Source organism: Erythrolamprus reginae, chromosome 3 (genome assembly GCF_031021105.1).
Source record: "Erythrolamprus reginae isolate rEryReg1 chromosome 3, rEryReg1.hap1, whole genome shotgun sequence".
Lineage (NCBI taxonomy): Eukaryota > Metazoa > Chordata > Lepidosauria > Squamata > Dipsadidae > Erythrolamprus > Erythrolamprus reginae.
Window position 1 is genome coordinate 6,341,231 of NC_091952.1, and position 144,179 is coordinate 6,485,409.

A 144,179-nucleotide genomic window follows, 5' to 3' on the forward strand; every position below is an offset into this window, starting at 1 on the left:
TTGATGATCCAATCCTGAATGTGCCTGTGAGAAGGATTAGGGGGAGACAGGAACAGTTGCACAGACGGTGGAGGAGATCTTGATCACAGGGAAATCTGCAGCATGAATAAAAGGGGAGGTTTTGTGGGAGTGTTCTTTGCAGGAGTTATCGTTCGTGGTTTAACAGAGAAAGAGAAACAGATCCAGAGTGTCTCTAAACCAGCATCCCTGCTGCCTTGGAGAAACCCAGCCTTTGGACAATTGTGTTTTGAAAGACTGTAGCTATTGCAAAAAAAGAGTGAGTACCCTTGCTTTAGCTCAGTTCGGGGACATTATTTACAAAACCTTGGGGGGGGGGGGAGGGTTTGGACATTGTTATTGGCCTTGAAGATAACCCCAGACTCTTTGGCAGTAATCAGGCATTCTTTTGCCGTAATTGCAGCTCTCAGCCAACTTGTTAAGGAAATATATTTTGGTGTTTCTGAAACTCCAGTCGGTAAGTTTTACTTTGATCTTAATCACTGCTCAGCTGTGACACCAGGGAGAACAATTACTAGAGTTAGAAGGGACCTTGTAGATCATCTAGTCCACCCCCCTGCTCAAATAGGAGACCCTACATGATTTCAGGCAAATAGTAATTTCAATCTCCCTTTGAAAGTCGCAAAACCTTTTGCTTGGTCCACTTCGACAAACGTCATTTTCTTCACCATCTCTGATATGTATAAAGGAATCTACACTTCCCGCCATTGTGTGTGTTAGTTGATTGTGGTGTTGCAGTGGCTAGAATACAGCATTACAGGCGAGCTCTGCCCAGAACCAACAGTTCAATCCTGACTGTTTTAGGCTTGAATCATCCTTCCATCAGTCTGCATTGGTTGCCGATCAGTTTCTGGTCACAATTCAAAGTGTTGGTTATGACCTATAAAGTCCTTCATGGCATCGGACCAGAATATCTCCGTGACTGCCTTCTGCCGCACGAATCCCAGCGACTGATAAGGTCCTACAGAGTTGGCCTTCTCTGGATCCCGTCGACTAAACAATGTCATTTGGCGGGACCCAGGAGAATAGCCTTCTCTGTGGTGGCCCCGACCCTCTGGAACCAGCTCCCCTGGAGATTAGAACTGCCCCCACCCTCCTTGCCTTTCGTAAAGTTCTTAAGACCCATCTCTGCCATCAGGCATGGGCAAACTGAGACATCTCCCCCGGGCCCATACAGTTTATACATGGTATGTTTGTGTGTATGTTTACTTTTAATAATGGGTTTTTTAGTGTTTTTTAAATTATTAGATTTGTTCTTACATTGTCTTTGTTATTGTTGTGAGCCGCCCCGAGTCTACGGAGAGGTGCGGCATACAAATCTAATAAATAATAATAATAATAATAATCATTCTGTGGTGGGTAAAATGATGACCCAGATTATTGGGGACATATGATAACTGTAAACTGCTTAGAGAGGGCTGGAAAGCACTGTGAAATGGTATATGTCGAAGTGTTTTCGCTATTGCTGCCTGACTCTCTGTCTATCTATCATCTGTCTGTCTGTCCATCCATCCATCCATCTATCTCATCCATCCATCCATCCATCCATCCATCCATCCATCCATCTATTACAAAGCAAAATTGCAGGCTAATTCAGCTCATTGACAGCAGTTCGATCCTCATCATGGTTCCAGACTGACTCAGCCTTCCCTCCTTCCGAGATGGGTCAAATGAAGACCCAGATTGTTGGGGGCAAGACAGGGGCTGACCCTGTAAGCTGCTTAGAGAGGGCTGCAAAGCATTATTGAAGCGGTATATAAGCCTAGGTGCTATTGCTGTTTTTTTCAAATACATATTAAATTACAGACTGATGGAAAGTCCAGTGAGGGTTGGAGGTGGAAGGCACAGGGATGCAGCCGGTTGAAAAGTTGAACAACCATTTTGGGGATAAAAGGGGAAGAGGTTCAAATACCAGTAAATGAAACGTGGGTGCCAAATGACAGTTGCTGGAAAGTTTGCAGACGGAGATGCGATAACTTGCACAGCCTTTGAACTTCTGGGTGTCTTTTTGGAGATAATGGTAACTGCACAGTGTTGCTGGAAGCACATGTGCCCAAAATACTCTTATAGCTGTGCAGGTTATCGCATCTCCATCTGCAAACTACCATATTTTTCTTAGAGACGCACCTTAATTTTGGGGCAGGAAAATAGGGGAGAAAAATCTGCCTACCAAGCATTCAACTGGTTAGCATCCTTAGTCTGGCCAGTTTCAGCACATTATTTTATCTCCTGGTTAGGGCTGAAAAAACCTTATTTGGAGCAAGTAGCAATGCAAAAAGGCCTGCAAAGAATTAGGGCTGGAAAAAAAATCTTCTTTGGAGAGAGTAGCAATGAAAAAGCCTGCAAGCCGGGAAGATCGTTAGTGCCTCATTAGGGTTGGAAAAAAGTTTGGAAAAAGCCACATTCAGAGTATAAAACGCACCCAAATTTTCAGCCTCTTTTAGGGGCGAAAAGGATAGAAACGTAGAAGACTGACGGCAGAAAAAGACCTCATGATCCATCTAGTCTGCCCTTATACTATTTTCTGTATTTTATCTTAGGATGGATATATGTTTATCCCAAGCATGTTTAAATTCAGTGACTGTGGATTTACCAACCACATCTGCTGGAAGTTTGTTCCAAGGATCTACTACTCTTTCAGTAAAATAATATTTTCTCATGTTGCTTTTGATCTTTCCCCCAACTAACTTCAGATTGTGTTCCCTTGTTCTTGGGTTCACTTTCCTATTAAAAACACTTCCCTCCTGGACCTTATTTAACCCTTTAACATATTTCAATGTTTCGATCATGTCCCCCCTTTTTCTTCTGTCCTACAGACTGTACAGATTGAGTTCATTAAGTCTTTCCTGATACGTTTTATGCTTAAGACCTTCCACCATTCTTGTAGCCCGTCTTTGGACCCGTTCAATTTTGTCAATATCTTTTTGTAGGTGAGGTCTCCAGAACTGAACACAGTATTCCAAATGAGGTCTCACCAGCACTCTATATAGCGGGATCATAATCTCCCTCTTCCTGCTTGTTATACCTCTAGCTATGCAGCCAAGCATCCTACTTGCTTTTCCTACTGCCCGACCACACTGTTCACCCATTTTGAGACTGTCAGAAATCACTACCCCTAAATCCTTCTCCTCTGAAGTTTTTGCTAACACAGAACTGCCAATGCAATACTCAGATTGAGGATTCCTTTTCCCCAAGTGCATTATTTTACATTTGGAAACATTAAACTGCAGTTTCCATTGCTTTGACCATTAGATAATTCCCATCTCATTAATCAAAACATAGGCCAGCAATGGCGAACCTATGGCACGGGTGCCACACGTGGTACGCAAAACCATATCTGCTGGCACGCGAGCCATTGCCCCAGCTCAGCTCCAACGTGCCTGTGTGTGCCGGCCAGCTGATTTTTGGCTTGCACATAGGCTCTTTTTGTAGGTGAGGTCTCCAGAACTGAACACAGTATTCCAAGTGGGGTCTCACCAGCGCTCTATATAGTGGGATCACAATCTCCCTCTTCCTGCTTGTTATACCTCTAGTTATGCAGCCAAGCATCCTACTTGCTTTCCCTACCGCCTGACTGCATGGATGGGTCTGATGCTCTGAAAAATATGGTGCTTAAGGAGAGAAGGATTTCAAATCCTTCTCTCCTTAAGTATCTCCTCCTCCTGCTGCTGAGCATGATTGATGTGCTGGTCACAAGACAGGAAGAAGCTGCCCCACTGCAGAAGCAGGCGGGATTGAAGGGGGGACCTGCCTTGCCTTGCCTTCTTATTAAGTTGCGGAACCCTTGGCTGGCCCTTGCGGACTCCTGGTTGAAAAACACTGTTTTGCGGGTACTTTTTGACTCACAACAGTTCATTTACTGACAGTTCGAGGTTACAATGGCCCTGAAAAAAGTGACTTATGGCCATTATGACTCATGGGCACGTGATCAAAATTCAGATGCTTGGCAACTGACTCACATCTATGACGTGTCGCAAATATGCCAGGATCATGTGAACACACTTTGCAACCTTCTGACTCACAAAGTCAAAAGGGAAACCAGCTTCACTTATACATCTCCACCCCATGTCCAGTCAACGAAGCAGTGGTTGTGATGTGCCAGTGCCTGGAGGCTGTTGGGGTCTGGATGGGTGTCAACAGACTCAAACTCAACCCAGACAAGACGGAGTGGCTGTGGGTTTTGCCTCCCAAGGACAATTCCATCTGTCCGTCCATTACCCTGGGGGGAGAATCATTGATCCCCTCAGAGAGGGTCCGCAACTTGGGCGTCCTCCTCGATCCACAGCTCACATTAGAGAACCATCTTTCAGCTGTGGCAAGGGGGGCGTTTGCCCAGGTTCGCCTGATGCACCAGTTGCGGCCCTATTTGGACCGGGAGTCACTTCTCACAGTCACTCATGCCCTCATCACCTCAAGGCTCGACTACTGTAATGCTCTCTACGTGGGGCTACCTTTGAAAAGTGTTCAGAAACTTCAGATCGTGCAGAATGCAGCTGCGAGAGCAATCATGGGCTTTCCTAGGTATGCCCATGTCACACCAACACTCTGCAGTCTGCATTGGTTGCCGATCAATTTCCAGTCACAATTCAAAATGTTGGTTATGACCTATAAAGCCTTCATGGCATCGGACCAGAATATCTCCGGGACCGCCTTCTGCCTCACGAATCCAAGCGACCAGTTAGGTCCCACAGAGTTGGCCTTCTCCGGGTCCTGTCGACTAACCAATGTCATTTGGCGGGACCCAGGAGAAGAGCCTTCTCTGTGGCAGCCCCGACCCTCTGGAACCAGCTCCCCCCAGATATCAGAGTTGCCCCCACCCTCCTTGCCTTTCACAAGCTCCTTAAAACCCACCTCTGTCGTCAGGCATGGGGGAATTGAAATTTCCCTTCCCCCTAGGCTTATAGAATTTATACATGGTATGTTTGTATGTATGAGTGGTTTTTTAAATTGGGGTTTTTTAGATTGTTTTTAATGTTAGATTTGTTTACATTGTCCTTTTATATTGTTGTAAGTAAGTAAGTAAGTAAGTAAGTAAATAAACAAACAAACAAACAAACAAACCGTGTTACTAACAACTGCAGCGATTCACTTGAACAAGCTTAATTGAAAAAAGGCGCGAAATGGAGTCACAACTCACTTAAGAATCGTATTGCTTAGTGATTGACGTTTTGGGCTCAATCGCAGTCGTAAGTCAAGGACTATTGGACTTTCTCTAATTAACATAGCTGCACATCTCACAGTAAAATCAAAATAAAGGTAAAGGATAAAAATAAAACAGGGAATAAATACATGTAATCTTTGAGAACTGTGTGTATTGAATTAATGTATAAACCTAAAAATTAAGGAGAAAAAGGATGTATGTACTCCTTACTCAGAGCTAAATTGAGGGAGTCTAGTGCCCTCTAGTGGTAGTTACTCTGACATACCCCCAGAGATTTCTGGGACAGAATAGAATAGAATAGAATAAATAGAATAGAATAGAATACAGTGTTCCCTCAATTTTTGCAGGTCTGAACTTCGCGAATAGCCTATATCATGGTTTTTAAAAAATATTAATTTAAAAAATACTTCATGGGTTTTTTTTCTATACCACAATTTTTCCTGCCCGATGCCATCATACGTCATCATCAAACTATTTTTTTTTCAAATAAATAACAAAAAAAGTAATTATTGTTAATAAATAATTATGTTTATAAATATCAGGATCACTAAATGTCTTATTCAGTGGTGAGTACAAGTAATAATGATGAGTAAATGGTTGTTAAGAGAATGGGAAATGGTAATTTAGGGGCTTAAAGTGTCAAGGGATGGCTTGTGATACTGTCCATAGCCAAAAATGGTGTATATTATTTACTTCCACATCTCTATTTAGTGGAAATTTGACTTTCACGGGCTGTCTCGAAACGCATCCCCTGCATAATCGAGGGAACCCTATAGAATAGAAACGAACAGAAATATAGAAATAGAACAGAATAATAGAGTTGGAAGGGACTTTGGAGGTCTTCTAGTCCTACCCCCTGTTTGGGCAGGAACCCCTACAGACAAATGGTTATCCAACATCTTAAAATCTCTCAGTGTTGGAGTATTCACAAATTCTGGAGGCAACTTCTGTTACACTAGCTAATTGTTCTAACTGTCAGGAAATTTCTCCTTAGTTCTAAGTTACTTCTCTCCTTGTTTAGTTTCCACCCATTGCTTCTTGTCCTACCCTCAGGTGCTTTGGAGAATTTTCTATTTCTATTTCTATTAGATTTGTATGCCGCCCCTCTCTGAGGACTCGCAGCAGCCCACAACAACAATAGCCTGACTCCTTCTTTGTGGCAGCCCCTGAGATACTGGAACACTGCTATCATGTCTCCCCTGGTCCTTCTTTTCATTAAACTAGCCATGCCCAGTTCCTGCAACTGTTCTTCATATGTTTTAGCCTCCAGTCCCCTAATCCTTTTTGTTCCATGCAATATCTCAGCATTGGTGGCTAAGGTTTTTTTTTTTTTGGTGCAAAAGAACCCTGGTTACCGCGTTTAAAGGGTTTTATGCATCAAGATTTGTCTATTTACCAAATTCTATTTTCCATTTGGTGTCTAGCTGGGTAATTCTGAGAATTGAAGAGCACACTGTTAGATATAGAAACACAGAAACATAGAAACATAGAAGTCTGACAGCAGAAAAAGACCTCATGATCCATTTAGTCTGCCCTTATACTATTTTCTGTATTTTATCTTAGGATGGATATATGTTTATCCAAGGCATGTTTAAATTCAGTCACTGTGGATTTACCAACCACGTCTGCTGGAAGTTTGTTCCAAGCATCTACTACTCTTTCACTAAAATAATATTTTCTCATGTTGCTTTTGATCTTTCCCCCAACTAATTTCAGATTGTGTCCCCTTGTTCTTGTGTTCACTTTCCTATTAAAAACACTTCCCTCCTGAACCTTATTTAACCCTTGAACATATTTAAATGTTTCGATCATGTCCCCCCTTTCCCTTCTGTCCTCCAGACTATACAGATTGAGTTCATTAAGTCTTTCCTGCTACGTTTTATGCTTAAGACCTTCCACCATTTTTGTAGCCCGTCTTTGGACCCGTTCAATTTTGTCAATATCTTTTTGTAGGTGAGGTCTCCAGAACTGTACACAGTATTAATAAATATCTTAAGGATACAAGCAACATAGTTACAGTCATATAGTCATGAGTGGGAGGAAAATGCTGTGAAGAGCCCACTTCTTACTGCTGGGGAGGACGAAGGACACTAAATCAATTTTAGGGCTTCTAAGACAGGGTGGATTGCAAGGGGAAAGGAACAGTAACCTCACACTACTAACCAGAGCATACAAAACTTTCACCAGACCAGTCCTTGAATGCAGCTCATCTGTCTGGAACCCACACCTCCTTTCGGACAGAAAAACTCTAGAAAATGTCCAGAGATACTTTACTAGAAGAGCCCTCCACTCCTCCACTCGCAACAGAATATCCTACGCAACTAGACTTACAATCCTAGGTTTAGAAAGCTTAGAACTACGTTGCCTTCAACATGACCCAGGCATAGCCCATAAAATCATCTGCTACAAGGTCCTTCCTGTCAACAACTACTTCAGCTTTAACCACAACAACCCATGAGCACACAACAGATACAAGCTTAAAGTAAACCGCTCCAAACTTGACTGAAGGAAATATGACTTTAGTAACCGAGTAGTTGATGCATGGAACTCACTACCTGACTCTGTAGTATCATCATCTGACCCCCAAAACTTTAGCCTTAAGACTATCCACTATTGACTTCTCCTGATTCCTAAGAGGTCAGTAAGGGGTGTGCCTTCCGTCCCCTGTCCTCATGTTTCTCTCTCACTGGTATCATGTATATAAATATTCTTATATCTTTGTATACTACCAATGCGTACTTAAAATAAATAAATAGATAAATAGATAGATAGATAGATAGATAGATAGATAGATAGATAGATAGATAGATAGATAGATTAAAAAAAATAGTGACAATTATGCAAGCGCTTTTGGCTTACTCCCCACCAGAGGGCGCATGGAAGTCCCTTTCTCAACCTTAGCAATTTTAAAATTTATTTTTATTTTTATGTACAGTGGTACCTCTACTTAAGAACTTACGGTAATTTGTTCCGTGACCAGGTTCTTAAGTAGAAAAGTTTGTAAGTAGAAGCCATTTTTCCCACAGGAATCAATGTAAAAGCAAATAATGCGTGCAAACCCATTAGGGTGGAATTTGGGTGGGAGGAGAAGGAGAAGGAGGAGGAGGAGGAGGAGGAGAGTCGCTGCCGAAGGAAGAAGGCGAGGTGAAGGGAATCAAAAAAATCCAAAACTTTAAGGCTTAAAAAAAAAAGAGGGATTCTGAGGCGACAAGTAGGAGCACGCGTCTCCCATACACCCGGAGTGAGGCTGCCTCCCATACACTGTGCCAGAGAGAGAAACCCAGGCGGACGAGAGGGGGGAACCTCCCGCTCCTTTGACCGAAAGGCGGTGGCTGCTGCTACCTGCTTCCTCTTCCTTCCCATGCTGAAGGGCTGCCCTCTCCTCTCGCTCACTCGCTTTGTAGCCAGCACCTTTCCTTCACTGTGGTGACTCCTTGGTTTGGCTGAAACCAAATTGATTCCGCCGGGGCAAAGCACCCCCTTTTACCTTTCAGCGCCCAGATTTATTTATTTATTCATTTGTCCAATACACAAATACATAGGAAGAAAGATAGACATGTGATAATATAAAAGAGGGTGAAAGTGAACTTAGAGGAGAGGATATATGAAAGGAAGAGAATACTGTATATAGGATAGTTGAAGGAAAGGAAAGACAATTGGACAGGGGACAAAAGGCACACCAGTGCACTTATTTACGCCCCTTACTGGCCTCTTAGGAACCTGGAGAGGTCAATCGTAGAGGTCAATCATGGAGAGATGCTCCAGGAGGCAACCTCGCACTGGGTGTGTGGGGGGCAGCAAGAGGGAGTCACTACAACGAAATGGTCTATTCTCTCTCCAAGCGCCCAGAGAAAGGAAAATGCTTCGTTCGCTCTGGACTGCCAAAGCTTCCTTAAGCGCCACCAAAAGGCTCCTCTGGCAGCCCAGAAAAGCCCAAGATGGCCAGGATTGAAGGGGGAGTGGCAGGAAACTGGCCAGGCCTTTGTGCCATTCTCAAATTTCCTAGGAATTTTTTCCAGGCTCGGGTTCTTAAGTAGAAAATGGTTCTTGAGAAGAGGCAAAAAAATCTTGAACACCCAGTTCTTATCTAGAAATGTTCTTAAGTAGAAGCATTCTTAGGTAGCGGTAACACTGTACTGGACCTAATCCCTAAAAATGATAGAAAGCGCAGAATATAAGGGCAGGTGAATTTGAAACCGTGGACTCCCCCAAGGGAAGATGCACTAGAGATGCTCCTCGACTTACGACCAGAATTGAGCCCAGCACTTCTGTCGCTAAACGAGACAGTTTGACCACCTTCCTTGCCACAGTTATTCAACAAATCGCCGCCGTTTTGAAGTGAGGAACACGGTTGTTAAGTGAGACTGGCTTCCCCGTCCGAAGGTCGCAAAAGCAGGGAATCGCACAACGACCATCGTAAACTCGAGCCAGTTGGCACGCATCCGAATTCTCGTCCCTGTAACGGTCGTTAAGTGTGAAAAACAATTCTAACTCCCTTTTTTTTTAGCACCGTTGTAACTTTGGATGGTCATTAAACGAATAGTTTTAAATTGAGGATTGTAAGTCAACAGCCACCTATGAGAAAATACAGTAAAAGGTTGCAATTCTATATGTGCCGGTCTAATGCAAATATTATTCGAGTATGTACACTGCTCAAAAAAAATAAAGGGGATATTTAAACAACACAATGCAACTCCCAGTAAATCAAACTTCTGTGAAATCAAACTGTCCACTTAGGAAGCAACATTGTTTGACCATCAATTTCACATGCTGTTGTGCGCATTCAACTTCGTACAGAACAAAGTATTCAATGAGAATATTTCATTCATTCAGATCTAGGATGGGTTCTTTGAGGGTTCCCTTTATTTTTTTTGAGCAGTGTATTATTCAAGTATGTATTTCTAATACTGTACTTTATACAACTCTCTTTTTAAAAATCCGCTGTGCAACATATAAATGAGTCCCATAATTTTATTATATTTGTTTCCACAAAATCTACGTCTCTAGGCAATTCCCTCCTAGGTGACAATCAGATCTTCAAGCTGCTGAGTAAATGAAACCATATTCTTATCTTTTCAGCACTTGCCCATAGTAAACTATGGGTTTATTTAACAATCATTGTGGCCGCCACGATGCAAAAAGGATGTTGAGACTCTAGAAAGGGTGCAGAGAAGAGCAACAAAGATGATTAGGGGACTGGAGGCTAAAACATATGAAGAACAGTTACAGGAACTGGGCATGGCTAGTTTAATGAAAAGAAGGACCAGGGGAGACATGATAGCAGCCTTCCAATATCTCAGGGGTTGCCCCAAAGAAGAGGGAGTCAAGCTATACTCCAAAGCACCTGAGGGTAGAACAAGAAGCAATGGGTGGAAACTAAACAAGGAGAGAAGTAACTTAGAACTAAGGAGAAATTTCCTGACAGTCAGAACAATGAATCGGTGGAACAGCTTGCCTCTAGAAGTTGTGAATGCTCCAACACTGGAAATGTTTAAGAAGATGTTGGATAACCATCTGTCTGAAGTAGTGTAGGTTTCCTCCCTAAGCAAGGGGTTGGACTAGAAGACCTCCAAGGTCCCTTCTAGTTCGGTTATTCTGTTCTTCACAATTGCTGCAAAGCTCCGTTGTAAAATTTCAATAGCATCACGCCTTACAATTAACCAATCAATGTCATTTTTAGTTTGGGGTTGTCTTTTTTATTATGTTCTTTATCCCTTTTCCAAACTTCCAGTTTGCCCCTTGGGTGTTTTTTTGCACTCTGGGCCTTCAGGAAAGCTTCCCTGAAGCCTCCATAGGGCAAAAGGGCCTTTCCCAAGGCCGAAAATCCACTGGCTAGCGTGCGCATAATTGCTGGACCTGACCTAGGGCAACACCTCGCGTGCCCTCCTGTGGCGCACATGTCATAGATTTGCCATCATGGGCCTAGAAAATTTGTGTCGTGTCTGAAAGTCTTTCCGCTGCTTTGCATTTAGAGCAGGGGGCAGGCAAAGTTGGCTCTTCTCTGACGTGGACTTCAACTCCCAGAATTCCTGAGCTAGCACGGTTGGCTCAGGAATTCTGGGAGTTGAAGTCCACAAGTCAGAGAAGAGCCAACTTTGCCTGCCCCTGCATTAGAGGGTCTTGCGAAATCCTTGTGTTTGCTATTGTGTAATATTTAAATTAAAAGTGGGGGGGGGGAGGAAATAGCCAGATCAGCATTTTTATGTCAAAGATTAAACAAGAGCCGCAAGGAAGGAAAAGCGGGCAGGCGGACACAGAACTTAAAGGGGAAAGGAAGAACTGAGAGGAGGGAATAATCAAGGGAAACCCAAGGAAGGAGGGGGTGTTTTTCCGGTGGTGAAAATTAAAAAAAATCTGCCTTTTTCATTTTCTTGGCAAGAAATTCCTGGCTTGCTGTGTTGGTTCTCTCTTCTCTTTCCTTCCCTCCCTCCCTCACTGGGGACCAGCTTTTTCTCCTGATATTAAGTGCAGGGAAATGTTTGTACAACTTTCAAGGGCCAAAAATCAAACTCTTATGAAAACTCAGTGAAGGTTTAGGATGAAGGGAAGACCAGTGGGGCACAGAAATGCTAAGTCTCTCTCTCTCTCTGTCTCTCTCTCTCTCTGTCCCGGTCCCTCTATCTCTCTTCCCCCCCCCTCTGTCTGTCTGTGTTCCTCCTTCTGTCTCTATGTGTCCCTTCCTTTCTTTGTCTCTCTCTCCCTATTTCTCTCTCTCTCTGTGTGTGTGTGTGTGTGTGTCTCTCTCTCTCTGTGTCTTTTTCTTTCTCTCTCTCCTCCCTCCTTCCCTCCCTCCCACTCTCTCTCTCTGTTCCCCTCTCTCATCTCTATCTTTCTCTCTCTCCCTCTGCCTTTTTCTTTCTCTCTCTTTCTCTCTTTCTCATTTTCTTTTTTTCTTTCTTTCTTTCCCTGTTTTTTCCTCTCTCCTTCTGTCTCTTTCTCTTTATCTGTCTGTCTCTCTCTCTCTGTCTCTCCATTTCTGAATTTTTTTTCTCAACCTCTCCCTTCTTCCCTCTGTCTCTTTGTTTCTCCATCGGTTTCTCTATCTCTATCTCTCTATCGCCCTCTCTCTCTCTCTCTCACCCACTTTGATTTTTTCTCTTTCTCTCTCCTTCAGTCACTCTCTCTGTGTGTCCCCCTCTCTCTGTCCCCACTCTCCTTCTGCCTTTTTCTTTCTCTTTCTCTCTTTCTTTCTTTTACCCTCTCTCCTTCTGTCTCTCTCTTTGTCTGTCTCTTTCTCTCTCTCTATTTCTCCCTTTCTGTCTCTTTTTCTCAAGCTCTCTCCCTTCTTCCATCTGTCTTTCTTTCTCCGTCTCTCTCTCTTTCTATCTCTCTCTCTCTCTCTTTCTTTCTCTCTCCCTTTCTCTCTCTCACCCACTTTGTTTCTATTTCTTTCTCTCTCCCTCAATCCCCTTCTCTCTGTCCCTTTCTCTTTCCCTCTGTCTTTCTCTCTCACCACCTTTCTTCTGTCTTTCTTTCACTCTATCACACTGTCTCTCTCTCTCTGTGTCACTCTCTCTGTCTTTCTCTCTCTCCCTCTGCCTTTTTTCTTTCTCTCTTTCTCTCTCTCTCTTTCTCTCTTTCTCTCCCTTTTTCTCTCTCTCCTTCTGTCTCTTTCTCTTTGTCTCTCTCTCTCCCTCTCTCTGTGTGTGTCTCCTTTCTGTCTTTTTTCTCAACCTCTCTCCCTTCTTCCCTCTGTCTCTTTCTTTCTCCATCTCGCTTTCTCCCTTTCTATCTCTCCTGTCTCTCTCTCTCCATTTCTCTCTCTCTCTCACCCACTTTGTCTCTTTCCCTTTTTCTTTCTCTCAGTCCCCTTCTTTGTCCCTTTCTCTCCCCCTCTCCATTTATTTCTCTCTCCCTCTCTCTCCCCTGTCTTTATTTCACTCTGTCACTCTCTCTCTCTTCCTCCCTCCCTCTCTATTTGCATGGTGAAGTCATATACCAAAATGTCCTACCTGTTAATGACTACTTCACCTTCAACCGCAACAACACACAAGCATGAAATCAATTTAAACTAAATGTCAACCGCTCCAAGCTTGACTGCAAAAAATACGACTTCAGCAACAGAGTAATCAACTACCGGATTCTGTGGTTTCTACTCCTAACCCCAAAACTTTTAACCTTAGACTATCTACAATTGACCTCTCCCCCATTCCAAGAGGTCTGTAAGGGGCGTGCATAAGCGCACCACTGTACCTACCGTCCCTGTCCTATTGTCTTCTTTTGTTACTTTTTATCATTACTTATCTAATGTTTTATTTGTACAAATTATCACCCTATAATTGTTTAAAACATGTTAATTTTTACATGAAAGGACCGCCCTTTGCTTGCAGCGCCGCTGCGGCGTCCTTTTCCATAAAAATAACAATGTTTATTTTTACGTGAAGACCTCCCTTTGAAGGAGCTGGGGAATCCCTCCCACAAAGAGATTCTGGGGGCGGAGCCTTGACGTCACCGGCAGGTTGCTAAGGACGCCAATCCAGGAAGTGATCACCTTGGTGTCCTTAGCAACCTGCCGGTATACGTGACATCAAAGCTCCGCCCCCGGAATCTCTTGGTGGGATTCCCTGTTCGGGTTCGGGTTCAGTTCGGGTTCGGGTGAATTTCGCCCATCACTATTCTTATGTTCTTATGTTCTAAGATAAAAATTTATTTATTTATTTATTTACTTACTTACTTACTTACTTACTTATTTATTTATTTATTTATTTATTGGATTTGTATGCTACCCCTCTCCACAGACTCGGGGCGGCTAACAACAGCAATAAAACAGTATATAACAACAATAAATAATAATAACAACAATAATAATTCATTGGCATCCTTCAGTCTTGAAAGATCATGGTATCATGCTCTGGATTATTATTATTATTAATATCATCATCATCATCATCATTATACTCTGGCATAAGCCAGTGAAAGTGGTCCCAGTGGTACTTGCCACTCTGGGCGCAGTGCCAAAGGATCTCAGCGGACATTTGAAAACCATCGGAATTGACAAAATCTTCATCTGTCAATTGCAAAAGGCCGCTTTACTGGGATTGGCACACATAATTCGCCGCTACATCACTCAGTCCTATGTGCTTGGGAAGCGCCCGACTGGTGATGAAATACAAAATCCAACATAGTGATCTTGTTTGCTGTGTTGTACTGATAACAACAACAACAACAGTCTTCGTTGGGGCGGCATACAAATCTAATAAATAATAGTAAATAATAATAACAACAGAATTGGAAGGGACCTTGGAGGTCTTCTAGTCCAACCCTCTTCTTAGGCACTATTTAAACTTAAAAAGAAGCAAAAACTGAAAAAAGGCAAAAGTCCCAAAACGCTCCCTCTCCCAACATAACAAATCAATTTGTAAACCTGAGAAACAGGTAGAAAAATAAAATAATAAATCTACTTTATATATAAAGCTTATAATAGTAACCGGTTTATTAAATAAATGCCATGGTTGGCTCAGGAATTTGGGAGCTGAAGTCCAGAAAGTTGTGATAAAAGTCCTTTTCTGGCCTTTAGCCGGCAACCTTCCAGATGTTTATTGTACTACAACTCCCAGCATCCCTCACTAATGGCAAGGCCTGTTGGGATTTGCAGTTCCACCACAAGTGGAAAGCAAATTATTTCCGCAGCTGTCAAAAAGGCAGCCTTGGGCAATAATCTGGACTTCACGTCTCCATCATAAATCAAACTGGGAAGCTAATACGGCACAGCAAAAAGAACGAATAAAATGAAACGTGAGTGTAATTTTAACGATGAGGAAAAAAATAATTATAACTCGGCGCCTGGCTTTTTAAAGGAAGCTTTTTACAGACGGAAAGAGCAACACGTGGCAATGACATTTTAACAGGAAGTGTGGGTGGTTTTAAATTTAATAAATCTCTCTCTCTCTTTTTTTTTTTGGCTGGAATTTGTAAAGCACTGCCGGAAGTTAGTCAAAGCAAAAAAGAATCGAACTAGTTCCTAGAGGCCTTAAGTAACTTTGCAAATACAGTGATACCTTGTCTTACAAACTTAATTGGTTCCGGGATGAGGTTCATAAGGTGAAAAGTTTGTAAGACGAAACATTGTTTCCTATAGGAATCAATGGAAAAGCGATTAATGCGTGCAAGCCCAAAATTCACCCTTCTTGCCAGCCGAAGCTCCCGTTTTTGTGCTTCTGGGATTCCCCTGACGCTCCCCTCCCACCTCCGGACCTCTGTGTTTTTGCGATGCTGTGATTTCACTGAGGCTCCCCTCACTGGGAAACCCCACCTCCGGACTTCCATTGCCAGCGAAGCACCCATTTTCTGTGCTGCTGGGATTCCCCTGCAGCATCACAAAAACACGGAAGTCCAGAGGTGGGGTTTCCCAAGGAGGGGAGCCTCAGGGGAAACCTAGTAGCACAAAAACAGGTGCTTCGCTGGCAATGGAAGTCTGGAGGCGGGGCATCCCAGCGGCGGTGGTGGGTTTGTAAGGTGAAAATAGTTTGTAAGAAGAGGCAAAAAATCTTAAACCTCGGGTTTGTATCTCGAAAAGTTTGTATGGTGAGGGGTTTGTAAGATGAGGTATCACTGTATATCAGTTTGTCACCCCTTACTTGAGTAAAATATGCTAAAGGCAGGGATGGATTGCTGTTACCGCTACTACTGGTGCACTGCACGTACAACATCGGTTCTCTAGCACAGTGTTTCCCAACCTTGGCAAGTTGAAGATACCTGGACTTCAACTCCCAGAATTCCCGAGCCAGCATTCGCTGGCTGGGGAATTCTGGGAGTTGAAGTCCAAATATCTTCAAGTTGCCAAGGTTGGGAAACAGTGCTCTAGCATGTGCACGCCCCAGCGTGTTTTTGCTTCTGTGCATGCGCAGGCAGCAAAAAACATGCTGAAATCTCACGAGGAGATGCATGCGCAATATTTTGTCGATTTCTTTTGCTTCTGCGCATGCACACAAAAGCAAAAAACCACTGAAATCTCATGCAGATGCGCATCCAGGGATGGGCCGGACCCGGAACGGGGTGACATTCGAAGTTATAGCGGTGCTGTAAAAAATTGACTTACAACTGGTTGGTTATTTTTCATCGGCAAGGAGCTCATAGTTATGACAGCTGCAACGTCCGTCAATCGTGCAAATCTTCTTTTGCAACCTTCCCACCAGCCGTGATTTGCTTAACGATGGGTCGTAAAATGAGGCAGGATTCATTTCATACCCGCCTCGCTTAGCCACGGAAATGTTTGGGCTCCCTTGTGGTCAGTGATGGGGCAGAACCTGTAACGGTCGGAACCGCCATTCCGGCAGCGGAAACAGAGCGCATAGCCTCCCTCTGTTGCCGCCGGGTGTGCATGTGCCATGCATACTCCACCGGTGCGATTCTGGTAAAAAATTACCAGTTTTTTTGCTTCTGCGCTTGCAGAATCGGCAGCACGAATCCCAGCAGCCAATTAGGTCCCACAGAGTGGGCCTTCTCTGGGTCCCATTGACTAAGCAATGTTGTCCGGCGGGGCTCAGGGGAAGAGCCTTCTCTGTGGTGGCCCCAGCCCTCTGGAACCAACTCCCCCGAGATCAGAACTGCCCCCACCCGCCTTGCCTTTCGTAAGTTGTTGAAAACTCACCTTTGTTGTTGAAAACTCACATTTGCCACCAGGCATGGAGAAGACCAGGGAAGTCTTAATACCACTCTACTATGCCCTGGTCCGACCACACCTGGAGTACTGTATTCAGTTCTGGTCACCACACTTCAAAAGAGACATTGAAACTCTGGAGAAGGTACAAAAAAGAGCAACCAAGATGATTAAGGGTTTGAAAACCAAGACTTACGAAGAGAGACTGAGGGAACTGGGCATGGATAGCCTAGAGAAAAGGAGGGCCAGAGCGGACATGATAGCAGTCTACAGGTATACGAGGGGATGTCACAGAGAGGAGGGGATCACTTTATTCTCCAGGGCACCAGAGGGCCGGACGAGGAACAACGACTGGAAGCTGACCAAGGAGAGATTCAATATGGAGATAAGGAGGAACTTCCTGACAGTCAGAACGATCAACCAGCGGACGTTGTGAACTCCAACACTCTGGACACTTTAAAGAGAAGATTGAACTGCCACTTGACTGGTGTGCTATAGGGTTCCTGCTTGGACAGGGGGTTGAACTCGATGGCCTTCATGGTCCCTTTCAACTCTAACAATCAATAAATAAATAAATAAATTGACACCTCCCCTAACCACTTGATTTATGTATGGTTTGATTGGGTTGTGTGATTATTAATAAGGGTTTTTAAATTGTGTTTTAAAATATTGGATTTGTACATTGTTATTATTGCTGTGAGTTCTCGGAGAGGGGCGGCATACAAATCTAATAAATTATTATTTATTATTAATATTAATTTTGGCTCAAATCTCGCTGCCACGAAGCATGTCTGCGCAAGATTTCAGCTGCTGCACCTGTGCAACTGCACTGCCTAGAACGGCATCTGGGGCCAGCAAGCAACAGTGGCACGTTCGAGCTCCAGCCGGGTGGCCTGCTCTCTGATCTACCGCGCATCTCTCGGCGTGCGCAGGAGAGCAAAAAGCAGGTTGTGCGGCCTGAGCTTTGGGCCACCCTGCCTGCTCCCCACGCCATGGCCCATCGACCAGGAGATCGTGGAAGAGCAAGGTAAGTGAGCGGACTGAGCTGCTGCTCGCGGTATAGCGCCAGAGGGCGGTGGGGCGGGGGCTGGCAGCGTGGTGGATTAGTGTGGTGAGCCGACGGAGCTGGCAGCTCTTACCTTTATTTATTTTATTTATTAGATTTGTATGCCGCCCCTCTCCGCAGACTCGGGGTGGCTCACAGCAGTGATAAAACAGTATACAATGACAAATCTAATATTAAGTCTAAAATAACAATTTTACATTAAAAACCTAAAAAGCCCCTTATATAAAAACATACACACGAACATTCCATACATAAAACTACATAGGCAAGGTGAGATGTCTCAATTCCCCCATGCCTGACGGCAGAGGTGGGTTTTAAGAAGTTTATGAAAGGCAAGGAGGGTGGGGGCAGTCCTGACCTCTGGGGGGAACTGGTTCCAGAGGGTTGGGGCCGCCACAGAGAAGGCTCTTCCCCTGGGTCCCGCCAGCCGACATTGTTTAGTCGACGGGACCCGGAGAAGGCCAACTCTGTGGGACCTAACTGGCCGCTGTGGCAGAAGGCGGTCTCGCAGATATTGTGGTCCGGTGACATGAAGGGCATCAGAGCAACCGGCAGCTGTTCTGTACAGTTCCACATGTGCGGAAGCCAACCCCCTGGAAATCATGTGTGCGTGCATCTTCATGCGAGATTTGGCTTCTGGGCATGCACAGAAGTTGAATCACGCACTGGGCCCGGGCGCACGCTAGGCTCATGCGCAGGTGCATGCTCCCAGCACATTCCGGTAGGGCTGGGAATAGTAGGCCGCCCCTAATTGTGGTCGTACCTCGAGGACCGCAGTCGCAGGAAAGGAACAGTGTGGAGGAAGGAGAATGCGTTGTTTAAACAAGTGACCCCGGTCACAGCAAAGGGACGGGGCCGACCATACTTAGATAACGATTTTTAATTATTAATCCGATTTGCCGGGGGAGGTGCGGTGGCCTCTGGCTCTCACCGAGACAGTTTTGGCACGAGAAAAAAGAGAGGGTTAAGCAGCCTTTCTTTTTTTTCTGCCCGGACACTTTTGTGCCCCTGGTAAGCCTCCATATCCCTTTTTTAACATTTTTTTATTCAATTTTTGAAATATAAAGCATAAACAAACACATACAATACACCATACAAAGAGTTTACGGAAACTTGTACATTTTGAAATAAAGTTGTTTTTACATGGCCTTTTCTACATTGCCCTCTTTTATTTTGTCTGGTTATTTTATTTCCGTTTTTTCTCTCTATCCATTTGTATTATTTCCCCCATACGTTATAATATTCATTTCCCTGTTTATTCTGCAATTCCATTGTAATTTTATTCATTCTTGCACATTCTAGTATCTTATTTATTTTTTATTTATTTGTTTTGTCAAGAACATATCAGAGGTATGTAAAGATATAATAATATTCAACAAATGATCCCATTAAAAAATAAAGAAGAAACATTAGATATAATAATATGCATATACAGTGCGGGTGTGTGTGTGTGTGTGCAAGTTCTCCCACTTAAAAAGATGAGAGAGGCCTGTAATTGACATCATAGGTAGAAACATAGAAACATAGAAGACTGACGGCAGAAAAAGACCTCATGATCCATCTAGTCTGCCCTTATACTATTTCCTATATTTTTATCTTAGGATGGATCTATGTTTATCCCAGGCATGCTTAAATTCAGTGCCTGTGGATTTACCAACCACTTGGAAGTTTGTTCCAAGCATCTACTACTCTTTCAGTAAAATATTTTCTCATGTTGCTTTTGATCTTTCCCCCAACTAATTTCATATTGTGCCCCCTTGACTTCAGATTGTGTCCCCTTGTAGACCTCAACCATGAGAGACATGAGAAAACACATCCAGAAAATCACATTGTCTGATTTTTAATGAATTTATTTCCAAATTATGCTGTAAAATAAGTATTTGGTCACCTACAAACAAGCAAGATTTCTGGCTCTCACAGACCTGTAACTTCTTATTTAAGAGGCTCCTCTGTCCTCCACTCATTACCTGTAGTAATGGCACCTGTTTGAATTTGTTATCAGTATAAAAAACACCTGTCCAGAACCTCAAACCATCACACTCCAAACTCCACTATGGTGAAGACCAAAGAGCTGTGGAAGGACACCAGAAACAAAATTGTAGCCCTGCACCAGGCTGGGAAGACTGAATCTGCAATAGGCCAGCAGCTTGGTGTGAAGGAATCAACTCTGGGAGCAATAATTAGAAAATGGAAGACATACAAGACCACTGATAATCTCCCTTGGTTTTATTTATTTATTTATTTATTTTGTCCAATACACAATGAGAGTTTTAGTGGGTATGTGTATACACACACACACACACACACACACACACACACACACATATATATATATATATGTCACATGTTTAAGCTGAATTTGAAAATTAAGGGAGACTAGGATAGATCTATTTCGGCCTTATTTTGGCCTCATCAGCTAGCCATACCCACTGGGACTTGAACCTGCAACCTTTGCCTTGTAAGGCAGAGAATTATCCTCTAGGCTACAGTATCCAATCCCTTCAGCTCTGTACCAGGGAAGGGTTACATTTTGTGTCGAATATATATATATATATTCAGAACAATCTACATATACGTCGCATAGACATGCAAAATATTACATGGGGCAAAACCCGAACTCAGAACAATCTACACTATGGAGTCCGGTAATGAGTTCCACGCTTCGACAACTCGGTTACTGAAGTCATATTTTTTACACTCAAGTTTGGAGCGGTTAATATTAAATTTAAATCTGTTGTGTGCTCTTGTGTTGCTGTGGTTGAAGCTGAAGTAGTCGCCGACAAGCAGGACGTTGCAGCATATGATCTTGTGGGCAATACTTAGATCTTGTTTAAGGCGTCTTAGTTCTAGGCTTTCTAGGCCCAGATTTTAGGACAGGGATCGTACGGCACACTGGTGCACTTATGCACGCCCCTTACTGACCTCTTAGGAATCAGGAGAGGTTAACAGTGGAGAGTCTAAGGGTAAAGTTTGGGGGGTTGGCAGATGATACTACAGTCCGGTAGTGAGTTCCATGCAGTGAAGGGCTACCAAAAATTTTACTACCACACTGTGGGAATGGCTTATGCATTTTGTTTCAACACCTTTCAGTGTAAATTGGGTGCTCTGGGGTGGAGCTCCGTTTTCGCTACCCCACTGCGTTCCCCTCTCTCCCCCGTCCATATAGTAGCTCACCCGATTATCTATTTATTTTTATTTATTTTTATTTTGTCCAATACACAATGAGGGTTTTAGTGGGTATATATCTATATAAACATACATGATGAAGGTTATAGAGGAGATACTCATAGTAAAATATATCTAAGAAAGAATAGAAAAGAAGATATAGGAATAGAACATATCAATGAAAGAGTAGAAGAAGAGATATAGGAATAGAAGAAAGGTATAGGAGATATAGGAGAGCAATAGGACAGGGGACGGAAGGCACTCTAGTGCACTTGTACTCGCCCCTTACTGACCTCTTAGGAATCTGGATAGGTCAACCGTAGATAATCTAAGGGTAAAGTGTTGGGGGTTTGGGGATGACACTATGGAGTCCGGTAATGAGTTCCACGCTTCGACAACTCGGTTACTGAAGTCATATTTTTTACAGTCAAGTTTGGAGCGGTTAATATTAAGTTTGAATCTGTTGTGTGCTCTTGTGTTGTTGTGGTTGAAGCTGAAGTGCGCCGACAGGCAGGACGTTGCAGCATATGATCTTGTGGGCAATACTTAGATCTTGTTTAAGGTGTCTTAGTTCTAGGCTTTCTAAGCCCAGATTTTAGGACAGGAGTCGGAAGGCACCCTGGTGCACTTATGCACGCCCCTTACTAACCTCTTAGGAATCAGGAGAGGTCAACAGTGGAGAGTCTAAGGGTAAAGTTTGGGAGGTTAGCAGATGATACTACAGTCCGGTAGTGAGTTCCATGCAGTGAAGGGCTACCAAAATTTTTACTTCCACACTGTGGGAATAGAAACATAGAAACATAGAAGTCTGACGGCAGAAAAAGACCTCATGGTCCATCTAGTCTGCCCTTATACTAATTTCTGTATTTTATATTAGGATGGATATATGTTTATCCCAGGCATGTTTAAATTCAGTTATTGTGGATTTACCTACCACGTCTGCTGGAAGTTTGTTCCAAGGATAGAAACATAGAAGACTGACGGCAGAAAAAGACCTCATGGTCCATCTAGTCTGCCCTTATACTATTTTCTGTATTTTATCTTAGGATGGATATATGTTTATCCCAGGCATGTTTAAATTCAGTTACTGTGGATTTACCAACCACGTCTGCTGGAAGTTTGTTCCAAGGATCTACTACTCTTTCAGTGAAATAATATTTTCTTGGCATATGCATTTTGTTTCAACACCTTTCAGTGTAAATTGGGTGCTCTGTGGTGGACGTCCATTTTCGCTACCCCAATGTTCCCCTCTCCCTCCCGTCCATACAGTAGCTCACCCAATTATCTACAGTATCTACAGTCCATACAGTAGCTCACCCAATTATCTACTATATAATATACTATATTATCTACTATATAAACACGCACGGCTCTTCTAAAACTGTACACATCCAATCTCATCTACTGCGATAGGAAAAACATACCCAGAGCCCAGAAGGGGGGGGGAGGAAAGGGGGGGAATCAAAATGTTGCTACTGGTACTGCATACCTGACCTTACTCTTAGGAGCCCGTTCCATGCATCAACTACTCAGTTACTAAGTCTTTGGAGAGGGGCGGCTTACAAATCTAATAAATTATTATTATTATTATTATTATTATTATTAAAGTCGTATTTCCTGCAGTCGAGTTTGGAGCGGTTCACTTTGAGTTTCTATCTGTTGTGTGCTCGTGTGTTGTTGTGGTTGAAGCTGAAGTAGTCGACGACAGGAAGGACGTTGTAGCAGATGATTTTATGGGCTGTGCTCAGGTCGAGTTTAAGACCAGTGTTTCCCAACCTTGGCAACTTGAAGATATCTGGACTTCAACTCCCAGAATTCACCAGCCAGCATTTACTGGCTGGGGAATTTTGGGAGTTGAAGTCCACAAGTCTTCAAGTGGCCATGCTTGAGGATCTTTGCTTTGGGGGTTTCTTTCCAACCAGCAGCCGCGTCTTGAGGTCCCTTCGCCGCCTCCCCTCGGGGGTTTTGCAAGCCGCCGCCCCCTCCATGGCCGGGGGAAGTCAGAGGCGGACAGACCGGGCGAGGAAGTCCGAGGCCGCCCTTCCAACTCCGGGCTGAGCAAGCCGAGCTTAAGCCGGAGCCGGACGGCATGATCCACTTTAAGAAAAAAAAAAGGGGGGGGGGAGCCGCAAAAAGAAACGAATCGAGCCGCCCGGCAGCAAAAAAAAAAAAAAAGCGACTTGCAAAAGAGAACGCGGCGGCTGTCGCGACCACGCCTCCTTTCTCTTCCCCGCCACCCCCCTCTCGATTTCCAATTGGCCAACGTTCCTCTTTCCAACCAATGGGCGCGCGAGCCGGCTCCCGGGCGACGTTCCATTTTGGAATGTTGACACAGCGCGCCAGCCAATGGCGGGAGAGAGCAGACGATTTTCACTTTTTTTTTCTTTCTTTTTTCCCTTCTTCTTAAATGTAGCAACCCGACAGCTCCGAGGGGGCGGGACGGGCGAGGCGGGGAGGGGGCGTGGCCCGTCGGGGGAGCGCCCGCTGGCTGGAGGGAACCTCTACGGCGGCGGACGGGCGGGGGGCTCCGACCCTGCACCGATCTGCCCCTGCTGCGGGCCCTGTCGGGGGGCTCGTGGACCCCTCCCCACCCCGTCGGGCGGGCGAGCCATGGAAGCCAAGCCGCGGCTTTTCAAACGGGCCGCCGCTTCTTCCCCGGGCGGCCGGCTTTGCTCACCTCCGCCGCCGGGCTTGACGTCCGCGGGCCCCTGCTGGCCCGACAGCAGCCCCCCGACGGCCGCGCCCGCCTTGTGCCGTGGAGGGGAGGCCGCTTGCAAGCCCTGCGCCTCCGCCGCCTCTTCTTCCCCCGCCCCGACGACGGCGACGCCTGAGCCCGGCAACGCCGTGTACACGGTGCTGGTGGAAGATCCGACGGCGTCGCTGCGCAGGAGGAGAGCCCGGCGCAGGAGCTGCGAGGACGGAACCCGACGGAGCTCCACCGCCGCCGCCGCCCGACGAGGCGGTTGCTGCGCCCGAAGCAAAGTCCAGCTTTTGCAAAAGGTAGGCAGCGCTGCGGGCTCCCCTCCCGCCTCGTCCGGCCGGCCTTGGGCAGTCGGCGGGCCCGGGGGGTGGGTGTGTCCCCGGCCGGGCCTAAGGCGGCTTGCCACGGGGAGAAGCCCGCACACACCCCCTGCTCTTTTTCTCTTTTTTTGCTTTCTGTGTCCTCCCCCCACTTCGAAGGGACGGGCGGGTTAAAGTGGGGGGCACGTGGGAGGGGGCGGAGGAGGCATCGGGGTGAAGCGGGACGTGGGGGGGGGGTCCTCCTCCTCTTCCGATCCCGCTTTTGCAGGGCCGGGCGGGGAACTTTGCCCGGCCGTCGTTGGCTGTATTGCAAGAGGAAACGCGCACCCCCCCCCCCCTTTCCCCGTCTCTACTTCCAGCACCCTTGAGTAAAGCCGGAGGAGGAGGGGGCGCTTAGGGGAGGGCTGCACCCCGGCGCGTCTTTTTTTTTTGCAAGCGCCAAGCCGGCTTGGATACGGCGCACTGGGGAGAATGAAGGGGGGGCTTGGATGGCGTTGCGCGGCCCCGTCGGGCTCAAAGGTCCCGCAGCCGGAGCCAGAGAGAGAGGAAGCCCCCCCCAAATGGGGAGAGTCCCCTAATTGAGACGGCTGGGAATTCCTCCCCCCCCCCCCGACGTCTGGGCGGACGGGGCGGCCGCGGGTTCGCTCCCTTCCCGACCGGCTTTTGTGGGCGGGGGGCTTCGGGCGGACCGGCCTGGGCGAAAAGATGGCGCCCTCCCGGCTGCTGCGGCGGCGGCTTCGGCGGTGGCTGCTGCGCGGCGAGGAGGGAAAAAGTTTGATCGAAGGGAGGGGACTGGCGAAGGGGGCCGGGACTTGGCCGCCAGCCGCGGGGGGCCGCCTTCCCTCGCTCCGCCCGGGGCTTTTGGCGGCGCTCGCTCAGCTCGGAGCCTCGTCAATCGCTCGCCGCGGGCGCCCGGCCAGGCGGCGGGGTCAGCTGGGTGGTTAGCCGGCCGGCCCCGAAGGTTGCGTCCCCCCCCCCCCCGACACCGCCCCACCGCCCGGGTTGGAAGGCGCTGCCGCCCCCTCGCCGCTCGGCCGGGCCGCCTTCTCACGTGGGCCGGGCGGGGCGTCGGGGACGCGGGGCCCGCTCGCCTCCTGCCTCGCCCGGCCCCACTTCGCCCCGCAATGCCGGGGATCTAGTGACTCTCTTCCTCAGGCCACGGGGGTGGGGGTGCGGAATCCGCCGCCGGCCCCGCGTCCCCGACGCCCCGCCCGGCCCACGTGAGAAGGCGGCCCGGCCGAGCGGCAAGGCAGCGGCAGCGCCTTCCAACTCGGGCGGCGGGGCGGTGTCGGGGGGGGGGGGCGGACACGCAACCTTCGGGGCCAGCCGGCTAACCACCCAGCTGACCCCGCCGCCTGGCCGGGCGCCAGGGCGGTGGATCCCCCCCGTTGCTCGAGGAAGAGACCCACTGGATCCCGGCACACACGCAGGCGGGGCCGGCGGTGGGTTCCCCCGTTTCCCAAGGAAGAGATCCATTGGGTCCCAGTTATCCCCGCTTGGCGATCGGGAGGCTGGGCCCGACAAGGAAGGAGACGAACAGTGGATCTCCCTCCCCCGTTGCCCTACGGAGAGAGATCCACTGCGCGGCCTTGCGAGGCGATGGGGAGGCGGGGCCGGGCGAGGAAGGAGGCGGGCGGTAGCGGAGGGTGGATCCCGCCCCGTTGCCCGATGAAAAGATCCACTAGATCCCCGGCACCCCGCGGGGTAATCGGGATGCGGCGGCGGCCCCCGCCCTCCGTCGCCTGGTGAAGAGATCCACTGGATCCCCCGTTACAAGCTTGGCGATCGGGAGGCGGGGCCGGGCGAGGAAGGGGGCGAACAGTGGATTCCCCCGTTTCCTTGCGGAGAGATCCACTGCGGGGCGATCGGGAGGCGGGGCCGGGCGAGGAAGGAGGTGAGCGGGCGGTTGCGAAGGGTGGATCCCGCCCCCGTTGCCTGTTGAAGAAATCCACTGGGTCCCCGTCACCTGCGGGGCGATCGAGAGGCGGGGCCGGGCGATGAAGGAGGCGAGCCAATCGGGATCCACTGGATCCCCAGCGTTGCCGGGAGATCGGGGCGGGGCGTCGGGGACGCGGAGCCGGTCGAGGAAAGGGAAGCGAGCGGGGGACGGCGGTGGCTCTCGCCTTGTTGCTCGGGGAAGAGAGAGCCACTGGATCTCCGGCAACGCAGGGCGATCGCGAGACCCCGGTCGGCTCCGTTCTCCCGATCGGAAGGGGTTTGCCCCACCTGGCTGGGGAGGGAGGAAGTTGATCTCCCCCAGCAACGAGGAGGGCGGCGATCACTTCTCCTGTCCCAGCCGGTGGGAGGAAATCCTGATGTTCGGTGTGGACTAGCGCCAGAGTCAGAAGTTTGATTGTTGAATTTACTTAGTTTGATGGTTCAATGAAGGATATTGATGTTTTTTTCTTTTTTTTAAATTAGAATTTTAAAAATTGTTTTTTAATGTATTTATTGAATTACTATTATTGTTTCTTGTTTTCTATACATGCTGCGAGCCGCCCGAGGAGAGGGGCAGCATACAAATCCAATTAAAATATAAAATATATATAAAATATATAAATGAGGACTAGAAACTTGCTTCCGTGACCAGTGTTTGTGGCGCGGCCCAGTGCAGCTGCGGGGCAGAGGTCAGGGTGCGCCTCTCGCTTCTCGGCGGCCTATAAACGCAATAAAATCAATAAATTTGGGGCTTTTTTAGAGGCAAATGGGAGAAAGTCCCTTTTAGAGTTAAGTCCTTCTGAATTGGGGGGGGGGGAATCCAGGTAGAACCAAAGAAGGCTGAAACAAATGGGGGTTGGACTAGATGACCCACAAGGTCCCTTCCGACTCTGTTAACCTGTAAAGTTTTTAAAATAATCGAACAATTCAGATTTGATGGACAATTTTTGATCATCTGTCCCAGAAGGGACCACAAGCCAGGATGGACAGGAATTGAAAAGAGGATGGTGGAGAAACCTACCCGGTTCTGTTACCCCAAAGGGTTCAGGATGATGGGTCTGCAAGGTGCAGGGAGGGGGGCAGTCGTGACCCTGGCTACAGGTAGCTGCAAAAGAGGAAGCTATACCGGTGGGATTTCTGCTGCCCAAAAATGGGGATTGTTTTAAAAGCAGATGACAGGAAAGCATGTCGTGACTTGAATCCAAGACAGACGGATTTGTTTGGGTGGAGAGCAGGTGTGCTGTACGTCTGTCAGGTGACCCTAGACCAGTGTTTCCCAACCTTGGCAACTTGGCCATATTTGGACTTCAACTCCCAGAATCCCACAGCCTGCGAATGCTGGCTGGGGGATTCTGGGAGTTGAAGTCCAAATATGGCCAAGTTGCCAAGGTTGGGAAATACTGCAGGTGTTTTCTTCCCTCTTTCTATATTTTGGGGTAAAGGATCAACTCCTTTGCAGGACAAGCTTAACTTTTATATTTTTTTACTAATAAAGCAGCGGGCGTATCCAACTCACACCTTCCCTTTCCTGTTATCCCCACAACAATCCTGCGAGGTAGGTTGGGCTGAGAGAGATGAGTGGCCCAAAGTCACTCAGACACCTTTCACGCCTAAGGCGGGACTAGAACTCACCGTCTCCTGGTGATTGGCCCAAAGTTTCCCAGCTGGCTTTCATGCCTAAGGCGGGACTAGAACTCACCACCTCCTGGTGATTGGCCCAAAGTTTCCCAGCTGGCTTTCATGCCTAAGGCGGGACTAGAACTCACCACCTCCTGGTGATTGGCTCAGTTGTGCAGCCCACTTTCATGCCTAAGGCGAGACTAGAACTCACAGTCTCCTGGTGATTGGCCTAAAGTGACCCAGCTGGCTTTCATGCCTAAGGAGAAGGGCAGCATAAAAATCAAATAAATAAATAAATAAATAAGGCGGGGCTAGAACTCACCACCTCCTGGTGATTGGCTCAGTCATGCAGCCCACTTTCATGCTAAGGCGGGACTAGAACTCACAGTCACCTGGTGATTGGCCTAAAATGACCCAGATGGCTTTCAGGCCTAGTGCGGGATTAAAACTCACCGTCTCTTGATGATTGGCTAAAGTCACCCAATTGGCTTTTTTCTCTTTTTCTTTTTTTAATGCATATAACGCATATATTAACTTCAGCAAGGTTGGTGTTTGCACAAACCTGGAAAAAGGAAAATATACTAAATGAAGAAATGGTGATTAGGAAAATGCTAGATTGTACCAAATTAAGCAAATTGACACATGAATTACGGAATAAACAAAATAAAGACTATTATACAGTTTGGGAGAAACTATATAGTTGGATAGAAAAGAAAAAAAAGAATCGAATTAACATTTAAGAAAAAGAAAGAGTCGTTGAAAACAGAATTGTAACATATTAAGTTGATTGGCCTTGTGCTTGTTTTATGTCTGTAAGTATGTTTGTATGTTTATTTCTGTTTTGTTTCGGTTTTCATTATTAAAATAATTTTTTTAAAAATTTAAAAAATAAAGTCACCCAATTGGCTTTCATGCCTAAGGCAGCACTAGAACTTCCTGGTGATTGGCTCAGTCAATCCGCCCCGAGTCTTCGGAGAGGGACGGCATACAAATCTAATAAATTATTATTATTATTATTATTATTATTATTATTATTATTATTCAGTCATGCAAACCACTTTCAAGCCTAAGGCGGGGCTAGAACTCACAGTCACCTGGTGATTGGCCCAAAGTCACCCGGCCCACTTTCAGGCCTAAGGCAGGACTAGAACTCACAGTCATCTGGTGATTGGCCCAAAGTCACCCGGCCCACTTTCAGGCCTAAGGCGGGACTAGAACTCACAGTCATCTGGTGATTGGCCAAAAGTCACCCAGCCCACTTTCAGGCCTAAGGCAGGACTAGAACTCACAGTCATCTGGTGATTGGCCCAAAGTCACCCGGCCCACTTTCAGGCCTAAGGCAGGACTAGAACTCACAGTCACCTGGTGATTGGCCAAAAGTCACCCAGCCCACTTTCAGGCCTAAGGCGGGACTAGAACTCACAATCGCCTAGTCAATGGCCAAATGTCACCCAGACAGCTTTCATGCCTAAATCGGGACTAGAACTCACTGTCGCCTATTGATTAATCCAAAATCCTCCAGCCCACATTCATATCTAAATCGGGACTAGAACTCCCAGTCTCCTGTTGATTGGTCCAAAGTCACCCAGCCAGATTTCGAGCCTAGGGCTGGACTTGAACTTATTTTTCCCCCCAGTTTTGAATTTGGTGCTTTAACCACTAGGCCAAACTGGCTCAACATGAAAGGAATTGGATTAAAAAGAAAGGCCTTTTACCCTGGATTACACCCACCACAAATGCGGATTATGCATTTTGTGTAAATACAGTGTCCCCCCAAAAATGTATCTACATTTTAAATAATTATAAACTGGGTATTTATTATAATTTTATTTTTTCAAAAATGTAAAAATATTTAGAAGTACTGTATCATTTTAATGATTTATATTGTTTTTATTGTTTTTATTTGTTTTTGGGTTACTCTGGCTGTTATTATTGTGTTCAGGGGTTGAATCTGCAAAATAAACACAAACAGTTTAATTGGCTATTTACAATTATTTAAAATTAGTTAAAATGCAGTGAAAAAAACAATAAAATGATACTTGTAAATATTTTTACATTTTTGAAATAATAAAATTATAATAAATACCAAGTTTACAATTATTTAGAATGTGTATGTATACATTTTTTGGGGACACCGTCTATATACAGCAAATACATCCATTATTTGCCTCCTGTATGCAAAGATAAACTTGATTGCTTCCCTTGTTTTTTTAACAGCATTCAGAACCCAGAATTAAAATAGACATGAAATGATACCCAAACATTGTGCTTGTCTCTCCCCGCCCCCCGCCCCCCCCCTGTTTCTCCATTTTCTCCTCCTTTCTCCAACTTGGCATGAGTTCATTCACTTGTAATTATGTATTAAATTTATATATTTGTATCTATATTAGCTGTGAAAGGCTGAATGACAAAATCTATCCCTGGGTTGCAAGACCCCTCCTTGTCTGTCCCCTGGTATCCTTCAGAATCGACCCCTAAAATTGACAGTTGAAAGATAATAAAACATTTATGTTTATGTTCAGTTGGACTGAGTGTGCATGATCGTGTAGCAGATACGTTTTTTTATAACAATGTATTTTAAATTAGTTTTTTAAATTTTTAAATATTAGATTTGTATTTATATTGTATTGCTGTTATGTTGTGAGCCGCCCCGAGTCTTCGGAGAAGGGCGGCATACAAATCTAATAAATAATAATAATAATAATAATAATTATTATTATTATTATTATTATTATTATTTTAATTGGGTGCTAGTTGCATTAGATCTGCTAGGTGGCAGCACATGGTCAAGCTCAGGAAGCTAAGCAGGGCCACCCCTGGTTAGTAATTGGAGCAGAGATCTGGAAGAGGGAATCGCAGAGGTACGGAATCTTTGAGAAGTCAAAATAAAACAATATTGGAAAAAGAATACGGTAATTCCATATTATGGCCAAAGCAACTCTGTGGATATATAGATTTTATTTATTCTATTATTTTTATTTGTTAAATTTTTAATCTCATGTTTATTACTTTATAAATAACTCACGGTGGCCAAGAATGTGCTCTAACATCTCCTCCTCTTCCCTCCCCCCAACAACAGTCCTGTGAGGTGGGCTTGGCTGAGAGAGAGTGATTGGCCCAAAGTCGCCCAATTGGCTTTCACGCCTGAGGTGGGACTAGAACTCACCGTCTCCTGGTGATTGGACCAGTCACCCAGCCATCTTTCATATTTAAGGCGGGACTAGAACTCACGATCTCTTGGTGATTGGCTCAAAGTCACCCAACTGGCTTTCAGGTCTGAGGCAGGAGTAGAACACACCATCAACTACTGATTGGCCCAAAGTCACCCAGCCAGCTTTCATGCTCAAGGCGGGACTAGAACTCACAGCCACCTGGTGATTGGCCCAATGTCAACCAGCCATCTTTCATGTTTAAGGCGGTACTAGAACGCACTCTTTCCTGGTGATTGGCCCAAAGTCACCCAGCCAACTTTCATGCCTGAGGCGGGACTAGAACTCACAGCCACCTGGTGATTGGCCCAATGTCAACCAGCCATCTTTCATGTTTAAGGCGGTACTAGAACGCACTCTTTCCTGGTGATTGGCCCAAAGTCACCCAGCCAACTTTCATGCCTGAGGCGGGACTAGAACTCACAGCCACCTGGTGATTGGCCCAATGTCAACCAGCCATCTTTCATGTTTAAGGCGGTACTAGAACGCACTCTTTCCTGGTGATTGGCCCAAAGTCACCCAGTTGGCTGTCAAAAAAGAAAACTAACCAGGTTTATACTTAGTCCTTGATGAAGAGTCCACTAGGAAATTTCAAAGTGAGAAGGCAACACATAATCCCATAAGAGAGTGATGTCAAACCCCTTTTGTACAGTAAGCTTCCTTGAAGCCTCCACAGGATGAAATGGCCTTCCCGAAGGCCGAAAATCAGCTAGCTAGTGTGCTCATGTGCATTGGAAGTGACATAGTGTAATGTCTCATGTGCCCTTGATGTGGCCCGCATGCCAACCTGTGGCATGCAATGCCATAGGTTTGCTATCATGGGTTTAGAGCAGGGGGCTTCGAACTTGATAACTTTAAGAGTTGTGGACTTCAACTCCCAGAATTCTGGGATTTGAAGTCCACAAGTCTTAAAGTTGCCAAGTTTGAAGCCCCCTGCTCTAGAGAAAGCTTTAATATTTGTAAATTATATCAGTGTTCATTGATGCATCCTAATTTTAATAATAGAATAGAATAGGAATAGAATAGGAATAGAATAGAATTCTTTATTGGCAAAGAGTGGTTGAACACACAAGGAATCCCATAAAAGGAAATATACATTTGTCAAAAATCATGAGGTAAAAAACACTTAACATAAGAAATCCCATAAAAGAAAATATACATTTGTCAAAAATCATGAGGTAAAAAACACTTAACATAAGAAATCCCATAAAAGAAAATATACATTTATCAAAAATCATGAGGTAAAAAACACTTAATGATTGTCATAGGGGCTAAGTAAGCAATGAAGAAACAGTCAATATTAATAAAAATCTTAGGAACAATTTACATTCATACAGTCATAAGTGGGAGGAGATGGGTGAGAGGAACAATGAGAGAAAATTAGTAGTAATAGTAGTGCAGACTTAGTAAATGGTTGGACAGTGCTGAGGGAAATTGTTTGTTTAGCAGAGTGATGGCATTCAAGGTGTTTAGTTGTCTTTGGTGTGCAGTGCTCTGTAGCGACGTTTTGAGGGGAGGAGTTGAAACAGTTTATGTCCAGGATGCGAGGGTCAGTCGATATTTTCCCAGCTCCCTTTTTGATTCGTGCGGTATCACATCTTCTATGGAAGCTTGGGTGTCAACAGGATTTAATATTTTGTCCCGGCCTAGACATCCTCTGTGTTAAAGTTCAGTACTTGCAAGCTACTTCTGCTGATCCCCGGCTGCCAGCAGTTTGGCAGATCGATTCTCGGCAGGTTCAAAGTTGACTCAGCCTTCCATCCTTCCAAGGTGGATAAAATGAAGACCCAGATTGTTGGGGGGCAATAGGCTTACTCTCCGTAAATCGCTTAGAGAGGGCTGTAAAGCACAGCGAAGCAGCATATAAGTCTAAATACTAATGCTATTGCTTATTCGGGTGCGTGCAGAAATCCCTGGCAATTTTTTCTGTCGGGTTGTAAGGGACACCAAAAAAAAAAGAGAGGCAACCCACCCTGGCTCCACAGCTCTTTTGATAGTAATGGTAATAAATATTATGAAATAGTTGTTAAGGATACATGGAGAAGATTGAAGCACTACAGCCTAAATCAGTGTTTCCCAACCTTGGCAACTTGAAGATATCTGGACTCCAACTCCCAGAATTCCCCAGCCAGCATTTGCTGGCTGCGGAATTCTGGGAGTTGAAGTCCAAATATCTTCAAGTTGCCAAGGTTGGAAAACACTGGCCTAAATGATTAAATTTGACTATATTTTTTAAAAAAAAATTAAATAAAATATTTTTATTGATTTTTTACAATATAAGACTCACACAACAGTCTTATGTTGTTTTGTGAATTATTTATTTATTTATTATTTAATTATTTATTTATTGGATTTGTATGCCGCCCCTCTCCGGAGACTCGGGGCGGCTAACAGCAATAATAAAACAGTGTACAATAATAATCCAATAAATACTAAATACATTAATAGAAAAAACCAAATATACATACAGACATACCATACATGAAATTGTAAAGGCCCAGGGGGAAAGAGCATCTCAATTCCCCCATGCCTGGCGGCAGAGGTGGGTTTTAAGTAGCTTACGAAAGGCAAGGAGGGTGGGGGCAATTCTAATCTCTGGGGGGAGTTGGTTCCAGAGGGCCGGGGCCACCACAGAGAAGGCTCTTCCCCTGGGTCCCGCCAAGCGGCATTGTTTAGTTGACGGGACCCGGAGAAGACCCACTCTGTGGGACCTAACCGGTCGCTGGGATTCGTGCAGCAGAAGGCGGTCCCTGAGGTATGCCCACCACCAGACAAACATTCATACCCCACCACCAAATCGGGGTGTTTCTTGTATAAACCATTTTAACCCAAGAGCAAAGTACCTATTTACATATTATAAAGTGATTCCAATTTGTTTCTTGTAGCTTGGTCTTGGATTCTACTCGCCGTAGATTTGAGTAGAAAAGAAGCAATTTAAAAATTGTATTAGTTAACAGCATTTAAAAATACACATAAGAAATTTGAGTCATTATTCTTGCCCAGATGTCAATTGTATCGGAGGCAGCATTGGATGGATCATGAATACCAAAGTTAAAAGAAATAAGTATGGTAATGCTTTTCAAGATTGATGGTATGTTAATTTGCAAATGTGATTGGAGTGAAAAATTAAAAAAGGTCTTGTCTGAAAAAAGTAAAAAAAAATTCTTGTCTGATAGTTGCATGCCCAGGCAAGTTGTGTGAAACACAATTCCTTCTTTTTCAGCCATCTTTAGTGGGAGTTTGTCCAGGCCTAGTTGTTGAAGGCTGCTGTGTTGTTTCGCAGCCTGACGGGGTGGCAAGATTCCCTCGGTGGAGCTGAGGAATTAACGCTCCGTGTTCCAACATGCTTATCGCTTAGCCTTCCCGGAGTCTGAATTTCAGTTGGCGTAGGGGTGGGGGAGAGGGTGCGCACTACTCCTGGGTCTACACCTGCTGTGTTTACCTAAGATAAAGGCAAAAGAGACTCTGCAAACTTGGGAAAAGGTTCAGAGGTTGGCTGGAGTGGCGGGACTACAAGGCCCATCAGTCCTCCCGGGTGGGTGAGCGGAAATAAGGAAGCTTTTAGGAGAAAAACCAAGGATTCCGTTGGATCAAGAGCAAAGAGGCGTAAATTGGCAATATTACCCCTTTTGCCGCATGAATCCCAGCGACCGGTTAGGTCCCACAGAGTTGGCCTTCTCCAAGTCCCGTCAACTAGACCAGTGTTTCCCAACCGTGGCAACTTGAAGATATCTGGACTTCACTTCCCAGAATTACCCATTCTGGGAGTTGAAGTCCAAATATCTCCAAGTTGCCAAGGTTGGGAAACACTGAACTAGACAATGTCGCTTAGCGGGGCCTTCTCTGTGGTGGCCCCGGCCCTCTGGAATCAGCTCCGCCCTGGAGATTCGCACTGCCCCCACCCTCCTCAACTTCCGCAAGAATCTGAAAACCTATTTATGCCATCAGACTTGGGTTTAAATCTGGAAGAATGATTTTTAATGTTTTTAGCCCAGAGGTAGGCAAAGTTGGCTCTTCTATGACTTTTGGACTTAACTCCCAGAATTCCTGTGCCAATCATGCTAGCTCAGGGATTCTGGGAGTTGAAGTCCACATGTCATAGAAGAGCCAACTTTGCCTACCCCTGTTTTAGTTCTTTTTAGAATTGGTTTTTTAGATTAGTTATTTACATTAATTGGATCAGATATGTTATTGTGTATTGTTTTTTATTGATGTGTTGTGAGCCGCCCCGAGTCCACAGAGAGGGGTGGCCTACAAGTCCAATAAATAAATAAAATATTGGATCGGGTTGATCCCAAATTTGAAATTTGGCGACAAATTTGAGATCATAAAAACAATATACACCCCCCCCCCCCTGACAACCAATATTGTTATAAATGGTGATCTGACTCAACCATTCAAAGGAGTATGTCAGGGATGTCTGATGTCACTCCAGCTCTTTATTTTAACATTGGAAACATTAAATAAAATCCGGATTAATACTGAAATTAAAGGAACTAAAATAAGAAATGAGCAATACAAATTACAGGCATTCATCAACGATTTGGTATTCTTTTTGGAAGAGCCATTGGAATCTGGACAGAAATTAATTAAAGAGATCAGAAGAATAGGGAGAGTCGACTGGATTAAAAATTAAAAAGCAAAAAAGTAAACTTCTAGCAAAAATATGGCAATAAAACAAAAAGATGAACTGGAAAAAAACTTATTTATTATTTATTAATCAGATTTGTATGCCGCCCCTCTCTGCAGACTCGGGGCGGCTCACAGCAATAATAATACAATGTAAACAAATCTAATATTTAAGTTAATTTAAAACCCCAATTTAGAAACCAATCATACATACTAACATACCATGCATAAATTTTATAAGCCTAGGGGGAGGGAAACTCTCAATTCCCCCATGCCTGACGACAGAGGTGGGTTTTAAGGAGCTTATGAAAGGCAAGGGAGGGTGGGGGCAACTCTGATATCTGGGGGGAGTTGGTTCCAAAGGGTCGGGGCCGCCACAGAGAAGGCTCTTCCCCTGGGTCCCACCAAACGACATTGTTTAGTTGACGGGACCCGGAGAAGGCCAACTCTGTGGGACCTAACTGGTCGCTGGGATTCGTGCGGCAGAAGGCGGTCCCTGAGATAATCTGGTCCGGTGCCATGAACGGCTTTATAGGTCATAACCAACACTTTGAATTGTGACCGAAAACTGATCGGCAACCAATGCAGACTGCGGAGTGTTGGTGTGACATGGGCGTATTTAGGAAAGCCCATGATAGCTCTCGCAGCTGCATTCTGCACGATCTGAAGTTTCCAAACACTCTTCAAAGGTAGCCCCATGTAGAGAGCGTTACAGTAGTCGAGCCTCGAGGTGATGAGGGCATGAGTGACTGTGAGCAGAGACTCCCGGTCCAAATAGGGCTGCAACTGGTGCACCAGGCAAACCTGGGCAAACGCCCCCCTCGCCACAGCTGAAAGATGTTTCTCTAATGTGAGCTGTGGATCGAGGAGGACGCCCACGTTGCGGACCCTCTCTGAGGGGGTTAGTGATCCCCCCCCCCCAGGGTAATGGACGGACAGATGGAATTGTCCTTGGGAGGCAAATCCAACAGCTACTCCATCTTATCAGGGTTGACTTTGAGTCTGGCTTGGGTGGCTCCTCAGCTGACTTTCAGCTTGAAATGTCGCTTTGTAGAATTGGCGCTTTTAAAGTTATTTATTTATTCATTCATTCATTTATTGGATTTATATGCCGCCCCTCTCTAAGGATTCGGGGTGACTTACAACATACTGTATAAAAAAAACCCCAATACAATATAGTAGCCTGAATCCAATTAATTTAAAACTAAGTATAGTAATCTACAATCCCCAATTTTATTAAAAGGAAGCAATCGTACCCACTCAGACAACAACCATGTGTGACATTCGTCGGCCAGGGGGCCAAGATCTAATCGCCCCAAGCCTGGCGGCATAGATGAGTCTTAAAACTCTTGCAGAAGGCGAGGAAGGTGGGGGCAGTAGGAATCTCCGGGGGGAGCTGGTTCCAGAGAGTCGGGGCCACCACAGAGAAGGCTCTTCCCCGCCAAGCGACATTGTCTTGTTGACAGGACCTGGAGAAGGCCAACTCTGTGGGATTTAACCGGTCGCTGGGACTCATGCGGCAAGCTCATCCTGGTTTGGATGGCTTCTCAGCTGCGTTTCGGCTTGAAATGTCCTTTTGCACATGGGTGGAAGTCGAATTGCACGGCGGGATGTGTGCGCACGAGCATAGTGAGCGCACGTGTGTGAAACATCACAGTGCACACCGGTAGCGAAAGGTAAGTGGACTCCACTCCTGTTTCAGTTGATAGGGTTGTCTGTGTTTTAAGACTACACTTTGTTCTTTTGGTAGTTGTGAACTGTTGAATCCGAAAGGAACGGTCACCCTAAATGCCTTCCACTCAACTTTCTCGCAGAGTTCCAGCCATTGTAACGGCCAAGCGTTTCCAGCAGAGGTGGAGCCCACCAATGGCCACCTGAGGCTCGCCTCGAATCCTGTGGTGCTAAAACAGCCGGTGGAAGAAGTGACGGCTCTGCGACTCCTGGATGAGACCCCCCTGTACCATTCGGCCTACATCCCGGTACCCCGGCAGAGGTAGGAGGAGGTGTGGGAGCAGCATTCGTGGTGGCAGTTTCTTCTCTCTCCTCTCATCACCCTCCCTCCCTCTTTCCTTCCTTCCTTTCTTCCTCTTTCCTTCCTTCCTTTCTTCCTCCCTTTCCTCCCTCCCTCCCTTCCTCTTTCCTCCCCCCTCCTTCCTCTTTCCTCTCTTCCTCCCTTCTTTCCTCCCTCCCCCCCTCTTTCTTTTCTCTGTCCCTTCCTCTTTCCTTCCTTCCTCCCTCCCTCCCTCCCTTCCTCTTTCCTCCCTCCCTCCCTTCCCTCCCTCTCTTCCTCTTTCCTCCCTCCCTCCCTCCCTTCCTCTTTCCTTCCTTCCTTTCTCCCTCCATTTCCTTCTTTCCTTCCTCCCTCCCTTCCTTCCTCTTTCCTCTCTTCCTCCCTTCTTTCCTCCCTCCCCCCCTTTCTTTTCTCTGTCCCTTCCTCTTTCCTTCCTCCCTCCCTCCCTTCCTCTTTCCTTCCTCCCCTCCCTTCCTTCCCTCCCTCCCTTCCTCTTTCCTTCATCCCTCCCTCCTTCCCTCCCTTCCTTCCCTCCCTCCTTTCCTCTTTCCTCCCTCCCTCCCTCCCTTCCTTCCCTCCCTCTCTTCCTCTTTCCTTTTATTTATTTATTTATTGGATTTGTATGCCGCCCCTCTCCGTGGACTCGGGGCAGCTAACAACTTCCTCCCTTCCTTCCCTCCCTCCCTCCCAGAATTCCCCTGCCAGAACTGTGGACTTCAACTCCCAGAATTCCTTAGCCACTACTCATTAAACTAATCATTAAACTACTCAAGACCCATCTATACCGCCAGGCATGGGGGAGTTGAGACACCTTTCCCCCACATAAAAAGGTGTATATTTTATAGACACATATGTTTGGTATGTATGTGTTGTTTAGTTTTTAAATATGATAGGGTTTTATATGCTTCTTTTTTTAATATTAGATTTGTTTCGCTATAATGTTGTTTTTTATTATTGTTGTGAGCCGCCCCGAGTCTTCGGAGAGGGGCGGCATACAAATCTAATAAATTATTATTATTATTATTGTTATTATTATTATTATGGTTGGCTGGAGAATTCTGGGAATTATAGTCTCCCCAGTTGAAATTCCCACGGTTGAGAAACACCGAATTAGAGATTTGTAGCCAAGGTGGGTGCGAATGTTTTCGTTCTTGCATGCAAATCCCTCCCAATCCCAGAGGGGCTGGCTGGTTGTTGCGTTGTGTCTTTTTGTGTGTGTGCGTCTACCATTGCTCCGTTGCTCTCAGCCAATGTGCTGCACGCCGGCTGCACACTTCACAACTGCACCAGGCTAAAAATAAGCCGCCAGTCAAGAGGTCAATTGATGCATGTTTAATCTTCTTAGATTACCAGTGCGAAGGGCGCTGCCATAAAGCCTGCCTGATCCTCCATACACGAAGCGGCATTTGTTTTGCTCTGGAGAAACGAAGCTGAAGAAGGATCAGAGGCAGTGTGGCCTAGTGAAAAGAGGCATCCTGGGTCCTTCTTTCAGGGCTGAGAGAGAAAATGTCAGCTTGGCTTGCAAAATTACACCAGTCTCGCTTTACAACGGTTCGCTCAGGGACTGTTCACACCCGTAGTTACAACGGCGCGGGGAAACAAGGCACTCCGGACAGTTTTTTACAGTTAATGACATTTCCAGCATCATTATTATTATTATTATTATTATTATTATTATTATTATTATTTATTGGATTTGTATGCCGCCCCTCTCCGTAGACTCGGGACGGCTAACAACAATGATAAAAACAGCATGTAACAATCCAATACTAAAACAACTAAAAACCTTTATTATAAAACCAAACATACACACAGACATACCATGCATAACTTGTAATGGCCTAGGGGGAAGAGCTATCTCAACTCCTCCATGCCTGGCGGTATAAGTGAGTCTTGAGTAGTTTACGAAAGACAGGGAGGGTGGGGGCAGTTCTAATCTCCGGGGGGAGTTGGTTCCAGAGGGCTGGGGCCGCCACAGAGAAGGCTCTTCCCCTGGGGCCGCCAAACGACATTGTTTAGTTGACGGGACACGGAGAAGGCCAACTCTGTAGGACCTTATCGGTCGCTGGGATTCGTGCGGTAGCAGGCGGTTCCGGAGGTAATCTGGTCCAATGCCATGTAGGGCTTTAAAGGTCATGACCAACACTTTGAATTGTGACCAGAAACTGATCGGCAGCCAATGCAAGCCACGGAGTGTTGAAGAAACGTCGGCGAATCTTTGAAGCCCCACGATGGCTCTCGCGGCTGCATTCTGCACGATCTGAAGTTCCCGAACACTTTTCAAAGGTAGCCCCATGAAGAGAGCGTTGCAGTAATCGAACCTCGAGGTGATGAGGGCATGAGCGACTGTGAGCAATGACTCCCGGTCCAAATAGGGCCGCAACTGGTGCACCAGGCGAACCTGGGCAAACGCCCCCCTTGCCACAGCTGAAAGATGAAGTTCCAATGTCAGCTGTCTTCTAAATGGGGTCTCCCCAGCGCTTTATACAGCGGGATCATAATCTCCCTCTTCCTGCTTGTTATACCTCTAGCTATGCAGCCAAGCATCCTACTTGCTTTCCCTACCGCCTGACTGCACTGCACTCTCTTTCCACTTGAGTGGGTCTTTTTATTTATTTATTTATTTAGTTAGTTAGTTAGTTAGTTAGTTAGTTAAATAAACAATACACGTTGAAGAGAATAGACAAGTAGTAATATATATAAAGAAAAGGATAGAAGAAAAGATTTTGTGTGTGTGTGTGTGTGTGTGTAAGTAACTTAGGAGAAGTTGTGCTGGGTGGGCTCTCCCTACCTGTACAGTTCAATTCATTTAATTAATTAAATTTAATTTAAAGTCATGCGTTTTGTGAAGATTAAAAGGCACATTGGCTGCTTGTCCACGCAGGGGCCATTTCAAGCCATTTCTCACTTAAAGAACAATAGATTTTGAGCTCGATTGTGGAATTGTGGTCGTATGTCGAGGACCAGCTGTGCTCCGACATTGGCAGTCATTTTGCCTTTCTCTCCTCTGGATCTGGAACTCCTGGAGCTCCAGGCTTGGAAAAGGAAGGAGGGAATAAAAAAAAACTTGGGGAATTCTCCCTTTTTGGAGCAGCTAGAGGAAGTGAGCAGAAGCCTGGATTTTAACACCAGGGCGTCCCTCCCACCAGCAACGGCTTGGCCATTGGCTCTCCCGGCCTTGCAGAGCAGGCTTTGCGCCACAATCGGCCTTCTGCTTGTGTGTTTCCACCCAGATGACCACGCCTGGTGGGGGGAGGAAATGTTATATTCACCCCCCTCCTTTCTCCTTTTCGGTCAGTTGCTGGAACTTCGGGAAGCTAAACGCTCCCAGGCTGGGCTTGTATGACAGGCGAGGTTTAGAATGCCTGCTGCGTAGTAGCAGACATGTGCTTTGGCAGGCATGTGCATGCCACATTGTTCTCCAGAAAAAAAAAGAAGAAAGAATAAAAAACCCCAAGTAAAACTGTGCGCCAGGAGTCCATAGATTGGGTGCCAAGCCGAGCAGAATATCGTAAACACCATAAATCACTCAGAACCGCCTGCATAATTGCACAATTTTCGTTCCTTTCCTCTGGTTCTTTCTTTCCTTCTCAGTTTTTTTTTTTTTTTATTTTTTTTCCTGGCTCTGTTGAATTGGTTAAAGATCTCTGGCTGGAGAAGCTGCAATAGAAGCAGGGAGGAATCCTTAAGTCGGAGAGATCCAAGCTTCTAGTCCTCATCAACCAAAGCGCATGGTCTCTTCCGTGTTTAGAGGAACGGATGGATCAAAATGGAGCGGAACACTTGGTGCAGGGCAGAGGCGGGCTTCGGCAGGTTTTGACCGGTTCTGGAGAACCGGTAGCAGAAATTTTAAGCAGTTTGGAGAACCAGTAAATGCCGCCTTTGATTGGCTATTCTCTTTTTTTAATTAATATTTTTTATTGATTTTTATAATATAAAACACACACACAACATAAAACATGTGCTTAGTGATCCCACCACCAGACAATCAATCATACCCCACCACCAGTTGGGGGTATTTCTTGTATAAATCATTTAAACCCAAGAGTGAAATGTTTCTTTACATTTTATAGAGTGATTCCAACTTGTTTCTTATAGCTTGGTCTCGGATCCTACTCGCCATATATAGAAACGTAGAAGTCTGACGGGCAGAAAAGGACCTCATGGTCCATCTAGTCTGCCCTTATACTATTTCCTGTATTTTATCTTACAATGGATATATGTTTATCCCAGGCATATTTAAATTCAGTTACTGTGGATTTATCTACCACGTCTGCTGGAAGTTTGTTCCAAGGATCTACTACTCCTTCAGTAAAATAATATTTTCTCATGTTGCTTTTGATCTTTCCCCCAACTAACTTCAGATTGTGCCCCCTTGTTCTTGTGTTCACTTTCCTATTAAAAACACTTCCCTCCTGGACCTTATTTAACCCTTTAACATATTTAAATGTTTCGATCCTGTCCCCCCTTTTCCTTCTGTCCTTCAGACTATACAGATTGAGTTCATGAAATCTTTCCTGATACGTTTTATGCTTAAGACCTTCCACCATTCTTGTAGCCCGTCTTTGGACCCATTCAATTTTGTCAATATCTTTTTGTAGGTGAGGTCTCCAGAACTGAACACAGTATTCCAAATGTGGTCTCACCAGCACTCTATATAGCGGGATCATAATCTCCCTCTTCCTGCTTGTTATACCTCTAACTATGCAGCCAAGCATTCTACTTGCTTTCCCTACCGCCTGACCTTGTCCCATCGCCCCATCAGCTGTTGCAAATCAGTTTCATTAATCGAATTCATCCTTTTATCCATAATCTCAAATTGAATGTGGTCCACCATATACCTATACCAATTTTGCATTGTCCATTTTGTCGCGTCTTTCCACCCCAAGACTATGACCGCCTGAGCGCTTTCTATCGCTGCTTGTTTTATTTCTCTGTATTCTCCCATCTCACTACTTTTTACTAATATTGTACTGCCATTTCCTTAGTAATCATCCATCTTATATTTAATATCCTATTAATATCCTCTTGCACTTTTTGCCAAAAGTTCTGCACCACTGGGCATTCCCAGAGCATATATGCATAAACACTCCTTTATCTTGGCACCCATCTGTTCTCTGCCTCCCGAGTCCCAGCTGATCAGGAGGAAGTGGGGATTTTGCAGTAACCTTCCCCTGCTATGCCCACCAATAGAATAGAATAAATGGAATGGAATGGAATAGAACAGGATATTGGAATATAGAATACAATAGATTGGAATATTGGAATATGAAATGGAATGGAATAGAATTGATTGGAATCGATTGGAATATTGGAATATGAAATGGAATGGAATGGAGTAGAATAGAATGGAATGGAATGGAATATTGGAATATAGGATGAAATGGAATAGAAGAGATTGGAAGAGATTGGAATATGGAATGGAATGGAATAGAATTGAATTGAATCGTATCGGAATATTGGAATATGGAATGGAATGGAATAGAATTGATTGGAATCGATTGGAATATGGAATGGAATGGAATGGAATGAAATAGATTGGAATATTGGAATATAGAATAGAATGGAATGGAATTGCTTAGAATAAATTAGAACATGGAATGGAATGGAATATTGGAATATAGAACACAATGGAATGCAATAGAATGGAATAGAATCGATTGGAATAGTTTGGAATATTGGAATATGGGATAGAATAGGATAGTTTAGCAACCGTTCAATGTTACAAAAAGTGACAGCTGTTTAAGTGAATCGCTGCGTTTGTTAACTTAGTTAGCACAGTCGGTAAGGGAATCTGGTTTCCCCATTGACGTTGCTTGCCAGAAGATCACAGCAGGGGAACCCATGGCCACAGGCACTGCAACCGTCATAAAGATGAGTCAGTCAGTTGCCAAGCGTCTGAATTTGGATCACATGACCACAAGGATGCTGCAACGGCCGTAAATGTGAAAAACAGTCATAAGTCACCATTGTAACGTGGAACGGTCCCTAAAGGAACTGCTGTGAGTTGAAGCTACAGTGGTGCCTCTACCTATAAACGCCTCTACTTACAAACTTTTCTAGATGAACCAGGTGTTCAATATTTTTTTGATTCTTCTCAAGAATCATTTCCCACTTACAAACCCGAGCCTTTGAAACTGGAACCGGAAAAGGCATGGAGAAGCCTCCGTGGGGCCTCTCTAGGAATCTCCTGGGAGGAAACAGGGCCGGAAAAGGCATGGAGAAGCCTCCGTGGGGCCTCTCTAGGAATCTCCTGGGAGGAAACAGGGCCGGAAAAGGCATGGAGAAGCCTCCGTGGGGCCTCTCTAGGAATCTCCTGGGAGGAAACAGGGCCGGAAAAGGCATGGAGAAGCCTCCGTGGGGCCTCTCTAGGAATCTCCTGGGAGGAAACAGGGCCGGAAAAGGCAGGGAGAAGCCTCCGTGGGGCCTCTCTAGGAATCTCCTGGGAGGAAACAGGGCCGGAAAAGGCAGGGAGAAGCCTCCGTGGGGCCTCTCTAGGAATCTCCTGGGAGGAAACAGGGCCAGAAAAGGCAGGGAGAAGCCTCCGTGGGGCCTCTCTAGGAATCTCCTGGGAGGAAACAGGGCCAGAAAAGGTGGGGAGAAGCCTCTGTGGGGCCTCTCTAGGAATCTCCTGGGAGGAAACAGGGCCAGAAAAGGTGGGGAGAAGCCTCCGTGGGGCCTCTCTAGGAATCTCCTAGGAGGAAACAGGGCCGGAAAAGGCAGGGAGAAGTCTCCGTGGGGCCTCTCTAGGAATCTCCTGTGAGGAAACAGGGCTGGAAAAGGCAGGGAGAAGTCTCCGTGGGGCCTCTCTAGGAATCTCCTGGGAGGAAACAGGGCCGGAAAAGGTGGGGAGAAGCCTCTGTGGGGCCTCTCTAGGAATCTCCTGGGAGGAAACAGGGCCAGAAAAGGTGGGGAGAAGCCTCCGTGGGGCCTCTCTAGGAATCTCCTGGGAGGAAACAGGGCCAGAAAAGGCAGGGAGAAGCCTCCGTGGGGCCTCTCTAGGAATCTCCTGGGAGGAAACAGGGACAGAAAAGGCAGGGAGAAGACTCCGTGGGGCCTCTCTAGGAATCTCCTGGGAGGAAACAGGGCCGGAAAAGGCAGGGAGAAGCCTCCGTGGGGCCTCTCTAGGAATCTCCTGGGAGGAAACAGAGCTGGAAAAGGCAGGGAGAAGCCTCCGTGGGGCCTCTCTAGGAATCTCCTGGGAGGAAACAGGGCCAGAAAAGGCGGGGAGAAGCCTCCATGGGGCCTCTCTAGGAATCTCCTGGGAGGAAACAGGGCCGGAAAAGGCAGGGAGAAGCCTCCGTGGGGCCTCTCTAGGAATCTCCTGGGAGGAAACAGGGCCGGAAAAGGCAGAGAGAAGCCTCCGTGGGGCCTCTCTAGGAATCTCCTGGGAGGAAACAGGGCCAGAAAAGGTGGGGAGAAGCCTCCATGGGGCCTCTCTAGCAATCTCCTGGGAGGAAACAGGGCCTCCACCCTCCCTGTGTTTTCCCCAATCGCATGCATTATTTGCTCTTACATTGATTCCTATGGGAAAAACAGCTTCTTCTTATAAACTTTTCTACTTAAGAATCTGGTCACGGAACAAATTACGTTCGTAAGTAGAGGTACCACTGTACTACAGTATTATTGTTGTTTATTGGATTTTGCCAAAAACTTTGGCAGATCATATTATAAATACTGTAGTTACAAATATAAATATCTTCTCTTAGATAATTCTATTTAATTATAAATATAAATTCCAATATTCTCCCTGCTGGAGAATGAAGTCATGTGGGTTGAGTGGCAGAACAGCAAGATAGCATCAAATGTCCCCAGCTTGGTCTACCTTGAAGGGCGGACACACGGCTCATTAAATTAAATTGCTTCGTTGCTGGATTCCAACTAGAACTGAGGCCTTCCCTGAAATTGTATTAATTAACCAAATATTTCTCAACTTGAGCAACTTGAAGACATCTGGACTTCAACTTGCAGAATTCCCCAACTGGGTTTCCTAGTGTTATAGTTGTTCTGTTGTTTGCCTCAAACCTGGAAACGTGATGTAACATATAACCTCCGCTTGCAAGAAAGTTAAAGCGACAATTAGGGAGGTTGCAGAACTAGAACTCACCGTCTCCTGGTGATTGGCCCAAAGTCACCTAGCCAGCTCTCATGCCTAAGGTGGAGCTAGAACTCACTGTCTACTGATGATTGTCCTCAAGTCTCAGCCAGCTTTGATGCCTAAGACGGGACTAGAATTCACCATCTCCTGGTGATTGGCCCAAAGTCTCCCAACTTTGTGCCAATCACCTGGCTTTCATGCTTAAGGCGGAACTATAACTCATGGTCTCCTGGTGATTGGCCCAAAGTCACCCAGCCAGCTTTCATGCTTAAGGCGGAACTATAACTCATGGTCTCCTGGTGATTGGCTCAAAGTCCCCCAACCCCTTTTCACGCCTAAGGCAGAAAGTCACCTGGTCATCTTTCATGTCTAAAGCAGAACTAGAACTCACTGTCTCCTGGTGATTGACCCGAAGTCACCCAGCCAGCTTTCATGCCTAAGGCGGAACTAGAACTCACTGTCTACTGGTTATTGTTCCAAAGTCTCGCAACCAGCTTTGATGCCTAAGACAGGATTAGAATTTCCTGTCTCCTGATGATTGGCCCAAAGTCACCCAACCGTCTTTCATGCCTAGGACGGGATTAGAACTCATGGTCTCCTGATGATTGGCTCAATCACCCGCCCATTTTTTATGTCTAAGGCGGAACTAGGATTCACCGTCTCCTGGTGATTGGCCCAAAGTGAACTGCTTCCTGCTTAATGCTGACTGATTGATTGATTCATTGGTTTTTAAATATGATAGGGTTATATATGCTTCTTTTTATTAGATTTGTTTCGCTATAATATTGTTTTTTATTATTGTTGTGAGCCGCCCCAAGTCTTCAGAGAGGAGCGGCATACAAATCTAATTTTTTTAAAATTATTATTATTATTATTATTATTATTATTATTATTATTATTATTATTATTGATTCAATTCGATTCAATTCGAGTTCTGTACTGCCCAATCCCAAAGGACTCAGGATGGTGAGTTTTAGCCTGTTGTTTTCGCTCCAAAAGCCCCAGAACAGGACAACCTGTAGCAGCCCACCCCTGAAGTTGACCCTCCAGAGGTAGCGCTACCTGCGGGCGCATTCCTCAGATCCTCGAAAGGATTGGGTTGCATGTCATGTGCGGTTTGATTGACGCTTCTTTTTCCCTTCTGTGCCTTCCAGAAATCCAACGGAGAAAGCAGGAATTGACGAAGTCATGGCGGCTGCGGTTCTCACCAGCCTGTCTACGAGTCCCGTGGTGCTGGGCCATCACCCCAATGGTTTTGGCGCAGGTATTCCTGGGCTGCAAGATAATTGACTACCACACTGTGGGCGTAGTTTATTGTGTGGGTGTGGCTTGAGGGTCATGTGACCAAGTGGGACTGGCTTAACAATCATGTTACCGGGGGGGGGGGGTTGCTTAAAGGTCATGTGACTGGGTGGGAGTGGCTTCCCGACCAAAATAAGTTTTCAGATAGGGGCTTGGACTCTTTTTCAGTTGATGAAGTCACATTATTTGAATAGCCACAAAAGGGGCAAATGATAGACAGCATGATTTGTTGAGCAGCCCAGTCACATTTTAAGGTTTTGTACTGAACCCACAAGGTTCAGTATGATAACAGATTAGGCAAGTGGCTCAATTTTCTTCAATTGCTATAAAAGTTCAGTTCTAGATAATGATTAAAATTATTGAAGTGTTTATGGGTAAAAACATACTATTTAATTATTTCCTATTTTAAAAGTAACTAAGGATCACAATAAGGCAGTGTTTCCCAACCTGGGCAACTTGAAGATATTTGGACTTCAACTTCCAGAATTCCCCAGCCAGCATTTGCTGGCTGGGGAATTCTGGGAGTTGAAGTCCAAATATCTTCAAGTTGCCCAGGTTGGGAAACACTGCACTAAGTTACTAGAGAAAGAAGGATGGAGGTTTGATGGAGGTTTGACTCACAGGAAGTCCTCGCCTTACGACAATTACGGCATAGAAATACAAACAAATAAATTGACCCCAAAATTTTATATAGCGAAGCAAGAAATCTTTGCCACTTTTGCCCGGTTTTACAACCTTCCTTGCTTCCGTTGTTAAGTGAAACCTGACTAAGTCAGTAACGTGGTCGTGAGATGAATCCAGATTTCCCCGTTGACATTGTTGGTTGGAAGGTCGCAAGATCGCATGATTCCCCGGAGACGCCACCACCGTCGGTTGCCAGGCATCTTAAATTTTGATCACTGGGAGATGAGGATGTCGTTAAGGGTGAAAAATGATCATAACTCACTTTCTCCCCCCCCCCCCCCAGTCACTTCGGACGGTCACTAAATGAAATGTTATACGTTGAGGACTAGATGCACAGACCGCCTTCCCTTAAAGCAGTGTTTGTCAGTCTTGGCAAGTGTCAAGCCGGTGCAGACGTTGGTGATAAATCAACGGCTTGCCACACTAACCGTAGAAGGTCTGAAGTTGATGGGAATTTGGGAGGGGGGATTTTTATGAGGGAGCAGATTTGTTTGTTTGTTTGTTTGTTTGTTTGTTCTTTCATTCATTCATTTATTGGATTTGTATGCTGCCCCTCTCCGCAGACTCGGGGCGGCTAACAACAATGATAAAAAACATCATGTAACAATCCAATTTAATAAAACAACTAAAAACCCTTTTTATAAAACCCAAACATACACACAAACATACCATACATAACTTGTAATGGCCTAGGGCAGGGGTCAGGAACCTTTTTGGCTAAGAGAGCCGTAAACGCCACATATTTTGAAATATAATTCCGCGAGAGCCGTACGTATCTCCCTTTCTCTCTTTCTCTCTCTCTTTCTCTCCCCCTCTCTTTGTCTCTTTCTATCTCTTTCTCTCCCTCCCTCTATCTTTCTCTTTTTATCTCTCTCTTTCTCTCTCTCTCTTTCTCCCCCTTCTCTCCGAAGTGGGGAGGGCCGGGTTGGCACCAAGGGAGCTCGAGACGGGGTGCAAAAGCAAACTACTCTGCTGGCCCAGGCCCACATCGGAAGGAAGGAAGGAAGGAATGGTAAAAGGGGCGATCAAGAGAGGAATGGGTGAATGAATGGACGGAGGGTGGGAAGGAAGGAAGGAAAGAGGGAAGGGACAGGAACAGAGGAAGGGTGCAAAGAAAGCAAGGAAAGGTGTGAAAGGGGAGAGTAAGAGAAGAAGGAGTGAAAGAAGGGAATGAGGGAGGAAACAAGGGAGGAAGGAGAAGGAAAGCAAGAAATGGAGGGAAGGAAAGAAAGAAAGAAAGAAAGGGGGAAGGGACAGGAACAGAGGAAGGAAGCAAGGAAACTTATGAAAGGGGAGAGTAAGAGAGGAAGGACTGAAGGAAGGGAGGGAGGGAAGAAGGTAGGAAGGAGAAAGAAAAGAAGAAATAGAGGAAGGGAAGGTAAAAGAGAAAGAAAAAGCAAGAAAGAAAGCAAGAAAGAGAGAAAGAAAGAATGAAAGAGAAATAAAAATAGAGAGGGGGAATGAAAGAAATGGAAGGAGGGAAGGAAGGAGAGAAAGCAAGAGAAAGAAAGAAAGCAAGAGAAAGAAAAAAGAATGAAAGAGCAAGAGAGAAAGAGAGAAAGAGAAAGAAAGAAAGGCAACTTCAAAGAAAGACTCACTGAGCATCTCTCACTCTCTCTCTTTCTATCCCTTTCTCTCTCTTCCTTTCTATCTCTCCTCTTCCTTTCTCCTCTCTCTCTCCCTCTCTTTCTACCCTCCTTTCTCTTCCTTCCTTCTCTCCCTCTCTCCCCTCCCTCCCTCCTTCCTTCCTCTCCATTTCTCTTTCCCTCCCTCTCTTTCCCTTTTCTTTCTTTTGGTCCACTTCTCTCTCTCTCCACTTCTCCACTTGCCTCCCCCTTGCGCCTCGCCCTTCCCACCCGGCCACCCGCGCGTGCTTACCAGCAGCAGAAATTCAAGTAAGCCCAAAAGAAGCCATTGGCTCCGGGCGGCGTTCATGGCCCCCCCGAACCCCCAGCCCAGCTGGAGCTCCCTCTCGCCGCCGCCATCTCCCTGCGACTGCCTGCGGCCGCTGCAGCCCCCCCCTCCCACCGGGCCCCAAAGGACATTTGCCACCAACGCCAGTGAAGCTTCAGCTGGGCGGGGCGCTGCCGGTACTTCCCTCCTGGGGCTCCCGCTCGCAGCTGTCCCCCGGCTTCTGCTCGATGCCGCGGTTTTCGGCGCTGTCCTGCTGTGCCCCAAAGACGGAAGGCGGGAAAAAGGCGAGAAGAATGGAGCTCTCCTTCTTCCTGCCTTCCGTCTTTGGGGCCCAGCAGGACAGCGCCGAAAACCGTGGCATCGAGCAGGAGCCAGGGGACAGCTGCGAGCGGGAGCTCAGTGCTAGGAGCCCTGTCTGCGAGCCAGATACGGCCATCAAAAGAGCCATATCTGGCTCGCGAGCCATAGGTTCCCGACCCCTGGCCTAGGGGAAGGAATATCCTAACTCCCCCATGCCTGGCGACAAAGGTGGGTCTTGAGTAATTTGCAAAAGACAAGGAGGGTGGGAGCCGTTCTAATCTCTGGGGGGAGTTGATTCCAGAGGGCCGGGGCCGCCACAGAGAAGGCTCTTCCCCTGGGGCCCGCCAAACGACATTGTTTGGTCAACGGGACCCGGAGAAGGCCAACTCTGTGGGACCTTATCGGCCGCTGGGATTCGTGCGGTAAAAGGCGGTTCCGGATGTATTCTGGCCCAATGCCATGTAAGGCTTTAAAGGTCATGACCAACACTTTGAATTGTGACCGGAAACCGATCGGCAGCCAGTGCAGGCCACAAAGCATTATTTCGAGGGGTTCAAGGTCATCCTATGCCCACCCACCTGGGCGGAAGCGGAAGGAGGACTGGCCATGCAGGCACAATCTGAGTGGGCAACTTGATAGGTTTGTGGGTGGAGGAGAAGGGATGTGAACTTTCAACTGGGTGGGAAACTCAGATTGAGGTTTTCCAGTGTAGGTGCCAGGATGGCTCCGTAAATAAATTGGAACTTTGAGGATTACTTTGACTTGGACTCTGATTTAAATTTGGATGTCACTTGGAACCTGGACAGCAAGAATTCAATTCAATTTCAATTTATTAGATTTGTATGCTGCCCCTCTCCGTAGACTCAGGGCGGCTCACAACATTTAAATATGTTATAAACACTTTCCTCCTGAACCTTATTTAACCCTTTAATAGGAAAGTGAACACAAGAACAAGAACAGGCAAAATCTGAGGTTAGTTGGAGGAAAGATCAGAGGTAATGTGAGAAAATATTATTTCACTGAAAGAGTAGTAGATGCTTGGAACAAACTTCCAGCAGACAGGGTTGGTAAATCCATAGTAACTGATTTTAAACATGCTTGGGATAAACATAGATCCATCGTAAGATAAAATACAGAAAATAGTAAAAGGGCAGACTAGATGGACCGGGAGATCTTTTTCTGCCGTCAATCTTCTATGTTTCTAAGATGAAGATGGGTGAACTTCAACTCCCAGAATTCTCTTCTGGTCTTAGGACTGGGAGGAAGTGGGCAGCTATGGCCCCTTTAAGACTTGTGGACTTCAACTCCCAGCATTCCTGAGCCAGGCCTGTTGGCTCAGGAATGCTGGGAATTGGAGTCCACATTTTTCGTGTGTGATATATATCTTGTTTTTGTCTCTTGCTTACTATTCCCAACTCTTGAACAACAAGGCTCAAACTAGGATTTGGGGCAGTGAGAAATATTTTCCACCCGAGCCAAAAAAAAAAAGATATTAAAGTTCTAAATATAAATATCTGTCATGTGGTATGCGTTGTTTATGACTCTTGGCTGGTTTTGAGTGCTTTTGTTATTTATAGGTTCCCCTATATTCAAAAACAAAACGAAAACCCCACGCCAATCCCAAAAACCATTTTGGTGTCTCAGGGTGTAAAAATAGCAAGTTTGCCTCAGCGAAATAAAATAATAAAATGGAAACCAAATTGAGCGGGGGCGGGGGAGAGAAATATGCAGGGAATAGGCGTGGAGTTAAAGATATGGTGTTGTAGTGGCTTTGGGATGCGAGGGAAAGCTTTCTGGTGCTAAGATCTGTCACTGAATAACAGAATTGGTAGGGACCTTGGAGGTCTTCCAGTCCAACCCCCTTCTCAGGCAGGAAACCAGGACCGCCTTCTGCCGCATGAATCCCAGCGACCAGTTAGGTCCCACAGAGTCGGCCTTCTCCAGGTCCCGTTGACTAAATAATGTCGTTTGGCGGGAACCAGGGGAAGAGCCTTCTCTGTGGCGGCCCCGACCCTCTGAAACCAACTACCCCGGATATCAGAGTGGCCCCTACCCTCCTTGCCTTTCGTAAGCTCCTTAAAACCCATCTCTGTCGTCAGGCATAGGGGAATTGAGATATTTCCTTCCCCCTAGGTTTCTAAAATTTATGCATGGTATGCCTGTACAGTGTATGTATGATTGGTTTCTTAAATTGGGGTTTTTTACATTACTTTTAATATTAGATTTGTTCATACAGTACTTGTCTTTTTGCTGTTGTTAGCCGCCCTGAGTCTACGGAGAGGGGCAGCATACAAATCAAATCAAGTCAATCAATCAATCAATGAAATGAAATGAAATGAAATGAAATGAAATAAACCCTATACCTGTGATGGCAAACCTGTGACACGCATACCAATGTTGGCACATGGGTGGTACGTGAGGCATTGCCCTATGTCAGCTCCAGCGCCCATGCGTGTGCCGGGCAGCTGGTTTTTGGCCTTGGGGAAGGTCGTTTCATCTTCCGAAGTTTTCCCAGAGTGAGAAAAAACCGCCAAATGGGCAAACTGGAAGTTTGGAAAAACGGACTTCCGGTTTGCCCGCTGCGCTGTTTTCACACTCCGGGGCTTCTAACTCTGCCAGTTAGAAACATAGAAACATAGAAGTCTGACGGCAGAAAAAGACCTCATGGTCCATCTAGTCTGCCCTTATACTATTTTCTGTATTTTATCTTAGGATGGATGTATGTTTATCCCAGGCATGTTTAAATTCAGTTACTGTGGATTTATCTACAATTAATCAATTAAGTTAGAACAATTAATCCATGAAACAACTGTCCTCCAGAAGTTGTGAATGCCCCAACACTGGAAGTTTCTGTCTGAAGGGGTGTAGGATTGGGGGTTGGACTAGAAGACCTTCAAGGTCCCCTCCAACTCTGTTATTGCATTCTAAATCCAGTTCCTGCAGCCGTTCTTCCTATCTTTGAGCCTCCTTAGTCCTTTAAACATATTATTATTATTATTATTATTATTATTATTATTATTATTATTATTACTATTATGTCAGTACAACACAGCAAACGAGATCACTGCTGGATTTCGTATTTCATCACCAGTCGGGCGCTTCCCAAGCACCTAGGACTGCGTGATGTAGCGGCAAATTATGTTTGCCGATCACAGTAAAGCGGCCTTTTGCAATTGACAGATGGAGATTTTGTCAATTCCGATGGTTTTCAAATATCTGCTGAGATCCTTTGGTACTGCGCCCAGTGTGCCAAGGACCACTGGGACCACTTTCACCGGCTTATGCCAGAGTCGTTGCAGCTCGATTTTTTATTATTATTATTATTATTATTATTATTATTATTATTATTATTTATTAGATTTGTATGCCGCCCCTCTCTGTAGACTTGGGGCGGGTCACAACAATAATAGTACAATATATAACAAATCTAATAATTAAAAGTCATTTAAAAAACCCTTATTTAAAAAGAAACATACACACAAACATACCATGCATAAAACTGTATAGGCCCAGGGGAAATGGCGGCAGAGGTGGGTTTTAAGAAGTTTACAAAAGGCAAGGAGGGTGGGGGGCAATTCGAATCTCCGGGGGGAGCTGGTTCCAGAGGGTCGGGGCCACCACAGAGAAGGCTCTTCGCCTGGGTCCCGCCAGACATTGTTTAGTCGACGGGACCCGGAGAAGGCCAGCTCTGTTGGACCTAACCGGTCGCTGGGATTCATGCGGCAGAAGGTGGTCTCGGAGATATCTCCTGTGCTCCTCTTCCGTGACGACGATTCACTTAAGAGCGGTGGCAAGGAAAATTAAAACGGAGCAAAACTCACTTTAACAACTGTCCTTGCTGAGCTACAGAAATTTCGGGATTTCCGCCTTCTGCCGCACGAATCGCAGCGACCAGTTAGGTCCCACGGAGTGGGCCTTCTCCGGGTCCCGACAACTAAACAATGTCGTTTGACGGGACCCAGGGGAAGAGCCTTCTCTGTGGCGTCCCCGACCCTCTGGAACCAACTTCCCCCCAGATATTAGAATAGCCCCCACTCTCCTTGCCTTTCGTAAGCTCCTTAAAATCCACCTCTGCCGCCAGGCATGGGGGAACTGAGATATTCTTTCCCCCCTAGACTTCTACAATTTATGCATGGTATGTTTGTATGTATGATTGGTTTTATAACAAGGGTTTTTAGCTGTTTTAATATTGGATTGTTGTATGCTGTTTTTATTGCTGTTGTTAGCCGCCCCGAGTCTACGGAGAGGGGCGGCATACAAATCCAATAAAGGAAGGAAGGAAGGAAGGAAGGAAGGAAGGAAGGAAGGAAGGAAGGAAGGAAGGAAGGAAGGAAGGAAGGAAAAGTCGAGGGCTTCCTGCCGCCCGTTGAATCTTATGCATTTGAGATCTGGTTGTTTTGTGCTGGAAACCGCCTTCTGACCTTGGCCTCGCCTGTTTTGTTTTGGGACAGAAACGAACTGTGACGTGTGGAAAGAAGCCCCCGTGAGGTCTTCCAGCTGCTCCAGCAGCAACCACAGCGGAGATGGGAGCTGGGATCCCCCGAGCGACCTTTCCACCCCGTCCACCCCTTCGCCGCCCCTGACCGCTGACATCCCGACCCGCCTCCTCTCTTCCCTGCAGTCCGACCTGGAGGAGACGGAAGCCACCCAGTTTCTCTTTGGGGAACCCGCGCCCAGGAAGAGGAAGGTGAGAAGCGAGGTTGACCCGGGGAATTGGGGGAAAGAATAGGCGGGCGTACCTGCTTACCTCCGCTACCGTTGCGGTTCCTGGGTGACCGGGCATGCATGCGTCGGTGCGAGATTTGGCTTCTGTCAATGCATAGGAAGCAAATCTTGCAAGAAGGTGTGCGGGTGCGCGAGATTTCAGTGATTTTGTTTTGCTTCTGTGCATGTGCGGAAGCAAAAAATAGCTGAATAATATTACTATTATTATTATTATTATTATTATTATTATTATTATTATTATTATTATTATTATTATTATTATTATTATTAGTTCTGTCGAGCTCTCTGGTAGAATCCTCCCAAAAATGCACAGATACAATTTCAGACACACACACATTTGAAAATTCAAAACAATGTTCTTTATAATGAAAATTCACTTAAACCAAGCCCTCTTTTGGTACCGCAAAGAGCACTCGTCTCCAAACAAACTGGTAATTTGTACAAGTCCCTCATCAGTTCTGAGATACTTAGCTTGCAGCTGTCAGGCAATTCACAGTCCTTCTTCTTTCACAAAGTGAAACACACTTTGCTCTGGTTTAGTTTCAAAGCGGGGGAAAATCAGCACGCAAAAGGTCAAAGTCAGTAAAGCAGTCACAAAACAGAAGGATCAGATAATCCTCCACAATGGCCAAACCCACAAGCTGCTCTTTATAGCAGCCTCACTAATGACCACAGCCCCACCCAACCACAGGTGGCCTCATTTTCTTTGATAATAATCTCTCAATTGTTGTTGCCTATGCATCGCTCTCCGCATGTGTGGCTGTATCATTAACTCTTGTTCTGAATCCAAGGAGGAGCTAGATAATTGATCTCCTTCTGAGCTGTCTGCCCCACTCTCCTCCTCCCTGTCACTCATGTCTTCTTGGTCAGAGGAGCCTTCATCAGCAGATTCCACCGGGGGCAAAACAGGCCTGCAGCATGTGGCTGTCTCCCCCACATCCACAGTCCTTGGGGCAGGAGCTGGGCCAGAGCTAACCACAACATTATTATTATTATTATTATTATTATTATTATTATTATTATTATTAATTAGATTTGTATGCCGCCCTTCTCCGAAGACTCGGGGCGGCTCACAGGGTACAAAAGCAACACAGCAACAAATCTAATTAATTAAAAGTTACTACTAAAATCCCATATATAATAAAAAACAGTCAACCAATTCATTCACAACCACACATTACAACTCATAAACAAGGAAAGGGGGCTTGGTCTAATTGCCCCATGTCTGGCGACATAAATGAGTCTTGAGACTCTTGCGAAAGGCGAGCAGGGTGGGGGTAGTGTGAATCTCTGGAGTGAGCTGATTCCAGAGGGCCGGGGCCGCAACTGAGAAGACTCTTCCCCTGGGCCCCACCAGACGACATTGTCTGGTCGACGGGACCCGGAGAAGGCCAACTCTGTGGGACCTCACCGGTCGCTGGGATTCATGCGGCAGAAGGCGGTCCTGCAAGTAATCTGGTCCGATGCCATGTAGGGCTTTATAGGTCATCACCAACACTTTGAATTGTGTCCGGAAACCAATCGGCAACCAATGCAGTCCAAAATCTCATGCACCCGCGCATCCTCCTGCGAGATTTAGCTTCCTGCGCATGGGTAGAAGCCAAATCTCGCTGTGATGCACGTGTCCATCCCCACACACATGTCAGGCCCCTGTGCTTGCTCACAATCTCCCCCGTCTCCACCCAAGCATACAGGACTCTGTGACGCCTGTGTCGGTGAAAAAAACGACCATATGGGCAAACTGGAAGTTTGGAAAAATGGACTTCCGGTTTACCCGATGTGCTGTTTTTCGCACTCTAGAGCCTTCAGGGAAGCTTCCTGAAGCCCCGGAGTGCGAAAAACAGCACAATGGGCAAACCGGAAGTCTTGTTTTTTGAACTTCCGGTTTGCCCATTTGGCCGTTTTTCGCACTCTGGGAAGCTTCCGGAGGGCAAAACGGCCTTCCCCAAGGCCGAAAATCAGCTGGCTAGCGCATGCATGCACACTGGAGCTGACATAGGGCAATGCTTTGCATGCCCTCCGATAACAGTTTCGCCATCACAGACCTATAAGCCGAACAATCATCTTGTCAAGCCCAGCCTGTCGCTCATCAATTCCTGTTATCAGAAAGTGCCCAGGCGGTAGGAGTTTTAGGTTGGAAGGATGCAACAATGGACAATACAAAATGGGTACCTGTACATGGCAGACCACATTCAGTTTGAAATCGTAGATATTAAAATGAACACGAAAATAAAGTGAGAAAACGGATGGGAAGGTGGGACAGGGTCAGAGGTTTTATGGCCAGTAGAATTCGAGGCCGAGTTATAAAGAATCAATTGGAATCACTCTACACTTTGTAAATATGTTAATGTTCCCGGTTTTAAAATATTATAAATCTGCACACCCTCATTTGCTGGAGGGTTTGAATGATTGATGTTGGGTGGCGGGAGCACCTGTCACTGTGCACTTTTTTCGTATTTTGTGTATTTGTTTTATTATTATTACTATAAAATCAATAAAATTTATTCAGGAAAAAAAGTTCCTGTTATCTGTTCTGCCGGTGTGTCTCAACCGCCCGTAATTACAGGGTAATTAGTCCAGGAAGACACACACCATACAATAAAAGGAAAACCCAAAAGTTTTTATAAACAGAAAAATAGAAACAGCTCCCTTTTTAAATGTCAAAGGGATTTTCTGGTACACACAAGGCACAGGTTAAATGCAATCCAATTGCTCACCCAATAACTGGGAAATTGAGTCCAATTCTAAAGTCCAGAGAGTCGACACATACAATCCTGAACAGCAAAAAACCACGATCTTGACAAAACAAGGAATCAGATAAACTGCCATGAGCCTAAAACACCAGGCTGCACTTTTATCTGTAGCCTTAATTACAGCAGCCAAACCCAACCACAGGTGGCCTCATTTTCTCTTGTAATAATCCTTCAGTTGTTGGCTCCTATGCATCACTCTACGCATGCTGTCTGCCAAACACCCCTATTCCCTGTCACTCACGCTTCCTTGGTCAGAGGAGGCTTCGTCAGCAGATTCAATCAGGAGCAAAACAGGCCTGCAGCATGTGGATGTCTCCCCCACCTCCACCTCCACATTCCTTGGGCCAAGAGCTGGGCCAGAGCTAACCACAACATTATCTAAGAGGTGACACAGTGGTTAGATTGCAGCACTGCAGGCTGCTTCAGCTAACTGCTAGCTGTAGTTCAGCAGTTCAAATCTCACCACTGGCTCAAGGTTGACTCAGCCTTCCATCCTTCCGAGGTGGGTCAAATGAGGACCCAGATTATTGGGGGCAAGAGGCTGAGTCTGTAAACCGCTTAGACAGGGCTGTAAAAGCCCTATGAAGCTGTATATATCAGTCTAAATGCTATTGCTGTTGCTATCCCTAAGTTTCTCTCTAGTTTCGTGGGCTGGGGGCGAATTGTATTTGTATAATCAGGTTGGCCAGAGATCTGACCAGTGGTAGAATTTGAACCTCCAGAAGATTGAGATGGGGTGAGAGGTCCACCTGAACTTAAGCTGCCTCTTCTCATGTTGCAGAACTCCACGAAAGTGATGTTCAAGTGTTTGTGGAAGAGCTGTGGGAAAGTTCTCAGCAGTTCCTCAGGGATGCAGAGGCACATCCGAGCCATTCACCTGGGGTAGGTCAACCTCTTGGACATTTTGGAGGACGTGCGAATGACATGATAGGAATGAGTAAGTTGACTTCTGAGAAGGAGTTGCAGAGAATCTACCAACTAGGTTCACAGTGAAGAATGAAGAATGGAGTAGAATAGAATAGAATAGAATAGAATTCTTTATTGGCCAAGTGTGATTGGACACACAGGGAATTTGTCTTTGGTGTATATGCTCTCAGTGTACATAAAAGAAAATATAAATTTGTCAAGAATTGAATCAAATCGGATAGAATAGAATCAGACAGAATGGAATAGAATGGAATAGAATAGAATAGAAGTCTTTATTGGCCAAGTGTGATTGGACACACAGGGAATTTGTCTTTGGTGCATATGCTCTCAGTGTACATAAAAGAAAATATAAATTTGTCAAGAATTGAATCAAATCGGATAGAATAGAATCAGGTAGAGTAGAGTAGAATTCTTTATTGGCCAAGTGGGATTGGACACACAAGGAATTTATCTTTGGTGCCTATGCTCTCAGTGGACATAAAAGAAAATACACATTTGTCAAGAATCATGAGGTACAACACTTAATGATTGTCATAGGGGTCAAATAAGCAATGAGGAAACAATCAATATTAATAAAAATCTTAAGGATACGAGCAACAAGTTACAATCATAAGTGGGAGGAAAAGGATGATAGGAATGATGAGAAAAAATTAGTAATAGTAGTGCAGACTTAATAAATAGTTTGACAGTTTGAAGGGAATTATTTGTTTACCAGATTGATGGCGTTCGAGAAAACAATTCTTGTGTCTAGTTGTCTTGGTGTGCAGTTATCTGTAGCGACGTTTTGAGGGTCGGAGTTGAAACAATTTGTGTCCAGGATGCGAGGAGTCAGCAAATATTTTCCCCGCCCTCTTTTTGACTCGTGCAGTATACAGGTCCTCAATGGAAGGCAGATGGGCAGCAATTGTTTTTTCTGCAGTTCTGATTGTTCTCTGAAGTCTGTGTCGGTCTTGTTGGGTTGCAGAACCAAACCAGACAGTTATAGAGGTGCAGATGACAGACTCAATGAAAACAAGCCTGCAAAGACTTAGGGCTGGTAAACATTTTTTGGAGGGAGTAGCAATGAAAACAAAGCCGGGAAGATTGTTAGCACCTCATTAGGGGCTGGGGGGGAAAAAGCTTCGAAAAAGCTCCATTCCAAGTACAGTGATACCTCGTCTTACAAACTTAATTGGTTCCGGAGGAGGTTCGTAAGGCGAAAAGTTCGTAAGACAAAACAATGTTTCCCATAGGAAACAATGTAAAACGGATTAATGCGTGAAAGGAAAAAAAATTGCAAAAACGGTGCTCCACTGGCCGCCGCCGCTTGGCTGTCACCCTTTGAAACAGCTGGGCGCTTCTTGACGTTCTCCTGAACGCCGAACCCAGAAGTTCGGCAAAAGTTCGGCGTTCGGGTTTGGGAGGCCGCCGAGAAGCACCGCCGCCCGGCTGTCACCTTTGCAGAAAGAGCCGCAGAGCTGTCGGCCGGTCGGGAGGCTCAAACGGAGGTGGGGAATCCCAATAGGGAATTCCATGGGTGGAGCTTTGATGTCACGAAGACGTCCTTCTGGAGTCCACATTTCGTCCGGCCAGGAAGGCTGTCTCCGTGACGTCAAAGCTCCGGTGCATCTCGGCGGCCTCCCTAACACAAACCCCGAACCTGAACTTCTGGCTTCGGCGTTCGGGAGAACACCGAGAAGCTCCCGGCTGTTTCAAAAGGTGACAGCTGGGCGGCGGTGCTTCTCGGCGGCCTTACGAACCCCGAAACCTGAAACTTTTGCCAAACTTCCGGGTTTGGTGTTCGCCGCGGCGGGTTCGTAAGGTGAAAAAAGTTCGTAAGAAGAGGCACAAAAATCCCGAACCCCAGGTTCGCATCTCGAAAGGTTCGTAAGACGAGGTACTACTGTATAAGACAAGCCCAAATTCTCAGCCTCTTTTAGGGATGAAAAAGATATACACAAATATGGTACTTCTGTTCTACCTAAGATGATAGTCCCCTGAATTCTCAGCAAAAGCATCTGCTGCCACCATTGTCTTCTCTTTGAAGGATGCTCTAAAGGTCCTCTCTTCCATTTCCCACCAGGAGGAAGGCTGACCTCGATCAGAGTGATGGAGAGGAGGATTTTACTACACCGAGCTGGATGTCAATGTGGATTCCTTGACCGACGGGTCTCTCCAGCCTGACCCCCGTCTCCCCAACCTCTCCGGTGCCCCCTCCCTTTCCAGTCTGGAGGAGGTCCAGAAAATTCTGCCTATTCCACTCAACCCCAAGGTTTCCGTGGTGTCCCACCTGAGCCAATTGGCACCCCTAAACCTCCTGAGCCAGTCAGCACCCACAGGCCTAGGGCACGTCCAGAGCGATCATGCCTATCAGGTAGGTTTCCATAGTCCTCCAAAGGAAGCCTTCCAAGCCACATCAGTGTCCCCCCCAGATCCATAATGATAATGATAGTAATATTATTATTATTATTATTATTATTATTATTATTATTATTATTATTATTATTATTTGCCCAGGTTCGCCTGGTGCACCAGCTGCAGCCCTATTTGGACAGGGAGTCATTGCTCACAGTCGCTCATTTATTTATTTAATTATTTATTCATTCATTTATTCATTCAATTTTTATGCCGCCCTTCTCCTTAGACTCAGGGCGGCTTACAACATGTTAGCAATAGCGCTTCTTAACAGAGCCAGGCTACCTCGAGGTTCGATTACTGCAATGCTCTCTACATGGGGCTACCTTTGAAAAGAGTTCGGAACTTCAGATCGTGCAGAACGCAGCCGCGAGAGCCATCGTTGAGCTTCCAAGATTCGCCCACATTTCTTCAACACTCCGTGGCTTGCATTGGCTGCCGATCAGTTTCCGGTCACAATTCAAAGTGTTGGTCATGACCCTTTAAAGCCCTACATGGCATTGGAACAGAGTACCTCCGGAACCGCCTGCTACTGCACGAATCCCAGCGACCGATAAGGTCCCACAGAGTTGGCCTTCTCCAGGTCCCGTCGACTAAACAATGTTGTTTGGCGGGCCCCAGGGGAAGAGCCTTCTCTGTGGCGGCCCCAGCCCTCTGGAACCAACTCCCTGGAGATTAGAACTGCCCCCCACCCTTCCTGTCTTTCGTAAGCTACTTAAGACTCACTTATACCGCCAGGCATGGGGGAGTTGAGACACTTTTTCCCCAGGCTATTTTTTATACTTTTGTTTTATGTGTGGTATGAATGTTGCTGTTTGGTTTTTAAGTAATGATAGGGTTTTATATGTTTTTAATATTAGATTTTTTCCACTGTTATATTGTTTTTATTGCTGCTTTGAGCCGCCCCGAGTCTTCGGAGAGGGGCAGCATACAAATCTAATTAATAATAATAATAATAATAATAATAATAATAATAATAATAATAATTTATTAGATTTGTATGCCGCCCCTCTCCGAAAACTCGGGGCGGCTCACAACAATAATGAACAGTGTATAAATCCAATATTTAAAAACACAATTTAAAAAACCCTTATAATAAAATAATCACACAACCCAATCAAACCATACCTAAACCAAAATAATTAGGGAGTTGTCAATTCCCCCATGCCTGGCGGCAAAGGTGAGTTTTCAACAACTTGCAAAAGGCAAGGAGGGTGAGGGCAGTTCTGATCTCTGGCAGGAGTTGGTTCCAGAGGGCCGGGGCCGCCACAGAGAAGGCTCTTCCCCTGGGCCCCACCAGATGACATTGCTTAGTCGACACGACCCGGAGAAGGCCCACACTATGGGACCTAATCGGCCGCTGGGATTCGTGCGACAGAAGACGGTCCCGGAGGTATTCTGGTCCGATGCCATGTAGGGCTTTATAGGTCATTACCAATACTTTGAATTGTGACCGGAAACTGATCAGCAGCCATACGTGAAGGATTCCAATTGATCACCGATAGTCCTTATTCTGTGCACGACCCTCGGAGCAAACCCACCGACTCAGAAATTCCCTTATTTTGTGATATAATCAAAGTCTTTATTGAGAAAAGCACACATAACAAAAAGCAGATTTTAAAAGGGCAAGGAAGAAGGAGGGTTTTTTTTCAGGGCGTGAACACTGCTGCGATGGGTTCCCAAGATGCTTACTGAAGCGCACAAAATCGAGTCAGAGCCGCCCGAGAATTTCTTGACCGTTTTGAGATTGAAAGCGAGGCTTTTCTCAACTGTAAAGTGACAGGAGGTGAAACTTGGGCTTATCACCCTACTCCAGAGAGCAAACGTCAATCAATGCAGTGGCACCATACCCATTCCCCTTCAGCCCCAAAATGCAAAACTCAGTAATCGGCGAAAAAAATCTTGGGCACCCATCACGCACAAATCTTAGAAACATAGAAACATAGAAGATTGACGGCAGAAAAAGACCTCATGGTCCATCTAGTCTGCCCTTATACTATTTCCTGTATTTTATCTTACAATGGATCTATGTTTATCCCAGGCATGTTTAAATTCAGTTACTGTGGATTTACCAACGTCTGCTGGAAGTTTGTTCCAAGGATCTACTACTCTTTCAGTAAAATAATATTTTCTCACGTTGCCTTTGATCTTTCCCCCAACTCACCTCAGATTGTGTCCCCTTGTTCTTGTGTTCACTTTCCTATTAAAAACACTTCCCTCCTGAACCTTATTTAACCCTTTACATATTTAAATGTTTCAATCATGTCTTGGGCCCCCATCGCAGCAGCGTTCATGCCCTTCGCATTCAGGTAGCGTATTACAGCGCGCACTTCGCCCTTGGAGGGAAACGGAATGAGGACACTCATCTCTAACCTTCACCACAATGCCAGTCGATGATCTACTGACCACTGGCACTGCTCGTTGTCTTCCGCTGGCTTCCCGCTACACAACAGTAATACCAACTTCCCCCACGAACATTCCCAGCAAGAGCTAGGTGCCTTGTAACCTTCCTTTCTGGATAACCCTCACACAAGTCAAGGAAAGGAGAAGGCGTCAAGCAGGGAAGTAGCCTTGAATCGTTGCATAGCTGCAAGAGACTTAATAATAATAATAATAATAATAATAATTTATTAGATTTGTATGCTGCCCCTCTCCGAAGACTTGGGGCGGCTCACAACAAGCGATAAAACAATATTGTACAGGCACAAATCTAATATTAAGAAAAAACTAAAAACCCTATCAATTTAAAAAACCAAACAACACATACATACCAAACATAAATTATAATAAGCCTGGGGGAAAGGTGTCTCAAATCCCCCATGCCTGGCGGTATAGATGGGTCTTAAGTAGTTTACGGAAGACAAGGAGGGTGGGAGCAGTTCTAATCTCCGGGGGGAGTTGATTCCAGAGGGCCGGGGCCGCCACAGAGAAGGCTCTTCCCCTGGGGCCCGCCAGACGACATTGTTTAGTCGACGGGACCCGGAGAAGGCCGACTCTGTGGGACCTTATTGGCCGCTGGGATTCGAGCCTCAGCCCCTCCTGCCAAATTTATTGATTGGATTGGATTGGATTGGATTTGTATGCCGCCCCTCTCCGTAGACTCAGAGCGACTCACAACAGAAATACAAAATACAAATACAATGATTAAAAAAGAAAAGCAAAACAGTTAAAAACCCTTAATGAAAAACACTCATACAACCCAAACAAACCATACATAAAACGGAGCAGCCGAGGGGAATCAATTTCCCCATGCCTGGAAGCAAAGGTGGGTTTTTAGTAGTTTGCGAACGGCAAGGAGGAGATTCTCATGGAAATTTGTTTATTTTATTATTTATTTATTTAATTTATTTAATTTATTTAATTTATTTTATTCATTTTATTCATTTTATTCATTTTATTCATTTTATTCATTTTATTCATTTTATTCATTTTATTTATTTTATTCATTCATTCATTCATTCATTCATTCATTCATTCGACTTGTGTGCCACCCAATCCCGAAGAACTCAGGGCGGCTTACAAGAATAGTACGAGTACAATATAAATAGATACAAAACAGTAAAAGATGTCAAACATTATCCAAGGTTAAAACATAACAAACTAAAACCCCGTAAAAAGTTGTTATAGAAAATAGCAATCACAAATTCCATGGAACCTTAGCCGATTGTTCCCAAAAGACGGCAAGCAGCCAAGAATCTTTGTATTATAGGCAGAAAAAACACAAAGGATAGTTAGTCCTTGATTGACATCTCTTTCCGTTTCCCCGCTCTTTCTTTTTGACGTCTGTCTTTTCGCTTCCAGGCGATGGGTCCCACCGGGGTGCTGGCGGATCTGAAGGCTCCCCCAGCCGGGATGGAAATCAGCATATCGTGGGAGCAGCCAGCCCTCTTCCCACCCCCTCTGCCCCCCGTCCTCTTCAAAAGCCCCTCGGTGAGTAACGTGAAGGTCGCCCCGGTAGTTTCCCTTGGGAAAAGGAGAGTTGATTCACCTGGGGTAGGTCAACGTCTTGGACATTTTGGAGGACGTGCGAATGGCATGATAGGAATGAGTAAGTTGACTTCTGAGAAGGAGTTGCAGAGAATCTACCAACTAGCTTCACAATGAAGAATGGAGTGGAGTAGAGTAGAGTAGATATTGTTCCCTAGCTGGGGCACGAAAGGTAAACTACCACCAAGTTCCAAGAGCAACAAGGAAGCCACGGTTTACTCACCTTCTTCGTCCCAGGAAACTGCACTACCTGACACTGTCGGCAATAAAACAGGCCTATGACATGTTGATGTTTCCCCTGCATCCACCTGCACATTTCTTGGGGCAGGAGCTGGGCCAGAGCTAACCACAACATGGGGCAGAGATGGCGAACCTATGGCACGGGGGCCACAAGTGGCACACGGAGCCATATCTACTGGCACATGAACTGTTGCCCTCGCTCAGCGTGTGTGCCAGCCAGCTGATTTTTGGCTCACATAGAAGCTCTGGGAGGGGTTTTTTTGCTTCCAGAAGTTGGGAAACAGGCCATTTCCAGCCTCCAAAGGTTCTTGGGGGTGGGGGGGGGGGTGAGGGAAGTTGTTTTTGCCCTCCCCAGGCATTGAATTATGGGTGTGGGCACTCACGCAAGCAAGCAATGCTTTTTTGGTACCAAGGAAGAAAAAGTTCGCCATCCCTGCTCTGGGGAGTTGATTCTGTTTTGCTCCTCTGATGTGTGGGATCTGCTAGGAGTTTGTTGGTCTTTCTCATTTTGATGTTTGTGTTTCAGAGTTTTTAGGGTTTTCTCTAGGTTTTCTATTTTATTCCTCAATACAAAAAGATATTGACAAAATTGAACGGGTCCAAAGATGGCCTACAAGAATGGTGGAAGGTCTTAAGCATAAAACGTATCAGGAAAGACTTCATGAACTCAATCTGTATAGTCTGGAGGACAGAAGGAAAAGGGGGGATATGATCCAAACATTTAAATATGTTAAAGGGTTAAATAAGGTTCAGGAGGGAAATGTTTTAATAGGAAAGTGAACACAAGAACAAGGGGACACAATCTGAAGTTAGTTGGGGGAAAGATCAAAAGCAACGTGAGAAAATATTATTTTACTGAAAGAGTAGTAGATCCTTGGAACAAACTTCCAGCAGACGTGGTAACTGAATTTAAACATGCCTGGGATAAATATAGATCCATCCTAAGATAAAATACAAGAAATAGTATAAGGGCAGACTAGATGGACCAGGAGGTCTTTTTCTGCCATCAATCTTCTATGTTTCTATGAGATTTCCTCCCCGTTCCAAAATGATTCACTCTCTTCTTCTTCTTCCTCCTCCTCCTCCAGGGCTGCCTGACTCCCATCCGACCTGCCGATCCAGAAGAGAAACTCCTGCAAAGCCCTCCCACGTCAGTTGCCAAAGGACAGCCATTATTGCCCTCTCCCGTGCCAAAGCCCGTGACGGGCACCAGGTGGGTAACTTTGCGTCACAACTTCTTTTCGCGTCCACTCCCCCAGTCTGGCGCCACCAAGCCCATTTCTCTGGGTCGGGAGTCTCCAACTTAGGCAACTTATTTAAGATTTAATTGGATTTGTATGCCACCCCTCTCCGAGGACTCGGGGCGGCTCACAGCATATACAGAAAACAGTAATAAACATGTTCTGTCTGGCTCCCAGGTAGACTCCTCCCAAAAATTCACAGGTACAAATTTCAGACACACACACACACGTTTGAAAATTCAAAACAATGTTCTTTATAATGAAAATTCACATAAACTAAGCCCTCTTTTGATATAGCAAAGAGCACTTGTCTCCAAACAAACTGGTAATTTGTACAAGTCCCTTATCAGTTCTGAGATACTTAGCTTGCAGCTGTGAGGCAATTCACAGTCCTCCTTCTTTCACAAAGTGAAACACACTTTGCTCTGGTTTAGTTTCAAAGCGGGGGAAAATCAGCACACAAAAGGTCAAAGTCAGTAAAGCAGTCACGAAACACAATGATCAGGTAATCCTTCACAATGGTCAAACCCACAGGCTGCTATTTATAGCAGCCTCACTAATGTCCACAGCCCCACCCAACCACAGGTGGCCTCATTTTCTTTGATAATAATCTCTCAGTTGTTGTTGCCTATGCATTGCTCTCCGCATGCGTGGCTGTATCATTAACTCTCGTTCTGAATCCAAGGAGGAGCTAGATAATTGATCTCATTCTGAGCTGTCTGCCACACTCTCCTCCTCCCTTTCACTCATGTCTTCTTGGTCAGAGGAGCCTTCATCAGATTCCACCGGGGGCAAAACAGGCCTGCAGCATGTGTATGTCTCCCCCACATCCACAGTCCTTGGAGCAGGAGCTGGGCCAGAGCTAACCACAACATAAACAATCAAATTAATAATACATTTTTTTAAAAAAAAAAATCCTTAAAATTCTGATTGAAAAAACTATCATTTACAATTCATTCGACAATCATACTAAGAAACATTGATTGGTCAGGGGGAAGATCTAAGGAACCCCAGGCCTAGTGGCAAAGATGAGTTTTTAAACTCTTTCAGAAGGCAAGGAGGGTGGGGACAGTGCGAATCTCCGGGGGCAGCTGATTCCAGAGGGCCGGGGCCCCCACAGAGAAGGCTCTTCCCCTAGGTCCCACCAGCCGATATTGTTTGGTCGACGGGACCCTAACGAGACCAACTCTGTGGGACCTCACTGGTCGCTGGGATTCGTGCAACATTCATGTGACTTGTGGACTTCAACTCCCAGAGTTCCTCAGCCAGCTAAGCTTTTTTTATTCTGAATTTTAAAAATTCAGTTTTTCATTTTTTTGCCCCTTCGTGTGCATGCACAGAGGCAAAAATCTCACGGGGGGGGGGGACTTGTGCGGGTGGGCGAGATTTCAGTGTTTGTTTGTTTTTTGCAAAAAATTGCTGAAATTTCTCTCTGCGCATGCACAGAAGCAAAATCTCGCTGCACCACATGTGCGCGCATGCCCGAAACTCAAAGCTGTGTTTGTAGCATAGTGGCGACAGTGGCAACCCCTGCCTGACACAAAGCTTTGTCTTACGAACAGCGGTTTATATAAAAGACCCCTATATATTTATACAAGGGTCGACCAGAAAGTAATGCACCACATTTTTTTCTTCAATTATTTATTGAACACAATGAAACTTACACACAAGAAAGAATAATGTTTCTTCCTATTTGATCTTTCCCCCAACTAACCTCAGATTGTGTCCCCTTGTTCTTGTGTTCACTTTCCTATTAAAAACACTTCCCTCCTGGACCTTATTTAACCCTTTAACATATTTAAATGTTTCGATCAAGTCCCCCCTTTTCCTTCTGTCCTCCAGACTAGACAGGTTGAGTTCATGAAGTCTTTCCTGATACGTTTTATGCTTAAGACCTTCCACCATTCTTGTAGCCCGTCTTTGGACCCGTTCAATTTTATATCTTTTTGATGGTGAGGTCTCCAGAACTGAACACAGTATTCCAAATGTGGTCTCACCAGCGCTCTATACAGCGAGATCACAATGTCCCTCTTCCTGCTTGTTATACCTCTAGTTATGCAGCCAAGCATTCTACTTGCTTTCACTACCGCCTGACCACACTCCTCACCCATTTGAAATCACGACCCCTAAATCCTTCTCTTCTGAAGTTTTTGCTAACACAGAACTGCCAATACAATACTCAGATTGAGGATTCCTTTTCCCCAATGCATTATTTTACATTTGTAAACTTTAAATTGGATTGATTTTACTATTGTCTCTTTATATATATTGTGAGCCGCCCCGAGTGCTCAGAGACGGGCGGCATACAAATCCAATTAAATAAATAAATAATAAACTGCAGTTTCCGTTGCTTTGACCACTTATCTAGTGAAGCTAAATCATTTGCCATATTACAGGAATATCAACCCTATTGCACACAGAACTGGCATTACAATTCAACCTTCATTCCTTTAGACAAAACAATACCATTTTGTCCTCCCTCCGCTTCTCACTAGGCGTCATTCACTTCCATCCCCTCTCACCGCCTTCCTCTTCTGCCTCCTTGCAGGAAGCCGCGTGGTGAAGCCAAGAAGTGCCGCAAAGTCTACGGAATGGAGAACCGCAGCATGTGGTGTACTGCCTGTCGTTGGAAGAAAGCCTGCCAGCGTTTCGTCGACTAAAGCTCTCGAGGGGAGGGGGAGGGGGAAATCTTCGTCCGGCCGGCTTCGGCCCTCCGCCCGCGTTGCGCGATTTGCACTTTTGGTGCCTTCCAGCCCCATCTCTCCTCGCACCGTCTGCCCCCCCCATGCCCTCTTTTGCCCCGACCCGCCCATCCACTTCCTCCCGTTCTCCCAAGCTGTGTGCGTGTGTTTGCGTGCTTTCCCAATCGTGCCTTGGCTCAGGAAACCGGAATTTCTGGGATGAACGGAGTTGGGGGACCGTTGGCAAAGGAAGACAGAAGCGCCTTGCCCACTCCGGCCATCCGAAGCGTCACCCAGCATGGGGTGTCTTCTAGATCTATCCGGACGGCCTCTCCACCCAGGGATACACACCTGCCCAATCCAAGCCTCCCTTGAATTTCCCCACGTCCGTCCACACATGTGAAAAATGTAAAGCCATTGCTCGTCTTTCGATGGCGTTTTTATTTTTTATTTTCTTCTGAAATAAGCTACGTGTTGTCTCGCGTTCGCCTCCTCCCCATCCTTCACCTGCCGCTACGAATCTCCCAGCCTTGTTGAGGTTTTGAGACCGCGAGAATTCCCGAAAATCCTTCGGAGCGGAGATAACGAAGTTTTTGACGTTTTTTCGTTCTCTGAAAGAATCAAAGCCTGATGGGTTGTGATTTTGTTTCTGGACATTTTTTTTAAAATCGGTATCAGCAATTTTGTTCTATTTTTCCTTCCTCGGTAAGCTTTGGCGTTAAGGACTTCAGAAGGGAAGGTAAAAAAACAGGTGTTGGAAGGAGAAGAAATGACTTTTGCCTGAGTGTCCTTTGCTTTTATTTGCCGGCTGCAAGCAGCTTTCCCCTAAAACTCCTTTTTTCTCCCCTCCTCGATTTAAATTCAGTTCGGAAGCCAAATGTCCAGCCTAAGAGATGGATAGAACCAAAGGGGGGGGGGATACCTGTTGAACGTCAGCGAAACTTTAAAAGTACTTTTTTTTTTCCTTTCTGTTTCTTTCCCATCGGGGAATTTTTTTCTAAAAAATATTTTTGTTTTTAATTCCCTGCTCATCCTCCCCACAAAATATTCCCTTCCCATTGGTGCCTGCCAAAGAATAGGAAATGTTTTTTCCGACTCATGAATGGCAATGTTAGCCTCTCGCAAGAAATAAGCTATGCGCCGGAAATGTAGCCTGACCAATTGATTCGCAACCTGGACTGAATTTGTACCTAAGCCGACTCCCGACAGCAAGGAGAAAAAAAATTGCTGATTTTCCTCGTGTGCAATCCTGGGTTTTTGGGGGTGGGTTTCTTTAAAAAAAAAAACATTTTACACAATGGGGTGATGGGGAAGGGATGTTTCTGTCCACTTGTCATAGCATTCTCCCACCCACCCCGATCTACACAGCAAAATATTTATTATTTGGGTATCTGTGCTGCCCCGAGTCTACGAAGAAGGGCAGCATAGAAATCAAAATGATAAATTAATAAATAAAGATAGAATATCGGCAATATTTCTCGCCCTGATCTTTCCAGCTTTAAAAGTCAATTTTAGAATCAGGATATTTTAAAAAAAAAAAATTGGTGGAGAAAAGTCGATCGGTGTTGAACTTAGGAACTGGGGTTAAGCTTTGCTTAAGGCCGTTTTCCATGACTTTGTGGCCCCTCGGGCCAGGATGAGTGGCAATTTTGGGGGTTTCCAAGTGGCGATTTCTGAATCCGAGCCGGTGGGAAGTTTTGCGGGTTTTGCTTTTAAAAAGTCACCAGTTGGTGGCACTGTGAGATCTGTTGAAGTTTCTCTAAGCAAAATATTTCTCAATTTTGTCAAGTTTAAGATGGGTGGACTTCAACTCCCAGGATTCCACAGCCAGCCAAGCTGGCTGTGGAATTCTGGGAGTTGAAGTCCACCCATCTTAAAAGTCACAAAACTGCTCTAACCCAAAGTATTTGGCATTAATAGCAATTAGACTTACATGCTATTAATGCCAAATAAATGCTTAAATTATACCCACATGTCTCTCAATCTTTGCACAAACTGAATTCTATATCAAAGCCAGCCACCCTCATATTTTTTTGAGGGGTAGAGGCTCATAAGAGAACAATGTAATTTTTATAAGTCTTGCACACCTAAAATCCCCTGTCTCTTCTAAGTCTAATTTCCTCCGGTCTCCGTTGCTGTTTCAAAATGCTCGTTTCTAAAAATGAAAATCTCACACCACTTTTTTGCCCTGCCACCGAATTCCATTTCCGTGTAACCTCACAGTCGCATTTCTATGCACACCTGTCCTTCTCTTATGGCACCTTGTGAAAATTATCTTCTGCAAACAACGGCGACAACAAAAAGTCTCGTTTTGGTTGGAAATGACCCAATTCGGAAGACCTGCGAACTTGAAGAGAGGCTCCGAGAGACCAAACGGCCCCGGGATTGTCACCCCGTTGCCACGATCCTCGAGGGTTGGCACAAGGGTGCGATTGTGCGCTCGCCAGGAATGAGGCTGCGGAGAGAAGGCCACGCCGGATATCTAATTCTTTGCACTATTGCAAACTGCACAGGTTTTTTAAAAAAATGACTTTTCCTGCCAGCCAATTTTCTATTCTGTCCCACGGAAGCCGATATTCGCCGGATTGGTATTGTAACCACAATGTTTTCAGAGATTTGATTTGTGGGTTTGTGTGTCGGTTGTGGGTGGGAGAGACGACCCTCTCCGTTTCCGACACGCAATGATGATGATGTGTCTTCGAAGGACAGGTTTCCACGAAAGCATTAAAACTTTTTTAAAAACCTCCCTTTTTAAAGGTCGTCTTTTTTCCCCTCGGTGTTCTCCGAGTTTGGCTGTTGTCTTGCAAACATTTCAATGTCGAACTGGGTTAACATCATTAGGGCCAGGGCTGGATGATGTAACGTATTGTGGGTCATAAACTGTTTGCAAGAAAACAGCTAAGATCATTGAGCACCAAGGACCCCTCACTTCAACCCTGAGCTACAAATACTCTCCTTTATTCTCTGTCCTGTTCTGTTCCTTATTCTCTCCTCTTCAAACTATTCTATTCCTTATTCTATATTTTTCAATTCAATTTATTCTTTATTCTCTCCTTTTCTAATTATTCTATTCCTTTTCTTTTCTCTCATTATATTCCTTATTCTATTCTATTTATACTATACTATTCTATCCCTTATTCTCTTCTCTCCCCTCTGCTAATTATTCTATTCCTTATTCTATTCTATTCCTTTTCTCATCTGTCCTATTATTCTATTTCTTATTGTATTCTGTTCCATTCTATTCCTTATTCTCTCCTCTCTTCTAATTATTCTATTCCCTATTCTATTCTTTTCTATTCTAGTCTTTTTCTCTCCTCTCCTAATTATTCTATTCCTTATTCTATTCCATTCCATCCTATTCCTTTTCTCTCCCCTCCCTACACTGTTCTATTCTATGCTTTATTTTATCTTATTTATAGTTTGTGTTGGAAGGGACCCTGTGGGTTTTCTAGTCCAACCTCCTGCAGGTACAGGAGACCCTATACCACACCAGACACATGGCAGTCCAGTCTTCTCTTGAAGGTCTCCAGTGTTGGGGCATTCACAACCTCTGCAGGCGGGCCATTCCACCGGTTGATCGCTCTCACCGTCAGAAAGTTCTTCCTTATTTCTAGGTTGAATCTCTCCTTGGTCAGCTTCCATCCGTTGCTCCTGGTCTGGCTCTTGTGCTTTGCATTCTATTCTACTCCATTCCATTCTATTCTGTTCCTTATTCTCTCCTGATTATTCTGTTTTACTCTATTCTATTCCTTATTCTTTCCTCTACTAATTGTTCTATTCCTTATTCTACTCTATTCCTTATTCTTTCCTCCTAATTATTCTATTCCTTATTCTTTCCTTTCCTAATTATTCTATTCCTTATTCTACTCTATTCCTTATTCTACTCTATTCTAGTCTATTCCTTATTCTTTCCTCCTAATTATTCTATTCCTTATTCTACTCTATTCTAGTCTATTCCTTATTCTTTCCTCCTAATTATTCTATTCCTTATTCTTCATCTCCTAATTATTCTATTCCTTATTCTACTCTATTCCTTATTCTTTCCTCTCCTAATTATTCTATTCCTTATTCTATTCTACTCTACTCTATTCCTTATTCTTTCCTAATTATTCTATTCCTTATTCTTTCCTCCTAATTATTCTATTCCTTATTCTTTCCTCTCCTAATTATTCTATTCCTTATTCTATTCTACTCTACTCTATTCCTTATTCTTTCCTCCTAATTATTCTATTCCTTATTCTTTCCTTTCCTAATTATTCTATTCCTTATTCTACTCTATTCCTTATTCTTTTCTCCTAATTATTCCTTATTCTACTCTATTCTAGTCTATTCCTTATTCTTTCCTCCTAATTATTCTATTCCTTATTCTACTCTATTCTAGTCTATTCCTTATTCTTTCCTCCTAATTATTCTATTCCTTATTCTTCATCTCCTAATTATTCTATTCCTTATTCTACTCTATTCCTTATTCTTTCCTCTCCTAATTATTCTATTCCTTATTCTATTCTACTCTACTCTATTCCTTATTCTTTCCTAATTATTCTATTCCTTATTCTTTCCTCCTAATTATTCTATTCCTTATTCTTTCCTCCTAATTATTCTATTCCTTATTCTTTCCTTTCCTAATTATTCTATTCCTTATTCTACTCTATTCCTTGTTCTTTTCTCCTAATTATTCCTTATTCTACTCTATTCTAGTCTATTCCTTATTCTTTCCTCCTAATTATTCTATTCCTTATTCTACTCTATTCTAGTCTATTCCTTATTCTTTCCTCCTAATTATTCTATTCCTTATTCTTCATCTCCTAATTATTCTATTCCTTATTCTACTCTATTCCTTATTCTTTCCTCTCCTAATTATTCTATTCCTTATTCTATTCTACTCTACTCTATTCCTTATTCTTTCCTAATTATTCTATTCCTTATTCTTTCCTCCTAATTATTCTATTCCTTATTCTTTCCTCTCCTAATTATTCTATTCCTTATTCTATTCTACTCTACTCTATTCCTTATTCTTTCCTCCTAATTATTCTATTCCTTATTCTACTCTATTCCTTACTCTTTCCTCTCCTAATTATTATATTCCTTATTCTATTCTATTCTTTATTGGTATTTTCCCCCCCAGGGGTATCCTTTGGGCACCGTTAAGTTGGGAATCGCTCTGCCAAGCAAACTGGTGCTTCCCTTTCACCCATTTTTGAAGCTCTGCTATGCAGTCTGGTGGCTGGGCCAAACCCAGCAAAGTCCTTTGACCATGATCGTTAATTTTGGAGACAATCAACCATCCTTGCTTGTCTGCCTACATCCCAAGTGGCTTTGCCGTCAGCCTATTGCAAACCTATTTAGCCACGTGTCCTATCGAATGGTTCAGGGAAGGGAGTTGGACTTTGCAAGGATGTTGAACGAGTAAACGAATGTTTCGTTTGTGTAATTCAGGAAGCTTTCTATGTACACTTAGCCCAAAATGTGCGCGCGCACCTACTTTTGAATTGGTAAAAAAAAATAATACAGATTATTATTTTTAACTGTACGAGTCTTGCAGGCTTTTACCGTTCCGTCGTTGGGCTTAAGATTTGGGATCGAGCCTTCCTATTGCCGGGAGTGTTCCAATTGGCAAGTTAAATTCCATGGTGGAAACCAGATTCATTTAACAAACATGAAACTGATTGTCGGGCGCTCCAGAAGGATCTCTCGATATTGAGTGAGTGGGCAAGAAAGTGGCAAATGCATTTTAACCTAAACAAGTGCAAAGTTATGCATATCGGGGCAAAGAACCCCAATTATATCTATCAACTGATGGGGACCAAGCTTTCTGAGACAACACAAAAATGGGATCTTGGGGTTTTGGTGGAAAGCTCAATGAAGATGTCAACCCAGTGTGCAGCAGTAGTAAAAAAAAAGGCAAATTCCATGCTTGGCATGATTAGGAAGGGAATCGAAAATAAGTAAGTTGTATTGCCTCTGTACAAATCGATGGTGAGACCACACTTGGAGTACTGTGTACAGTTCTGGTCACTGCACCTCAAGAAGGATAGAATGGAACTGGAAAAGGTGCAAAAAAGGGCAACAAGAATGATCAAGGAAATGGAGCCCCTCCCTTATGAAACCAGGTTGCAACGTCTTGGTCTCTTCAGCCTTGAAAGACGGCGTTTAAGGGGTGACTTGATCGAAGTGTATAAAATCATGCATGGGATAGAAAAGGTGGATGGAGAAAAAATCTTTTCTCTATCACATACTAGGGCGAGGGGGCCCTCCCTAAAGCTCATAGGTAAGAAAGTGAAGACAAATCAAGGGAAATATTTCTTCACCCAGAGGGTCCTTGGTTTATGGAATTCCCTTCTAGCAGAGGTCGTGACAGCTGTCAGCCTGGATAGCTTCAAGGCAGGATTAGACAGGTTCATGGATGCCAAGTGTATCGGTGGTTATTGAAATGGATGTCCATGCGCTGCCTCTATGTTGGTTGAGGCAGGCAGGATTCCCTTGAGTACCATTTGTTGGGGGTCAAGGGGAAGGGAAGGTTTTGCCTTCTCTTTCTGCTCAAGATCCCCATGGACAATTGGTGGGCCACTGTGAGACACCGAATGCTGGACTTGATGGGCTTTGGCCTGATTCAGCAGGGCTCTTCTTGTGTTCTTACATATTAACTAACTTAATTGCTGCAAGTAGGTATAGGTATATGAGGGGTTGCCACAGAGAGGAGGGGGCCACTCTATTCTCCAGAGCACCAGAGGGCCGGATGAGGAACAACAGCTGGAAGCTGACCAAGGAGAGATTCAACCTAGAAGTAAGGAAGAACTTCCTGACGGTCAGAGCGATCAACCAGTGGAACAACCTGCCTGCGGAGGTTGTGAACTCCACAACTCTGGACACTTTCAAGAGGAGATTGGACTGCCATTTGGCTGGGGTGCTTTAGGATTCCTGCTCAGGCAGGGGGTTGGACTTGATGACCTGCATGGTCCCTTTCAACTCTAACAATAAATAAATAAAAGTCGTTTAATAACTCTGGCAAGAAAGGTTGCAAAATGGGGCAAAACTCATAACTGTCTGGCTTAGCAGTGGGAATTTTGGGCTCAGTTGTGGTTGTAAGTCAAGGAATATCCATATGGTCACATCCGGCGGCCACTGTGACATAGGACAATACAGAACTTCACAAATTCCAATTGTAATTGAGAGAATTTCCATTGCTAAGCAATTAAGTGATCCATGCATGATTTTACAACCTTTTAAAAAATAATAATAACCACAACCACAAGAATTGGAAGGGACCTTGGAGGTCTTCTAGTCCAACCCCCTGCTTAGGCAGGAAACCCTACCCCACTTCAGACAAATGGTAATCCATCATCTTAAAAACTTCCAATGTTGGAGCCTTCACAACTTTTGCCATGATAAAGAAAGAAAAGAAAATAGAAGAAAACCAATGACTTGATGAATATGAAAATGAATAAAGTTAATGGCTGCGGTGGTTAAGTGGATCACATGGTCATTAAGTGAATTCCCTCGTTGACTTTGCTTGAAAGCCAGCTAGGTCATAAAGATGCTGACATGACTCATGTCTTAGGGGATACTGCAACAGTTACACATATATACATACATATATACATGAATACATACATACATACATACATACATTATTATTATTTATTATTATATTATTATTATTATTATTATTATATTTATTATTATTATTATTATGTCACTACAACTCAGCAAACGAGATCACTATGCTGGATTTCATATTTCATCACCAGTCGGGCACTTCCCAAGCACCTAGGACTGTGATGTAGCGGCGAATTACGTTTGCCGATCCCAGTAAAGCGGCCTTTTGCAATTGACAGATGGAGATTTTGTCAATTCCGATGGTTTTCAAATGTCCGCTGAGATCTTTTGGCACTGCGCCCAGCGTGCCAAGTACCACTGGGACCACTTTCACGGGCTTATGCCAGAGTCGTTGCAGCTCGATTTTTAGATCTTCATATTTCACTAATTTCTCTAGCTGCTGCTCCTCAATTCTTCTGTCTCCTGGGATTGTGATGTCGATGATCCATACTTTCTTTTTCTCCACAATCACAATGTCTGGTGTGTTATGCTTCAGAATTCGGTCAGTCTGAAGTCGGAAGTCCCACAGTAGTTTTGCTTGCTCATTTTCGACCACTTTTTCAGGCTTATGATCCCACCAGTTCTTTGCCACTGGTAAATGGTAGTTCCGGCACAAGTTCCAGTGGATCATCTGTGCCACAGCATCATCATCATCATCATCATCATCATCATCATCATCATCATCATTATTATTATTTAGATTTGTATGCCGCCCCTCTCGACAGACTCAGTTACATGGCCATGCTTGGCAACTGGTTCATACTTAGAATAGAATAGAGAATAGAATTTTATTGGCCAAGTGTGATTGGACACACAAGGAATTTGTCTTGGTGCAGATGCTCTGAGCATCCATAAAAGAAAAAGATACATTTGTCAAGAATTATGTGGTACAACACTTAATGATTGTCATAGATTGTCACTTAATGACCATTGCTGTGTGTCATGCGATCCCATTTTACGACCTTTTTGACAAAGTCGATGGGGAAACCAGGTTAACTTAACAACCTTCTTACTTAACGATCACACTTAGCAACTGTGGCAAGGTCATAAAACGGGGCAAACCTCAAGTTGATAAATATCTTGTCTAAAAGCATCATAAATTTTGGGCTCAATTGGGGTCATAAGTCGAGGACTACCTATATAGCAATAACACTTAAGACTTGTATAACCACTTCACAGTGTTTACAGCCCTCTCTATGCAGTTTACAGAGTCAGCCTCTTGCCCCCAACAATCCAGGACCTCATTTTACCCCCTCGGAAGGATGGAAGGCTGAGTCAGCCTTGAGCCTGGTGAGGATTGAACTTTGGGCAGTGGGCAGAACGAGCCTACAGTACTGCATTGTAAATAGTTCATCTAGCCAGGGATGTCCAACCTAGGCAGGTTTAAGACTTGTGGACTTCCAACTCCCAGAATTTGGGGACTTGAAATCCACAGGTCTTAAAAGTTTAACTTATTTGACTTCTATGTTCTTCTAAGTTGCCAAGTTGGAAGGCCCTGATCTAGGCCAACTCCCAGCTTGTTGCAGGACTTGAATACATGATCTGTCAGTTGCCCATCCAACCTCGGTTTGAAGGATAACTTGTCCCCTGGATTCATACCACTATGGCTTCCCTCAAAAGTCAATTCAAATTCGACATCCTCAGTTTTTTTAAAGGAGCTACCAAGAGGAAAACCGCATACACACATTCTTCTTGTGCCCTAACTGTCATTGGACTTTGGCGATCAGGTTGTCGATCCTTTTTTAATCATTTTCCAAACTGGTCCCTTAGATTTTGAAGCCATGATGATATTCTTCTTCTGCCGGGACCTCGTTTGCCTTCCATCTTTCCTCGGAGGATTAAGTGAAGTATTCCGTATTTTTTTCTGTGTGTCGCATCACATGTCCAAAATATTCTAACTCGCTTTTTTATGGTTTTGATGATTTCCCTTGGCTTTCCCAGGCTGTCTACACTTACACACACACCACACACAAACATACACAGAAATGGCAAGCTATTGTATATATACTGCTCAAAAAAAATAAAGGGGACACTTAAACAACACAATAAACAGTGGTACCTCTACCTAAGAACGTCTCTACGTAAGAACTTTTCTAGATAAGAACCGGGTGTTCCAAGATTTTTTTGCCTCTTCTTAAGAACCATTTTCTACTTAAGAATCCGAGCCTGGGAAAAATTCCCAGGAAATTTGAGAGTGGCACGAAGGCCCGGCCAGTTTCCTGCCATTCCCCCTTTAATCCTGGCCATCTCGGGCTTTTCTGAGCTGCCAGAGGAGCCTTTTGATGGCGCTTAAGGAGGCTTTGGCAGTCCAGAGCGAACGGAGCGTTTTCCTTTCTCTGGGCGCTTGGAGAGGGAATAAACTTCTGCCAGCGCCCAGAGAAAAGAAACGCTCCCTTCGCTCTGGGCAGCGACTGTCCTCCTCCTCTTCCTCCTCCTCCTCCTCCCACCCATATTCCGAGCTTTATTTCTCTCCTAATGGGTTTGCCCGCATTATTTGCTTTTACATTGATTCCTATGGGAAAAATTGCTTCTACTTAAAAACTTTTCTACTTAAGAACCTGGTCACGGAACGAATTAAGTTCTTATTTATTTATTTATTAATCAGATTTGTATGCCGCCCCTCTCCAGACTCGGGGCGGCTAACAGCAATAATAATACAATGTAAATAAATCTAATATTTAAGTTAATTTAAAACCCCAATTTAGAAACCAATCTTAAGTAGAAGTATCACTGCAACTCCAAGTAAATCAAACTTCTGTGAAATCAAATCAGAAATATCTCCGGGACTGCCTTCTGCCGCACGAATCCCAGCAACCAGTTAGGTCCCACAGAGTTGGCCTTTTCCGGGTCCCGTTGACTAAACAATATCGTCTGGTGGGACCCAGGGGAAGAGCCTTCTCTGTGGCAGCCCCGACCCTCTGAAACCAGCTCCCCCCCGGAGATTAGGATTGCCCCCACCCTCCTTGCCTTTCGTAAACTTCTTAAAACCCACCTGTGCTGTCAGGCATGGTGGAAATGAGATATCTTCCCCAGGCCTATATAGTTTATGTATGGTATGTTCTGTGTATGTTTTTTAAATTATGGGTTTTTAGTTTTTAAAATATTAGATTTGTACTGTACATTGTTTTCTATTACTGTTGTGAGCTGCCCCGAGTCTATGGAGAGGGGTGGCATACAAATTTAATAATAATAATAATAATAATAATAATAATAATAATAATAATAATAATAATTTATAAAACCTGTCTGCTTAGGAAGCAACACTGATTGACAATCAATTTCAAATGTTGTCAGAACATGCAACTTTGTACAAAACCAAGCATTCAATGAGAATATCTCATTCCTTCAGATCTAGGATGTGTTCTTTGAGTGTTCCCTTTATTTTTTTGAGCAGTGTATAAACAAAGAGCAAATCCCATTCCCTTCTAGTACTGATGATGTTAGTTAGTTGGGTCATGAAACATTTCAGAGAGCTCCAAAGATTCCACAAGGCTTCCTCCTCTCCACATACTCCATTTCATTCCAGCACTGATGATGTTACCTAGTTGGGCCATGAAAGGTCTGCAAAAAAACCACCAAGGTCAGTGAACACCAAGGACTCCACATCTAAATGGCAAAGCTCAGGAAATTATTAAAAGAAGTAACAGTGGAACTGTAAACACGGGTACATTTTAGCAGCAATGTCCTGATTTATTGAAAGTGACTGATTTATTTTATATTTTTTGGTATGCATTGAAGTTAATCCCATGACAAAATATAACCCGACAGTCGGCTGCCTAGGCCAGCGTTCCTCACCTTTGACAAATTTTAAGAAGTGGATTTAGATTTAAATTTAAATTCAACTGGCTGGTTGGGGAATTCTGGGAGTTGGACATCTCTCTCTCTCTCAAAAGTTGTCCAAGTTGATAAACAAACTTTGAAATGGTTTAGACCAGTGGTCCCCAACGTTTTTTTCCACCAGGGACCAGTTTCAGCAAGGCAATTTTTCTATGGCCCGGTGGGGGCGGAAAGGGGTGTGGTTGGGGGCGGGATTAAGCATGGGGGTGCTGGTCCTTCCCGCCTCTCTTTCCCACCATCGCCCTGTGGCCGGCAGAACCTGCCTCCCAAGCCCTCTTGCCCGGCGGCAGGTGAAGCGCTGGAGGGAGGGGGTCAGGCCGGCCCTCCTGCCTCCCCCCCAGCCAAAAACGCAAAGGCGTGCCACGGCAGAAGCCAAAAGAGGCTTGAGCCTCCCGGTCCTTCCCGCCCCTCTGTCCCGTCCATCACCCTGTGGCCGGCAGAACCTGCCTCCCAAGGCCTCTTTCCCAGCGGGAGATGAAGCACTGGAGGGAGGGGGCGGCGGCAGGAGGACTGGCAGCTGCTGACTCCACGGACCGGTGCAACATGCCCCGCGGCCCGGTACTGGTCCACGGCCCGGTGGTTGGGGACCCCTGGTTTAGACAACAAACCCACTTACCTGAACTATGGAGAAAACAGTACAAACCATGTATCCCTAAGACATAGGGGCACTAAAATCTTTCCTCCCCTCATCTCCCCAATATTAAACATTGCCGATACAAACACAAGTTTATAATAATATATAAAGTCGGTATAATATAGAATATTCTCAAGGGGGAAAAAAACCAGTGCTTAAATGCTGCCCTCATTCTCTTCAGTAGGAGTGAAAAGCACACCGAAAAATAAATATATATATTTATGAAAGCGCACACATTAGAGAATCACACAAAAAAAAAGAATTTTAAAAAACACCATTCAGTATGGCTTGTTTGTTTTTATCATCAACAGTTCCGAATGTCAGAAAATGAAACAAAATGTTACGATTGCATTTGTCCCCCAGTTTTTTCATTAAACAAAAAAACAAAAAAAAACGGTGTTGTAAGTCTCTGGCATTTTAACAGAGGAAGAAGCTGTGCAAATATGGAAGTATGGAAATGAGAGCGGGCCAGTCCATGTTTGATCAGAAGGCTGCTGTGATTGAGCAACTGACTTTCAGAGGCCCAAAACAAATAGTAATTGTGTTAAGATATTCTGATGATTTTTTCTTTCTTTCCTGTGTTCTGTCTCTGAATGAAAATAAAGGGGAATCTAATTTCTTTGAGCCAGCATCGCTAGAAGTTCTCCACAATTCCCAATAATGCTGTTCCAAGATTTCTGGCCGATGTTTTCTCAGTTTTTCCTGCAATAAATAGCAGGGATTGAACAGGGTTGTTCTGCAAACAAAGTTCAGGCAAAATCTATTAGTTTTTGTAGCCATCGCTTCAGAGTTTCTGGTGCAAAGGCCCCTTGAAGATTGGTTGTCAAAGGGGCGCACAAGCCATTGTGGCAGGCTCCATCACCCGAAAGAAGAAAATCACCAAGTGGCCTCCTTTCTCTTTTCACCATTCTGTGCAGCAAGGACCAAGATCCATTGTTTTAAAAAAGGGGGGGGGGAGGATTGTGATTGAAAATCCTGCAGGAGAGGGTGCCCCTTCCCTCTCTGCCTTGGGACGAGGTGGGGAAGAAAATCAAAGCTAACAATATTTAAAGCTGGAAGGAAATTTATCAAAGGCTCTGAAGACATGCAAATGTAGTATTTTGATCCTGGCTTCTTTTAAAATGCTGGCTAGCTCTAAAAAACCTGGTTGGCTTTGAGCGGATATTTTAAAACCATAGATTGGATTTCTGTTTGCCTCCAGGAAAACATTTTCTTAACCTGACGACTGCCAAAATGGAATCAAATATTGATACACAGATATTAAGTCCCTGATCGTATCAACCTTTTTCTTGCTTGCAAATCCAACGTGCCCCCCCACCCCTTAGAAGAAGGACGATTCTGTATCATGGATACAAAAAATTATTTCAGGCAGACGTCCGCCCTATAGCTGCTGTAAGAACCAAAGTAAAGCTATTGGCAGTTTTGAAAATCCAATTATGCCCCACAACAGTTAGGTTTCCTAACAGCCCAAAGTTTTAAGCCACTTTTCCAAAAGTTCTCTATTTGTGGAATATAAAACACAGCCAGGCCCAATGGCTCAACACCCAATTGTCATGTTTTTCACTGAATTTGGTTCCTAAAAATATGAAGGCGGGTCGCTTGTGGGCACGCAAAGGCAAGAGCATTGCAACCGACACCAGCCAGAACTTTATAAACTTTTGTGTATTTGTTTCTCCTCTGCGTTGTAGAACAACTATAGAAAGGAAAGAGCCCAAGCAAAGAGAAGAACAAAAACAAAATACTGTAGCCCCTTCAAAATATTATAAGTAAAATCTAACCAGCATGGGACAGGCAAGAAAAAGGGAACGAGACAGTGATTTGCAAGAGACCAGAGTTAGGTGGACTGTATTCAAATCTTTTGCCTCAATTATATGCTAATAGTGCAGAGGAGACCAACTGGGAACCAATTTTGACCACACTTGCAAGGACAGGTAGCAGAGAGGGAAATCCAATTCGCAGGTCTGGATAAGAAGGAAATGGAATGTCTCCAAAACCTGAAAATTGTCCCCCTTTAAATATCTGAATTTGAGCCCAGCAGTTGTTTTTTTTAAAAAGATGCCCATTGAGATGGAACCAAGAAGGAGCTGGATCTCAGGAATGCTTTTGGAAGCATCATCGATAAATGAGAAAGTTGCTAAGGTAAAGACAGTCAAGAAACTGAAGAAAAGGTTTGTATTCTGTACCCTGCAAGGTGGTGTATTTGCCGATTTTTCCAAGCCCTTTAAAAAAAGGATATAAAAATCAAATCTTAAAATATTGCCCTCCAGTTAAAATACAATGCAAAATGCAAAAAGTCGCAAAGCTCTGTTGAAAACTACTCCTTCCCCTCCCATCCGTCCTTTTATTTGAAAATGATAATAAAGTATTTGGTTAGATGTTTTTTTTCCCAAGGGTTAAATGAACACAGTTTTACAACTGCAAAAAAATCCATCCTCTATCTATTCCCACATTCAGGCAAAAGCTGTATTTTCTCCAATCTGGTTAACTAGGACAGAGGCAGACTTAACATCTGCATTTATACCTTTATTTAATTATCTTAAAACTGACAATCCAATGAAGCTTCTTAGATGAGAAGCAAAACGCCAGCTGCCTTTTGAAAAAGCACTTTTGAGACAACTATGACCTGAATGACTGAGAATCTCCACAGACATTAATTTATTTATTTAATCAAATTTATGTGCTGCTTGTCTCGTGGTTTGATGCTAAACCTGGTTACTTTTAACCTTGCTTTTGATGTCCTAGGAGGTGCTCTGGACTCCATTAGGTTCATTTATAGTTCAATTATTCTGTAAACTCAGAAAACAAGTTGGTGCAGTAACTATGTTAAGCACGTTGGTTCAATATAGGCAATAAATGCATTCTTTGACTTTAAAAAAAAACAGTAGGTTAAACTGCAACCTCCAACGAATGGCGAGAGTGGGAAATATGAAATTTATGATGGGGAAAAGGTGAGAATTGATAGCATGTATCTTAAATTCCCCTCTCGCTTCTCTTTGCTGCAAAAGCTCTACCCCAGTAAGGGAAGAAGGAAACAGCTGAGCTTCGATTTGTAATGAAACAAAGATAAATATATTTAGCTTGGAGGAAGCTGTTTCTTAGTGCAAACTGGAGTGTAATTTTTGCTCGGACCTCCCCAATGAGAAATGCAAAACTTAAACGGGAGCCTTTTAGCATCGATGAGCTGCTACTGCCATCAACTGTCCGTCTTTGGGTTTGAAGCCCTTTTAGGAGAATTACAAACAATCTGCCTTACAAATTAACTTGCAGGATGCTTGAAATGGAGGCCAGTCAGTCTTTGGGGCAGCCTAGAATCCCCAGAAGCATAAGCAGACAATTTCCATGATCTCCACTTAGATTAGCTCTAAGTACTACCAAGTATATTATGTACTGTTTGAAGCAAGGGGTGTTTCAAGGCCAACTCCTCTACTCGCAACAGAATACCTTACACAACCAGACTTCAAATCCTGGGCTTAGAAAGCTTAGAACTACGTCACCTTTGCATAAGCATAGCTCGTAAAATTATCTGCCACAACATCCTTCCTGTCAACGACTACTTCAGCTTCAACCACGACAACACATGAGCACACAACAGACACAAACTCAAAGAGAACCGCTCCAAACTTGACTGTAGAAACTACCAATTTAGGAACAGAGTGGTTAATGCCTGTGTTAGTTACAGGGTACATGGTTGTTAGAGATTGCCATTGTAAACTGCATATTGTACACTTGTACCAAACTTGTACTTAAAGAGTTAATGTGCACTCAAAGAGTTAACTTGTACTTGAAGAGTTAATATTCAAGGCTGTTTCGTCACTTCCTCATTGAAGCTATAAAAGCTCATTAATCTGCTCAGTCACTTCCTTTTACTTTTGCCTGAGAAGGGGGAGTTGTGTTTAAGCTTCGTGCTTATATAAGCTTCCGTGCTTATTATCTATATTGTATTTTGCTTTGTGCTTCTAATCTTGTAATTGCTCAGTGCTTATTATCCTGTATTTGCTTTGTGCTTATTCTGGATTGTTTCTATATTTTGTTTATATGTAAATAATACTTATTTAACTAAGGCTGTGTCTTGGCTTTATCACACATCCACGCTCTGTTAAAATTCTCTGCTCGGTGATGTCGAAGGTTTCATAGCCTAGCTAAACTGAGACAAGCCAACAGCCTAGAAGTCACTACCTGACTCTGTAGTATCATCACTAAACCCCCAAAACTTTACCCTTAGACTGTCCACAGTTGACCTCATCCAATTCCTAAGAGGTCAGTAAGAGGCGTGCATAAGTGCACCAGCATGCCTACCATCCCTGTCCAATTGTTCCCTCTTATCAGTAAACATCTTATGTATATAATGTTATATCTATGTATGAGGGCCGCCCAGAAAGCAATGCACCACATTTTTTTCTCAGCCTTCAGTAATGATATGAATGTGAAACTTTAGATATACAGTAGTACCTCTAGATACGAGTTTAATTTGTTCCAGAAGGGAGCTTGTATGTCGAACAACTCGTATCTGGAACAAATGGCTTTAGACTTTGTTTTTCCCCTCCGAGATAACCAGAAGCAAGGATTCGTGCGCCACCTAGTGGACACTTGGCTCATATCCCGAATTTGAGCTTGGGTCTGGAACAGAAATTTCTCTCCCCTCGTGGCTCGTAACTTGGAATACTCGCATGTGGAGCAGCTCGTATCTAGAGGTACTACTGTACATTATTTGAATTGTCAGGAGCATGTGTGTAAATTTTGCATTTCTTTAGACAAATAGCGTAGCTGCATCAGTGTTTTGAAATGGTGTCTGTAAGTGACAAGCAGCGTGTCGTCATTGAATTTCTCACTGCGGAGAAAGAGACTGTTGGGAACATTCACAAACGTTTGTGAATACAGTTTATGGAGAATCTGCAGTCGACAGAAGTACGGTTAGTCGCTGAAGACATTTTGAGGATGATAAAGAGGTGATTCGCACAGTGCAGAAATGGCTTCGTGGTCAGAACAAGGAGTGGTACCGACACGGCATACATGCCCGTGGGTCTCGCTGGAGGAAGACCATAGAATGGGATGGAAATGACGTGGAAAAATAGGGAGTGTAGAAGAAACATCACTCTTTCTTGTGTGTAAGTTTCATTGTGTTCAATAAATAATTGTTGAAGAAAAAAATATGGTGCATTACTTTCTGGGCGACCCTCGTATATTACAAAATAAAATAAATACATAAATTACTGCATTGATACAGTAAGGCCTGGGTGTATTTTCTTGTCATGATCACCAGATGGTAATGCTACCTTGAAAACCTGAAAATCTGGCTCTACCAACTGACTTAGGATCCCCTGAGACGGGCATTCTCTTTTGGAAGTGACTATTGGATCAGTACAAGATCTCACTTCCATCCCATCTACACATTGGTCCTTTTTATATAATGTCACTCTTAACGTTTCAGTGTTTGATGCTTTAATGGTATAACCCTGTAATTGTTTTATTCAGTTATTTATAACATCGTAAGCTGCCCAGAGTCATTTGCAGAGCGATGGGCGGCATACAAATTTAATAAATAAATTAAAAATAACCGTTAACTACAACACCCTGCAATTCGCACTCATTTACTAACTGGGTTTAGTACGTTAAGACAGTGTTTCCCAACCTTGGCAACTTGAAGAGATCTGGACTTCAACTCCCAGAATTCCACAGCCAGCAATTCTGGGAGTTGAAGTCCAGATCTCTTCAAGTTGCCAAGGTTGGGAAACACTGCGTTAAGCTAAGGGGGCTCCTTACAAACTTTCATAGAAAGTTTTTTCACTAGGAAATGATACTTTTTCTTCCACTGTCCCTCTTTTAGAAACATTAAGGCGATTCTTTCTGGAGGACTAACAGTGCCAAGTGTCTTTCCTTTCTCTACACTTCTCCCTCCTCCATTGACTTATGAAGTAGCTACAACTGAAAATTAGTAAGAGAAAATGAAACAAAACTCCAAAATTAGGTTGTTCCCAACTTCTTAGGTAACGTTATTAAAGGATTTCAAGATTCCAAAAGTTAGAAAAAGTGCCAGAGAAGGAAAGGATATATCACTCTTTAGAAACTATTATGTTTTACCTTTGTAACACATAATAACGCACTTTCAGATCACAGAGAAGGAGAGAAAGGTCGTGCTTTTTAAGACATTTTCTATTTTTTGAATTCACAGAGCTTGGGCAGATATTACTGGCTGTAAGGGACAATTTTATTGGCAGTTTGAGTTCAAGCACACACCACTCACAGATTAGGCTGGGGCGGGACTAGACTGGGAAGGATAAAAAGGAGGGAAAAGCCATTTTAGATCACAGAAAAGGAGGAGAGAAAGGTAGTGGCCCACGTGCCTGACGGCGCACGAATCATATAACTATAAACCAAAATCAGCAAAGTTTGGTAGCGATAGGGGTTGTTGATTTTCTTGCTAAGTACTTGTATTTCAATAAATTGTTAAGATGTTTGGCTTGGTGCAGTGTAACACTTGTTTGGCTGCTGTGTTCCGTAGTACCTTGTGGAACTTTGCATAAGGACATCTAGTTTATATGGCGAGATCTCTAGATTGCAGTCCTTAGATTGTAGCTTGCAGTCAGAAGTGGAAAGATTGTCCCAGTCACGTGCTGCAATGCAGCCCTGTGTGCAGCCTCCACTTCCACAGCGCCCCCCGAGGAGGAGGGCTGTGTGGACAACTGTCAGTTTCAGGAAGATTACGTGCAGTGGACCAAAAACATAGCAATTTTGATCTCTCTGTATCAAATTCCTATAATGTTCTTGCGGATTTAAATAGTAAGGATGTTGTAGATATTAGCGAGGCCCCTCAGGCAGAGAATGAGGGGATGTTCCAAGGGAAAGTTGTTGTAAGTGAGGTGCATAGTGTCAACAAACCATCAAGTGCAATTAGTAGAAATAAAAAGAAGACACATTTTCTTCTGGGTGACTCGACTGTTAGAGGTGTTGATTTGGGACAGAGTAAGGATGTGGTGAAGCTGATGAGGTGTCTCCCAGGGGCCACTGCCAGGACGGATGTTACAAACACTGTCAAGGCTATGAGTAAAGGTAATAACGTTGATGTGGTGGTGCATCTTGGCACAAATGATTTGTCCCAGAGAAATGTTAAAGTAGTAAAAAGAGATTTCCAATGTCTAAGTGTGGAGCTGGGTAAAATAACTGTTTCAGTGACTTTCTCAGAGGTGTTACCAGTTTGTGGCTAGGAGGATAAAACAACTTGTATCAGAGAGTTTAATGTGTGGTTAGGGCAGTGGTGTAAAGCTGAAGGTTTTGGCTATGTAAGTCATGATGTCAGTAGGTGGTCTAATAGGCAGTTGTTTGCATCCATCATACAGAGGTACCCAGGTGCTCAGTAAGAAGTTCAGAACTTTTTTTGGACAGGCATTTAAACTAGGTAAAGGGGACAGAGATGTAACTGATGTGGGTGATTTCTGTCCCTGACCAATGAGGATAAATCAGTTTCTGGAAGCTTATGAAAAGGGAGCTGCAAATAAAATAGATGTAGTTGTTGATGATAAGGGGCAAACTAATAATGAAAATAATGTTCTTCAGGTAATGTGCACAAATGCTCGAAGCTTGAGCAACAAACTCTGTGAGTTAATGGCCATAATATCTAGAGATACTTTGGATCTGGTTGCCATAGCTGAGACATGGTTTAAGGATTCTAATGAATGGGAAATATCCATACCAGGATATACACTGTATAGGAAGGATGGAATAGAGAGAAGGGGAGGTGGAGTAGCCATTTATGTTAAGGAAAGTCTAAAAACAACACTAATTCAAAATACATGTAAAGATATGGAGACTCTCTGGGTTTGCATGCAAAATAAAGAAGGTTCTGTCATTAGAATTGGGGTGATCTATAGGCCTCCAGGGCAATCTGAGGAATATGACAACAAGATGGTGGATGGAATTACCCAAATGGCAGTAAAGGGAGATATTGTGGTTGTGGGTGATTTCAACATGCCTGATGTTGACTGGAATATCCCCAGTGCCCTTACATGCAAAAGTAAGAATATACTAGAGGCCTTTACAGGAGCAGCTCTGGCACAGCTGGTTAAGACACTGACTAGAGAGGAGAATATTCTAGATTTAGTTTTTACGAATGGGAATTGGGTTTCAGAGGTTAAGGTGGGAGAAAATTTAGGTTCCAGTGACCATCTATGTTTGTGGTTTGATGTAAAAACTGATTGTGAGCAATCCTATACTGCAACCAAAGTATTGGATTTCAGAAAAACAAATTTTAATGCAATGGGGGAATATTTAAATAATGAATTAAAGGGGAGGGATAAAATGGCAGGAGCGAGCACCCAGTGGACTGTATTAAAAAGAGCCATCTTAAAAGACACTGGACTGTATGTAAGGCAAATAACTAAAGGTAAAAGGAAGAAGAAACCGCTATGGTTTAGCAATGATGTAAGGGCTACAGTCAATGAAAAAAAGGCTGCCTATAGGAGGTATAAAGAGTCTGGAAGTATAGCTGATAGAGAGGTGTATAAAATGAGACAGAAGGAGGCGAAACAGATAATATATGCTGCTAAAGCCTCAAAAGAGGAAGAAATTGCAAAATCTCTAAAGAAGGGGGATAAAACCTTTTTCAGATATATTAGTGATAGGAAGAAGAAAAACTGCAGCATCACGAAACTTAGTACCGGGAATAATACATGCATTAATGAGAATAAGGAGATCGCTGACCATTTCAATAGCTACTTCTGTTCAGTTTTCTCAAAAGACACCTTACAAAATAATACTATAGATGGATATAGCATTGCTTCCAGCTGTACAGATTCAGCTCCAGTGATCTTAGAAGCCGATGTCTTAGAAGAACTTGAACGATTAAAGATAAATAAGGCAATGGGTCCAGATGGCATCCACCCCAGAGTTCTTAAAGAACTCAGACCTGTCATTGCTACCCCCCTGACTGATTTGTTTAACCAATCCCTGTTAACAGGAGATGTTCCTGAAGATTGGAGAATGACCAGTGTTGTGCCTATCCACAAGAAGGGCAGTAGAGAAGAAGCTGGTAACTATAGGCCAGTTAGCTTGACATCAGTTATAGTTAAAATGATGGAGACTCTACTCAAAAAGAGTATAAATCAGCACCTAAAAACAATAACTTATTGGACCCAAATCAGCATGGCTTTACTGAAGGCAAATCATGTCAGACTAATCTCATTGATTTCTTTGACTATGTCATAAAGGTGTTGGATGAAGGTGGTGCCGTGGATATTGCCTATCTGGACTTCAGCAAAGCCTTTGATACGGTTCCACATAAAGAGCTGATAGATAAATTAGTGAAGATTGGACTTAATCCCTGGATAGTTCACTGGATTTGCAGCTGGCTGAAGTGTAGACATTAGAGAGATTGTTAATGGCGAGTATTCTGAGCAGAGACAGGTTACAAGCGGTGTGCCACAAGGGTCTGTTCTGGGTCCTATTCTTTTTAATATCTTTGTGAGTGACATAGGGGAAGGTTTGGTAGGGAAGGTTTGCCTATTTGCCGATGACTCTAAAGTGAGCAGTAGGGTTGATATTCCTGGAGGCATCTGTAATATGGTAAAATGGTCAAAGCAATGGAAACTGCAGTTTAATGTTTCCAAATGTAAAATAATGCACTTGGGAAAAAGGAATCCTCAATCTGAGTATTGTATTGGCAGTTCTGTGTTAGCAAAAACTTCAGAAGAGAAGGATTTAGGGCTAGTGATTTCTGACAGTCTCAAAATGGGTGAGCAGTGTGGTCAGGCGGTAGGAAAAGCAAGTAGGATGCTTGGCTGCATAGCTAGAGGTATAACAAGCAGGAAGAGGGAGATTGTGATCCCGCTATATAGAGCGCTGGTGAGACTCCATTTGGAATACAGTGATCTCTCGATTATCGCGAGGGTTCCGTTCCAAGACCCCTCGCGATAATCGATTTTTTGTGATATAGTGGTGCGGAAGTAAAAACACCATCTGCGCATGCGGGCCCTTTTTTTTCCATGGCCGCGCATGCGCAAATGGTGGAGCCGGGGAGCGACAAAAGTTCGGAAGCCGACAGGTTGCCCCCGCCCCCCCAGCACCCGCTCGCCCGCCGTTCGCCGCTCGCCCGCCTGCCCGGCCGGCCGCTCACTCACTCGCCGCTCTCCCGTTCGCTCGGCCGACCGCTGCCCGGCTGGGGAGGTGGATTCGCCGCCCCCACCAGCCCGATCTCTCTCCGGTGGCTGGGGAGGTGGATTCGCCGCCCCCACCAGCCCGATCTCTCTCCGGTGGCTGGGGAGGTGGATTCGCCGCCCCCACCAGCCCGATCTCCCTCCGGTGGCTGCCGCCCCCACCAGCCCGATCTGGGGAGGTGGATTCGCCGCTCCTCGCCGCCTTCGCCTCGCTTCGCTTCGCCTCAGCTGCTGCCCGCTGCCTTCATCTTCTCCCCAAACTCCTCCTTCCCTGCCAAAGCAGCCACCGCAGTCGAGCGCTTGAGTGATGCAGGGCAGCCCAATGCCGCCGGGAGGGGAATCCAAGCCGGTGGCTGGTGACGCGGATCCACTGCCCTCGCAGCCCGATCTCCCTCTGTGTGTGGGGGGCGGGGCGACAAACCGACGATCGGGGGCTGTCCGTCCCTGTTGGGTGGTGCAGGGCAGGCACAGGGAGAGAGGGAGAGAAAGGAAAGAGAGAGAAAGGGAGGGAGAGAAAATTGAATGAAGAAGGGAGAGAAAGAAAGAGTAAGAGGTAGAAAGGATAGAGAAAAAGGAAGAGAAAGGGAGAGAGAAGTGACTCTTGGTGATGACGTATGACGTCATCAGATGGGGAAAACCGTGGAGTATTTTTTAATTATTATTTTTTGAAAAATCGCGATATAGCGTTTCGCGAAGATCGAGATCGCGAAAATCGAGGGATCACTGTACTGTGTTCAGTTCTGGAGACCTCACCTACAAAAAGATATTGACAAAATTGAATAGGTCCAAAGACGGGCTACAAGAATGGTGGAAGGTCTTAAGCATAAAACATATCAGGAAAGACTTAATGAACTCCATCTGCATAGTCTGGAGGACAGAAAGAAAAGGGGGGACATGATCGAAACATTTAAATATGTTAAAGGGTTAAATAAGGTTCAGGAGGGAAGTGTTTTTAATAGGAAAGTGAACACAAGAACAAGGGGACACAATCTGAGGTGAGTTGGGGGAAAGATCAAAAGCAACATGAAAAAATATTATTTTACTGAAAGAGTAGTAGATCCTTGGAACAAACTTCCAGCAGACGTGGTTGGTAAATCCACAGTAACTGAATTTAAACATGCCTGGGATAAACCTATATCCATCCTAAGATAAAATACAGAAAATAGTATAAGGGCAGACTAGATGGACCATGAGGTCTTTTTCTGCCGTCAGTCTTCTATGTTTCTATGTTATCAGACCTGACACAGACACAAAGTTGAATCAGCACCTTTAACTGTTTGACCTCTCTGACTCACTTTTTTTAAAAAGGTCAGTTTTAAGATAGTTTTGAGCCTCACACTATTTGAAATGAAACTATGGGCTCTGCAGCTAAGAAGAGGGTTTGGATGTGCTTTTTCTGCTCCAATGCAGGAGGCAAAGATAAAAGAACGAATTGGCTAAAACAACCCTTTTAAAGCTGTCTCAGGAAAACAGCAAGTAACCAGCCAGAAATCCTAGCCAATCATTACAGAGAAGAAAGGTCAAGAACTATCTTGTTTAAATACAGAAAGTGGCTTCGCTAGATGTGCACATCCTAAAAGTCCAGATAAAGGCCTTTGGAGGAACATGTCAGATTTTCTTAGGACGGTCAAAGGCTGGGAAACCAAGTGGAATTTCCCTGCTCACTACGCTTGCAACATCAGTGTGGTCTTGTGGAGCGATCAGCACTCATTCCTTGAGAGGGACTGTGCCACAGCTGACCTGTACAGGTTCCCCACTCCACACAACAGCAAAGATCGGCCCAGCCAATGCGTGGCTTTGTCACAACCTAATGCAGCTGTTTATTAATGGCGCTTGGCCAAGAATACCCTTTGGTTCCTCACACTGGCACAGTGCTCGGTTCAAACATCGCTTCTGCCCCTGAATGAGAGAGAAAGAGACACACATCCAAAGGACAGAAAAGCGTATTTTTGAGGCTTAGCCACAAGGGGGCGGATTTGTGGCGTGGGTGTCTCGCTCTGCCCTCATTAGCAAGCAAGTTATAAATGGAGCAACCTGAGGTTATTCAAATGCCAGTGGGCTAAATTAATCTTTTGATCAACCCACTTCAGGAAAAGAGGACAACAGTCTAGGGAAGGTTGCTGCAGGCGGCAAAATCTTTTGTTTTCTCCGGCTTTCTCCCACTGCTTTGTTTACCACCAATAATCTTGATACCACGTTCCCCTGCTGCTGGGAAGGTAGTTGTTTTAAAACATTTTTGATCATTATAATCAGAGAACATTATCATGTTCCCCCCGTATTAAGTTTGACCGTGGAAAATATATATATGTGGTACATATATATATACATATATATATATATATGTATCACATGTTTTTGCTGCATATATCCAATGGAAAAAAAACATATATATATAAATCTACGAAAACAAATTAAATATACGGTTCAAGTCCCAGTGAGGGTATGGCTAGCTGATGAGGCCAAAATAAGGCCAAAATAGATCTATCCTAGTCTCCCTTAATTTTCAAATTCAGCAAAAAACAAAAAACAAGACATATAGATAGAATTGTTGGCTATCAATAAAATTAAATGCCTTGGAAATGGCCCTGGGTTGGGCCGAGAGGCAAATAAGGAGCTTGTGATGTTCCTTCAATACACCAGGTGATTCGACACAAAAATATGTAACCCTTCCCTGGTGCAGAGCTAAAGAGATTGGATACTGTAGCCTAGAGGTTAATTCTCTGCCTTACAAGGCAAAGGTTGCAGGTTCAAGTCCCAGTGGGTATGGCTAGCTGATGAGGCCAAAATAAGGCCGAAATAGATCTATCCTAGTCTCCCTTAATTTTCAAATTCAGCAAAAAAAAACATGTGACATATATATATATGTGTGGTTGTGTGTGTGTGTTCAAATCCCGGTAAGGGTATGGCTAGCTGATGAGAGCAAAATAAGCTTGAAATAGATCTATCTATACTAGTCTCCCTTCCTTTTCATTATCAGCAAAAATATGTTACACACACATATATGTATGTCTGTACGTACGTACGTACGTATAATATATTTGAGAGAGGAAACTCCATGCTGCCTGCATATATCCTGGTTGGTTCTGAGTGAAAGATTTGAGGGTTGGGTTTCTTCTTTTCCTATTTCTAAAACGGTTGGAAGGATTTAAAAGAAGGAAGTGACAGCATTGAGGGAAAATGCTTATTGATGTAAAAACCCGATAGAGAACTTGCCAGATGTTCTTTGACAAAAAAAAAAGTGTCTTCACACTCAATGCGTTTCTATACATGGGGACAAGAGCCAAGCTCCTGGAGCTTTCCTGATACAGCTCTTCCCCCCTGCGATCTCCAAACCGGCAGGAAAAAAAACCCAAACCCCTAAGAAATCCAAGCGAAATCGTGGTCGGTCTCCCCAGGGTTCTCTGCGCCACCTTTGTCGTTTTCCAAGATGGCCTCGTCTTGCGAAATCTCCATCTCCTCTTTCCATTTCAGGTCGTCCTCTTCCTCCTCTTCGTCTCCTTCCGCCTTGAGATCGTCGGGGTCTTCGGCGTAAGGGCCCTCGGCGCCGTACAATCCATCCGGGGACCTGTCTCCACCACCGCCATCTAAGCGGCCAGCCATGCTGTGGCCGGAACAGTCAGTGCACACGCCGTGGCGGCGGGAACCGTGCTTGATGCCCACGCTGGCGGCTGATATGAACACTCGGTTGCACACTTTGCAGACGTATTTTTTGTCTTTGCTGTGAACCTGGGCAGGAGGACAAAAATTAAAGCAGGTAAATTAACAGAGGGAAAATGTCTTCATGGTATAACGTAGATTATCTATCTACCTTAGATACTTTCTTTTAAATATTATATTTGTTACATTGCACATTGTTATTATTATTGTTGTGAGCCCCCTGAGTCTGTGGAGAGGGGCGGCATACAAATCTAATAAATTATTATTAAATTATTATTATTATTACCTATCTACTACCTATCTACCTTTCTACCTATCATTAAGTGTTGTACCACATGATTCTTGACAAATGTATATCTTATTTTATGGGCGCTGAGAGCATATGTACCAAGACAAATTCCTTGTGTGTCCAATAACACTTGACCAATAAAAATTCTATTCTATTCTATTCTATTCTATCATTCTACCTACCTACCTACCTACCTACCTATCTATTTATTGGATTTATATGACGCCCCTCTCCGGGGAATTGGGGCAGCTTACAACATAAAAAAAGAACAATAAAATACAAATCCTAAATCCAATTAATCTAAAATCCACTTATCTGATCTAAAATCCCAATAATAATTAAAACCAACAATTACCATTCACACAACAAACATACATTACATTTGTTGGCTGGGAGCTAGAGTCTAATAGCCCCAAGCCTGGTGACATAGGTGAGTTTTCAGACTCTTGCAGAAGGCGAGGAGGGTGGGGGCAGTGTGAATCTTTGGGGGCAGCTGATTTCAGAGTGCCGGGGCCCTCCCAGAGAAGGCTCTTCCCCTAGGCCCCGCCAAGTGACATTGTCTAGTTGACAGGACCTGGAGAAGGCCAACTCTGAGAACTGATCGGTCGCTGGGACTCATGCAGCAGGAGGCGGTCCCGCAAGTAATGTGGTCCGATGCCATGAAGGGCTTTATAGGCCATAACCAACACTTTGAATTGTGTCCAGAAACCAATCGGCAGCCAATGCAGACTGCAGAGTGCTGGAGAAACATGGACACACCTAGGGAGGCCCATGACTGCACTGATTTGTAGTTTCCGAGCACACTTCAAAGGTAGCCCCATGTAGAGAGCATTTCAGTAGTCGAACCTTGAGGTGATAAGGGCATGAATGACTGTGACTAGAGGCTCCCTGTCCAAATAGGGCTGTAACTGGCTGCACTGGCTGCCAATCGGTTTCCGGTCACAATTCAAAGTGTTGGTAATGACCTTTAAAGCCCTACATGGCCTTCTACCGCACGAATCCCAGCGGCCGATAAGGTCCCACAGAGTTGGCCTTCTCCGGGTCCTGTCGACTAAACAATGTCGTTTGGTGGGCCCCAGGGGAAGAGCCTTCTCTGTGGTGGCCCTGGCCCTCTGGAATCAACTCCCCCCAGAGATTAGAACGGCCCCCACCCTCCTTGTCTTTCGCAAATTACTCAAGACCCACCTTTGTCGCCAGGCATGGGGGAGTTAGGATATTCCTTCCCCTGGGCCATTACAATTTATGCATGGTATGTTTGTGTGTATGTTTGGTTTTTATAATAAGGGTTTTTAGTTGTTTTATTAAATTGGATTGTTACATGTTGTTTTTTATCATTGTTGTTAGCCGCCCTGAGTCTGCGGAGTTACAAATCCAATAAATAATAATAATAATAATAATAATAATAATAATAATAATAATAATACCTAGTGAACCAGGCAAACCTGGGCAAACGCCCCGCTCGCCACAGCCAAAAGATGATGTTCCAAAGTCACCTGTGGATTGAGGATGCCCAAGTTGCGGACCCTCTCTAAGGGGGTCAAAATCCCGCCCCCAGAGTAATGGACAGACTGGTGGAGGTATCCCCGGGAGGCAGAACCCCCAGCCGCTCCATCTTATCTGGGTGGAGTCTGAGCCTGTTAACACCCATCCAGACCCTAACAGCCTCCAGACATCAGCACATCACTTCCACTGGTTCACTGAGTGGACACGGGGTAGAGATGTATAGCTGAGTATCATCAGCACACTGATGGTAACTCCCCCTGTGCCGTCAGATGATCTCACCCAGCAGTTTTCATGTAGATATTAAACAGCAAGGGGGAAGAGGACCAACCCTTGAGGAACCCCATAAAACAAACAAATAAAATAAATAAAAGGGGACTGGTGTTTGCAGGAGACAATTGGTTCGCTCATGTGTGAAGAGTTGCTTATCTGATTTGTGCGTCACAGAGACTCCTGGCCAAGTATTTCCTTCTACAGCATCACGCCTGGAAGATATTGGCCTGGCAACTCTCCAAGGACTGATAAGGTCTGTGGTTGCAATTCACCCTTAAAAGCCTGTTGGCTGGGACTTTGCCGGATGTGAATGCTAGGAATTCACACCAGCTAAATAAAAAGAGGTTTTGTCGGGACAAGGAATCGGAAGCCTAGCTCAGAACAAACAGATTCACTGAACTAAAGTGATTCACATAACATGTAGCAAGAAAATTTGTAAAATGGGGCAAAAGTCATTTAACAAATTTCTCACTTAGCAACATAAATTCTGGGCTCAATTGTGGCCACATGTCAAGAACTACCTGCATTGTATCAAACCCTGCCTATGTACTTTTAAGTACTGCAGAGATTAAATTGCATTGGCCTTAAGACTGTTTAAGTCTCCATGCAATCACATCTCTCAATAGGCAGGCTCTGTGCCAATCATCCTGCCCAGGGGTTTTGTTTGCCAGATATAATCAAAGGTGGAGGAAAGTACACCTGTCTATAGGTTCAACTAATCAATCAATCAATAAACTTTTATGTATATTTTTAAAGTGACCACATATAAACAAATGTTTATTTTGATTTAATTGCATTTTATTTTGTCTTCAAAGGCCTTGGTTTTTATTTGCGTTAAGCCACAAAAGCATAGCAAAGAACAAAATAAATTTATTTATTTTTATTTATTTATTTTGTCCAATGCACAATGAGGGTTTTAGTGGGTATATATCTATATACACATAGTAAAATACATGATGAAGGTTATAGAGGAGATACTCATAGTAAAATATATCTAAGAAATAATAGAAAAGAAGGTATAGTAATAGAACATATCAATGAAAGAAGAGAAGAAGAGATATAGGAATAGAAGAAAGGAATAGGAGATATAGGAGAGCAATAGGACAGGGGACGGAAGGCACTCTAGGGCACTTGTACTCGCCCCTTACTGACCTCTTAGGAATCTGGAGAGGTCAACCGTAGATAATCTAAGGGTAAAGTGTTGGGGGTTTGGGGATGACACTATGGAGTCCAGTAATGAGTTCCACGCTTTGACAACTCGGTTACTGAAGTCATATTTTTTACAGTCAAGTTTGGAGCGGTTAATATTAAGTTTAAATCTGTTGTGTGCTCTTGTAACAACCAAGCTCAGAGAGCACCAACAGCTCCTAATGCCAACTTTGAGCTACAGATGTTCTTCTTTATTAATACCAGGGTCGGCCAGAAAGTAATGCACCACTTTTTTTCCCTTCAACGTTTTTTAATTGAACACAATGAAACGTACACACAAGAAAGAGTGATGTTTCTTCTACACTCTCTATTTTTCCACATAATCTCCGTCCCGTTCTATGGCCTTCCTCCAGCGAGACACAAGGGCGTGTATGCCCTGTTGGTACCACTCCTTGTTCTAATGGCCTCACCCTCTGTTCTTCTGTTCTGTTCTTCTAATGGCCTCACTCTCTGTGCCCAGCGACTAACTGTACTTTTGTTGACTGCAGATTCTCCGTAAACTGTACACAAACGTTTGTGAATGTTCCCAACAGTTTCATTTTCCCTCAGTGTAATGTACATCACTTACAGACGCCATTTCAAAACACTGCTGCAGCTACGCTATCTGTCTGAAGACACGCAAAATTTGCACATGTACTCCTTGACAATTCAGGTTGGCGCAGCATGTACTGCAGGCCACTGAAGCTGACTGTAGATCTGAAGGTCAGTGGTTCAAATCTCATCACCGGCTCAAGGTTGACTCAGCCTTCCATCCTTCCGAGGTGGGTAAAATGAGGACCCGGATTGTGGGGGCAATAGGCTGGCTCTGTTAAAAAGTGCTATTACTAACATGTTGTAAACCGCCCTGAGTCTAAGGAGAAGGGCGGCATAAAAATTGAATAAATAAATAATGTACAGTATATCTAAAGTTTCGCATTTGTACCATTACAGTAGGCTGAGAAAAAAAATGTGGTGCATTAGTTTCAGGGCAACTCTCGTAATACTCCTTTGTGCTACTATTTCCCCCACAGAAACAACCCCTATATATTTGAAAGGACATAAACATACAAGCCTTTTATTTTTATTTTTTGCATCTTTGTGCAGATAGTTCTCATTCATTATCAACTGATGATAGCTTGTCCCCCTTGCCCATGCCTTACAATTTTCCATTTTTTAAAAAAACAAAACAAAATGTACCTGAAATTCAACCACTGCAGTAAGTTTAGTTTCAAGAAAGAACAAAGAAGTGATTGGCGGTATGTGTCTGTAGCTGAATTAATACCTCGGGCTACCCAAAGCCCACACCCAATGGAGCAAATCAAGGGGCATCTTGGGAGAAATTGGTCCCATGTCCAGATGGCCGAGGCAGTCATCCGAATGGACAAGGATTCGTGGAGAGAAGGAAGGAGGCAGCAAGTTCTGGGTACTATGGCAACAGAGTGCAGTGGCCCCTAAACCAGTGTTTCCCAACCTTGACAACTTGAAGATAAAGTGACACCTTGTCTTACAAACGCCTCGTCATACAAACTTTTCGAGATACAAACCCAGGATTTAAGATTTTTTTTGCCTCTTCTTACAAACTATTTTCACCTTACAAACCCACCGCCGCCACTTGGATGCCCCGCCTCCGGACTTCTGTTGCCAGCGAAGTGCCCGTTTTTGCGCTGCTGGGATTCCCCTGAGGCTCCCCTCCATGGGAAACCCCATCTCTGGACTTCCGTGTTTTTGTGATGCTGCAGGGGAATCCCAGCAGCGCAAAAACAGGCGCTTCGCTGGCAACGGAAGTCCGGAGGTGGAGTTTCCCAGTGAGGGGAGCCTCAGTGAAATCGCGGCATTGCAAAAACACAAGAGGTCTGGAGGTGGGGTTTCGAGGACTTCGGTGTTTTTGCGATGCTGCGATTTTACTGATGCTCCCTTTGCTCAGAAACCCCACCTCCGGACTTCCGTTGCCAGCGATGCTGGGATTCCCCTGCTGGGATTCCCCCGCAGCATCGCAAAAAAACAGAAGTCTGGGGGTGGGGTTTCCCATGGAGGGGAGCCTCAGGGGAATCCCAACAGCGCAAAAATGGGCGCTTTGGCTGGCAAAAGGGGTGAATTTTGGGCTTGCACGCATTAATTGCTTTTCCATTGATTCCTATGGGAAACATTGTTTCATCTTACAAACTTTTCACCTTAAGAACCTCGTCCCGGAACCAATTAAGTTTGTAAGTTTGTATCTGGACTTCAACTCCCAGAATCCCCCAGCCAGCATTCGCTGGCTGGGGGATTCTGGGAGTTGAAGTCCAGATATCTTCAAGTTGCCAAGGTTGGAAAACAATGCCCTAAACATTGCTGTTGAAGCAACACAAGCTAGCTGCCCATCCTCATCTACAAATTGCCGCCGTTTGGCAAGGCAAGATGCAACTTTGCACCTGTGGTAAGCAGGCAGTCGCGTATCAGCTGAGCACTGAACGTTTTCCCCATGGAGCGGAAGACAACCATTTCCAGAAGGCAACTGGGTGCAGGTCAGACTGTCTGTAAAATATCCTGCCCCGATATCCAGAGAACAGCTGGGAGGAAACAGGATTTCTTTCCAAGATGCACTTCCTATGTTTGGATCTTGTTACAAAAGTCTTCAGAATGGTCTAAAGACCGATTCTATCTAGCCGCCCTGTGTTTTCGGAGAGGGGCGGCATACAAATCTAATAAATTATTATTATAAATTATTATTATTTTTATTAAATAACACTTCCATTCAATATTCAAACCCTTTTCTTTTCTCTTTTAAAAATCTGAAGCATTTGAAATATTCTGATAGCCAGAGGTCTCATATTTCTTCCAACCATACTGGAAGAGTGTGTGAGGATGGATTAGGAAAGCACTGGTCAAAATTTTATAAAATATTGTCTAATTGGTTGGAACATGAAAGTAAATTTAAATAGGCAGTTACGTTTATAGGGAAAAAGGTGATAGGTGGATAGATTTAAGAACATAAGAACATAAGAAGAGCCCTGCTGAATCAGGCCAAGGTCCATCGAGTCCAGCATTCTGTGACACACAGTGGCCCACCAATTGTCCATGGGGAACTTGAGCAGAAAGAGAAGGTAAGACCCTCCCTTTCCCTGGACCCCCAACAAATGTACTCGGATGGTGCACCAGTTGCGGCCCTATTTGGACCGGGAGTCACTGCTCACAGTCACTCATGCCCTCATCATCTCGAGGCTCGACTACTGTAATGCTCTCTACATGGGGCCACCTTTGAAAAGTGTTCAGAAACTTCAGATCGTGCAGAATGCAGCTGTGAGAGCAATCATGGCTTCCCCAAATATGCCCATGTTACACCAACACTCCACAGTCTGCATTGGTTGCCGATCAGTTTCTGGTCACAATTCAAAGTGTTGGTTATGACCTATAAAGCCCTTCATGGCACCGGACCAGACTATCTCAGGGACCGCCTTCTGCTGCGCGAATCCCAGCGACCAGTCAGGTCCCACAGAGTGGGTCTTCTCCGGGTCCCGTCAACTAAACAATGTCGCTTGGTGGGGAAGAGCCTTCTCTGTGGCGGCCCCGGCCCTCTGGAACCAACTCCCCCCCACCCTCCTTGCCTTTCGTAAGCTTCTTAAAACCCACCTCTGCCGCCAGGCATGGGGGAACTGAAATACTCTTTCCCCCTAGGCCTTTACAATTTTATGCATGGTATGTCTGTATGTATGTTTGGTTTTACAATAAGGGTTTTTAACTGTTTTAATATTGGATTGTCATATGCTGTTTTACTACTGTTGTTAGCCACCCCGAGTCTACGGAGAGGGGTGGCATACAAATCCAATCCAATCCAATCCAATCAATCAACAGATTGGAATTAGGAAATGTGAGTATAGATAAATTAATGAACAAGTGATATATAAACACAGAAGATATATCGATATACAATGCTGCTAAATGAATATCTTACTGTTTATATTTTGTTAGGTTATCTAATATAAAGTTTATGTTATGTGTTTTTCTTAATGTTTGACTGTTGTTTTTTACTTAAATGTTTTCACAGTGCTGTTACGAATTTTTAAATCCATCATTACATGTGATGTTGGCAAACATTATGCCCAATCAACAGGAAGAAGAATGCAAAAGCTGTCGGCACAATACAGTGGTACCTCTACTTACAAACTTAATTGGTTCCGTGACCAGATTCTTAAGAAGAAAAGTTTGTAAGAAGAAGCAATTTTTCCCATAGGAATCAATGTAAAAGCAAATAATGTGTGCACTTGGGGAAACCACAGGGAGGGTGGAGGCCTTGTTTCCTCCCAGGAGATTCCTAGAGAAGCCCCATGGAGGCTTCTCCCCACCTTTTCTGGCCCTCTTTCCTCCCAGGAGATTCCTAGAGAGACCCCACGGAGGCTTCTCCCTGCCTTTTCCGGTTACAGTTTCGGAGGCTCGGGTTTGTAAGTGGAAAATGGTTCTTGGGAAGAGGCAAAAAAATCTTGAACACCTTTCTTATCTAGAAAAGTTTGTAAGTAGAGGCCTTCTTAGGTAGAGGAACCACTGTCCCTATGGCTCACCCACATATCCTCTTTCAGGCAGGCCACCAGTTCCTATCCATCCTTGCCTCTAGCAAAGTCTCTGGAGGTTCCCGCTTACCAAGGTGTGCCGCTTCATGTGCTCCCGCCGGGTGAATTTCTTGCCGCAAATTTCGCACGGGTAGGGCCGTTCTCCTGTGTGGGACCGCATGTGCCTTTTCAAGATGCACTGGTGCATGGCTGAGAAGCTGCAATAGGGACATTTGAACTTCTTCCGGATGACCGTGAACTCATTTACTGAAAAGAAGCACAAGGCAAAGCAGATTACAAGCTCTCTCTTGAGATTTTGGGCACGGTTTGTAAAAATAAGGAAGGCAGGATACAAACAAATAAACAAACTAAATAACAAAATAGCCTGGCTGGGGAATTCTGGGAGTTGAAGTCCAGATATCTTCAAGTTGCCAAGGTTGGGAAACACTGATCTAAGTATTGCCCACAAGATCATATGCTGCAACGTCCTGCCTGTCAACGACTACTTCAGCTTCAACCACAACAACACAAGAGCACGCAACAGATTCAAGCTTAATATTAACAACTCCAAACGTGACTGTAAAAAAGATGGCTTTAGTAATCGAGTTGTCGAAGCGTGGAACTCATTACCGGACTCCGTAGTGTCATCCCCTAACCCCCAACATTTTACCCTTAGACTATCCACGATTGAGCTCTCCAGGTTCCTAAGAGGTCAGTAAGGGGCGTGCATAGGTGCACCAATGTGCCTTCTGTCCCCTGTCCAATTGTCTCTCCTAAATACGCCTGCAGTGGACCATGGCCCAGAAGTTGAGGACCCCTGGTTTAGAAGACCTCCAAGAAGACCTCCCAGTTCTCTTATTCCGTTATTCTTTGTCCGGCTGATCTGTGGAAGTGCTTGAATTGGCTCACAGCTTGTAACAATTACCTTATCAATGAACAAGTTGCAACGCTATGCACTCCTTGAAGTGACCCTTGCTGGCATAATCAGCTTCCACTGGACTGTAAACCAAGTGGAAACAACCTGCTGAGAAGACTTTGCGTGCACCCAGCCTTTGGGGAACTCAATTTAGTGGGACACGCATGGGAGAGGGTTACAGGCAGCCATTAGCTTCTGGCCTCCACAAGTGATCTGCTGTCTCCTTCTTAGCCCAAACAAACCCACCAAATATTCCAGAAGCCGTTTTCCCCAGAGTCTCTATTCTAATCTGCTGATCTCTGCCGGTCTTGCTGTGTTTTCTCCTTTCCCCTCCCACTGTTTGCCAAAGAGCACAATAAATTATTTAGCAGTCGCCAGACTGTAAAATTGCAGGCTAGCTGTGTTAATTGAAAGGAGACGGGGATGAAAAAATTGTTTGCACACTCCTGGCAAACATTTTGCTACCGGTAGTCCATAAAACAGGGCCACAGAGTTTATAAGATTTGCTATTTAAAAGGCAAAGGTTTCTTTTTAAAAGTCTCATTAGGTTGAGAATAATTTTTACCCATTTCCACATAAGATACCACAAGGTGGGGGGATTTTGCTTGGTTTTCCAACACCCCCCCAGTTCAACTCAGTACACGTTGTATAAATAATTAAAAAAGAAAATAGTTTATCTGCAAGTCTCTATTTAAGGCAGCAGGATTTCAAGGATAATTGAAACCTCTCATACCAACCTCTATGTGAAAAGTTCCCACATTCAGTATTTATGAAAAGACAACAGGACAGAATTTCACCATATTGTAGCCAATATCCTATTTTTGGGTGTATAAGACACATCCCCCCCCAAAAAAGGGAGGTCAAATGTTTGTGTGTCTTATAGAACAAATGTTGCCAAAGCACCACCCACCCACCAGCCCCCACCCTTCGGCCTCTGCCTCCCAGCAATTTGCTTCCTTGCAGCAAATGATAAACAACCCGGTCAGCTTCAGGAGTGTGACTCTCCAGAGGGAGCTGATTCCAGAGGGCTCCCTCCCCACACAGAGAAGGCTCTTCCCTTAGGTCTCGCCAGCCGACATTGTTTGGTCGACGGGACCCTAAGGAGACCAACTCTGTGGGACCTCACGGGTTGCTGGGATTCATGCGGCAGAAGGCGGTCTCGGAGATAATCTGGTCCTATGCCATGTAGGGTTTTATAGGTCATAACCAACACTTTGAATTGTGTCCGGAAACAGATTGGTAGCCAATGCAGTCGGTGGAGACATAAAACCACCAAGTCTAGAATAAAACATCCCGCTCATTGTATTAACTGCACAAATCCACTTCTTTATGCTTTATACAATTACTTAAACTTACTAATTGCTTCTCTCGGGATGAAACAATCAAACCCTTACAAAAACATACCAGGAAAAGAGAGAAATTACTTCAAGTGACACCCATTCTTGCACAAAAGTCCTTTCCCAAACAAACCTGCGCGGAGATAAAGAAGAAAAGACCACCAGCAGTTTGTGTGACACAGACAACACAATTTCCTCACTAGTACATTTACTACCAGAGAAAGCATCCAGTCTACCATGATAATCCCCTATCCAAATGTGAATGAATTCATGTTTTAAAAAGCTGCCTAGAATTACCCCAAGTGCCACTTTAGTGACCCTTGGCCAGTACAAAGCCCCTTTCACAATGTGTTTTTCATTCTCCTTTCAGTGGGAGCTTAACTCCGTGACTTAAGCGTTCCGAGTATTGATTTTGCCTTGAAGCAGATTATATTCAATTTGACTTGGAAGCCAGGCCTTTAATTCTACAAACCGCACTTACACACAACTGTTTTGCAGATGGGTCTGCAAGCACATTGACTTGGCAATTTTGCAGGGAGTTGTGTCTCCTGGGGAACAAAATTATTTTTCAGAAATCAGCCTTTTCCTCACAATAGCATCCAGCTATCTTATTAGGTATCTTCTTTCCTTGTGTATACAAGTTCTTCATTTGTTTTGCAAAAAAGAATAAAGAGCTGCACAATTCAGAGTTTGCCTTTGGCTCTTGTATTGGTAGGAATTACAATAAACAACTTAAATGCAATGTTGCTTTGATGTTTAGTACATGAGAACCAGAGTTTGTAATTGCACCAGTGGAGAAATGAGAAATATGAAAAAAACCTGTAATAAATATGTTGACCACCATCAACTTTTTTTAAAAAAAGGTTATAATAAAGAATTTTTGACAGCATTTTTTCCGATTAAACATTAGGATGAACAATAATCATTTCCATGTTTTGGCCTGACCAACATTTTCCAACAGCTTCAAGATAACTATAGATAAAATTGTCAAATGGATGAAGAAACTGGATTTTACAAAAGAAGATCTTGGCCTAAGACCAGGAAACAAAACTTTTTACACGAAATAATTACAACTGGCTTCATCTGCTCCTTTCAAGACCTATAGGATTCCTACTCCCACACCTGACATTTCATTAGAGCAAGTATGTTGCCAGAAATACAACTCTCGCTAATGAGAAAAATGCTTACGGTTCATCTTCATAAACAGGGACAATACTATCTTTAGAAAGAATGATTTAATCACTATGTATGTATGTATGTATGTATGTATGTATGTATGTATGTATGTATGTATTTATTTATTTATTTATTTGATTTATATGCCGCCCCTCTCCGCAGACTAGGGGCAGCTAACAACAGTAATAAAACAGCATATAATAATAATCCAATACTAAAAACAGTTAAAAACCCATTATTATAAAAACCAAACATACATACAAGATATACCATGCATAAAATTGTAGAGGCCTAGAGGAAAGAGTATCTCAATTCCCCCATGCCTGGCGGCAGAGGTGGGTTTTAAGCAGCTTACGAAAGGCAAGGAGGGTGGGAGCAGTTCTAATCTCTGGGGGGAGTTGGTTCCAGAGGGTTGGGGCCGCCACAGAGAAGGCTCTTCCCCTGGGTCCCGCCAAGTGACATTGTTTAGTTGACGGGACCGGGAGAAGACCCACTCTGTGGGACCTAACTGGTCGCTGGGATTCGTGCAGCAGAAGGCGGTCCCTGAGATAATTTGTTCATGTGTACCTGCAAGAATCTTATGATTGCTGTAGTATAAAACTCAATTACATTAATACACTCTTTTCATATGTGTGTGTATACGCACTGAAATGTTCCTTGAATTAATAAAACAGCTTGACCGGGTCATTTTTATTTAATTCTAATTTTTGTAGACTACTTTTATGACTTTAGGTAGTAAATAAAAAAGCAAGACTAAAAAGAGCAAAAAAGATTGACAGAATAATAAAATATCTCCACTTCTAAGAAAAATAAGTGTAAAGAGTAAACTATTCCATTATTCAGCAGTGAGAAGGAGAGAGACTTGGTTTACCTGGAAGAAAAGGATTACCATACTTTCTACCTGATCTAGGTGATGATGGGAGTTGGTTCCAAAGGGCTGGGGCCGCCACAGAAAAGGCTCCTCCCCTGGGTCCCACCAAGCGACATTGTTTAGTTGACGGGACCCGGAGAAGACCCACTCTGTGGGACCTAGATGTTTTGCTGCATCTATAGAGCTAGTCTGCTGTAGTTGTTAAAGGGCTAGCCTAGAAAACTGGGGACTGTAAACTATAGTCTCACCTCAGGCATAAAAGCCATCTGGATGACCTTGAGCCAACCACTTTCAGCTCAATCCACTACACAGGTGGGATAAAAAAATCTGTAGAAGATGAGTAGGATGAGCTGGGTTAATCCCACATCATATTGCTACTAAGGCAGAATTACACTAGGATTCTGAAGTGTTGGTATCATACAGCATTAAAATGAAATGTATTATAATTTAAACAAACTGTAAAAATATAGTACAAAAATATTTGCCTTGGTTCATAGCATCGGACCAGAATATCTCCGGGACCGCCTTCTGCCGCATGAATCCCAGCGACCGGTTAGGTCCCACAGAGTTGGCCTTCTCCGGGTCCCGTCGACTAAGCAATGTCGTTTGGCTGGACCCAGGAGAAGAGCCTTAGAAACATAGAAACATAGAAGTCTGATGGCAGAAAAAGACCTCATGGCCCATCGAGTCTGCCCTTATACTATTTTCTGTATTTTATCTTAGGATGGATATATGTTTATCCCAGGCATGTTTAAATTCAGTTACTGTGGATTTATCTACCACGTCTGCTCGAAGTTTGTTCCAAGGATCTACTACTCTTTCAGTAAAATAATATTTTCTCATGTTGCTCTTGATCTTTCCCCCAACTAACTTCAGATTGTGTCCCCTTGTTCTTGTGTTCACTTTCCTATTAAAAACACTTCCCTCCTGGACCTTATTTAACCCTTTAATATATTTAAATGTTTCGATCATGTCCCCCCTTTTCCTTCTGTCCTCCAGACTATACAGATTGAGTTCATTAAGTCTTTCCTGATACGTTTTATGCTTAAGGCCTTCCACCATTCTTGTAGCCCGTCTTTGGACCCGTTCAATTTTGTCAATATCTTTTTGTAGGTGAGGTCTCCAGAACTGAACACAGTATTCCAAATGTGGTCTCACCAGCATTCTATATAGCGGGATCATAATCTCCCTCTTCCTGCTTGTTATACCTCTAGCTATGCAGCCAAGCATCCTACTTGCTTTCCCTACCGCCTGACTGCACTGTTCACCCATTTTGAGCCTTCCCTGTGGCGGCCCCGACCCTCTGGAACCAGCTCCCCCCTGATATCAGAGTTGCCCCCACCCTCCTTGCCTTTCGCAAGCTCCTCAAAACCCACTTCCGTCGTCAGGCATGGGGGAACTGAGATATTCCTTTCCCCTAGGCTTATAGAATTTATACATGGTATGCTTGTATGTATGAGTGGTTCTTTAAATTGGGGTTTTTTAGATTGTTTTTAATATTAGATTTGTTTATATTGTCTTTTTATATTGTTGTTAGCTGCCCCGAGTCTTCGGAGAGGGGCGGCATACAAATCTAATAAATAAATAAATGAATGAATAAATAAATAAATAAATAATATTAAATGTTTTCTCTAAAAATTATGCATACCTAATCTTAAAAACATTAAAACTTTCACATTTAAGATTTATGCATCTTGATCACAGAATTTAGAAATGCTAAGAGTAAACAATACCTTTCTGTACCTGACGTTAATCAGGATTTACTTTATATTAAAGATTTATACCGCAGTACCAGTACAACTGAGAGGTAGCCCTCAACTTGCAACCGCAATGGGAACTGGAATTTCCTTCGTTAAGCAAGGTAGTTGTGAACTGAGGCACACCCCATGTTATTTCTTTATTCGATTTTTATTCCGCCCTTCTCCTTAGACTCAGGGCGGTGCACAACATGTTAGCAACAGCACTTTTTAACACAGCCGGCGTATTGCCCCCACAATCCGGGTCCTCATTTTACGCACCTCGGAAGGATGGAAGGCTGAGTCAACCTTGAGTCGGTGATGAGATTTGAACTGCTGACTTACAGATCTAGTTAGCTTCAGTGGCCTGCAGTATAGCACTATACCTGCTGCGCCACCCCGGCTCTTGTTATGACCCTTTTGTCACGGTTGTTAAGCGAATCACACAGCAGTGAATCATGCAGTTTGTTAAGTGAATCTGGCTCCTTCTCATTGACTTTGCTAGTCAGAAGGTAGCTGGGAAGGCCACAAATGGTGATCATGTGACCCTTGAATAAATAGACGTTAGCTGCCAAGCGCCCAAATTTTGATCATTGGACAGCAGAGCTCCTGCAACCGTTGTATGTGTGAGGATCAGTTAAAGTCACTTTTTTTGTAATGGCAGTAAATAAATAGTTGTTACATGCAGAACTATTGAGACACTGGACAGTTGAGGTGTTAGGTATTTCAAGGTCTGAAGAGCTGACTTCCCTACTACCCTTAGTTTTCTTTCTTAAGATTATATTCCTGATTTTGATCAATATTCTGTAGAGGTTCTTCAGAAGGCTGGGTAGAAATTAGATAGCAACCTTTCTTATGAGTAATCAGGTTTTTCCAAGTAGCAAAGAAAGACATTAGCTGGAGTGTACAGACGTAAGATGCCAGTTTAAATTTGTTTTGCCCTGACATAATGAGAGGCAGTGAGGACAATGCATCTTCTTCCAATTGAAATGGGGTTTATTCCCCCCCATGCCAATCCATGTTTGACTCTTAGTGTGAAGTTTGCAGGATGTTTTGAACACCGGAAGCAGGCAAGGCGACAAGGAGACATATGCTCAGAAGAACCAGCCAGTTTGGGCCTAGGATAGTTAGTCGTATCATGAGGGATAATCATAGGTAAAGTGTATTCTTGGAAATGCTCCTTTAGTTTTGTCAAACATTTAAAAATGTTCTTGTAGGAAGTTCAGCACAGTGTCCTGGGTCCTGGAAAATCCAAAAACAAGTCTTCGTGGTTCAAGTCGGTATCTTCAAGATTGTGCAGTACTGTATTCATATCTAAAACATGAATGAATACATTTCACATTTTAGTTTTTATACTTAGAATCATACATGACTGAGCTTTGTTCTTTCCATTTACCTGTGTGGAAGCCAGCTAAAAGTCACAATGCTAGAAATTTATCGTGAGTGATCTGAAATAGAAAAGCAGGATTAAATTCATGAACAGTCAGAAATGACTTGGTTTGATTCTTTCACATCCTGCACCACTAAAGATACACTCTATTTCACAAATAATTTGGCACTGAATCTGTAACTTCATAAATATTTTCATAAATATTTAGTAAATAGGCGTTGATTGCTTACCTGAACGCCTCTTCTCGTACGGTGAGCGGGTACAGCAGTCACATGGGTTGCTCACGTCCAATCCGGTGGAACTGAGCCTAGTGTTAAAAAAGCTTGCCGGATCCGCCCCTTCCCCAGAATTCGCGAATCCATAGACTAGGCTCAGCTGTGAAGCTCTGTAGTGTTCAACTCTCATTGTTAGAGGAAGAAAGATATAGAAAGGTAAAGAAGACACATACAAGGGCGGGAAGTGACTGCTGTACCCGCTCACCGTACGAGAAGAGGCGTTCAGGTAAGCAATCAACGCCTATTCTCCGTACTGAAGGAGCGGGTCCAGCAGTCACATGGGACATACCCAATAGATGGTCCCTAGGGTGGGATTAGATTGCTATCGTGTGAGATAACGGATTGGAGTACCCTTCTGCCGAAGGCAGCGTCCGCTGAAGCGTAAGAATCAATCTTGTAGTGCCTGATGAAGGAATTTGGCGAGGCCCAAGTGGCTGCTTTGCAGACCTCCTCCAACGGGGCTTGAGTCGCCCAAGCGGCCGAGGTGGCTGCGCTCCTGGTGGAATGCGCTGTGATGTTCCTTGGAACTGAGAGGGAGGCCGACTCATAGGCCTTAGATATAGTCCCTCTGATCCAACGGCCTATTACTGTTGAAGACACTTTGGCCCCCATGACTCTGGGGTGATAGGCTATAAAAAGTGCTTCTGACCTCCGAAGGGTCCTGTGCGTTGGATATAGATTCTCAGCGCTCTGATGAGATCCAGGGTGTGCCATCTAATTGCCAAGGGATGGTCTCGTTGGAGGCAGAAGGAAGGTAGGACAATATCCTGAGATCTGTGGAACATGGAACTGACCTTGGGTAAGAAGGTGGGGTCCAGTCGCAAGACTACCTTGTCCTGATGGAATTGACAAAGGTCCTGCCTGATTGAGAGGGCAGCCAGCTCCGAAATGCGTCGGGCAGAGGTAATAGCCACCAGGAATGCTACCTTAAAAGATAGGTACCTGAGGGACGCCGATTTTAGGGGTTCGTATGGTGCCTGCGTGAGGGAATGGAGAACCCGTGGCAAATCCCAGGATGGATACCTGTGGACCTTGGAAGGTCTGAGGTTGGCTATGCCCTTGAGGAATTCCTGAACTTCAGGGAAGGATCGGAGAGGCTGTCTGCGGGGACCCCCTAGGACAGATGAAATGGCTGCCAGATGACGCCGGAGGGTGCTGGTAGAAAGTCCTTTATGGAAGCCTTGCATAAGGAAGGAAATAATTCTGTGTATGGGGATGCACAGAGGGGAGAGACCTTCCTGTAGACACCACTGGTGAAACTTGGACCACGTGTGGTCGTAGATTCGATTGGTCGAACCCCTTCTGGCCTTTAAAATGACCTCCACTGAATCGGGGTCATGACCACGCAGTTCTAAGTCTCTCCTGATAACAGCCAGGCGGTGAGGTGGAACCACTCCGGGTCTGGATGGAAAGAGGCCCCCTGCCGCAGCATATCCCCCGAAACGGGGAGTCGCCAAGGGTCCTGGACGGACAGCTGTTGGAGATCCGCGAACCAGGGCCGGCGGGGCCAATGAGGGGCGATTAAGATTATTCGAGCCCTCTCGGTGAGGACCTTGTGAATCACGTCCGGGAGAATTGGAATTGGAGGGAATGCGTAGAGAAGGCCTGGAGGCCATGGACTCCGGAGGGCATTGATTGCTTCCGCTCCCGGGGATGGAAATCTGGAAAAGAAGCGAGGGAGTTGGGCGTTCGCATTGGTCGCGAAGAGATCCAGGATTGGTAGGCCGAATCTGAGGCTGATTTGATGGAACAGGTCTTGATGGAGGTTCCACTCTCCTGGGTCTATCGTTGCTCGAGATAGCCAATCCGCCTGGACGTTGAGGCTCCCCGAGATGTGATCGGCTAGGAGCGACCGAAGATGTTTTTCCGCCCAAAGGCCTAACTTGAGGGCCTCCCTCATGAGAGCCTTGGATCTCGTGCCCCCCTGTCTGCAGATATGGCTTTTTGTGGCAATGTTGTCGGTGAGAATGAGAACGTGCCGGTTGGGAATGCGAGGAGAGAAATGCTTCAGAGCCAGGAAAACGGCTCTTAACTCTAGCCAATTGATTGGCCTGGAAGCTTCCTCCGGGGACCACGTGCCCTGGGCTATCATCCCCTGGGCGTGGGCGCCCCATCCCGATAGACTGGCATCTGTGGTGATGACAAATTGATCCGGGCACCTGAACGGGGATCCTTTGTCCATGGCCGGAGACTTCCACCACTTGAAGGATCTGCGAACACTTGGTGGGATGACAATGCGCCGATTTGAGTTGCTGTGCCCCGATCTCTGAAAGGGTAATAGGAGCCACTGGAGTTCCCTAGCATGAAGGCGAGCCCAGGGAATGATGCCTATGCATGACACCATCTTCCCCAAAAGGGAAGACAGAGTTACTATGGATACTGAAGAATTAGATAAAATGTTAGAAATTAACTCCCCTATACTGAGTTTTCTCTCGGGAGAGAGAAAAACCTGGGAGGATTCTGAATTGATAATGGAACCCAGGTGAGAAATGGATGTGGAAGGTTGGAGGTGACTTTTTTCAAAGTTGATGGAAAATCCATGGTCCTGAAGGACTGACATGGTGACAGAAAGGTCTGTTTTCACTTTCTCTAGGGAGTTCCCATGAATCAAAATATCATCAAGATAACATAAAATGTGGATGGGAGACGCCCGGATATAGGCCGCCAGGGACCCCAAGAGCTTTGTAAAGACCCGAGGGGCCGAGGAAAGGCCAAATGGCATCGCCCTATACTGGAAATGCCTGCCTTGAAAGGAAAAACGTAAAAATTTTCTGTGGCATTTGGCTATAGGAATGTGAAGGTAGGCCTCAGTGAGGTCTAAGGAGACCATGAAATCTCCCGTGTGAATGGCGGCCAAAATAGAAGATAAGGAGTGCATCTTAAACTTCCTATATTTGATGAATAGGTTTAGTTTCTTTAAATCCAAAATAGCTCTCCAACCTCCGGAGGACTTTGGAACCATAAATAGAATGGAGTAAAAACCTAGGCCCTTCTGACCGGAAGGAACCGGTTGAATGGCTCTGATGGACAATAGATGAGAAATGGCCTCCTCCATACGGTTACAATCTGAGGAGGACCTGGGAGAAGGGCAGGAAATAAAACGTTTAGGGGGAGGAGAAATAAATTCTAAAAGAAGGCCTGTTTGAACAGTGTCAATGACCCAGGGGTCCTTGGAGGTGAGACGCCAATTAGAGGCGAAATGAGCTAGGCGACCCCCTATGGGAATAGAGGAAAGATTACCATCTAGGTTTTTTTGAGGCCCTGTTAGAGGAAGCTCCCCTTTGGAAGCGAAAACCTCTACCCCTGGAGTTCCTACCTTGGGAACGAAAGCGGGGGGAATACTGACCTGGAGATCTCTGATAGGAAGCCGCTTGATCTTGCTGGCGCCCCGGGCGACGAAAGGACTGCGTTTTGGTAGCCTTTTTTGTGGTTGGACCCAAAACTTTCTTCTTGTCCGTGGTTTCCGTGAGGAGTGGATCCAGAAGATCACCGAAAAGAAGGTCGCGCTTTAAGGGTCCCTGGGATAACTGCCACTTCTGGCGTACTCCCGCTTGCCAAGGGCGAATCCATAGGAGTCTCCTTGCCGTTGTAGAAGCTGCAATAGACTTAGCAGAAAATCTAGTAGATTGCAAGGTGGCATCAGCCACGTACTGGGCAGCTGCAAAGACCTTGTTGAAGTCTTGTTGACCTCTCAAGTCATCGGGAGGAATATGCTGTTGAAGTTGGCGAAGCCACAGCAGCATGGCTCTGGAGAAAAAGGAGGCTGCTGCAGAACTTTTAATGGCCCAGGAATCTGCGGTGAATCCTCTTTTGAGCATTTGTTCAATACGCTTGTCCTCTGGGCGGAGGACTTCCTCCGCCTCTCCTGGCACAGCCGCTGCCGAGTGAAGGATCTTGACAGGTTCATCCGGTTTGGGAAAGGATAGAAGCTCTTCATAGGAAGAAGAAAGTTTGTACAACTTTCTGTCTTTGGTGGAGGGATTAAGGCCAGAGGCTGGGAAATCCCACTGTTTGAGTAAGGCATCTTTAAACAATTTAGGCATAGGAATTACCTCGTTATCCTCCTGTTCCTCTGTGAAGTAAGGTAAATTCTCCTCCGGGGGATCAGTGGAAGTGGAGGCTTGTTTCTCCTGGGCCGCTAATCCCGTAGAAATCCTAGCTTTGAGGAGGAGAGATTTGAATAATTGAGAAGGGAAAATGGTAATTGGAGAAGGAACCTTTATTTGGGATTCCTCATCATCTGATAGGCCTTGAAAAGGGTCCTCATCATCCTCCATATCCTCATATTCGTCCTGAGAGGAATCTGAATCATCCTGAATAGGAGCTCTAACCGCTGGGGAAGAACCCAAGGGGCGGGAGGGACGAGAAGGAGGAGGAGGTAAGGGAAGCTCATTGATGGAAGAGAGTTTGGCATCAATGGCCTTAGACAACACAGCAAAAATAGATTGGAACTCAGGAGGTAAACTAGAAATATCAGCAGGAATGGCAGAAGAATCCCTAAAGGCCTGGGAGGATCCTGGCTGGGGGGAATCTTCAATAGTATCTGGTTCCTCTGGACCTATGCCCCATAGGTTAGGTTGGGGTCTGTCTAGGTTAGGCTCATCCAGAGATAACACAGGGACCCCAGAAGGAGGTAGACTAGAAGCCTCTGGGGGGTCTTGACTACTGAGTACTTGGGCCTGCACTTTTAAACGTTTTGCTGATTTGTCATGGATTCTTTGTAGGGCTAGGTCCCTTCTCTTCTCGGCCCTGGTGACCTTGGTCGAGGGGCGGGCCCCTGGAGAAGAGGAGGAAGAGGCCTGGGGGATACTAGTAATCTCATCGCCTGTAGGCCTGGCCTCTCTGGGACCTTTAGTTGTGCCTCTCTTGGGAAAAGTAGCCATAGTCTGACAATTAACAGAAGACAAGGCTGAGCCAATAACTGAATAAATAAGGAGAAGAATTTCAAGGACTTCCCAAGAGGAATGGATCCTGCTTCGAGGCCTCGAAGCTGCTGAGACGTGAGGACAATCTGGGCAAACCCAGAGTTCGTGTCCCCAAATCCAGCGGGGCCAGCCTCCCTAAACTTTTCAATTAAGTAAACCAAGGCACTCTGGTTGGAGGCTTAGCCGGTGGAGAATTTAGCCTGGGCGTCCCAAGGCCCGCTCCGGGATCCACGCGGTGGACTGAGGCCTACGCGGCTGGCAGGAGGCCAACACGAGAGGCCTAAATTTAAAAAGGGCGCGAAGGCCTTCGCGCCGAAAAATCGCTCCGAATATGTCTTAAAGGGGAAGCGATCGACTAAGTCCAGGAGACTAGAAAGCCGTCTCACTCCGCAGGAGGTATTTCTTAAGCCCTTTAATATATATATACAATAAAGAATCAATAAATCAATAAATTAATACTTGCACCAGAACCTCCAGGCCAAAGGATTAAAAGAATCCACAAGCGGCCGCGGGGATCGTACACGGCAAAACCGCCGGGGGAAAACGAAACCGCAACTTCTCCAAAGTAAAAAAGCCGAGCCGCAAACGGCTGGCGCTATTAGTGCAAGTAAATAATAATGGTAAAACAATTCTTACTACTTTTGAAGGAAAAGATCGAAGGGAAGGTGTTAGAATGTTGAACGAGCTATCACAATACAACCGCAGGATATGCGAACTGAGCGAATTCTGGGGAAGGGGCGGATCCGGCAAGCTTTTTTAACACTAGGCTCAGTTCCACCGGATTGGACGTGAGCAACCCATGTGACTGCTGGACCCGCTCCTTCAGTACGGAGAATTCTCTCCACAATATTATTTTGTCCCCAAAAGCTACTGTATTTTCCAGAGTACAAATTGCTGCAGGGAGGTGTCAATAACTATAAATGTCTATAGAATGTTCAAATTTTTTAATTTATTTTTAAAGACAGTTTTATTATTGTTCTCGACAACTTAACAAATTGAAGAAGCTTTTTAAAATTAATGCTTGATATGAAGAGGCCCGGTGCTATTGTACCTTCTCTTAGTTAGCAGAGAATACTTCCAGAAAGCCACATCGATTTTAAAGATCTGTAAAAGTATAATCTGCAGAAGCAAAAAAGTATAAGGCGCAGAAGCAAAAAAAGCCAAAAATTTGCAAAATCTCACACGCGCGAGTGTCCTTGCGCAAGATTTTGCTTCCTGCGCATGCGCAGAAGCTGGATCTTGTGTGGACCAGATCCCCCAAGAGATTAGAACTGCCCCCACCCTCCTTGCCTTCCATAAACTCCTTAAAACTCACCTCTGCCGTCAGGCATGGGGAAATTGAGGTATTCCCCCCTCCCCCGGGCCTAGACAATTTATGTATGGTATGCCTGTGTGTATGTCTGGTTTAATAATGGGGTTTTTAAATTTTTTTAATTTATTGGATTTGTTGTGAATTGTTTTATTATATGTTGTGAGCCGCCCCGAGTTTACGGAGAGGGGCGGCATACAAATCCAATCAATCAATCAATCAATCAATCAATCAATCAACAAACAAACAAACAAATAATAAACAAACAAACAAACAAACAAATAAAATAAATAAATAAATCACCTTTTGCAAACTTTTGACAAGCAAAATCAATGGGGAAGCCAGATTCACTTATCTGCTGTATTACTAAACTACTGCAGTAATTCACTTAACACTTAACAACTGTGGTAAGAAATGGGGCAAAACTCACTTAACAAATGTTTCACTTAACAACATAAATTTTGTGCTCAATTGTGGTCATAAGTCAAGGACTACTGTATAGTATTAGCAATATATGCTAATGTAATTTAATAATTCTGTAGTCGTAAGTCAAGAACTATCACATAGCATTAGCAATATAAGATAAATAATGTATTTTAATAATCCTGAAATATTACCCCATCTAACAAAATATAGGCTACAGGTTCAGGATTAATTCTAATATCTTTCAAATATTTGACAATGCCTGGCCCTATAAAGCATAATCATAAATTATCTTACCTGAGTTGAAAACATCACTCAAGAGTTTCTGGAGATACATTATCAGATGTTGTATTGATGGGAATGGGGAAAATTGTGATGAAGCCAGCAGCTGAGGTGGTGCTTCCCTGTTGCCATTACAGTACATTCGTCCCTGGAATTATTTAACTGGGTGCCAGCCCCTGAGGAATACAGGAAACGAATCTCACCCTCATGAATGACCATCAGTTGATGGTTTTACAAAAGGCAGAGAACGAACTGCTGCAGCTTAAACCTTCTGTCAGTAGAGGGAACGAAGAAGAGACAAAAAACGGGTAATTTCAAATAATTTCCCCACTCAAAAATGCAGAGGGAACCAGGAGACATGGCAATGAGAGCAAATTCCAGATATTCTTTAATATTGGGCATATTATTCCGTCACCAACTTTTTTCAGCATTCGGTAGCATTCAAAATATTGTCAAGTCTGTATTGGTTTTCCAAAAGGTTTCTCAAAACTTTTTGAAACAAAAATGGCACCATAACAACAGTGGTTGTTAATGGTTACTCGCAATCAAATGCTCTCAGATGCTTCCAGAGAGGGATTCTCCTATAAAATCAAACTGCTTCCATCATTAATTTTACACAGAGGCTCAGATGTCACTGTCTTCAAGGTATAACGTAATTGTCCTTTTCTATTCTTTGATTCTACCTTTTTTCTTACCACAAAAATCAGTATTTGTGGAGAAAAGAGTGCAACAGATGCAGCATGCTTCTTCATTAGATGATTTGGAAAGTTCATAATCATCCTGTCAAATTGAGCTGGACACCTGGGGACTTTTGACTGTTTTCAGTAACAATACAGAAGCCATCTGCATGCCTGTAGAAGGGTTGTTGTTTTTTAAACTTCTTAACATAGATGGAAACTCTGGGATTTCCTGGTGGTCTCTCCGCCAGGTAACTGAACTGACCCTGATTAGTTGTTCCAGTATTGTTCTGTCGGGCTCTCTGGTACACTCCTCCCAAAAATTCACAGGTACAAATTTCAGACACACACACGTTTGAAAATTCAAAACAATGTTCTTTATAATGAAAATTAACATAAACTAAGCCCTCTTTTGGTATAGCAAAGAGCACTGGTCTCCAAACAAACTGGTAATTTGTACAAGTCCCTTATCAGTTCTGTGATACTTAGCTTGCAGCTGTGAGGCAATTCACAGTCCTTCTTCTTTCACAAAGTGAAACACACTTTGCTCTAGTTTAGTTTCAAAGCAGGGAAAAATCAGCACACAAAAGGTCAAAGTCAATAAAGCAGTCACGAAACACAACGATCAGATAATCCTCCACAATGGCCAAACCCACAGGCTGCTCTTTATAGCAGCCTCACTAATTACCACAGCCCCACCCAACCACAGGTGGCCTCATTTTCTTTGATAATAATCTCTCAGTTGTTGTTGCCTATTCATCGCTCTCCGCATGCGTGGCTGTATCATTAAGTCTTGTTCTGAATCCAAGGAGGAGAGAGATAATTGATCTCCTTCTGAACTGTCTGCCACTCTCCTCCTCCCTGTCACTCATGTCTTCTTGGTCAGAGGAGCCTTCATCATCAGATTCCACTGGGGGCAAAACAGGCATGTGGATGTCTCCCCCACATTCACAGTCCTTGGGGCAGGAGCTGGGCCAGAGTTAACCACAACAAGTATCATCCAAAGTTGGATCTGTGCTGATATCTGTTACAACAGAGCTTCATAAGAAAATATATATGAATCTCAACAAACATGAATGAAGATTTGTTTAAAATACAAATGGAAAAATATCCGTTTCATTAAAAAAAGAATGAAATGTTATGTGAATTTAAATTTTACGGTACCTGTGTCCCATAGGTTATAGAGGCTGAGGTGAAGAAAATATTCCTACTGCTGGAGAAAATAACATGCACCAAGATAAAGCTGAGTTTAGCTAAACCAAGCGCAAGTGCTCATTGGAATCACAGTATTTTTACATTTTAATAGTAAACAACCCATTCTATAGAAAGACATTTAAGAAAAAGGCATTCAAGAAAATATAGCATGTGAGGAAAATAATTTCTCAATCTCCCGCATTAAGATATAATCTAATTCATATATCATGCTGAAATCTAACATGGTTTGCTAGTTTAAGCATGAGTGTTGAAAGAAATGACCCATACAGCATCTTATTGTAAAATACGGTTAAAACCTATAGTAGATTCTTATGATAAAACAACAGCACAGTATGGTATGGCTGAAGAAAATGTAAGACTTGATTCCAAGATGTGAACATAGAAATGAAGTGTACCAAATATGCAAAGCAATGGTTCAACCATTAGGGATGCCTAATGAAAACACAGTTCTGCACCTTGTACTTCCAAAGCAAAAGATGAAGAACAGCGTGCAAACTTTCATCTTATTATCCTGGATCTTATTTACGGTAAGTTATGTAATATATAGAATAAACAGAGAATATAGAGGCATTTCCGGGCCAGGTTATCTCCGGGACCGCCTTCTGCCGCACGAAGCCCAGCGACCAATTAGGTCCCACAGTGGGCCTTCTCCGGGTCCCGTCAACTAAACAATGTTGTTTGGCGGGACCCAGGGGAAGAGCCTTCTCTGTGGCGGCCCCGGCCCTCTGGAACCAACTCCCCCCAGAGATTAGAATAGCCCCCACCCTTCTTGCCTTTCGTAAGCTTCTTAAAACCCACCTCTGTCGTCAGGCTTGGGGGAACTGAGATATTCTTTCCCCCTAGGCTTCTACAATTTATGTATGGTATGTTTGTGTGTATGTTTGGTTTTAAAATAAGGCTTTTTAGCTGTTTTAGTATTGGATTGTCGCATGTTGTTTTTACCACTGTTGTTAGCCGCCCCAAGTCTACGGAGAGGGGTGGCATACAAATCCAATAAATAAATAAATAAATCTCAAGTTTGGGGGGAACCACACCTAATGATTTCAGACCCTTCCACTAAATAATGTGTAGAGTTACCGGTATATTAAAAAATGCTCCAAGACAGTAACCTCACCGTACTTCTATGCTTGTTCCTACTTGGACATCAGAACATAACCCATATCTAGAGCAGTTTCTAAAATGAAAGCTGATAGAAGGAACTGAAAGAAGATTATAAGGTTATCTAAGTTAATTAGGCAGACAAGAGCTTCTTCTAAAGTACCGTAACCTACCAGAGATATGATTAATAGGTTTTGATGCTATACTGTATATCTCCTTCTCCACCCTCATTTTACAAGTTTCAAAAATCAACAGACAGGCAAGTACAGAAATATTTAGCATTAAGTTGTAGAAAATTTGCCTACTGCATGTTTTTACATTACAATAATGGGCTAATGAATCAAATACTGCACATGTAAAGCTGTGAATGGCTTAATTCTGGAAAAGCAGAAATAGTAATATTTGAAATACTGATCACAAATAATAAGACTTATTCATCATACTTCATATCAAAGCGTATCATATAATCAAAGACAAGGGAAACAACTTATGATTGTTTCAGCATCCCCATGGTCATATGCTCGAAATTTTAAGGAAGGTCTTTTGTAAAAGGAGAAATATATTTGCAAGGTATTACTTTATTTTTTTCGGGGGGGGGGGGGGAAACACTCATTTCCAAATAGGGGCCCTCCCCCACCCCATCCCCCATCCCCACCTCACAGACAGCTACCCTCCTTTCTAAAAAAAAAACCCTACTGTAATTCTCCAGTGATGGTTATCTATGTAAAGCCTAAAGGAAGAAAAAAATGCATTCTAGAAATCAACATGTCTTTTCTGACTCTTGCTGTTATTGTACCTGAAGCCTTGGAGCGCACTTAAAATATATATCCTGTTCACTTTGTCAAGAGCTCCCTAAGGATGATAAGACAATTAAGATATTACACAATGACCCCACAGGAGCAGGAGTGCACAAGATTACAGACGTACCTTGTGTTTCCAAGAGTAAGAAAAACGAAAGAAGACTAGTTGTCTTATTGGCAAGGGACCACTGATAAATAAGAAAACACACACACACACAAACACATTCCTCACCCACCCCAACCCAGGATTGGAGAGAATGAGAGTCTGTTCTCATTTTCTGCATTGAGTTTACGATCTGAGTCTACGGAGAGGGACGGCCTAGAAATCCAAATAATAAATAACAAATAAATACATTTCTAAACAAAATTAACAAACCAATTGAGTCCTCGGAGAGGGGAGGCATAAAAATCCAATCAATCAATCAATCAATCAATCAATAATAAATAAATAAACTTACATAACACCATTTTGCTGGCTAAAGTTACCTAGAGGTTGCGTATGGTCAAAGATCTGGAGAAGTATCCTATGAAATTAGACGAACAATCCTGGGCCTAGAAAGCCTAGAACTACGGCGCCTAAAACACTATTTGAGTATTGGCCACAAGATCATATGCTGCAACGTCCTACCAGTCAATGACTACTTCAGCCCTCAACCGCAACAACACAAGAGCACACAACAGATTCAAACAATACGAACCACTCCAAACTTGACTGCAAAAAATATGATTTCAACAATCGAGTTATCGAAGCGTGGAACTCATTACCGGACTCAATTGTGTCAACCTCTAACCACCAACACTTCTCCCTTAGACTCTCCACGATTGACCTCTACAGGTTCCTAAGAGGCCAGTAAGGGGCATACATAAGTGCACTGGTGTGCCTTTCGTCCCCTGTCCAATTGTCTTTCCTTTCTTTCAACTATCTTATATATTCTCTTACTTTCATGTATCCTCTCCTCTAAGTTCACTTTCACCCTCATTTATATTACCACATGTCTATCTTTCTTCCTATGTATTTGTGTATTGGACAAATGAATAAATAAATAAATAAGTTGGAGATCCCTGTTCTACATTTTTTATGCCGCCCCGAGTTTCCGGAGAGGGGCAGCATACAAATCTAATAAATAATAATCATAATAGGTGTTCTTCAACAGTTGCCCAACATAGAGTGCTTCACTGTTGTCTCAACATAAAGCAGTCAAGTCATGCTTAACTGTTGCCAAGTGCAGGGTTGTATACTAAGTTTAGCCAGTAATTTCAGCTGTGCAAAGTTCTCCTTGCTGCCTATGACATGTGAAATTCAAGGCGGAATATAATCAGAGAGCTCTTCAAGCTATCCAATAGATCTTTTTTGTTCAGTGGGAGCACAATCCTTCCAGAATAGCTGAATCCCAAATTCTAAGTCACATTTTCTATTGATAAATGCTATAATCTATTATGAATATAACTAGATCCATTATTAATGTTATAGTACATGAGAAGGTATAACAGGATGTGAGAACACCAGAACATTGATGGCACTTCAATGCTGATCTCTAAATGACTATAAGCCCATATTTTTCTCTCCTTGAATCAAATTCTGTTTTCCTCTCTATAGTGCAGCAATCTGAAGCACTCTTACAAACTAGCTTTTTATATTAAATCAATATTACAGAAGCAGTATTTATAATGTCTAAATTGGAGACTTTCATTACACAAAGCTTTTGACATGATTTACAAGTCTGTATCATGCGCTACAGTTTGAAATAAAACCAGAGTATTTTCCTGTTTGCTACAAGTAAAATGGTAAATGAAATAAATGTAATTCATTTATCAAACTCATAATATGCTTAAGTCATAATGAACTTAAGCAGATTATAATAAAATGAAATCCAAACCACTATATCAGCAAGTTAAAGTAAACAAGTTAGAACATATAAAGCACAAAATTGTTTGTTTGTTTATCATATGGCACAATGACACCACAGCACAAGATTAGTAAATAAGAATCAAGCCAAAATTTGGTTCCAATAACAATCTGCAAAGACTTTCAGAGGAATATCGTTTCACTACATTCTGGGAGATCACCACTGAAGAGGACATCTACCTTCTGAAAGAAAGTTGTTCAAGTGTATGGTAGCCATGATAAAACAACAACAGTATTTTCTGGTTCTACTTCATCTCACTTCATGAAAATGGGAGACAATAAGCAACTTATCCTGGGAGGATAGTCACTGGAGTAAACAGTCCTGAAGTTATCTACTTCCAAGCTATATTTACAGATAATATATGAATGTATTATCTGTTCTGTCGGGCTCTCTGGTAGAATCCTCCCACAAATTCACAGGTACAAATTTCAGACACACACATGTTTGAAAATTAAAAACAATGTTCTTTATAATGAAAATTCACTTAAACTAAGCCCTTTTTTGGTATAGCGAAGAGCACTCGTCTCCAAACAAATTGGTAATTGGTACAAGTCCCTTATCAGTTCTGTGATACTTAGCTTGCAGCTGTGAGGCAATTCACAGTCCTTCTTCTTTCACAAAGTAACACATACTTTGCTCTGGTTTAGTTTCAAAGCAGGGAAAAATCAGCACACAAAAAGTCAAAGTCAGTAAAGCAGTCACGAAACACAAATATCAGATAATCCTCCACAATGGCCAAACCCACAGGCTGCTATTTATAGCAGCCTCACTAATTACCACACCCCCACCCAACCACAGGTGGCCTCATTTTCTTTCATAATAATCTCTCAGTTGTTGTTGCCTATGCATCGCTCTCCGCATGTGTGGCTGTATCATTAACTCTTGTTCTGAATCCAAGGAGGAGCTAGATAATTGATCTCCTTCTGAGCTGTCTGCCACACTCTCCTCCTCCCTGTCACTCATGTCTTCTTGGTCAGAGGACCCTTCATCAGCAGATTCCACCGGGGGGCAAAACAGGCCTGCAGCATGTGGATGTCTCCCCCACATCCACAGTCCTTGGGGCAGAAGCTGGGCCAGAGCTAACCACAACAATTATCCAAGTAACAATTTGCCAAGTAACAAAATTCCACTATTGCCTAGCATTTGGATAAAACTTGGATGCCGAGCAAGATTTTAGTTACTTTAAAGAGGAAAACTTCGGGGAAATGATAAGGCCATTCAGGATGTGTTCTGTGGTTAACAAATTGAGAAGCAAAGTATCAATGGCAAACCACCAGCTATTATATTTAATAAATTTACTTTATGGCTCCTTAAAAAAACATGGTGGCTCAATCAAACTCTGACATACTTAACATTAGGCATTTTAACGACCCCAGTAAGCACAACATGTAATTATTAATTTTAAAAAATATCAATCAGGCCAAGGTGTTCTATATAGAAAGCCAAGTTTGTACATCTGTGTGCATTAGCCTTAACTAAACACAAAAGGGTTAAGCTGTAACATTAGAAATACTGCTATCTGACCACCAAATGAACAAGTACAGATATCAAATATCACAGACTCATATGTTCTCAACAATCCAGTGGGAAAAATAACCTTAAATATAAAAACATACCATCACAAGAGGATGGCGAGGGCTATACACAGAGGCATTTTTCATGCATTATGAAAGGTACAATCTGAATAATGGAAGATTACAGCTCAACATAAATATGTGTGCTACTATGTAAAATAATGCACTTGGGGAAAAGGAATCCTCAATCTGAGTATTGTATTGGCAGTTCTGTGTTAGCAAAAACTTCAGAAGAAAAGGATTTAGGGGTAGTGATTTCAGACAGTCTCAAAATGGGTGAACAGTGCAGTCAGGCGGTAGGGAAAGCAAGTAGGATGCTTGGCTGCATAGCTAGAGGTATAACAAGCAGGAAGAGGGAGATTGTGATCCCCTTATATAGAGCGCTGGTGAGACCCCATTGGGAATACTGTGTTCAGTTCTGGAGACCTCACCTACAAAAAGATATTGACAAAATTGAACGGGTCCAAAGACGGGCTACAAGAATGGTGGAAGGTCTTAAGCATAAAACATATCAGGAAAGACTTCATGAACTCAATCTGTATAGTCTGGAGGACAGAAGGAAAAGGGGGGACATGATCGAAACATTTAAATATGTTAAAGGGTTAAATAAGGTCCAGGAGTGAAGTGTTTTTAATAGGAAAGTGAACACAAGAACAAGGGGACACAATCTGAAGTTAGTTGGGGGAAAGATCAAAAGCAACATGAGAAAATATTATTTTACTGAAAGAGTAGTAGATCCTTGGAACAAACTTCGAGCAGACGTGGTAGATAAATCCACAGTAACTGAATTTAAACATGCCTGGGATAAACATATATCCATCCTAAGATAAAATACATGAAATAGTATAAGGGCAGACTAGATGGACCATGAGGTCTTTTTCTGCCGTCAGACTTCTATGTTTCTATGTTTCTATTACTAGAACTATATAAGCTTGTCAAATGTAGTAAATATGATGAATATTATTTGTACTAAAATGTATGACACTCAGGTGCCACAATGTTCACGCATCGCTATTAGTCTTGTTAAAAAAAACAAACTTGAAGGAAAAAAAAGGAAATGTACAATCAAAACATAAATGTATTGCCCAGCCTAGCCACTACTTGTAAGACCTGGGACTAAAATGTTTCCAACACAGAATGTAAATTCTCAATATGGCTGAGAATATTTCAAGTGACGTCCATCATACAGGGACATAAACTTAGAGTGACCTGCATTTGTTTTAACAGCTCTTTTATGAATGCTAATTAACCTTTTAGTAGTATACACAGAAACAGCAACTTACAAGATAGTGAGTGTGTGCCTTTGGGTAAATATTCAAAGAGCAGAGAACTCTCTTCTCCCAGCATGTCAGCTTTCAAGGACAGTAAGCTATTCTTGCTCATAAGAGCTGCCCGCAAGTTAGCAACTGCTAGAGCCTGAAGTGCATCCTCTTTCTCTGGAGTAAGTGGCTGAGAGAGATAACTCACATCACCGCCTAGGAGTGCTTCATCAATCTTTGCATAAAGATCCAGTCTCTCTATTCTGTTGTCAGAATTGTTGGGCTCTGCCCCTGTCAGATCCACACCTGAATGAAAAAGAAACAAAGAAACGTAAGTTTACATTTAAGCTTGGAGACTTAGCAGAAGTCCATTTGTAAAGCCACATTTGAGCTCAGTGTCAGCACCAATATTCGGAGGTAAAAGACTTAAAATACAGTGATACCTTGTCTTACAAACTTAATTGGTTCTGGGACAAGGTTCTTGTGTTTTTGCGATGCTGGGATTCCTGAGGCTCCCCTCACTGGGAAACCCCACCTCCGGACTTCTGTTGCAGCATCACAAAAACACGGAACACGGAAGTCCAGAGGTGGGGTTTCCCATGGAGGGGAGCCTCAGGGGAATCCCAGCAGCGCAAAAATGGGTGCTTCGTTGGCAACGGGAGTCCAGAGGCGGGGCATCCCAGCTGCGGCGGTGGGTTTGTAAGATGAAAATAGTTTGTAAGAAGAGGCAAAAAAATCTTAAACCCCGGGTTTGTATTTCGAAAAGTTTGTATGACGAGGCGTTTGTAAGACGAGGTATCACTGTACAGTATATACTTTTCTGCCAGCTTACATTTCATATCTCCAAGTTATGATCTCTTCACTGATATTACTTTCATAGTGTATACTTTGCAAGATATACTATATATATATACTATATATATACATACACATACAGAACCTATGGTCTAGAGGTTAAAGCAACTGACTCCCAGGTTCAAATCCCAGTAAGGGTATGGCTAGATGATGAGAGCAAAATAGCTTGAAATAGATCTATACTAGTCTCCCTTCCTTTTCATTATCAGCAAAAATAAGTTACGTACACACACACACACATATACATACAGCATTCTGTTGTATCTTTGCTGCTATAGTACAGAAGACTAATTACCCAGTTTAAAAAAAAATACTCCAGATTAGCTTTTTGTTTCTTTTCCTAACTCTGCTACAGTTTAATCAAGTTTAATTTTACTATTTCCTAACTGAAAAGAATAAAAGCAGGTCTCTCATGAAATTTATTACTACCATAGCAAAATATCTCATTTTTAAACAATAACTTTCAAAGATCAAGTAGCAGAATGAGAAGATTGTGAAAGATCTGACAGGAAGTTATTACAGGATGCAAATTGCCATTTTTTAAAAAAAATTAATCAGATCAGTAAAACAAATACTAAAAATACCAGTACTCCAAAAGTCATTTTTAGAAGAAGTTACCATTTTGTTAGTACAGCAGCATCTACTATGTATGGTCCATTGAAATCAGAGGTTTGTTGAGTTTAAAAAGTGCTTCCCTTTCTAATTTCACCAATGTATTTTTCACTAATATCATTTGATACTTTTGGGTAGAGATGCAAAATTCCCTGGAATGCAAGTGAGCCCAAGGAGTACTGTGTATGGCCGATATCATTTCACCCAGGAGCATGGAAAGCAGCTTCAGGGGAACCCTGGGCTGTCTCATGACCTGATGGGAAAGTTCCAAGACACGATCCTGATGCTCCTGGTAAAAGTACACCATGCACTTCAGCAAGTCGACAATGGCTCCTAAATGGGTCAGTCTGGTGGTAGGGGACAGACGACTCTTGTCTAAATTTATCGAGAACCCATGGTGTCTGAGGGTGTTAACCGTTACCTAGACATCGTGCACCACCTGGTGCCTGGACAATGACTGAACGAGTATATCGTCCAGGTAACACTGGACATGCACAGATATCTCAAATGTGCCACTGGTGCTGCCATCACCTTGATGAAGACCCTTGTCCCTGTACTCATAAGGAGACCCTGCGTAACAGAAACTTAAATATTTTTGGTGGGAAGACCGAATTGGTATGTGTATGTAGGCCTCGGTGAGATCAATCAAAGTGACGAGGTTAAAATCTTGGGGGGTGAGGGGGAGACACGACAGAGAGGAATTCTAGGGATAGCCCAGATGACATGGTCTCTCTGACCCACATATTGGTTGTAGTTTCCTCACATCTGCTGGAAAAAAGTGCCAGACACCCCCCAAAGGAAGAGTTTAAGAGTATGCACTTAGCAAGCCGGAAGGTGTGACCTCCTGCACCTCAAAAGGGCTGCCGGTATTGTTTGCCCCTGCCAGCCCTATCTGGGGCCTGTCTCTTTCTGGTGCCATACCTCCCCTGCCTTACCTGTCCCCTGGTCTGGGGAAAGGGGCGATTATAAGAAGAGGGGCGAAAGGAACCCTTATGGGAGTAGGAAGGGAAGATCTTCCTCTTATTGTGGGATTCTATCATGATAGGATCCAAGACTTCCCAAAAAACAGCTGGCCCTTATAGGGAGCAGATGCCAGGTCCCATGTATGGCACGTGTCTGATTGCCTGCTGCGCAGCCAGTGCCTTCTTCTTGCTACTGCAGAAGTCCCCATACATCTGGTGACAAAATGGGCCAATTGGAAGGTGACATCAGACATAAGCTGAGCCACAGCCGGGAGTTTACTGAGGTCCTGATGGGCCCTGTGTTTCTCTACAGGGAGACACTCCTGAAGTTGCTGCAGCCAGCTCAATGACGTGCGTGAGAAAAAGGAGGCGGTGGTGGACCCTCTAACCACCCAGACAGCAACCTGGTGGGCTTCCTGGAGCGCCTGTTCCGTCCTCCGGCCGCAGCAGCTCATCATATTGGCCCACCCTGTGGTTCGAGGAGGACACGGGAAGCAGTTGAAAATGTTGCACCAGATCCATTGCCACATTATCGTATGTCCAAATGAGGTGGAAGAAAGCCATTGGCGCCTGATGGTCTCCACAAAGAGCGAGGGAACCGATTTTATCTCGGCTTCCAAGGTGGTCTCCTCAAACAGGGGGTCCTTAATCGAGTTTTCATCATAGGGCTCAGGGAGAGTGGCTCCCAGATTGGCAGCATTATTAGCTTTAAACAAAAATGATTTGAATAGACTGCAATGAAATAGGCCCGATGAGGCAGTAGGGTTGGGGGTCATCCTCTCGTCCTCAGAGAGGTCCAGATCTAACTCACCTTCTTCTAGGTCGGAGTGAGACGGGGAGACCCCTTAAGGCCGAAAGTGAGAGGGAAACCCCCTAGAGCCAGTGGTCCTTGGCTCGAGGCTCAGCAAGAACCGAAGCCCACACCTTGCTCAACCCAGCGACTCCAATGGTAATATAGGTGAGCTGGGGAGAAAACTCACAGTTTGAACTGTCAATGACAGATGGTGGAGAAATGCCTCAGAAGAATGGGAGCACCAAGAGAACAGGTGTCCTATTCAGCCTAAGTACTGAGTCAAAAGAGGAGGAATTAAGGCAAGAGGATGAAGATATACAATCTGACAGATTTAGCCCTCATTGGGCGGTGTCATCCCATTCTTGGAGTTTAGTTCCACCCACTATGGAGAAAATGTTATTACCAATTGTTCTGTCGAGCTCTCTGGTAGAATCATCCCAAAAATGCACAGATACAATTTCAGACACACACGTTTGAAAATTAAAAACAATGTTCTTTATAATGAAAATTCACTTAAACTAAGCCCTCTTTTGGTATAGCAAAGAGCACTGGTCTCCAAACAAACTGGTCATTTGTACAAGTCCCTTATCAGTTCTGTGATACTTAGCTTGCAGCTGTGAGGCAATTCACAGTCCTTCTTTCACAAAGTGAAACACACTTTGCTCTGCTTTAGTTTCAAAGCGGGGAAAAATCAGCACACAAAAGGTCAAAGTCAGTAAAGCAGTCACGAAACACAACGATCAGATAATCCTCCACAATGGCCAAACCCACAGGCTGCTATTTATAGCAGCCTCACTAATTACCACAGCCCCACCCAACCACAGGTGGCCTCATTTTCTTTGATAATAATCTCTCAGTTGTTGCTGCCTATGCATCGCTCTCCACATGCGTGGCTGTATCATTAACTCTTGTTCTGAATCCAAGGAGGAGCTAGATAATTGATCTCCTTCTGAGCTGTCTGCCACACTCTCCTCCTCCCTGTCACTCATGTCTTCTGGGTCAGAGGAGCCTTCATCAGCAGATTCCACGGGGGGGATGTCTCCCCCACATCCACAGTCTTTGGGGCAGGAGCTGGGCCAGAGCTAACCACAACAACCAATATCAATACAAGTCACTGAGCTCTGTCAAAGACACCCTTGCCCTGTCTAGTTAGCAGATACTGCCACTGAGATTACACCATCCCAAACAATTAAGCAACTTGGAAACAAGATTTATATTTTTTTTAAAAAAATCAGGATAATCAGTATCTATAAATAAACGTTGAACTGCCTCACTGCCCTTCATCTTCTTTAGATGCAGAAGAACAAACAAACCATTTACAAATTCATAGTACATAGAAACCAATTGCACTGGAAAGCCAGGAAAATCATTTCCAGATTTTTGTTATCCTGTTTCAGCATTCTATTTTCACACCCACATCAGGGAACTGATGAACCAAGAGCTGTTCTGTCCAAGACTAAATTTACTGCTGCTATATGAAGAAGGGCAAGACCATGAACTATGATACAACGGTGATAGAAGTTGACACAGATAAATGAAAAACTTAATTAAATTGTGGGAGCCGTATCAGACATTGCAGGAATACAAATTGAAAAACCTCCTCCATCTGTTACAGAAAGGAGTTGGAGTAGTTAATAACTAGAAACTCAGATTTAAAATTTTTAAATAAAGCTTCCATTGTATTAATGGGTCATTTATTTTATAAAACATGATTTCTGCTTACCATTATCAATCTGAAAAACAAACTGAATAAAGATTTCTGATATATGTAGAGAAAAAAGTTGTGAAGAGATTTGAAACATCGATCTTGATGTATGATAGAGAACTCAATTTATAGGATTAATAAACCCTTTCAAAGAGGAATAGACCAAACTGGTTTGGCCATATTCAGTCTTCTAAATTTTGCTAGTCACACTCCCAGAAGTAGTCAAAATAATTTTAAATTATAGCTATTTTTCAATGCCATTGTCTCTTCCTTTCCAATGAAAATTATTAACTGAAAAATATTATTTAACCACTGTTATAAACAACTACTGTATATGCCTTGTCCCTTATGGTATTTATTTTGCCACATCCTTTTGAAATAAGTTCTAGTTAGTTCATAGTGGCCGAATTTATACACCACATACATGATTTTACACAATGCCCTAAATTAATAGAGAAGAATCCATTAGTAGTCTTGAGTCCTTCAGGACTGGGCGGCATAGAAGTCAAATGAATGAATGAATGAATGAATGAATGAATGAATGAATGAATGAATGAATGAATGAATGAATGAATGAATGAATGAATGAATAGTATATGATTTCTTCTATATTACTTTAGGGCATTGTGTAAAATCATCCATTACTGTATGGCCTACAAACTATGCTTTATTTAGCATAATATATTAACTGCAGTTGTGATTCAGTCAATATATGAAGGGGGAATTATCATAGTAGCTGGGGTGGCGCAGAGGTTATAATGTAGTACTGCAATCTAACTCTGCCCTCAGCCAGTTCAGCCGTGTGAGATCATTAAAAGGAGGAACCAGATTGTTGGGAACAATATGCTGACATTTGGGTATGTAAAGCACTAAGGAGAAGTATATAAGTCTGAATACTACTGCTATAGTAACCAAGGGTAGACGACTAGTGGGGGTATAGGACATATATATTTACAACCCATTCCTCTTCCCTTATTTCCCACTTAACTGATTGTTCTATTGCTGTTCCCTATTTCCCCCTGGTATTATTCTTCAGTGCTAGTTCAGTTCATAAGGCCAAATTAATCCTCAATTTGATAAGGAAATTCAATCTGGGATACATTAATAAGATTGGGGGGGTGTAAGATGGGTGGAATTATTTTAAACTGGTTTTGCACATAAAGGTTCACGGTACATGACCATCCTAGACTTAGGCATTGTACTGACCATGACCCACAGAACACCCGTTTTGCTAAGAAGGAGATGTCTTGCCCACACAGTGAGATCAGACACACAGATGACCTTTCTGCATGAGCTGCCTGATGTAATTTTGAGAATGAAGCTGCATGCCTCAGGGTAATTTCCTAAGGGGACGTTCATGCTCTCTTGGATAATCCATTTGGAGATTTTATGAGCTCTATGGCAACCTACAGGATTTTTTTTACACATTGGTGGCCACAAAACATAGGACAGGACTCTCTCTTGATTTCATCTCATGCACTCTTATTCTGATATTCACCCCATTGTGAGAGACAGGTGATTTGATGACAGGAGGAGTTGAAATCACATTATTATAGAAGAACATTTGCTGGTGTAAAGTTTGATGTTACGGCATTGGTGTTCTGCCACAGAGATTAAGGGAATCAACCTCAGAAACTTAGAACCTCTTGATTATTGCCCACCATAGTTTATTAAAATTAGCCACAGGCATTGGCCAAATGGGCTTGGGGAATGAATAATGCATCATATGCAACTGTGGAGCCATTCCTGAAAAAAATACCTCCCTGGAATTCTTGGGAAATGTTGCAGGAAACCCTTGGTAAAATCGCTTTCTGCATAAGACTGAAACACCAGTGATGGCATAATTGCAGGATCTCTTAGAACAGAAAGATGACTATAATATGGCTTCAAGGCTAATTTCTTCATCTTTCTATAAGAGCGCTGTGGAGGCAAATAAAAGTACTATTTTGTCCCCAGAGCTATTTAATATCTGCATGAGGCTACAGTTGCGGTCATTAAGTAATTTAAAGTAATGAGATCTGTTGTGGTTAGCTCTGCCCCAGCTCCTGCCCCAAGGAATGTGCAGGGGGATGTGGGGGAGACATCCATATGCTGCAGGCCTCTTTTGCTCCCAGTGGAATCTGCCGATGAAGTCTCCTCTGACCAAGGAGGCCTGAGTGACAGGGAGGAGGAGAGTTTGGCAGACAGCCGAGGAGGAGATCAATCATCTGTATCATCTCTGGATTCTGAACAAGAATTAATGACACATCCACGCATGCGTAGAGTGATGCATAAGAAGCAACAACTAAAGGATTATTACAAGAGAAAATGAGGCCACCTGTGGTTGGGTGTGGCTGCTGTAATTAGTGCTGCTGCTATAAATAGCAGCGTGTGGGTTTGGCCGGTGTGGAGAATTATCTGATCATTGTGTTTCATGAATGTCTTGCTGACTCCGGCCTTTGTTGACTTTTCACCACTTTGAAAGCAAAGCAGAGTAAAGTGTGTTTCATTTCGTGGAAGAAGAAGGGCTGTGACTTTCTTCACAGCTGCAAGCTAAGTACTTACGAACTGATCAGGGACTTGTACAAACTACCAGGTTGTTTTGGGACGGGTGGTCTTTGCAATACAAAAAGAGTGCTTACCGTACTTTATTTTGAATTTTGTGATAAAGAACATTGTTTTGAATTTTCAAACGTGTGTGTGTCTGAAATTTGTACCTTTGAATTTTTGGGAGGCTCCTACCAGAGAGTCCGGCAGGACAGAGATCAATATGCCATTGTAAAGTATGAAAATACTTAACAGAACAGAGAAGAACGTGAAATTTCAAAATTTTGACATAAAAGTCAATAATAAGGGCAAGCTGTAGTTAAAGAAAGCAGCTGTGTTGCAACAATTAGAAAGGATAGTAGCAATTTATTTTAAAGGGCAGCATAAGTAGATTAGTGAATAGTATAGTCTCTAATTAAGCCAATCACTAAAGCAAACAAGAAAAGCATTCAGAAATAGAAAGGAAGTAAACTCCAATATAGAGAGTTAAATGCATTATTGCAGGAAAGGCTGATCTTATGGGGAGTAGATGCAATAGAAGATTTTGAGTTTGAGGAAAATGGAATACAGGGTGGGGAAGGGAAACAGACCCATAGATAAAAATGGGGTTGGGGTGGAGCCCATTTAAAACTAGGGTGTAGTCAAAGAAAAGTTTGAGCTTCAAGCAATCTCTTAGCTTCTTTTTAAAAATAACTTGACCTAACCCTTTCATAAAGGAGCCTTAAAATAGTGTTATTCCCACAGCCTCATTGCTTTACCTATCCTGTAATTGTTCCATGAAACCCGAATATTATGGTCTACCAATTATTGCCGTACAATTACTCAGGGCTACCTCTATTCATTTTGCTAAAGTTAGTAGCTACTCTGTGCAACATTTTTTCTACACACTGCCTATCTTCAGCTTTTCCTCTTGTAATCCCCTCCAGCTGCACCTGGTAACACAATTCTACAACCTCCATCAAATTATCCATCACACAACTCACATGCTCTCTCCAACCCTGCTCTCGGTAAAAGGTCGGTGTACCTTACTCAATCTGTCCCAACAGTCCCTTTCAAATCCCATCATCACCTAGATCAGGTAGAATGTATGGTAATCCTTTTCTCCCTCTTAAACCAAGTCTCTCTCCTTTTCACTGCTGAATAATGGAATAGTTTACTCTTTACACTTATTTTTCTTAGAAGTGGAGATATTTTATTGTTCTGTCAATCTTTTTTGCTCTTTTTAGTCTTGCTTTTTTATTGTACTACCTAAAGTCATAAAAGTAGTCTACAAAAATTAGAATTAAATAAAAATCACCCGGTCAAGCTGTTTTATTAATTCAAGGAACATTTCAGTGTGTATACACACACATATGAAAAGAGTGTATTAATGTAATTGAGTTTTATACTACAGCAATCATAAGATTCTTGCAGGTACACATGAACAAATTATCTCAGGGACCGTCTTCTGCTGCACGAATCCCAGCGACCAGTTAGGTCTCACAGAGTGGGTCTTCTCCGGGTCCCGTCAACTAAACAATGTCGCTTGGCGGGACCCAGGGGAAGAGCCTTCTCTGTGGAGGCCCCGGCCCTCTGGAACCAACTCCCCCCAGAGATTAGAATTTCCCCCACCCTCCTTGCCTTTCGTAAGCTTCTTAAAACCCACCTCTGCCACCAGGCATGGGGGAATTGAGATACTCTTTCCCCCTAGGCCTTTACAATTTTATGCATGGTATGTCTGTATGTAAGTTTGGTTTTATAATAAGGGTTTTTAACTGTTTTAATATTAGATTGTTATACAGTATGCTATTTATATTACTGTTGTTAGCCGCCCCGAGTCTAGGGAGAGGGGCAGCATACAAATCCAATGAATAAATAAATGAATAAATAAATGAATAAATAAGTGAATAAATAAATAAATAAATAAATAACAAAATGTAAAACATTCATGATTAAAAAAACATGTTTATAATACAAAAACAATAGACAGGGAAAGGATCCTGATAAATCGAGAAAGAGCTAAAAGATCTGGGACATTAATTTGTTTTTGACAAACTGATTTGCAAAGCATTTAATTATAGCTTCAGTACTATCTAGTCTTATTTCCTAGAGAAAAAAATGATTACCAACTGGCATAATATACAAATAAGGAATTGTAGCCTGCCTCCGCAGATGGCAGCATCTAGCCAATGTCATATTATCTAGAACAGAGATCTCCAAGCTTTTGGACTTCAGGGACCACCAAATTCATTATTTTAAATCCTGTGGACCATGGGGGCGGGGGGTGGGGGTGGTAGGCTCAGCTGCCTTTTGGGCCTACCTGTCTGCTTCTGCAAGGTCTCTGGGTGGGAGGCCTGAGAGAAAGTGCTCCTCCAGTTGGGTTCCCCAGCCTGTCGGGGAGCTGCTTGGCAGGCAAGTGTACCTGGGTGGAGGAGCTGCTCCAGGATGACCAAAGGGCCAGGCCTGTGACTACTACAGCTATGGAATATGGGATCGATCCATGGTGGATCTGGAAATCTTCCCCGTAGGGAGTGGTACGTGCAATGTGCAACTTTGCAAATGCAAAAGAGAATGCAGCTCTCACCAGCCGGAACAAGGTAATGCTGTTGTTGCAGCGGGGGAGGTGGCTCAAATGGGCCAAAGCAGCAGTGGCAATGGCTGAAAGCTGCAGGAGTGAAGCGCTACTTGCAGGATTCCACCTTCGCCGCGGTATATTTACACCAGCTGATGGTGCCAAGGCAGCTCTTGTCTCCTTCTGCTTGGGGCTCAGAATGGTAAACCACATCCAGGAAGCACTACAGCAGAGAGAAGCAGCTGGAGTCAACCCTAGCTTTGCTGTCCATGGCAGATACTGGCCCCTGCAAACTCTCGTCTCTTGAGAAGCCTGGCTAAAGTTTCCCACGCCGCTTCAGCGAGCATTCCTAGAGAGACGGGAATTAGCAGGAGACCGATCTAGAGTCCAGGCTACAAGAGAAACATTCATTTATTTATTCATTCATTCATTCATTCATTCATTCAATTTTTATGCCCCCCTTCTCCTTAGATTCAGGGCAGCTTACAACATGTTAGCAATAGCACTTTTTAACACAGCCAGCATGTTGCCCCTACAATCCAGGTCCTCATTTTACCCACCTCAGAAGGTTGGAAGGCTGAGTCAACCTTGAGCCGGTGATGAGATTTGAACCGCTGACCTACAGATCTACAGTCAGCTTCAGTGGCCTGCAGTACTGCACTCTACCTGCTGCGCCACCCCGGCTCTTACATACATTCTTGACCACATTTGAGATTCCTAGCTGAAATTGACAGCAAAGCTAGGGTTCATCCCGGGCACTTCTCTCTGCTAACAGGTGGCCACGCTAACTGCCTGAAGGACCGCATTCTGTCCCTGGGAGTCAAAGCGCTGAAGCACAAGCGGATGCAGGAACCTCTGCTGGGCTCCTTGAGTGAAATGCATAGAATTCTCTGCAAGAAGGCCAACTCTGTGAGACCTAATTGGTCACTGGGATTCGTGCGGCAGAAGGCAGTCCCGGAGGTATTCTGGTCCGATGCCGTGTGGGGCTTTATAGGTCATAACCAACACTTTGAATTGTGACCGGAAACTGATCAGCAGCCAATCCAAGCCACGGACTGTTGACGAGACGCGGCCTCATTATGCACAATCTGAAGTTTCCGAAAGGTAGCCCCATGTAGACAGCGTTGCAGTAGTCGAACCTCGAAATGATGAGGGCATAAACATTTCTGGCCCCAGAATGAATTCCTTCTCCAGGACGGGCTTAGAAAATATTCCCTCAGTGGGACCGAGACCCAGCTCTGGATCTGCTTGCCTGTCTGCCAATCCCATATTGAAAGCCATCTTGGCCTTGTATAACAGTGATTCGAACAAGGGCGGCTTGAACAGGCCAGAAATGGCTGGTTGACCTGGAAACAGCCCCTTGCCCTCAGAGAGGTCCTGGTCCAATAGACTTACATCAGCCATCCAACTACAGCCATCCAACTACATCAGACTACCCAACATGGAGGAAACTGAGATAACTTGATGACAAAATTGACAAACCTGACTAGAGAAAAGTCATTACTGATATTCGTCAATGACTAGAATTGGGGTTTTTTTTAAAAAAGAAAATGATTTTATGACTTACTAGCTGATTACCCATGTTTTGCTACAAAACTATGTGATCAGGCTTGATAAATCGACACTTCTAGCTTGAAAATTAATGAACAGTTCCGATCGGCCTATCCTCTCCCCTTCTCTGCTCAGGCTTGCCTCATAAAAGCCTTTCCTCTTCTATCCACCTTCTCTCCCTTAGACTGGCCCCACTGATCGTCTCCTATCCCCTTCTCTCCTCCAGGCTTGCCCCACAGAAGCTCTCCTATCTTATCCCTTTCTCTAACCCTCAGGCTCCTCCCCAAAGTCCCAGCCCACAGGCCTGAAGAGTCACACGCTGGCCCCTCCCCAAGTGGCAGTTGGAATAGTTTTCAAGTTGGGAGAGGGAGTAGAACGTCTCCTTAGCATCACAGCATGTTAATAATACAGTGTTCCCTCAATTTTGGCGGGTTCAAACTTTGCGAAAAGTCTATACAGTACCACGGTTTTTCAAAAATATCAATTAAAAAATACTTCACGGGTTTTTTCCCTATACCACGGTTTTCCCCGCCCGATGACGTCATATGTCATCACCAAACTTTCGTCCGCCTTTAATAAATATTTTTTAATAAACTTTAATAAATAAACATGTTAAGTAATAATCTAAATGGTTGCTCAGGGAATGGGAAATTGCAATTTAGGGGGTTAAATGTTAAGGAAAGGCTTGTGATACTGTTCATAGCCAAAAATACTGTATTTACTTCCGCATCTCTACTTCGCGGAAATTTGACTTTCGCGGGCAGTCTCGGAACGCACCCCCCGCGAAAATTGAGGGAACACTGTAATATAAAAAATACTAATGATCTGATGGTCATTTTGAAAAATCCTTTCTTAGGGAGCACCTAGAAGTCAAGAGGAACATACGTTCCAAATTTCAAGTTTCTAGGCTTTACAGTTCTGGAGATTTTGTGATGTCACATGAGTGGCATTTTGCTTTTAAAAATATAGGCTTGGAAAATTATAGAAAAAAGGGCAATAATGATATAATCTTAGAGAGGGAGGTTTGGTTTGATTAGAATAATAAATGTGAGAGGAAGATCAGAATCCACTATATTGCTGTTTCATGTTTTCTTTTATCTCTCTCTTTCACTTTTATCTTTTTCTTTGAATGGACTTTTTACATATGTAAAATATTTTAATAAAAACTACAGCATTTAAAAACATCTGGGTTTTAAAAAGATAATAATGTATTCTAAACATTTATTCATGAGCATTATATAATCTCATAGAAACTGAATTAAACGTTCTTACTTGCTTCTTGATTACTGTATGGCCATCCAGGGGCAGTTAGAAAGGGTGGCACTGGTGAAGTTGTCCTGCTGTCCTCTCCAAGTTGGGTGATGTGGCGCACAGTATCTTTATTTTTTCTATTCTTTCTACGCCCTGTAGGCTGCCACCCATCTGTAGTTCCTTGTTCTGAGAAAGCATTTTGCACTGCACTGTCTTTGGCAGATTGCAATTCATTCCCTGCATAATGAGCGGGAGAGACCTGCTCTTCTTTGACACGCAAAGTCCCATAGGCCAAATCCGTAGACCAAAGAGACTGGGGTGAAATGTCATCGTGACTGTCTGATTTTGGCTCTTGATCCTCTTTCCCATAGATGCTTCCTCCTTCGTGACAGCTAGCAATAGCTGAATCTCCAGAGGAGTTTGCTGGACTTGTTCTTCGAGCCAGCCAGGGAGATATGCTCCGACCAGCTACAACAGCAGAAATCAGAGCATCTGTACTGCTGCTAGAGGAAGCCCCAAACTCATAATCAATAAGGTCAGAGGCATCAGACTTTATGCTTATGTCCAGAGCGGCCTTTATGAAGTTGTGGCAAGCTTGCACTATCTCAGTCATTTGAAGGTAGCTGGCAGCTGACATCACCTCAATAACATTCCTGCTGGTCAATGCAAGGTGTGCCGAGTACATGAAGTCAATTATTGCTTTAAAGCCCTGCGCTGTTACAATATCCAAATGAGTGACTGTGGCTTGGTCAGAGGTCTTCTGCACCTGGCAATACAAGGTCTTGAAGTAACGACTACTCCCAAGCAAAATATTCTTATGAGCCTTGAAAATCTTCCCTTCCACTATAATACAAACATCGCAGAGGATACCATGCTGCCTTTGTTCATTGAGTTCCTGAAGCAGATGATGGTAATGGGAGGCAATCTCCATGTCTTCCTTCTGATTCATTTAGAGGTATTTGCACTCCCACCTCTGCACACTCTGCGAGGAAGAAAGAGAGATGTTAACACCGCTGGCACCCATGAACATTTTTCTCTCAGTGCAGACAGGAACATCAATGCCAAAGATCATAGGGGTCATTGGTGGGAGGCAAAGGCTAAAAACCAGTTTATCTTCTAAAATTCCTGTAACGATCAGCATTCTACATTAGCAAAACCATTTCCAAGGAATATTTACCATGGCTTTGATTCAACTCTGAAAGGTAATTCATCAACTATTATTATTGTTTAAAAGATGAGTTATAAGGTATTGAAATAATTACCCTAGCATTTTCTACCTATCTTTCAAATATAATTAAGAGAAGAATGATTAGTTTTAAATTCTAAAAAGAATTTAAATTTATAGTGTGCAACGGTCATATCAAGCTATTGCTGAAATTGTATACAAATACAGATTCTGTTTTCCCAGAAAGATAGCAGTAACTCTCAAGGAATCAATTATCCTTCGACTACATCAACAACCTATGTACTAAGAGAGCTATACATAAGTTCACTTCAACCTCAGGTTATTTACATCTTCAAAATGAGAAGCACAGGTGAACAGATGGTAACCAACAATTTTGAAGTAAGCCCTATCCTATGTTTTTTTCTCTTTTATTGTTACAAATCTTAATAGATTTATAACCTCAATACACTATTTGTGCAATATTGATTATATAAAGTTAATACGCAATATAAAGTTAACATTCTAATGTTTAGATGACTTGGAATGTGGGAAGTAAAAATGTCCCTTTGTGGGTGATATTCAAGCAAGGAGCATGTGTGCTTTTGCTTAGGCTACTTAAACATGTAGGAAAATATTAAAAAGGGGAGAGGAAATCTAAGAAAGTTAAAAAGGCAAAGCCATGGAAGAAAAAAGTCTCCAATCAGGAGTCTCTGAGAGACTTAGTTATATACTGCTCAAAAAAAATAAAGGGAACACTTAAACAACACAATATGTTCTGTGAAATCAAACTGTCCACTTAGGAAGCAACACTGACAATCAATTTCACATGTTGTCAGCACATTCAACTTTATGCAGAACAAAGTATTCGATGAGAATATTTAATTCATTCAGATCTAGGATGTGTTCCATTTATTTTTTTGAGCAGTGTATATTAAAATAATACAAATACAGGAAGTGCTTGGATTATGGCCATAATTGAGCCCAAAATTAATGGTTAAATGAGACATTTGTTAATGTCTTGCTAATGGGGAAGTTTTGCCCAATTCTACACTCATTCTTGCACAGTTGTTAAGTTAGTAGCACAATTGTTAAGGGAATCTGGTTTCTCCATTGAGCTATGAAGAAGGTCCCAAAAGGTGATAATATGATGCCCAGGACACTGCAGCCATCATAAATATGAGTCAGTTGCCAAACATCTGAATTTTAATCATGTGAACTTGAGAAGATGCTACAACAGTTATAAGTCACTTTTTCAATACTATTGTAATCTTGAATGGTCACTAAATGAACTGTTGTAAGTTGAGGACTACCTGTAACAAAAAGCAAGAATCAGGAAACATTTAAATATTCTGTTCCAACAAAAAAGGAAAGGCCTATTTAGGTATTCCATCCATATGCCAAATGACCTCCAGAAAAGCCAGATCTTCAAGGGAAGGGAAAATCTCTAGTTCCAACGGAAAGGTTTTCCAAAGTCATAAGAAAGCCTAAATCCAGGCCCTTGAAGTAGGGACTCTTAACATTCTTTCTTTTCCTGGTTTTACCAGATGCTGTAGACAGATTCCACAGGCTCTCTCAGAGATACCAAATCCCTAAGCCATATATGGCTTTAAGACCACAACTAATGCCTTCAATTGCATGTGCAAGTTAACCAGCAATCTATGCAGGCCCTCCAGAAGATATTGGATAAATCTAACTAGGCTGCCCCATGCTGAACCAGCTATACAGATAATCCTCGACTTGCAACAGTTCATTCAGTGACTGTTCAAAGTTACAACGGTATTGAAAACATGACCATTTTTTCACTCTTACTGTAGTCATGTGATCAAGTCAGATGCTTATGATGGTTGCAGTGTCCCAGGACATGTGATCAGCTTTTGTGACCTCCTGGCAAGAAAAGTCAACGGGGAAGCTAGATTCACTTAACAACCATGTTAAGTGCAATGTTTCACTTAACAACTGTGGCAAGAAAGATCATAAAATGGGGCAAAAGTCACTTAACAAATGCTTGACTTGGCAACAGAAAGTTTGGGCTCAATTGTGGTTCTAAGTTGGGACCACCTGTAGTTTCTGAATGGTCTTTTAAAAGGCAACCTCATGTACAGCAGGGTAAATAAACATTGACCGAGTTGGAAGGGACCTTGTAAGTCATCCAGTCCAACCCACAGCCCAAGCAGGAGACTCTGCCTACACCATTTCTGACAGAAGGCAGCCCAGTCTCTTCTTAAAAGCCTCTTGTGATGAAGCTCCCACAACTTCTGAAGGCAACTTCTGTTCCATGGGTTGATTGTTCTCACTGTCAAAAAATTTCCCCTTACTAACATGCTACCGCCATCAAAAATGGGGGGGGGGGGGGGGGGAGGTGGCAGGGTACAATACAATAATCCAAACATCTCGGAGGAGAGAAAGGTAGATGTGCAGGAATCCTGGACAGAAACGAACATAGTATTATTACTCATTTCAAATTTAGATCAAATATATAAGTATAACCAGGCTTCTTTCCACGCTAAACACAATAAAGTATTTGGCTACCTAAAACAGTGAACCTAATCTCTTCAAGCTCTGAGACTTAATTGAACTGTTTTTTTCCATTCTGACTTGTAAATCTAGATACTCATCTTGACATAGTAATATGGTCTTCAAGTCTACGGAAAGGGGCGGCATACAAATCTAATAAATAAATAAATAAATAAGTCAACCATGAGAGTCAAACGGAAGGGGAAAAGTGACAGGCTGCTTTGAGCAACACCTTGGGAATAGACCATTGGATTGCATCTGCAATCAGCCTTGACCAGTGCCACTTGTGACTGGCTGGAGAACTCAACCTAAGAACGTCTTTGAAACAATATCTGTAACAGTCTGACTTAGGATATTCTATACTTTGAATTAATACCTTCTTATGACTACCCAGATAATCTGGTCCTTTTACTTATGTTGGAAATGCTTTGGAACAGCTTTTCTTTTAAAAATCTAACATTATATGACTTTGAAATTTTGTGTCAGAGCTAAGAGAAGACACAAATTCAGGCTTAAAAGTTCTCACTTTTTGGAATTCCATGAAATGCAAGTCTGATTAGCATTCAGAATCATCTCACATATTTCTACTAGAGTCAACATGCAGTGATTTGGTATATGAGAGATTTGTTTATTTATTTATTGGATTTATATGCTTTGACAACATATGTGCAGATCTCCCACGAAGGCAAATAAATAAAAAGAGAGAAATTCTGGTTGATACGATTTACCTTTGCTTAAATATTTTGTACATGTTCATACAAAGACAACCATGAATGCATCTCCTCCCCAAATCAACATTAATATAATAACTGTGATAGAGTACTTCATTACTCTTAATTTTGTGATAGCTTCCTTTTAAACACATGGCTCAATTTAGATGAACATTATTTTGTTAATATAGTATTAAAGGCAACTCTGCTGGATCAAGCTAAAAAGCTGCCTACTATAGCATCCTGTGCCTAGAGTTCCTGTGGGAATACATACTGTAAACATGCTATAAAAGCAACAGTCTTTCTCTGCTATTGTTCCCCAATGATTGGAAGTCAGAGACATGCTACCTCAGACCTGAAAGAAGCATACAAGCATCATTAATTGTATTATCCTCCATTAATTTGTTTAATCCCTTTTTAAAGCTGTCCAGCTTGGTAGCCATTGCTATTTCTCAGGGAAAGTAATTCCATATGCTGACTATACACTGTGCAAAGGATGTTCCTTTGTCTACCTTGAATCTTCTATCATTCATTTTTTTCACACACCTAAATTTTTACTTCAAGATTTACCATCAGATCTTGCTTATCTTTCCAAAAGTGTTTTGGATCCAAGCCTGTCTTTCTTGCATTTAATATACCGGTATTCTTTTTAGTTTATTATGGGTTTTAATCTGAGTTTTATAGTTAGAATTGTATATTTGACTTCTTTTTAATTGCTTTTTGTATTTTATATATTTTATATTGTTTTTAAGCTGCCCTGAGTTCTTTGGGATTGGGCGGCATAAAAGTCGAATTAAACAAACAAACAAACAAACAAATAAATAAATATTCGTCTTGTCTGAAAGTATCTGTCAAGTTTTCTTCATCTGGGTCAGAATTTAGATAGTTGATTCATTAACACACATACTGTCAGCTATTTCTGTTTGGAATAGAAAAAAATATATAAAGCAGAGACAAGTAGTAAGAAATATGCTGAAGAAATTAAAGGCATGAGACAATGAAAGAAAATGTAACTAAAAATGTACATTTATATTGCTATCTTACCCAATTCCTCTCCATACCTTTTTACATCTGTACATTATTATTTCCACTACATCTGTATCAGTGATGGTGAACATTTTTTGGCTCAGGTGCCAAAAGGATGTACTCGTGCGCGATAGTGTGCCCACACCCATAGTACAATGCTCTCCCCCTGCGCATGAGAACAATCCCCACACTGTCCCTGTGCATATACACACAAACCCCACGTTGGCTGATAACAGATCTCCGGATTGATCTAGAGCTCTGTTATCGGCTGCAGAGGCCTTCAGGAAAGCCTTCCGGTTGCAAAAGAAATGGGCCCAGGTGTGCGAGGCCTGGTTGCAACTATCTGAAGGTAGTAGTAATGCAGCCCCACTCCCGGTTCGTCTCTGAACTTCTGGAAGGCGTGAGGTGCAGGAGGCCTGGCTGCAACTGTACCAAGCCAAAGAAGTTCCTGAAGACCTCTGAC

General features: G+C 43.8%; 2 protein-coding genes across 4 annotated transcripts in view; one reads left to right on the forward strand and one right to left on the reverse strand.

The window, feature by feature from the left end:
- Window positions 1-23,478: 23,478 nt before the first annotated feature.
- SLC2A4RG (SLC2A4 regulator) lies at window positions 23,479-71,429 on the forward strand. The gene is given in 12 exon segments (XM_070744425.1): window positions 23,479-24,009; window positions 37,241-37,419; window positions 46,690-46,799; window positions 54,187-54,422; window positions 57,995-58,095; window positions 60,203-60,237; window positions 60,240-60,286; window positions 60,288-60,342; window positions 60,345-60,493; window positions 64,336-64,464; window positions 65,850-65,974; window positions 68,551-71,429. Coding segments are annotated over 12 exon segments (1,668 nt in total). The 5' UTR covers window positions 23,479-23,619; the 3' UTR covers window positions 68,663-71,429.
- Window positions 71,430-93,897: 22,468 nt separating this feature from the next.
- Window positions 93,898-144,179, reverse strand: part of ZBTB46 (zinc finger and BTB domain containing 46) — a 58,090-nt gene continuing 7,808 nt past the window's right edge. For all 3 annotated transcript variants that reach the window (XM_070744427.1, XM_070744426.1, XM_070744428.1), the window contains 4 exons: window positions 138,323-139,283; window positions 125,520-125,801; window positions 102,417-102,592; window positions 93,898-94,621 (listed from right to left, as the gene is read on the reverse strand). In XM_070744427.1, coding sequence (XP_070600528.1) covers window positions 94,253-94,621; window positions 102,417-102,592; window positions 125,520-125,801; window positions 138,323-139,250 — 1,755 coding nt within the window. In that variant the 5' untranslated portion in view covers window positions 139,251-139,283 and the 3' untranslated portion in view covers window positions 93,898-94,252. The remainder of the gene's footprint in view (window positions 94,622-102,416; window positions 102,593-125,519; window positions 125,802-138,322; window positions 139,284-144,179) is intronic.